Here is a 139,064-nt window from a genome sequence, read left to right as displayed (position 1 = left end):
CTCCAGCCTGGGTGACAGAATGAAACCCTTTCTCTAAAAAAAATTTTTTAAAATAAAAATGTCAAAACGAAATATAAATACTATTCTGTTTTTTTGTTGCCTGTACTAATCAACATGTTAGATAATGTAATTTCCTTTCTATTGAGAATGTTAGAGGATTAATTTCACTTAAAATTTAATAGAGCTAAATAACATGGGAGTTTCTTTATATTTTTATGCATAATACAATGAACAGTAGGTAATTTTCAGTGTTTTTATTTTTTATTTTTTTTTGAGACAGAGTTTCACTCTTGTTGCCTAGGCTGGAGTGCAATGGCACGATCTCGGCTCACCGCAACCTCCACCTCCTGGGTTTAAGCAATTCTCCTGCTTCAGCCTCCTGAGTAGATGGGGTTACAGGTGCCTGCCACCACGCTTGGCTAATTTTGTATTTTTAGTAGAGACAGGGTTTCACCATGTTGGTCAGGCTGGTTTAGGACTCCTGACCTAAGGTGATCCGCCTGCCTCAGCCTCCCAAAGTGCTGGGTTTACAGGCATGAGCCACCGCATTCGGCCCAGTGATTACCCTATAGAACTTGTATGTACATGGAGAAAACAATCAAATCATACTGACTTGCTGCTTGATTGTCTAGTGCAGAAGTTGGGATGCCCTTTAACTTTTCATTTTTGCCTCTGTGCTAGTTATTAGCAGCATCGAGATGAGGCTCCAGTTAGTTGTGGGTTTTTTTTTTGAGTTTTTTTAATGAGAAGGGCAAGGACCTTAATGACAAAAGTAAAATCTTATATTACATTTATGTTAATTGTATTGGTTGATTTAAAAATTCTCGGCCAGGTGTGGTGGCTCACGCCTGTAATCCCAGCACTTTGGGAGGCCAAGGCGGGCAGATCACGAGGTCAGGAGATCGAGACCATCCTGGCTAACACAGTGAAACCCCGTCTCTACTAAAAATACAAAAAATTAGCTGGGTGTGGTGGCGGGTGCCTGTAGTCCCAGCTACTCAGGAGGCTGAGGCAGGAGTATGGTGTGAACCTGGGAGGCGGAGCTTGCAGTGAGCCGAGATAGCACCACTGCACTCCAGCCTGGGTGACAGAGCGAGACTCTGTCTCAAAAAAAAAAAAAAATTCTCCAGTCAGCCGAATTTTATCCCTGAGAAGCAGGGAGAAGGAAGTAATGATGATATAAAACTTAAAGTTTTAATGGCTCTCTTTTTTTGAGTGATTACTATGTGCCATGCATGTATTAAGTGCTTTAATTTATTTAATCCTCCTACAGCTTTACTTTTATTCCTATTTCCAGATGAGGAAAGTGAGGCAAAGAGAGATTAAAAAATAGTTTTTCCAAGCTTACATAGCCAGGATTTCAATCTAAGACAGTCTGACTCTAGGTCCTATACTCTAGTGGACTATGCTGTATACTCAGTGTGACAGTATTCTTTACTTGACTGATCTATATTGGCTCTTGGTCTGGATAAGTGTCTTTATGAGTAGCTGAACAAGGTTACTGGCTATAGGTTTCTCTCATCTCTTTGTTGATCTACAGGTGAGCATGTTAGGGAAAGGATTTGGTGATGTCGGTGAAGCTAAAGGCGGCAGTACTACGGGCTCCCAGTTCTTGGAGCAATTCAAGACTGCCCAAGCCCTGGCTCAGTTGGCAGCTCAGCATTCTCAGTCTGGAAGCACCACCACCTCCTCTTGGGACATGGGCTCGACGACACAATCCCCATCACTGGTGCAGTATGGTGAGAAGATGGAAAGTGACTTGAATCTTCAAAGCATTGGAGCGTTACTGTCAAGAGGCTAGCAGGGGGAGGGGGTGGAGAATGTGTCCTGAAGTGAAGAAAAGGGGCAGCTAGTTGGTTACCTTCCCACATGTATTTCCCCTAATCAAATAAGCTGAATTCAGGAAGTTGGGGAATAATAAAATTTGAGGCTATATATTTCTCATCACATTTAGAGGCTGGGCATGGTAGCTTACACCTGTAATCTTAGCACTTTGGGAGGCTGAAGTGGGAGGACAGCCTGAGCCTAGGAGTTCAAGAACAGCCTGAGCAACATATCAAGACTCCATTTCTAAAAAAATTGTTTTCAATTAGCTGAGTGTGGTGGTGTGCACCTGTGGTCCCAGCTCCTAGGGAGGCTGAGGCAGTAGGATTGCCTGAGCCCAGGAGGTCAAGGTTGCAGTGAGCTGTGTTCACACCACTGTACAGTAGCCTGGGGTACAGAGCTAGTGTGTAGCTAGCTTTCCTCAAAAAAAAAAAAAAAAAAAAAAAATTTTTAACCATATACATAGTTGCAGTCTTCTGTTGATTGGGGTTTTAATTATTATTATTATTCTCCTTAGATTTATCTTCAGTGTTTGAAAATAACATATTGCCTTCAGGTTCTTAGGCTTAGCCATCTTAAGACCTTATACAGTAAGTCTTCACTTAATGTCATTGATAGGTTCTTGCGACTTTATGTGAAACATAAGACAAGGTCTCGTTCTGTCATCCAGACCGGAGTACAGTGGCACTATCTTGGCTCACTCATCTTCCTGGGCTCAAGCAATCCTCCAACCTGAGCCTCCTGAGTAGCTGGGACCATAGGCTTGTACCACCATGCCTGGCTAATTTTTAATTTTTTGTAGAGGTGGGTTTTCACCATGTTGCCCAGGTGTGTCTCTTGGGCTCAAGCAATCTGCTGGTCTTGGCCTCCCAAAGTGATGGGATTGCAGGTGTGAGCCACTGCACCTGGCCCCCCTTTTTTTCCTCATCAACATTATAATGAAATCATGTTGAAGGAAACAACGTTATGCAAAGATGTGTCACGCATTGTTTTTGCTTAAAGCCAGTTTCCAAGCACCTATGGATGATGTCTAATGAGAACTTGTGGTACTTTAAACTTGGACAATTTGTGCATTCCTGTCTTACACAGGCAGAGTAATGGTGTTGATTTAATTAGGCTTTATTTAAGGATGGATGAGGCCGGGTGCGGTGGCTCATGCCTGTAATCTCAGCACTTTTGAGAAGCCGAGGCGGACGGATCACTTGAGGTCAGGAGTTCAAGACCAGCCTGGCCAACATGACGAAACCCCATGTCTACTAAAAACACAAAAATTAGCCAGGCATGGTGGCGCGTGCCTGTAGTCCCAGCTACTCTGAGGCAAGAGAATCGCTTGAACCGAGGAGTTGGATGTTGAAGTGAGCTGAGATTGCGCCATTGCATTCCAGCCTGGGTGACAGAGCGAGACTCCCATCTCAAAAAAAAAAAAAAAAAGATGTAATCCAGTGATTATCACCTATAGAAATGAGATTAAGCCCCAAAAGAGGGCCTGCTTATATGAGTTTCTGATTTTTACAGTCCTCATTCATGGTGCTAGTGCAGGACAATAGCATTTCCTTGAGATTCATCAGCATCTCTGGCTTCATATACTGGGTTTCCTCTTGCAGATTTGAAGAACCCAAGTGATTCAACAGTGCACAGCCCCTTTACAAAGCGCCAGGCTTTTACCCCATCTTCAACCATGATGGAGGTGTTCCTTCAGGAGAAGTCACCTGCAGTGGCTACCTCCACAGCTGCACCTCCACCTCCGTCTTCTCCTCTGCCAAGCAAATCCACGTCGGCTCCACAGATGTCGCCTGGATCTTCAGACAACCAGTCCTCTAGCCCTCAACCGGCTCAGCAGAAACTGAAACAGCAGAAGAAAAAAGCCTCCTTGACTTCTAAGGTACTTAAACTTTTAAGTAGATACCATCTTATGGCAAGGGGTGTGGGGCTTGAGAATTGAGATTAAAAGGGTAAGTTTGGAAATTTAAAGGGAAGGGTTTTTTTTAGTCTTTAGTAAGGTTGTATTAAAGCCATTACTTTCTCTTCTCCTTCAACTTTATAGATTCCTGCTCTGGCTGTGGAGATGCCTGGCTCAGCAGATATCTCAGGGCTAAACCTGCAGTTTGGGGCATTGCAGTTTGGGTCAGAGCCTGTCCTTTCTGATTATGAGTCCACCCCCACCACGAGCGCCTCTTCAAGCCAGGCTCCGAGTAGCCTGTATACCAGCACGGCCAGGTAGAGGAAACATTAGCCATAAGACCTCTCTTATTAACCTTTTACTACTTTTTTAATCTGCGGGAAATTTCTAGAACACTGGAGAGGCCAAGCCCCTCTGCATGGCTGAGGGGGAAAGTCGTCAGTCATAGCATTTTTAGTGCTTTAAAATATTGTTATTAGGGTTATCTGTAACTAAACAGGTAGAAATATGCCCCTTAGGGGCTGGGTGTGATGGCTCACACTTATAATCCCAGCACTTTGGGTGGCCAAGGCAGGAGGATTGCTTGAGGCCAGGAGTTCAAGACCAGCCTGGGCAACATAATGAGTCCCTGTCTCTACAAAAAAAAATTTTTTTTAACACAGAGTTTCACTCTGTTGCCTAGGCTGGAATGCAGTGGTGCGATCTCGGCTTACTGCAACCTCCGCCACTCAGGTTCAAGCGATTCTCCTGCCTCAGCCTCCCGAGTAGCTGGGGTTACAGGTGCCCGCCACCATAACCAGCAAATTTTTGTATTTTTTAGTAGAGATGGTGTTTTACCATGTTGGCCAGGCTGGTCTAGAACTCATGACCTCAAGCGATCCACCCACCTCGGCCCCCCAAAGTGCTGGGATTACAGGGGTGAGCAACTGTGCCCAGCCCAATTTTTTTTTTTTTTTTTAAATTGAGATGGAGTTTCGCTCTGTTGCCAGGCTGGGGTGCAGTGGTGTGATCTCGGCTCACTGCAACCTCTGCCTCCCAGGGTCAAGCAATTCTCCTGCCTCAGCTTCCTGAGTAGCTGAGATTACTGGCATGTGCCACCACGTCCGGCTAATTTTTGTATTTTTAGTAGAGACAGGGTTTCACCATGTTGGCCAGGCTGGTCTTAAACTCCTGACTGTGGGTGATCTGCCCGCCTCGGCCTCCCAAATCGCTGGGATTACAGTCATGAGCCACCACGCCTGGCTCAGAGTTTTGCTCTTGTTGCCCAGGCTGAAGTGCAATGGCGCAATCTCCGCTCACTGCAACCTCTGCCTCCCAGGTTTAAGCAATTCTCGTGCCTCAGCCTCCCTAGTAGCTGGAATTACAGGCATGCACCACCATGCCCAGCTAATTTTGTATTTTTAGTAGAGATGGAGTTTCACCATGTTGTTCGGGCCAGTCTTGAACTCTTGAACGGAGGTGATCTGCCCACCTTGGCCTCCAAAAGTGCTGGGATTACAGGCGTGAGCCACCACACCCGGCCCAAATCTTATATGGTTCTTGAGGGAGCCTAGAATTCAGAATTCTCTAAAATGAGTGTGAACAAAAGATGGCTTTTCCTGTGCTTAGGGTCCATGTTATAATGTATAGAAGGGGCCAAGAGTAATGTATCCTGTATACTGACATTTAGCCACTTTTTCTTTTTTCTTTTGAGACAGAGTCTTGCTCTTGTCACCCAGGCTGGAGTGCAATGGCACGATCTCAGCTCACTGCAACCTCTGCCTCCCAGGTTCAAGAGATTCTCCTGCCTCAGCCTCCTTAGTATCTGGGATTATAGGCGCCCACCACCATGCCTGGCTGTTTTTTGTATTTTTAGTAGAGACGAGGTTTCACCATGTTGGCCAGGCTGGTCTCGATCTCCTGACCTTGTGATCCGCCCACCTTGGCTTCCCAAAGTGCTGGGATTACAGGCATGAGCCACGGCTTCCAGGTCCACTTTTTCTTATAACAGCAAAATGTAGAGGGGAACCAAGGGACTTTTCTCTTCCTTGAGACTTGAAGATGTTTTTAAGATTTTTTTTTTTTTTTTGAGACGGAGTCTCTCTCTGTCACCCAGGCTGGAGTGCAGTGGCTTGATCTCGGCTCACTGCAAGCTGCGCCTCCCGGGTTCATGCCAGTCTCCTGCCTCAGACTCCCAAGTAGCTGGGACTGTAGGCGCCCGCCACCATGCCCGGCTAATTTTTTTGTATTTTTAGTAGAGACGGGGTTTCACCATGTTAGCCAGGATGGTCTCCATCTCCTGACCTCATGATCTGCCCGCCTCGGCCTTCCAAAGTGCTGGGATTACAGGCGTGAGCCACCGCGCCCGGCCTAGATGTTTTTAAGATTAATTCTTAATTCAGATCTCTGATGCTATAGAAGGTAGGGATTCCTAGTGTTATCAGGAGGAAATTTTGATAGATTCTTCTATTTGTTGCTGAAAAATTTCTTCTTGATTCAAATCAAGTTATTCCACTAGTAGATTTCCACGATTTCCTTAATGTGAGTAGATATGCTCTATTTTGTTTCTCTGAGATTTTTCTCTTCATTACTCACAGTGAATCATCCTCTACAATTTCATCTAACCAGAGTCAGGAGTCTGGTTATCAGAGCGGCCCAATTCAGTCGACAACCTATACCTCCCAAAATAATGCTCAGGGCCCTCTTTATGAACAGAGATCCACACAGACTCGGCGGTACCCCAGCTCCATCTCTTCATCACCCCAAAAGGACCTGACTCAGGCAAAGGTAGTGGCTTCATGAACCCTTGGGAATTGGTTAGGAGAATAGTGGGCAAAAATTCCTTAAATATTAGTGTTTTACTTTTCAGCAAATGGTGCTAAGAAACTTTGGAAGTAGTGATTGAGAATTTGAAAAAGGCACACATCTGTGGCTAGTGAATTAAAAGTTATCAGCAAACCCGGAGACTGATGAACCAGGAAACCATTCTCTTTGTACTAAAAATTCATTGTCTCTAGTAGAATCAGTCTCAAGTGCCTGTCCTGTCTTCTGGGAAGATGTGATTGCCAGATTTCTGGGTGCATGTCCGTAGACCTCACCTTGCTAAGTCCTGGCATGGTGAGGGAGACAGCATGTGCCAGAGGTGATGTGGAGTGACTGTCAGATGCAGCCAGCAGAATAGGTGGTGTGGCTGAACTGTTGTACTTATCCTTCCCCAAAAATCACTGGATGTGGACTTTGGGCCTTTCCTCTATCTCTTTTAGGTTTGGGGTGTCTTCAACAATTTGTAGGGTTTCCTTTTGCTTTTGGTCACACAGTGTTGGTATATCTCAGTTTTGTTGTTTAATTTTTGTTTCTATTTTGGTTTTTTGGATAGTCTGCATTGTATTAATATTAATCCTTTTGGTTAATTTACAGAGTTTCTCCTAAAGATTTGTTGACCAAAATAAAGCTGAATCAGTGCTAACTTGCCTCATTCACATGAGTTTGTCTGTTTCTTGCTCTTCTTTTTTTTTTTTTTACCAGAATGGCTTCAGTTCTGTGCAGGCCACGCAGTTACAGACCACACAATCTGTTGAAGGTGAGTGTTCTTCAGGCTTTTCCCCTCCTAAGTTTCTGGTTTTCTGTCTTAAAATGGTGATAATCCATTAGTTCCCTTCACTGGACAAATGAGACCTATGCTGTGTAATTCTCAGCATTAAAGAAAAAAGATTCTACCTAATATAGTCCATGGTTAAATAACTCATCCTTTTGTCTTTGGAGCTGCCTTGGACTGTAGTCACCTCTCTATAGACATTCCCTTTTTTCTGATGATAGAAATTCCTTTCTTCTAAATTTCTAGGTGCTACAGGCTCTGCAGTGAAATCTGATTCACCTTCCACTTCTAGCATCCCCCCTCTCAATGAAACGGTATCTGCAGCTTCCTTACTGACGACAACCAATCAGCATTCATCCTCCTTGGGTGGCTTGAGCCACAGTGAGGAGATTCCAAATACTACCACCACACAACACAGCAGGTGATTTGGGGTGAGAATGGAGGTTGGGGTTGGTGAATAGCAATAACAGAGCTCTCTGGTTCTTCTTACTCCTTTGACCTGGCAGAGACCACATTAGCCCTGCTTTTGTGGTAAGTGGGTGACCTAAGAACTGTGGGAAGTGAAGAGAGAGGAGGCTTGTTTTAATTTTCCCCTTTCAACATCCACTTTTGCTTTAACTGCTCTCTACTCCTGGCTGGCCATTGTGCTTAACATACGATCTCAGACCTCCTTGGTGTTCCATATTATGTCTTATTTCCTTGTTATGTTCTTGACTGAAGCTCCAGGTCACGTAACTATAGCACTATGGCTGATGGCAGCCTCTTTTTTTCTGACAGCACGTTATCTACGCAGCAGAATACCCTTTCATCATCAACATCTTCTGGGCGCACTTCGACATCCACTCTTTTGGTAAGTGTGATGCTGAGAGGGATGTGTGGTTTTCTTACACTTAGAACTGTCCAACCCTAAGATTGTCTCAAGAGAGAATTATTGAAAATTTCTTCATGAGGTGGCAAAATAATTGATTTGAGGTTGCAGGAAAAGGAGTAAAGGGATGTTAGGAAGCCAAGAGAGGTAGAAGAATCCCTAAACATTGAGCTCTGGGTCATTCCTAAAAGCCCTGAAAGTGACTTTCTGACTTTTTTCCCCTACTGAGTATATAGTTGGGCTTTGTATGCTTTAATAAATTCTGGAAGAACGTACCTTTCCAACTGGTAGAGCTGTTCTCTTTCCTTAGTCTTGGGTATGCCCAAGTTCTGAAAAGAATCAGTGCAAGGCTGGACATTTTTGTGAAAGTAGATGCCAGGTGTGAGAGCTTTTGGTCCAAGAGTGAATTTTATTGTTTTGATTTGTAACAACTATTAATAGAATTAAGCTGAGCCTGTAAAGGGAAGGACCCATTTTGGACAAAAGTGTCAGATTTGCCAGAAGCCTGGGGAGATATGAGGGCTAAGGCTCCTTTAGGAGTCTCTATTCAAATACACAGTTTCAGGTTTAAAGTCAAAATTGTGGCCAGGTGCAGTGGCTCACCTCTGTAATCCCAACACTTTGGGAGGCCAAGGCAGGAGGATTGCTTGAGCCCGGGAGTTTGAGACCAACCTGAGCAATATAGTGAGACCTCATCTCCACAAAAATTTTTTGAAGATTGGCCAAGCATGGTGGTACATTCGTAGAGTCCTAGCTACTTGGGAGGCTGAAGTGGGAGGATTGTTTGAGCCCAGGAGGCCAAGGTTGCAGTGAGCCAAGATTGCACCACAGCACCCCAGCCTGGGCAACAGGATGGGAACCTGTCTCAAAAAAAATGTAAAATCAGAATTTTTGCTTTTTCCTAGTCCACAAACTGGTCTCAACTAGTAAAGAAAAGTTGGGGAGAGAAAGCTGTGATATATTTTTTACATCTCAACTCTCTCTGTTCCTTTATCAACCAGTGTTAGTCTCTGGGGAATCTGTCTCCATTTGCTTTACTGTCTTTCTGAACAGGATGATGATGTGCAGTGAGTCTGTTACCATTCTTGCCAGATGAGTCTTGAGAAATATGTAGCTGGAGATTATTTCTAACTACTTTAGCAGAGTGTACTTCGGTACCTTGACTACTTGGCGTCTTTAATTAGGAAGTTGACATAATAGTATATTCAGCAGGAGGGATTGTCTTATTTTTCCTGACCTATGATGCTGATCTCTTTTCTTCTTCTCTCTTCCACTGCTCCCCCTTTTGAAGCACACAAGTGTGGAGAGTGAGGCGAATCTCCATTCTTCCTCCAGCACTTTTTCCACCACATCCAGCACAGTCTCTGCACCTCCCCCAGTGGTCAGTGTCTCCTCCAGTCTCAATAGTGGCAGTAGCCTGGGCCTCAGCCTAGGCAGCAACTCCACTGTCACAGCCTCAACTCGAAGCTCAGTTGCTACGACTTCAGGTAGCCTTACATAAGCAGATGGCATTCCTCTGGGATGGAGGAGGTAAGTAATTGTGTGATGGAATAAAAATGTAATTTCTCTTTTAGGAAAAGCTCCTCCCAACCTCCCTCCTGGGGTCCCGCCGTTGTTGCCTAATCCGTATATTATGGCTCCAGGGCTGTTACATGCCTACCCGGTAAGTGGGACTAAAGGATCTTCTTCAAAAGGTGAGGATGCTGTGGCTACTCTTTTTATAGCTCTGGCTTCAGATGGACCCCTATGAATACCAAAACTTGCACATACTCAAGCCCTGCAGTTGGCTCTGTGGAATCCATGTTTTGCATTCTGTAAATGTGACCGTATTTTCGATCTGTGTGTCTGGTTGGAAAAAATTCACATATAAACAGCTTTCAGTTCAAACCTGTGTTAAGGGTCAACTGTAATTAAAATATAAAATAAATGAGGGATTGCCACATGTAATCAAACTGGTTTTTAATCTTTGCAGTTTTGGAAAAAATACTAAACTGAGGCCAACCCATTTATTGTGTATCTGCTTTGGTTTATGGTGCACACATGTATGCGTGTGTGTGTACAATGTGTATGTATATGTGTGATGAGAATATCTGCCCTGTTTGAAACACAACTTCTGGGCCTCAGAAGCCAAAGGCCAGAATGTTCATCTGGAATCCTTTTTAGTTTCTTAGATAATTATGACTATTATTTTATTTTTTGAGACAGATCTTGCTCTTTTACCCAGGCTGGAGTACAGTGGAACGATCATAGCTAGCTCACTGCAGCCTTGAACTCCTGGGCTCAAGCAATCCTCTCACCTCAGACTCCCCAAGTAGCTAGGACTACAGGTGTGCATCCCCATGCCTGGCTAAGTTTAAAAAATTTTTTTAGAGACAGGGTCTTCCTATGTTGCCTAGGCTGGTCTCAAAATCCCAGGCTCAGACAGTCCTCCTGCCTCAGCCTCTCAAATAACTGGGGTTATATGTAGGCCTGAGCCACTACTCCTGGACCCAAGAATTATTTTCTCTGATTTGATTAAATCCCCAACTCTGAGTGTGTTTGCTGGTCTGGCCTGGTTAGAGGAAAGTTTCCTGACTCAATCTGGGACTTTGAGAATAAGTGGCTGACATTAGTAGTAGCTTTTTGCCCTAGTGTATCTTCTGTGACCTTCAAGTATTTGGTACCTATTAAGATGAAGGGTGTATGAAAACGTTTTAGAAGATACCTGTTCCTGCCCTCATAGACAAAGTCTAGATAAATTTCATACCGATGACACATCCAAATAACACAGTTACACATTTTTAATTTGTAGTCACTACCTTAAAACCCTGAAATCGGAGAAAAGTAAAATATTCTTTCCGGAGGAGATTATTTTTAAGCCAGATTTTGAAGAGTATAAGAGACAGAGACTTGTAGAATAGAGAGTATACTTTACTGCTTTTTCCTTAAATAAAATTGAAGGAAATAATCCGTGTCCCGTTCTAACCCAGAATGAGGATGAATGTTCTGTTGAATTAGCTTGTCTCTTGGCTCCTTGTTTTGCTAACATCATGACTAGTTCCTGTTATTGCTATATGTCTGTATCTTTCAGCCACAAGTATATGGTTATGATGACTTGCAGATGCTTCAGACAAGATTTCCATTGGTAAGTATGTGGGATAGAGCTTTGGAAAAGAAAGTAGTCTTAAAATTAGTGTTGGGACAATTATCTCAGTCACAGACATAGCTCTTTCCCATCCCAGCCCTCCATACACTGATTTAAGGCATATTAGAATATAGGGATTTGGGAGAGGGTTTCCAACAGAGGATAACTTTTTTTTTGAGACAGAGTCTCACTCTGTCTCTCAAGCTGGAGTGCAGTGGCGTGATCTTGGCTCATTGCAACCTCTGCCACCTGGGTTAAAGCAGTTGTCTGCCTCAGGCCTCCCGAGTAGCTGGGATTAAAGGTGCCCACCACCACCCCCGGCTAATTTTTTTTTTTTTTTTTTTTTTTTTTTTTTGTATTTTTAGTAGAGACGGGGTTTCACCATCTTGTCCAGGCTGGTCTTGAACTCCTGACCTCATGATCCACCCGCCTCTGCCTCCCTAAGTGCTGAGCTTACAGGTGTGAGCCGCCGCACCCAGCCTTTTTTTTTTCTTTTTTTAAATAAGAGTTGTGGCATCTTAGTAAATACATTTTAACCTAATCTATAGCCCAGTAAAGTACTCTGGAGCACTCAGGGTGCTTTTTGTTTGTCCCAGACACTTTAAATTATCGAATGATCTGTTTTCTCAGTAGAATAAGCTTGGTATAAACTGATAGGGATGACACCTAGAGGGTTGAAAATATTGGTCCTCATGGACTTTGGTATATTCTCAAGTGGGCATACCCGTAGACCTTGCCTGACTGTGCTCATGGCCAGGCAGGGGGGACAGTGTATGCAAGAGTAATATGGAGTTTGTGCTAACTAGCCAGCTTAATTAGTGACTGCATAAATTGCACAACTCTTACATTCTTCTGTTTTTTCCTCCGTGGAAATAATACTCATGCTGGAAAATGAGTGACATTGAATCTCTGCTCTTTTTTTTCCTCTTTTCTAGGATTACTACAGCATCCCATTTCCCACACCCACTACTCCGCTGACTGGGAGGGATGGTAGCTTGGCCAGCAACCCTTATTCTGGTAGGACTGGGATGGGACTAAATAAATAAAAAGGGAGATAGTGTTGGGATTGATGGCAGAAACCTGATTGGTAGCAAGAAGGGATGTGATAAATCAGGATTGGTAGATTCAAAATCCTGCTAAAGTTGGGCATGTCATGGCTTTTCCTATTCATCCCACTTTCTGTTGTCTCCCTGTGATTTCTAGATGGTATCTTAGCCAGGCATGGTAGCACACACCTGTAGTCTCAGCTACTTGGGAGGCCAAGGTGGGAGAATTGCTTGAGCCCAGGAGTTCAAGACCAGCCTGGGCAACATAGCAAGACCCCATCTCCAAAAAAGTGATATCTTGACTTAGTTTCAAGCCATTTGCTAGCTTTTTCCAGGAAATACAGTAGTTGATATGGTATTCTCTGCTCATCTCTGCCCCTTTATGCTACTACTCACAATGGCAATCTCACTGCCTTGCTAGGCCTGGGGCCTCCTTCTTTTACCTGACCTATCATTGTCCTCATTGACTTACCATTTTTCCTGATCCACCATTGTCCTTCAAGTCCAGCATGGGGTATTCCCCATGGAGGAGAAGGGGGGAGGGAAGAAGGGGGAAGATGAAAGAGAACACAAGTGGGCAGAGAAATTGTGCAGGTGCCTTATTCCAAGAGCCTGTCCCTGCCATAGCGTTGCACAGTTATTCAACATTAGTCCTTGACTTGCAGCAACTGTGCTAAGTGTATGCTGAGCAACAATAATTGGAGCCACTAAGAAATGTAATTCAAGGAATTGAACTTTAATAGTCTTTGAACAGGATCTCCTGGAATCGTGAAACCAGAAGAGGTAATTCTGTATTTATATTGGGGTGAAAGAGGCAGGTACATTTAGCTTCTCCTGTCACAGGTGACCTCACAAAGTTCGGCCGTGGGGATGCCTCCTCCCCAGCCCCGGCCACAACCTTGGCCCAACCCCAACAGAACCAGACGCAGACTCACCATACCACGCAGCAGACATTCCTGAACCCGGCGCTGCCTCCTGGCTACAGTTACACCAGCCTGCCATACTATACAGGGGTCCCGGGCCTCCCCAGCACCTTCCAGTACGGGCCTGCTGTGTTCCCTGTGAGTACCTGGCTTTGGTCACTCTTTGTTGTGAAGGATCCTAGCCCTGGACACTATCCTAGCTGCTTTTAAGGGTCAATGACTTTAATAATGGATGAGGAGGAACAGTTTCCACCTCTGGCCTGTTTTTGGCCTGGTGCAGGGTGGTGGGGGAATGGGGCTGGAATTGGTGGAATTAGGATAGGGATTGCCTAGTCTTAGAATTTACCAAAGGGAGAATATGATACCATACAGCTTTGCTTCACTCAGATTCATTCATTCCCTGCTGCCATTGTCCCTTTTTCTTCCTCCAAACTACCATTTCTTGACTTCATTAGTAGATTCTAGAACAGTTAGTAAGGAGCTAATTTCACTAAGGAAACTGTAGTCAACTTGCATCAGGATAGGTAGCCATCTGAATGGCCAGTACCTGGAGCAGGACAAGTGGGACAGATGGTATTCTGCTGCCAAGTCACTGCAAATCTGGCCTTTTTGCTCTTTAGGTGGCTCCTACCTCTTCCAAGCAGCATGGTGTGAATGTCAGTGTGAATGCATCGGCCACCCCTTTCCAACAGCCGAGTGGATATGGGTCTCATGGATACAACACTGGTAAGCTGACCTTGTCCCTGGCTCGGTGGTATCTGTGGGGTGTTATTGGATAAATTTCAGGGAGGAAGACTTGGTGCTTGAGAAAATGGGATTGGTGAGGGTGTGCCGCTGCCCCAGGTATGATTGTTAATGCTTGGCTGACTTGGGTATCTGTGGGAGCAGCACTAACAGAGGAGCTTGATACTAGGATGTGTGTCCACTATTTGTGACGGGAATGCCCAAGAGTATGTGTTGGCTTTTAGAATATGTTGGTTGGCCAAAAGTGTGGGTGGAAGTAGGGCAAGGAGCCCCAAGATTTTGCTGAAATGTCAGTGGAGGCAACTGTTAATAGTATGTATGGCACTGATAGTACAAAAGGGGGTGTATTCACTGAGTAGAAGGATTAAGTGGGTTCATAGCTAGCAGACTACGATAGGTTTGGCTTAAATCACTTTGTAGCACTACTTTTCTTATGTGTCCTTTTTTATTCCCTAGCTAGAAGACCTAAACTGTGGAGAAAAAGGAGTAGGCGTGACCATACTCAATAGAGTGGGAATTGGACTGGGAGAGTGGGGCCTTTAGGTTCCTTCATTTGTATGGCTGGTCTCTTTGCAAGTCTGTTTGCATATGTGATGGCAGGGAGGGAATTATAGGAATCCTCTGGATGGGTACTTACCTAAAAGATACTCAGCCTCTCCCATACCTGACATCTGTGCTCTACTTTTGGAGGACAGGGAGCGAGAAGGAATCTTTGAATAATATAATTGTACTTTTTCAGCGACTTGTAGATGAATAGGGGAGGAGCAGGTTTCTGTGATTGCTTAGGGTTGGAGATGGGGGTTGTCCTTCAAAGCTGTCAGCTCAGTTACAGTTTCATGGTGATTTGGATAGAGCAGCATGTGTTCTTCACCCTTATGTGGGCTCTGGGTGGGTCAGTTGCCCACAGTTTTCAATAATTGGGTAGAGCACAGAAGGCAGTAAGGGCTAGGAACTGATAGCCAGGTGGAACTTTGAACTGTGCTGTATGAGTTAGAGTGGGTCATGAGTTAAATTAAACAAATCCTGTGAAGCCCCATTGAGATTTAATACATAGACTCCTTGTGGCCACCCCTGTCATCGAGCAAGGTTCACCCTAAATCTTGGTGGGGAGGATTATAAGCTTCTTGACTTGGAGTGGTGGCCCCATTCTCAGGACATTAGGTTGAAGTCTTAGTTGGACCAGGTTCACGAATTTTAAGAGGTAGGTGATGGATAATATAAGAGAATTGGCATACCTGATTCTAGAAATCCCAGCTTCTTGCCTCCCTTCAGAATTCAGAAAGGTATTATATCAGCCCTTGAGAACCCCCAGTTCCCAACCCCACAAAGGGCTTTTGTCATTCCATTCATTTATTTTTATGTATTTGATTCCTTTTAGGAAGAAAATATCCACCCCCTTACAAGCATTTCTGGACGGCTGAGAGCTAATTTGGCCCAAGGCTGGGGGCTATGTTTTGTGTGTGTGTATAAATTTGCACTGAAGTCTTGTTTCAGAAACCAGACCACTGAGGAGAGCCTGCTGAGCTGAGGCCATGGCCTGCGTGGCTTGGGGAAATGAGTTGGTGGATACCTTCTGGGCTTTTGAACTTGCCCCTCCCCCATTTCCCTCTCCCCCATGTGTCTGACCCTGTCTTACCCATTTCAAGTTCAAGCGGTGCAGCACCTTCGAAACATCAATGCACACACCTGCTGTTGCTTTTGATTTCTGGAAGGCATGTAGTTTCAACTTGTAACAAAAATATTTGTAGTCTTCAATAAACTGTGGTATTTCTTTAGCTAACTCTGGCGTTCTTTCCGTGCATGTCTTTCTGGACACTAGGAACCAATGCTGTGCTGTGGATGAAGGGTGGAGGGTGGCCTTTTTAATCAAACCCCAGCATAGCCAAAGAACTATTAATTTTTCAGTATGGTGGTTTTATGAAGGTGGGGGGAGGGGAAACAGCCTCAGTTTCCTGCCTGTTGATTAGTTGGTAAAGGAAACTATTTGTAGAAATACCTGATTCTCCATGCTTATGTTGCTTCATTTTTCCATTTAGATCTTTCCTTTGCCTCTTACATAAGCAGTGGGGGAAAGGACAAAAAAGTTTGGAGTGTCATGTCATGGTGAAAGGCAAAAGAGATAGTGTTCAGAGCTGTTAGAGAAGTATCTTTCAAGGCTTAATTCCCACATCTATCTGGTTCCTAAAGGCCAAGTGGCTAAGATCTGATAAAGTCATTAGTGATAAGCTAGTTGATGACTCAGGCTCTGTGGAGACTGTGCTATCCTGGAACATTGTTCTTAGTCCCTTGATGGCTTTTCAGAGATCGTGGATTATCAGTTTTGCATTTGTGGGCATAAGCTAAGGATGTGCGGGAGCGGTTTGGTCAGACGTCTCCTTGACTATGGAAATTCTAATTCCCTCCCAGTCCAACTAGCATACAATATTAGCCCTTTGTTTATAAAGTTAACGTGGACAGTGAGATCACCACCCTGGGTTAATTAGAAACCAAAGTATTCAGCTTTCCTTGTATTTGTTCCCAGCCCTTTGGAGTAATTTTGCTCTGTGGAGTGTGACCACCTTTCCCAGGGGCTGCCATGGTGGGAGAGATGTTCATGTGTCTCTACCCTGCTGCCCACGTGATACTGGTATTGACACTGTTTGGGGATAAGTAGGGGGTGTTGATGTTGGAAGGAAAGCAAGAGAACTCTAGTCTGAAGATCTTTCTAATAACTGGTGAGGGGTAGTGAAATCAGTACCCATTATTTTCTAGGTCTCTAATACTGTAATTGAGATTATTATGGCTACTACAGAGTATTATGGTTCCTGCATTCCCAGTCCCTTCAACCTCGTATCTAAGATAAGGCCTCTGGACTAGAAGCTGTTTTTAGCCTAAACTCTGGAAAGAATGAGATCAGGTAGGGGCACACTGGAGCTGAATTCCTCCCTACCACCCAGCTTGAGAATCCAGTTAGTCATTTCCTCCATCCAATATAGGCAGCCTAGCCTCACTGCAGAAGGTGACCAAGTATGCTATTTTTTATTTTTTTTGCCTTTGCAGTAAAGATAATTTGTCTCTTTTGGTTTGACTTAAAAATGTTCTACTTATATCCTGTTTATTCCACCTTTACTCTCAACCCTTCCACACGAACTCACTAGCTTATTAAGCCTTTTCCATAACTGAACTTCCTGTTCTTAAAAGTTATGCCTGTTACCCAGTGATTTGCCAGATGGGCACCTTGGGTTTGAAAAGGGAACGGAAAAAATACCCCATTAGCCCCTTAAGATACTCCTGTATTGTTCCCTTCTTTTACTTCAGTGTCTTTGGACAGTTGATGCTTTGGAGATGAGGAAGTATTTTCTCTTGCTTGGTTTTCTGTAGTTGCGTTATTTTTCCTAGTTAGTGTTTGCCCCTCCCAGGAACTATCTGGACTTAGGATGTTGGGAAGGTTTTCCAGATTAAGATACCACTTCAAAAGTGACTGTTCAAGGTGGGCTTAACTTTGGAAGGCTGCCTTTGTCTGAGGCATTGGGAGGATTTGGGTTCTAGAGTTTGAATTGTGGGTGAATGGAGGATTCCTTATTTGTGATTTGGCCACTCTAGTACAGTGCTTCTAAAACACTTTTCCATCAGTGTTCTGACAGCAGAGGAGAAGGAAATGTGTACCTCTGATGGGAAGGATCCAATCCAAGGGCATAGACAGAAAGGCAAAGTTTTTCTGAAGCTTCATTTTATTTTTATAAAAACTAATATATCTTTTTAAAATCATGCTTTATATTCCTAGTTAAATTGCTTACTTCAAGTCTTTGTTTAAAAATGGAAAGTATAAAAGATGTTAGGTTATTTATTTCGTGGCTTTTCCTATCTTCTTGACCCAATGCCTTATACCCCAGGTGATGAAATATAGTATGAGTATTTATTTGTTTGAGGAGTATAAATTAAAATGACATGTTTTACTACTCTGGTTTCTTTAAAGTTGTAGTGGTTAGTGGGGAGTTTTTTTCAACAGGAAATGTGAGAGTTGGGGTATGAGAGCTCTTATCTTACGGAGAAGCTGAAGTTGCATACTGAAAATGACATGTGGTTTTTGTGTTCCACCTAGGCTATAGGAGATGGCCTACTCCTGTCTACCTATCCCTCCCCACCCCACTACACTTAGGCTTAAATTGTGTGTACATGGAAATTGATCTTGATGCCAGGCCTTTACATCTTAAGTTTAAAGATTTAGCCTAGATGCTCCAAGACTAAAGAAGCTGGACTAATTGAGCTGAGGCTCTGAGAATGAGAGTGCCCTTGGGGATTAAAGTGGACTGCTCCTCTAGTACTTATGCAGTGGAGGCATGGATTTTGAGCCCAGCAATGTTACTTCAGGAAGAGAGAGGGCCAGACTGCCCCAGTCTCCAGGAATAAAACTGAGTGGCGTTTGGGTGGATTGATTTGAAATGGACGTTAAAATTAAAAGCTTATTATATTCCTGCTAGACTTTGGCACAGAAGTGTTTTGAAAACAGTATATGCTAGTGAAGTTTGGTCATATTCCCTTGCCGACCAAAAAACAACTTACCTCACTCTCTCTCACGTATACTCAACACACACCTGGGAAGGGCCAAATAACCCTTAGGGAGCTTTTGTTTCATGAACTCTTACCTCTCAGGACTAACTTGAAGCTGGAAAACCGACCAAAATTCCCTTGCATTGGTATAGCTAGAAAGGCTACAGATACCACCTCGTCTCAGGAATAAGGGCCAGGTAGCTAGCTGAGCTAATCCTCCTGTCTGTTTCCTCCTCCCCCAGGTGTTTCAGTCACCTCCAGTAACACGGGCGTGCCAGATATCTCGGGTTCTGTGTACTCCAAAACCCAGGTAGGTGCCTGGCTCTGGACAGAAGTGGAAAAGAGATAGACATAGAGGAGGTGGAGTTGCAATGGTAGAAATACAGTGGACAAGAAGAACCCTAGGAGAGGTGGCAGGAAACCCATCCTACTTTTTCTAAATGAAAGGTCTTCTCTAGACTTCACTTCCTCTAAGAAGTTAAAATTTAGCCCTCTGAGAAAAAAAACAAGAGAAATGTAATAGGAAGGTAACGTGTGACAAATTGTTTAATGTGTCATGTGATTTACTGTGCAACTCTCCTGGCCCCTTTTCCTACCTACTCCCAATCTTTTTCATAACTTTTCAAGAGAATAAGTATAAGAGTCACAGGAAACTAGTTCATTCCATTCTTTGAGTAAATCTACAACAGTGGGAGTGGGAAAGGAGACGACCTAGTAACTAATGAAGCATTTGAGTGATCCACAGGTTTGTTATGTTGCTTTTATCCCCCATCACCATAAATACTTAAAGTTTGCTATAAAGCACTGGGGGTCTGGGGGGGGCACTTCATGCACAAGACCTTCAACACTTCAAATATCTCAATATGTGTTTATTTCTTTTGAAATATCCAACGAGGTTTTTTTTTTGAGATGGAGTCTTGCCTTGTCGCCCAGGCTAGAGTGCAGTGGTGCGATCTCGGCTCACTGCAAACTCTGCCTCCTGGGTTCAAGCGATTCTCCTGCCTCAGCCTCCCGAGTAGCTGGGATTACAGGTGCCTGCCACCGCGCCTGCTAATTTTTGTATTTTTTAGTAGAGACGGGGTTTCACCATCTTGGCTAGGCTGGTCTCGAACTCCTGACATCATGATCCACCCACCTCGGCCTCCCAAAGTGCTGGGATTACAGGCGTGAGCCACTGCACCCGGCGGAGTTATTATTATTTTTGTAAGGAATATTGGAAGGGGTGGGGACACTATTGGTATTGCTTTTTTTTTTTTTTTTTTTTTTTTTTTTTGATACAGTCTCAAGAAGTCACCCAGGCTGGAGTGCAGTGGTGGAATCTCAGCCTTCTGAGTAGCTGGGACTATGGGACTATAGGTGTGCACCACCAGGCCTGGCTAATTTTTGTATTTTTGTTTTTTGTTTGTTTTCTATTTTGTATCTTTGTTTTTTGGTAGATACAGGGTTTTGCCATGTTGCCCAGGCTCGTCTCAAACTCCTGGGCTCAAGCAATCCACCCGCCTTAGCCTCCCAGAAGTGCTGGGATTACAGATGTGAGCCACCATGCCCAGCCTGGAGTTCTAAGTTCAAATTTCGTGATGTTCAAATATGACATTCAGTTTTACAAAGTGCTTCCACATTTCATCCTCTTATTTGGTCTTTTTTGTTTTTGTTTTTGTTTTGAGACAGAGTTTCGTTCTTGTTGCCCAGGCTGGAGTGCAGTGGTGCGATCTGGGCTCACCATAACCTCTGCCTCTAGGGTTCAAGCGATTCTCCTGCCTCAGCCTCCTGAGTAGCCGGGATTACAGGCATGTGCCACCATGCCCGGGTAATTTTGTGTTTTTAGTAGAGACGGGGTTTCTCCATGTTGGTCAGGCTGGTCTCAAACTCCTGACCTCAGGTGATCCCTGCCTTGGCCTCCCAAAATGCTGGGATTACAGGCGTGGGCTACTGCGCCCAGCCTTTTTTTTTTTTTTTTTTTTTTCTTGAGATGGAGTCTCCCTCTGTCTCACAGGCTGGAGTGCAGTGGCACAGTCTTGATTCACTGCAACCTCCACCTCCCAGGTTCAAGTGATTCTCCTGCCTTAGACTCCCAAGTAGCTGGGATTACAGGTGCCCGCCACCACGCCCGGCTAATTTTTGTATTTTTAGTAGAGACAGGGTTTCACCATATTGGCCAGGCTGGTCTTGAACTCCTGACCTTGTGTGATCTGCCCATCTTGGCCTCCCAAAGTGCTGGGATTACAGGTGTGAGCCACCGTGCCCAGCCTATTTGGTCTTTACAACAGGTTTGTAGCATCCTTGTTTTATATCTGAGGAAACTGAGGCTAAGAGATTGAGTAGTTTGCCCAGGTTCACACAGTTATTAAATAAGAGCAGAGCTGAGACTGAGACCTGAATATGTGACTTCAAGTGTACTGTGCCTTCTGTGACACCATGCTGCTTTCTGAGGGTCGGGGAGCTTGAGCTCAGGAAAAATCCCAAGATTAGTTTGCTGATCCCTTTTACTCTGTCTCCTCCTGGCCTCCTGGATAGCAGTCCTTTGAGAAACAAGGTTTTCATTCCGGTACTCCTGCTGCTTCCTTCAACTTGCCTTCAGCCCTAGGAAGTGGGGGCCCCATCAATCCGGCCACAGCTGCTGCCTACCCACCTGCCCCCTTTATGCACATTCTGACCCCCCATCAGCAGCCGCATTCTCAGATCCTTCACCATCACCTGCAGCAGGATGGCCAGGTAATAGCCCTTCCCCTTCTCTCCTTTCCCTTCCTCTTCCTTCCTATCCCTTAAAACTGCCTTCCCTTTCCTTTTCTTACCCTTCCTCACCACCACCTTCACCCAATCCCTCCCCAGCGCCAGTCATGGGCACACAGCACATACAGACACAAGCGCACATAACACAAGCGGCCGGCAAAGGAAATCTCAGAGAAGGGGCCAGATTGAAACCTTTTTTGCCCAATTCCTTTGGTGCCCTTCTCCTCCTGTGCCACAGTTGTCCTCATCCCATCAGACCTGGGTCACACCTTCCCTCTTTCCTCTCCCAGCCTTCCCTCTTCCCTGACATTTTAGCTTTCCCTTCTAATGGTGGAGTTCTATTGTCAAAGTTTGTCCCTTTATTTTCCATATATCCTGGTTCTGCCTCAGCTACCATATTTGCAGATGATTCTCTGTTGCCAGCGCCAGCAGGAGGAGCAGGTAATGAAATTGAATGATCATATGCTTGAACCCACTCCTTTTCAGTCCCCATTTCACCTTCACAGCCTCAGGGAACTTGAAAAGACTGCGCGGTCACAAATCGGGATACACAAACACAAACACCTTGCTGAGCTCTCTGGCCTCCCTTTCCTCTCTCCTCCTCCCCTCCCCAACACCCTCTTTATCTTTGTACCCTTCCCCAACTGTGGAAAACATTCGGTTACCAGAATGGAAAAGATTCTTGGGGCAGCATCTGGAGCCTGAGGCCTGAGACTGCCTCTCGTACCTGCCTGAAATGGGCTCACGGATGTGATGTGTGGTAGGGGTGGGGATCTGTGGGGCGATGCAAGTGGCCTCTTGAGAGCTCCATTATAGGTGGCTGGAGCTAGAATAAGGGCTTTCTTCCTCAAAGACAGCTTTCCAAACTGAGGCATTAATGGGGATCAATGGAAATGAAATGGCCTTGTGATCACCCATCTCCAAGAGCAGGGGAGAGAGGGGGTAGTACAAGAATGTAGAATTGAAAATGAGTAGAACTAACTCACTACCTTATCTCTAAAGGTATCTTGCCCTCTTCATCTTTTCCCTATTTAAAAGTCAAAAATGCCTTCCTGCTTGTAAGAAAGGGGCTTTAGCAGCTATGCAGACCAAATTTTCTATGGTTCTAATAGTAGTGAGGGGAATGGGAGAGCAAGACAGTTTGCACATCTCCACCTGAAGATGTTACAAATTTGTACCACTAACTAGACACCTTTTTCCTCCTCATGATCCTCCCATTCCCCTGCAGACGGGCAGCGGGCAACGTAGCCAGACCAGCTCCATCCCGCAGAAGCCCCAGACCAACAAGTCTGCCTACAACAGCTACAGCTGGGGGGCCAACTGAGGCCCTGACCCTCTTCTCCCGGTCCCATCTTCTGAGAGGGCTTCTCAGCCTGGAAACTATGGAAACAGCATCAAAGAGAAAGGAATGTGGGGGGTTTCCGCTGCCCCCCACCCCCAGCGGCCCACCCCATGCCTCAGCTTCATGTCTGTCCCATTCCTATACCATCCCCACACTGTTGTATGTATTATAGGATTTGTATTTTCTCCTTTTTTTTCCCCCTTCCATTCCTTCTCCCCTCTTGCATTCAAGATTATGAAACTTTGCTATGGGCCCTGCACTTCCTTTGCTTCTTCCTGTTCACCCTGGTGGTGTACGGGTGAGGTGGGGAGGTGGGACCCCCAAATATATATCAGCCCAACAGCCCTAAGTCTCCTTCTTTATTATTAGGAAAACAACAACAACAAACAAAAAAATGGCGTCATGAATATGAACAGCATTGTCAGATGAATTAGTTGAAGTGGTTTTTTTTTTTTTTTTTTTGTACTGTGTCCTCAAATTTAATGGATTAATGTGTCTTGTATATATAAAAAGAAAACCTCTACCTTCAGCCTCTGCCTATTCTTGCTCCGTCTAGGACATCCTCAATTTCGTCGATGACCAGCTTGGTGAATAAGTATTACTGTACCAACTGGGCCTCCTCTAGCAGGCCCCTGAAGGCAGTGGAATAAAATGAAATCTTCGCCCTTTAAGAACTCCTGACCTTAATGTGGTAGTATCTTGTCCTTGAGGGGATTTCCTTCCCCTCACCCCTGATCAACCTGGTGACTGGAAAGAACCACCACAAATCTTCATTTCCTCCAGAAACTGCTACATCTACAGCCGATTTCAGGCAGTAAAGGGAGAGGGATAGAGGAGATTGGGTGGAAAATGGAGAGGATCAAGAAGGAGCTGAGACCATTTCAAAGAAAAAAAAAATGGCTTTATAGAGTTTTAAGTATGACTTAGATGGGTCCAGGCAAATAAACTAAAAAGTGAAGGCAACATGTATCGTCTGGCAGAACTAAATCTCGGAGTGGGGTGAGGGATGAAAGACTACATATTGGGTACAGTGTACACTGCTTGGGTGATGATGGGTGCACTAAAGTCGCAGAAATCACTAAAGAACTCATCCATGTAACCAAACACCACCTGTACCCCTAAAACGAAATAAAAAAACAAAACCTTGGGGCCCATTCCCCCTAGGAATGGACTGCTGTAGTAGTTGCTTCTTGGATGCTTTTCTGTGACATAGCTATACCCAATTCTTTGAAAAAGAATCTAGAGCAAGGTCTGGCTTGGGGATGGGGTACAGGGAGAGACAGGTCTTGGAGAGGTTTTGAACAAAACACTTAAGGAATGAGGACAGGCGCTTTGGGAGGCCGAGGTGGGCGGATCACCTGAGGTCAGGAGTTCGAGACCAGCCTGGTCAACATGGTGAAACCCCGTCTCTACAAAAAATACAAAAGTAGCCGGGCGTGGAGGCGCATGACTGTAATCCCAGCTACTCAGGAGGCTGAGACAGGAGAGAACCTGGGAGGCGAAGGTTGCAGTGAGCCGACATGGTTCCACTGCACTCCAGCCTGGGAAACATGAGAGAAAACTTTGTCTCAAAAAAAAAAAAAAGATACCAAACGGATACTTCTTTATAGCCCCCAATTTGTTCCTTCTCAGGGCTCAACTAGCTTCCCTTCCCTTGCTTTCTTAAAAATCCTTTTGTCTTGCTGGTTGCGGAGCCTGCTTAGAAAAAAAGAATCCTATATGGTTATAACAAACTCCCTAGTAGCTAGAGGTGGAGGAAGTTAAGTCCATGCGTCTCTTATGTCTTGATCTTCTTCTCTGGGGAATTCAATACTAGAGGGAGCTTGGAAAAGCATTTTGTTCATCCCTCTAACAGCAGACATCGCCCAGGGTCAGTCAAAAAGAACGCCCGAGTAAGAGACGAAGTGGCTTCTGCTGTGAGGCTGGCCAGCCCCGCGGGTGGGGAGGTTGAGGGACGCCCTCAAGCCGGTGCATTTGTGCGGCTGGGCTGCCCTCTGGCGGCTTTATCCAGGTGCCATCCAGAGTCAAACCCTCGAAATCGCTTTTCGGACTGAGTTGGTCTGCAGATAGAATAGATTTAGGCGGAAGGCGGTCTAGGAAACAAACTGCGTCACGCCCACTCCCGTCACGGAAACTGGTCTCTGAAAGGGGGTAAAGATAAAGCCTTTCAAATTTGAGGAAGACCTTCGGTCCCGCCTCCATTTCACGTCCAGCTTACCGTCGTTTACGACAGTGTCAGGATCGCGGGCTTGCTTTCCGGTAGCGTGGGCTGAAGCCTCGCTCAATTTCCCACAGGGCTGCGCAGGTTTCCCCCTTCTGCGAATGGACCACTGGAGGGGTTCAAAGGTTCGCGTCCCAGTACGGGAATGAGCCTCTTTGATCTCTTCCGGGGCTTTTTCGGCTTTCCTGGACCTCGGAGGTGAGAGTAGGTCCGGCTCGGACAAGGGTGGGGGTCGTCTGAGGGGAGCTTGACCCCTACGTCTTATTTTTGGAAAAACATCCTCTCTCCCACTCCTTCAACTCCTGCAGAGAGGACAGAAGTCGCCACATTGAACACTCACCCCGCCATAGTAACCAAGGCGGTCATTAAGAGGAGAAACAGCAAACTAAGGCTTTCTCCAACCTGGGATGATGCAACAGGGACCCGGGCGGGGAAGACAATGGGGGTCTGGGGAATAGGACAGTGAGCAAGTGAGCAGGACCTTGGGAGAGAGGGGAGGGACTGGGGCACACTGAAGAAAAACTGGGGGAAGGTGTATGAAGGGAGCTGCGAGCTGAGGTCTGACTTTGATAAAAACAAAAACAAAAAAAACCGAACTGTCAGCCATTGTATTAATGTTTTGATGTGGCAGCCAGTCCTCCGACCCTCTCCCCAGCTTCCCAGACCCCTTGCTCTTGTCCCACTTTGCCACCCATGAGTTGATTTTATGGCTTAAATCGTGCTGAAATATTGGTGGCCAATCTGCCTCCACTCTCAGCCACAGAGATCCCTTTTTTGGAGGGATGACTCGAGATGAAGATGATGATGAGGAAGAAGAGGAAGAAGGGGGCTCATGGGGCCGTGGGAACCCAAGGTTCCATAGTCCTCAGCACCCCCCTGAGGAATTTGGCTTCGGCTTCAGCTTCAGCCCAGGAGGAGGGATACGTTTCCACGATAACTTCGGCTTTGATGACCTAGTACGAGATTTCAATAGCATCTTCAGCGATATGGGGGCCTGGACCTTGCCTTCCCATCCTCCTGGTGTGTGGCTTTCCCTGAGGGGCAACTTGTGGTTTCTAGTGGGTTGGTGGGTGAAATAAAGAGCCTGCAGGGAGTAGCTGGGGGATGGGAAGTGTGAGAAGACTGATGATTTCAGGGAGATTAACAGAGTCCAAGTCCTTTCCCATCCCAGCAAACACCTGCCACCTTTCTGCAGAACTTCCAGGTCCTGAGTCAGAGACACCTGGTGAGAGACTACGGGAGGGACAGACACTTCGGGACTCAATGCTTAAGTATCCAGATAGTCACCAGCCCAGGATCTTTGGGGGGGTCTTGGAGAGTGATGCAAGAAGTGAATCCCCCAAACCAGCACCAGACTGGGGCTCCCAGAGACCATTTCATAGGGTGAGTATCCCATCTGGTCCTGAAGTGAGAGCTTGCGAGAGACCACTAATAAAGTGCAAAGACTGGCCGGGCGCGGTGGCTCACACCTGTAATCCCAGCACTTTGGGAGGCCGAGGTGGTCAGATCATCTGAGATCAGGAGTTCGAGACCAGCCTGGTCAACATGGTGAAACCCGGTCTCTACTAAAAATACAAAAAATTAGCCGGGCATGGTGGCGGGTGCCTGTAATCCCAGCTACTCAGGAGGCTGAGGCAGGAGAATTGGTTGAACCCAGGAGGTGGAGACTCCATCTCAAAAATTGTTTGAGACCCAGCCTTGCTCTGTTGCCCAGGCTGTAGTGCAGTGGCACAATCTCAGCTCACTGCACCCTCCAATTCCCAGGTTCAGGTGATTCTCCTGCCTCAGCCTCCTGAGTAGCTGGGATTACAGTTACCTGCCAAACGCCCAGCTAATTTTTGTGTTTTTAGTAGAGACGGTGTTTCACCATGTTGGCCAGGCTGCTTTCGAGCTCCTCAGGTGATCCAGCCACCTTGGCCTCCCAAAGTGCTGGAATTACAAGTGTGAGCCATCATGCCTGGCCAAAGATGGCAATTCTTGTTTGAATCTGATAGCCTTGGGTTGGAATCCTAAGCCCTCCATTTAGTGTTTTCTGTTTTCTATATTAAGCTTGTGGGATTTTCTTTGGGGGGAGATGGGTGTTCTGTTTCTTTAAAAAAAAACAAACAAAACACCACTGGTCTAGATAATTCTTGGATAAGGCAGGATTGTGTACAGAGGATAGGAATATATCAGTTCAGGAAGTCTTTCTGGTAGAAGGATACATAAAACAGCTAGGAAGGAGTGTGTAAATAAAGCTATTCTGAATGGAATTATCCCTCCTGCGGAAGGGGGTTTTGGAGCTGGGGAGTAGTTGGAGGTCTATGACCTTTCAAGTTTCAGATTGGAAGGTGTCTTTTCACTTACTATGGTTTCTTTTGCAGTTTGATGATGTATGGCCTATGGACCCCCATCCTAGAACCAGAGAGGACAATGGTAAGTCTGGAGGAAGGGGAAGTTTACCAGCCTTTTGTTACTCTTCTGAAGTTCTGTCTGTTCTACCTCCCTGAAGTTTCTTCCTGTACACTTGTCTCCTTTTTTCCTTTGGACTCTTTCTCTCCTGCTTCTTCATCTCTCTGCTCTTCCAGATCTTGATTCCCAGGTTTCCCAGGAGGGTCTTGGCCCGGTTCTACAGCCCCAGTCCAAATCTTATTTCAAGAGCATCTCTGTGACCACGATCACTAAACCAGATGGGGTGAGTTGAAAGAAAGAGGTAAAGGAAATTATGGCCAGGGAACGAATGCCCTGAAACAGGGATCTGTGTAAAGAAACTGCTGAGCATAACCTTTAGTGACGTTAGGAATATGGTGGGAACTTCTCTTTGTAGATAGTGGAGGAGCGCCGGACTGTGGTGGACAGTGAGGGCCGGACAGAGACTACAGTAACCCGACACGAAGCAGATAGCAGTCCTAGGGGTGGTAAGTTAAAAGACAAAGGGGTTCATCTCAAGATTCCTTGGGGAAGGGAAATCTTACTCTTCTACCCTTGTCCTTTGCTTCTGCCTAGTCTCTTTCATTTAGCCTATTTATGTGTATGACTTTCTTCCTTAGATCCAGAATCACCAAGACCTCCAGCCCTGGATGATGCCTTCTCCATCCTGGACTTATTCCTAGGACGTTGGTTCCGGTCCCGGTAGCCTTGTTAACCCTCAGAGGCCTTCAAGTCCTTTCCACCTCTCACCCATTGCCCACCATTAATAAGCTTAGCTTCTCCTCTTGCCACCTCAGGGGCTTGGATATGTGGAATAGTGAATTGGGGGCATGTCAGTTTGTCACTCACCCAAACTGACCAATAAAACCTTTATTTATGTTAATTCTTTGTCTTGGTTTTGTCAAGCCTATTTCAGTTTCTAGAACCATCCAACACTTCCGAAATTATCTTGGTCCTCTATCTTCTCCTTATTCCTTAATTTTTTATTCTACATCTAAAACCTGATTTCATAAGTAAGGGTCAGCCACAAGTAGAAAATGATTTTTCTTTCTTAAGCAAGAAAAAAAAAAAAAAAAGAGGATGGGCTCGTTGGCTCACACCTGTAATCCCAGCACTTTGGGAGGCTGAGACAGGCAGATAACCTGAGGTCAGGAGTTCGAGACCAGCCTGGCCAACGTGGTGAAACAAAATAAAAAACTAAATATACAAAAATTAGCTGGGCATGGTGGCGGGTGCCTGTAATCCCAGGCTGGGGCAGGAGAATTGCTTGAACCTGGTAGGCAGAGGTTGCAGTGAGCCGACATCAAGCCACTGCACTCCAATGTGGGTGACAAGAGCGAAACTCCATCTCAAAAAAAAAAAAAAGAAAAAGAAAAATGATTTTTCTTACTGAGGAGATAACTAGAAATAATTTCAGGAAAATTTCTAGAGAAGGTATATCAGATTCCCAAAAAAAGGGTGTGGGTGTGGAAGTAGGGGTTAACTGCTTCCCTGAGTGTGGGATCACTGACTGGAGAGTTCATGAGGTAACCGAGGAAGTACATGGGTAAATTTTCCTTACTTTACTGGCCTTAAAAAGTTGTTATGTGGCTGGGCGTGGTGGCTCACACCTGTAATCCCAGCACTTTGGGAGGCCAAGGCGGATGGATCACGTGAAGTCAGGAGTTCGAGATTAGCCTGACCAATATGGTGAAACCCCATCTCTACTAAAAGTACAAAAATTAGGCAGTTGTGGTGGCACATGTTTGTAATCCCAGCTACTTGGGAGGCTAAAGTAGGAGAATTGCTGGAACTCAGGAGGTGGAGGTTGCAGTGAGCCGTGATCATGCCATTGCACTCCAGTTTGGCCAACAAGAACGAAATTCCATCTCAAAAAAAAAAATCGTTATGTGTGTTAGAGAAAATACACCTGGCACAAACGTTACTAGGTCTTTTTCTTTTTTCTTTTTGAGGCAGGGTCTCATTCTGTCACACGGGCTGGAGTGTGGGGGGGCGATGTTGGCTCACTGTAGCCTCGACCTGGGCTTGGTCCTCCCACCTCAGCCTCCTGAGTAGCTGGGACTACAGGCATACACCACCATGCCTAGCTAATTTTTTTTCTCGTTTTTTTCCTTTTATTATTATTATTATTATTATTATTTTTTTTTTTTTTTTGTAGAGACGGAGTTTTGCCATGTTGCCCAGGCTTCTTTTTCTCATTATAAAAGTTTTTACCCAGGTGTGTTAGACTGCACCTATCATCCTAGCTACTTGGGAGGCTGAGATAGGAGGATTACTTGAGCCTAGAAGGCTGAGGCAACATAGCAAGATCCTATTTCTAAAAATATATATATATATGTATATATATATATTTTTGAGATGGACTCGCTTTGTCGCCCAGGCTGGAGTGCAGTGGCGCGATCTCAGCTCTGCAACCTCTGCCTCCCGGGTTCAAGTGATTCTCCTGCCTCAGCCTCCCGAGTAGCTGGGACTACAGGCGCGTGCTACCACGCCCAGCTAATTTTTGTATTTTTAGTAGAGACAGGGTTTCACCATGTTGGCCAGGCTGGTCTCTATTTCTTGACCTCGTGATCCGCCTGCCTCAGCCTCCCAAAGTGCTAGGATTACAGGCGTGAGCCACTGTGCCCTGCAAAATATTTTTAAAAAATTAGCTGAGCAGGCTGGGCATCGTTGCTCACACCTATAATCCCAGCACTTTGGGAGGCTGAGGCGGGTGGATCACTTGAGGTCAAGAGTTCAAGCAGGCCGGGCACTGTGGTTCACACTTGTAATCCCAACACTTTGGGAGGCCAAGGTGGGCGGATCACTTGACGTCAGGAGTTCGAGACCAGCCTGGCCAACGTGGTGAAACCCCAACTCTACTAAAAATACAAAAATTAGCTGCGTGGGGTGGTGCACACTGGTAATCCTAGCTACTTAGGAGGCTGAGGCGGGAGGATCACTTGAACCCAGGAGGCGGAGGTTGCAGTGAGCTGAGATTGTGCTGCTGCACTCCAGCCTGGGTGACAGAGCGAGACTCCATCTCAAAAAACAAATAAATAAATTAGCTGAGCATGGTGGCCCACATCTGTAGTCTCAGCTATTCAGGAGGCTAAAACAGGAGGATCCCTGGAGGCTGGAGTTCGAGGCTGCAGTGGTCTATGATCACACCACTGCATTCCAGCCTGGGCGACAGAGTAAGACCCGATCACAACAACAAAAGCTTTTAGTGCTTTGGTTAAGAGGGGCAAATCTGGGGCCAGTCACAGTGGCTCGCACCTGTAATCTCAACACTTTGGGAAGCTGAGCGGAGAGGATCAATTGAGACCAGCCTGGGCAACATAGGGAAACCCTGTCTATACAAAAAAATTTTAAAATTAGCTGGGCATGGTGGTGCATGACTGTAGTCCCAGCTACTCAGGAGTCTGAGGTGGGACGATGTCGAGCCCAGGAGGTCAAGGATGCAGTGAGCCATGACCATGCCACTGCACTCCAGCCTGGGCAACGAAGTGAGACTGTCTCAAAAAAAAAAGGTCAAGAGTGGTGGCTCACGCCTGTAATCCCAGTACTTTGGGAGGCCAAGACGGGCGGATAACTTGCTGTCTCTGCTAAAAATACAAAAATTAGCCAGGCATGGTAGTAGGGGCCTGTAATCTCAGCTACTCGGGAGGCTGAGGCATGAGAATCGCTTGAACACCGATAGTGAGCCAAGATTGCACCATACACTCCAGCCTGGGTAACAGAGCAAGACTCAGTCTCAAAATATAAAATAAAAAATAAATATTAAAAAAAAAGAGTGGTGGCCAGGCGTGGTGGCTCAAGCCTGTAATCCCAGCACTTTGGGAGGCTGAGGCGGGTGGATCGCCTGAGGTGAGGAGTTCGAGGCCAGCCTGGCCAATATAGCAAAATCCCGTCTCTACTAAAAATACAAAAAATTAACTGGGTGTGGGGGCGGGCGCCTGTAATCCCAGCTACTCGGGAGGCTGAGGCAGGAGACCCTCTTGAACCCAGGAGGTGGAGGTTGCAGTGAGAAGAGATTGCGCCACTGCACTTCAGCCTGGGCAACAAGAGTGAAATTCCGTCTCCAAAAAAAAAAAAGAGTGGCAAATCTTACATATTTATTTACTTCTGTTTCCTCTGGAAATCCTACTAAATTATGACAAAGGGATTTCTCTAAAGAGGTATATCATAAGAACAAAGGACAGATGATAGTAATGAAGCTCTGTCTTTTAATTCTCTGTTATATCTTTTGGTGAACAGAAGTTGATTTATTGTAGCCTAATTTATCTTTATAGGTTTGTGTTTTACGTTTAGGTTTTTAGACCTACCTGGAATTTTTGTTTGTATATGGTATTAATTGGGTCCAATTTGGAAAAAATATGCACAAATATATAAATATTTGTTTTTAAAACACAAGGTTGGGCACTGTGTCTCGCGCTGGTAATTCCAACACTTTGGGAGGGATAGGTGGGAGGATTGCTTGAGCACAGGAGCTCAAGACCAGCCTCGGCAACAAAGTGAGACCCCCCCCCATCTATACAAAATAAAAATTAAAAAATTAGTGGGGCATGGTGGCATGTGCCTGTAATCCCAGCCACTGGGGAGGCTAGGGCAGGAGGATCACTTGAGCCCAGGAGTTTGAGGCTGCAGTGACCCATGATCATCCACTGCACTCCAGGGTGTCAGAGCAAGACCCTATCTCAAAAAATAAATAGACTGGGCGCAGTGGCTCATGCCTGTAATCCCAGCACTTTCGGAGGCCAAGGTGGGTGGATCACGAGGTCAGGAGTTCGAGACCAGCCTGACCAACATGGCGAAACCTCATCTCTACTAAAAATACAAAAATTAGCCGGGTGTGGTGGTGCACACCTGTAATCCCAGCTACTCAGGAGGCTGAGGCAGGAGAATCGCTTGAACCCAGGAGGCAGAGGTTGCAGTAAGCAGAGATCATGCCACTGCACTCCAGCCTGGGTGAGAGAGTAAGACTCTGCCTCAAAAAATAATAATAATAATAAACAAGTAAATAAATAAATAGGCCGGGCACGGTGGGTCACACCTGTAATCTCAGCACTTTGGGAGGCTGAGGCAGGTGGATTACCTGAGGTCAGGAGTTCAAAACCAGCCTGGCCAGCACAGTGAAACCCCGTCTCTACTAAAAATACAAAATTAGCCGGGCGTGGTGGTGGGCACCTGTAATCCCAGGTAAAAATAAATAAATAAATAAATAAATAAATAAATAAAACAAAAAAGTCCCAAAACAATAGCAACAACAACACACACACAACTGTGCTGGGTCTTTCTATTCTATTAATCTATTTGTCTATATTTGTGCCCATATCATACCTTAAAATACTATAGTTTTGGCCGGGCGCAGTGGCTCAAGCCTGTAATCCCAGCACTTTGGGAGGCCGAGGCGGGCGGATCACAACGTCAGGAGATCGAGACCATCCTGGCTAACATGTTGAAACCCCGTCTCTACTAAAAATACAAAAAATTAGCCGGGCGTGATGGCGGGCGCCTGTAGTCCCAGCTACGCGGGAGGCTGAGGCAGGAGAATGGCGTGAACCTGGGAGGTGGAGCTTGCAGTGAGCCGAGATCGTGCCACTGCACTCCAGCCTGGGCGACAGAGCAAGACTCCATCTCAAAAAAAAAAAAAAAAAAAAACTATACTTTTATTTAGTAAAACCAGTCTTCCTGCCTTTTTATTATTTTTTAACCCGTCTAGTGTATAAAAATACAATTGGTTTTTCTAATCAGCTTTTTAGAGTTCCATCACAAATATAAGTGGAGCTAAAAATCACCAGATATATGAAGAAAGCATTTAACATGAGTGGTAGAGACAAACGAAACAACTTGAAAGAAACAGAGACTATGCAGAGAGATTAAAAACTTTAAATGTACACAATTTTTTTTGTTTTTAGATGGAGTCTTGTTATGTTTCCCAGGCTGGAGTGCAGCAGTACAATCTCATCTCACTGCAACCTCCACCTCTAGGTGGAGGCTCAGGCGATTCTCCTGCCTGAGCCTCCCAAGTAGCTGGGACTACAGGCTCAAGCCACCACATCTGGCAATTTTTTTTTTTTTTTTTTTTTTTTTTTGAGACAGAGTCTCACTCTGTTGCCCAAGCTGGAGTGTAGTGGCATGATCTTGGCTCACTGCAACCTCCACCTCCCGAGTTCAAGTCATTCTCCTGCCTCAGCTTCCCAAGTAGCTGGGATTACAGGTGCATGCCACCACGCCCGGCTAATTTTTGTATTTTTAGTAGAGACGGGGTTTCACCATGTTGGCCAGGCTGATCTTGAACTCCTGACCTCAGGTGATCCACCCACCTTGGCCTCCCAAAGTGCTGGGATTACAGGCATGAGCCACTACGCCTGGCCTATTGCTTCATATTTCTAAGCACTATAAAGATTTATGTACTTGGCTGGGTGCAGTGGCTCATGCCTGTAATCCCAACAGTTTGGAAGGCTGAAGGGAGAGAATGACTTTAGCCCAGGAGTTGGAGACGGTCTGGGCAACATAGTAAGACCCGTCTCTGCAAAAAATTAAAGATTAGCCAGGCAGGGTGGTGCACACTGTAGTCCCTGCTACTGGGAAGGCTGAGGTAGGAGGATCGCTTGAGTCCAGGAGTTCAAAACCGCAATGAGCTATGACTGTGCCACTGCACTCCAGCCTGGGTGACAGAGCGAGACTCCATCTCAAAAAAAAAGAAAAGAAAGAAAAACATAAAACTAGAACGGCATAAATTATCAATGAAATAAGTCATGAAAATATTCCAGAATTGAAGAATATAACTTAATTTTTTTTTTGAGACAGAATCTCACTCTGTCACCCAGATTGGAGTGCAGTGGCACAATCATAGTTCATTGCAGCCTCGAATTCCTGGACTCAAGCAATCCTCCTGCCTCAGCCTGAATGGCTGGGACTATAGGTGTGCACCACCACACCCGACTAATTTTTGTTTTTTGTTTTTTTTTTGTTTTGTTTTGTTTTGTTTTGTTTTTGGTAGAGACGGTGGTCTTGCCATGTTGCCCTGGCTGGTCTCCAACTCCTGGGCTCAAGTGATCCTCCCACCTCGACCTCCCAAAGTGCTGGAATTACAGGAATGAGCCACTGCGCCCGACCTGAAGGATATTACTTTCTAACCTGAAAGGACTTGCCACATGCCAGACACCAAGGGTGAAAATAAACCCACTCTAAGGCATGCCATATGAAATTTTAGAACACTGGAGACAACAGAGTTTAAAAGATTCTAGAGGGAGAAAGAGAAAAAAAAATGGGGCACATGTTCTCAGGATCTCCTGAGGGCTGTGTCAGTGGATAACAAAAAAACCTAAAGGATCAAGAACCTATAATGTTCTCAAACTTCATCAGCAACATGAAGTATAAGACAATGGAGATCCAGCAATCCAGCTACTAGGTATATATTCAAGGCAACTGAAATCAGTATGTTGAAGAGATACCTGCACTGCCGTGTTCATTGCAGTACTGTTCACAATAGCCAAGAGTAGATATCAACCCAAGTCTCCTTCAGTGGATTAATGGATAAAGAAAATGTGGCATATATACACAATGCAGTACTATTCAGCCTTACAAAGGAAGGAAGCCTGGCTCCGTGGCATGCTCATGTTGTCTCAGCTACTCAGGAGGCTGAGGCAGGAAGATTGCTTGAGCCAGGGAGTTCAAGGTCAGCCTGGGCAACATAGCGAGACGTCATCTCTAAAATAAAGACATTCTTTACAGGAAAAATAGAAAACAAAGAATGAGATCCTGTCATTTACAACATCGATGAACCTAGAGCACATTATGTTAGGTGAAGTAAGCCAGGCACAGAAAGACAAATACCACGTGATCTCACTTATATATGGAATCTTAAAAAAAAAACCTCATGCAGGTAGAGAGTAGAATGGTGGCTACCGGAGACTACGGGGTGGTGAATGTTGGGGAGACACTGGTCAATGGATACCAAATTTCAGTTGGACAGGAGGAATAAGTTCAAGAGATCTATTGTACATCATGGTGACTACAGTTAATAACAATGTAGTCGGCTGGGCATGGTGGCTCATGCCTGTAATTCCAACACTTTGGGAGGCCAAGGCAGGAGGATCACCTGAGGTCAGGAGTTTGAAACCAGCCTGGCCAACAAGGTGAAACCCCATCTCCACAAAAAAATACAAAAATTAGCCAGGCGTGGTGGCACATGCCTGTAATCCCAGCTACTCGGGAGGTTGAGGCAGGAGAATCATTTGAACCCGGGAGTTGGAGGTTGCAGTGAGCTGAGATTGCAACACTGCACTCCAGCCTGGGCGACAGAGTGAGACTCTGTCTCAAAAAAAATAAAGAAATAAAATAAAATAAAAATAAAAAGTACGTGTCTACATTGGGAAGACGGAGGAACAAACGCGTATATTTGTTGTGGGCAGTGCAATATGTAACTAAATCCTTATCTTCCATACTGTAAACACAATAATTAGTTTCTTTTTTTTTTTTTTGAGACGGAGTCTCATGCTCTGTCCCCCAGGCTGGAGTGCAGTGGCATGATCTTGGCTCACTGCAAGCTCCACCTCCCAGGTTCACGCCATTCTCCTGCCTCAGCCTCCCGGGTAGCTGGGACTACAGACATCCGCCACCACGCCCGGCTAATTTTTTGTATTTTTAGTAGAGACAGGGTTTCACCATGTTAACCAGGATGGTCTCGATCTCATGACCTCGTGATCCGCCCACCTCAGCCTCCTAAAGTGCTGGGATTACAGGCATGAGCCACCGTGCCCGGCCAATAGTTAGTTTCTAAAACAAAAAATAAGTATCACTGTAAGCATATTTAGGTATATAATGGTAAATATTAAAGAAAACATTTTAAAAGTTGATAATGGTTGGCCGGGCCTGGTGGCTCACGCCTGTAATCCCAGCACTTTGGAAGGCCAAGGCAGATGGATCACCTGAGGCCAGGAGTTCAAGACCAGTCTGGCCAACATGAAGAAACCCCATCTCTACTAAAAATACAAAAATTAGCTGGGTGTGGTGGTGCACACCTGGAGTCCCAGTTATTCAGGAGGCTGAGGCATGAGAATCAATTGAACCCAGGAAATGGAGGTTGCAGTGAGCCGAGATCACACCACTGCACTTCAGCCCAGGCCACCGAAGGAGACTGTGTCTCAAAAAAAAAAAAAAAAAAAAAAAAGTTGTTAATGGTTGCCTCTGGGGATTGGAAAAGGATGGATCATATTGACACTGAAGTCAGGAAGCTGCTATTTTTCATGTGTTGTATAATTATTTGACTTTGCCCTGGTACAGTGGCTCATGCTTATAATCCCAGCCCTTTTAGAGCCCTGTCTAAACAAAAAATATTAGCTGGGTGTGGTGGCATATGCCTGTAGTTCCAGCTACCGGGGAGGCTGAAGCAAGAGGATCACTTGATCCCAGGAGACTGAGGCTGCAGTGAGCTATTATTATACCACTGTACTGCAGCCTGGATGACAGAGTAAGATCCTGTCCCCACCCCCAAAAAAAGAAAGAAACAAAGAAAGAAAGAAACAAAGAAAGAAAAAAACAGAAAAGAAAAATGTTTAATTATTTCACTCTTGAAATATCCATGTAGCCGGGCACAGTAGCTTACACCTGTAATCTCAGCACCTTGGGAGGTCAAGGCAGGTGGATCACCTGAGGTCAGGAGTTTGAGACCAGCTTGGCCAACATGGCGAAACCCTGTCTCTACTAAAAATACAAAAAATTAGCCAGGCACAGTGGCGCAAGCCTGTAGTCCCAGCTACTTCGGAGGCTGAGGCTGGGGAACTGTTGAACCCGGGAAGCGGAGGTTGCAGTGAGCAGAGATTGTGCATTGTACTACAGCCTGGGTGAGACAGCGAGACTCCATCTCAAAAAAAAAAAAATCCATGTATTAGCAATAAATTAAAATTTTAAATTTATAAATGTAATGCAAAAAAAGTGAGTTAATGTAAAGAAAATACATATATAGCAGTCTTGACATTTGACAAGGTTGATACAACAGACTAGTGGAGGACAAAATTTCGTCTGTCACCAGGTGAGTGGAGTGGGATTTGGTCATGCAACCTCTGCCTCCGATTCAAGCAATTTGCCTCAGCCTTCGTAGTGGTTGAGGTGACCACGGTGCCCGGAATATATATATATATATATATATATATAATATATATATATATATATATAATATTTATTTAATATATATATATACATATTTTTTAGTAGAGATGAATGAAGTTTCACCATGTTGGCCAGGCTAGTCTCAAACTCCTGCCCTTGTGATCCACCCATTTCGGCCTCCCAAAGTGCTGGGATTACAGGCATGAGCCACCATGCCCAGCCTGGATGGATTGTTTTAAGAGATGATTTTGGAAAAACTGGAAGAAAAGAAAATTACATGCATGCCAGTTCAGATGGATTGGAAATACAAAGGTTATAGGTGAAACTGTTAATGGTGGAGGGTGTCCAGGTTCTTGGCATCTTGAACGAAGAATTGGACCAAACGCACAAACCAAGGAAGGAATGAAGGGGTTTATTGAAAATGAAAGTACACTCCACAGTGTGGGAGCAGGCCTGAGCATAGGAGCTCAAAGGCCCTGTTACAGAATATTTGGGAGTTTAAATACCACTCTAGAGGATTCCACTGGTTATGTGGTGTATGCCCTATGTAAATAGAGAGGATGAAGTAAAGTTACAAAGTCATTAACTTGGCTTAGGCACTATGGAGAGGTTATTTCCTGTCATAGCTGAAGTGTGAATTGGCCTTATGTTCCCTGCCTCCAGACCCTATTTTCCTGCCTCAAATCTATAATGGTAATAGAAGAACCTGTGTTCTTTCTGACTTTGAGGCAAAGGAGGGCTTCCTAAATAAGACCCCAAAATACAAACCATACGTCAGACAATGGGTTAATTTTTTATATCAAAATTAAGGGGCCAGGTGCGGTGGCTCACACCTGTAATCCCAGCCCTTTGGGAGGCCTAGGCAGGTAGATGACCCAAGGTCAGGAGTTCGAGACCAGCCTGACCAACATGCAGAAACTCCGTCTCTACTAAAAATACAAAATTAACCAGGCATAGTGGCGCATGCCTGTAATCCCAGCTACTCGGGAGGCTGAGGCAAGAGTATCACTTGAACCTGGGAGGTGGAGGTTGTGGTGAGCCGAGATCGCACCATTGCACTCTAGCCTGGAAAACAAGAGCGGAACTCTGACTCAAAAAAAAAAAAAAAAAAATTTAAGGGCTGAGTATGGTGGCTCACGCCTATAATCCCAGCATTTTTGGAGGCTGAAGTGGGCAGATTGCTTAAGCTCAGGAGTTTGAGACCAGCCTGGGCAACATGGTGAAACCCCATCTCTACCAACAATACAAAAAATTAGCTGGGCATGGTGGCACGTGCCTGTGGTCCCAGCTACTTGGGAGGCTGAGGCAGGAGGATCGCTTGAGCCAGGGAGGTGGAGGTTGCAGTGAGCCAAGAACGTGCCATTGCACTCCAGCCTGGGTGACGAAACCCTGTATATATATATATAAAATTAAATAATCCTGCTCAATAATGGAAATTATACTCAAAGGTAATAGTGAATAGACTTGGGGGGGAATTTGCAAAATTTAAAGCAAGCAATTGGTTAATATGTAGACCACACAACCCACTCCTCAAATCAATAAGGCAGTAAACTAAAGCAAGAAAATAGGTAAAAAACATGATTAAGCTCTCACTGATGAGTTGCTTCTGACTTTCATTCTTCTGAGTTTGCTGAACCCAGATGCCATTCCTGGGAAGGAAAAAAAAAAAAAAGGAAAAAAACAAACACGGTAAGCAATCACAGAAGGGGAAATCTGAATACCAACAGTATAAATTAATCCTCTACCTTGAATGCAATCAGAAAAATGCACATTAAAATAATAATAAGATACCACTTTACACCCATCAGTTAGGCAAAAATTAGTCTGGTAATACCAAATATTAGCAAGATCCAAGATGTGAGGAAACAAATCCCTGCTGTACTCCTGGAGTGTGAGACATGCACCCGTTTCCATTTTTGTAGTAAAAAATGTGGCAGAACTTTGTGAAATTAAATATGCACATGCTCTATGGCCCAGCAATTCTACTCTGTCAACCAAAAGAGTGGAACTCTGTAAAATATTTGAAGAGATTTATTCTGACCCAAAGATGACTGACCATGGCCTGTGACACAGCCCTCAGGAAGTCCTGAGAACCTGTACGCAAAATGGCTGGAGTGCAGCTTGGTTTTATACACTTTAGAGAGGAATGACACATCAATCAAATACATTTAAGACATACATTGGTTTGGTCCAGAAAAGTGGAACAACTCAAAGTGGGGGCTTCGAGACTATAGGTGAATTTAAATGTTTTCTGGTTGACAGTTGGTTAAGTTTGTCTAAAAACCTGGGAATGTTCAGGTTAAGATAAAGATTGTGGAGACCAAAGTTCTTTTGAAGTCTCATAATGGCTGCCTTGGAGACAATAGGTGACAAATATTTCCTATTCAGATCTTAGTTAGTCTCTTCAGGACTGGGAGGGTCTGGAAAAAAAAGATGTATATATATATATGTGTATATATATTTTTTTTTTTTTTTTGAGATGGAGCCTCGCTCTGTCTCCCAAGCTGGAGTGCAATGGCGTGATCTCCACTCACTGCAGCCTCCAACTCTTGGGTTCAAGTGATTTTCCTGCCTCGGCCTCCCAAAGTGCTGGGACTACAAGCGTGAGCCACCGCGCCCAGCCCTGGCTATGTTAATAGAGATTCTTTATGGATGTAGATTTTCCCTACAAAGAACAGCTTTGCAGGGACATTTTAAAATATGACAAAGAAACATGTTTTGGGGTAAAATATTTTGATTTTCTTCTTCGTCTCGTAATGTTATACCAGAGTCAGGTTGGAAAGTAAATCATGATATATAGGGTTAAATAAAACCTATCTGATGAGAATTTATGATTTGTAGGGCATGACTCCCCAGATCCCTTAGATAGGAATTTGGGCAAGATAAAAAAAATCAGAGTTTAGTCCTCAACTCCTTCATATATGTTACAGAGAAACTTGTGTCTAGATTCATAAGGGATCACATGCAAGAATATTTATCACAGCATTATTTGTGGAAGCTCAATGTTAGAACTCAGTTTTGGGTGACTTTCATTAGCAAAGTAGAAAGGTTAAATATAGGTCCGGTGCGGTGGCTCACGCCTGTAATCCCAGCACTTTGGGAGGCTAAGGAGAGCAGATCACCTGAAGTCTGGAGTTCGAGACCAGCCTGGCCAACACGGTGAAACCCTTTCCCTACTAAAAATACAAAAATTAGCTGGGCGTGGTGGCAGGTGCCTGTAGTCCCCGCTACTTGGGAGGCTGAGGCAGGAGAATCACTAGAACCTGGGAGATGGAGGTTGCAGTGAGCTGAGATCGCGCCATTGCACTCCAGCCTGGGCAACAGAGCGAGACTCCGTCAAAAAAAAAAAAGAAATAAATAAAAAAGAAAGAAAAAGAAAGGTTAAATATGGGAGTTGCATAGTATAGAATGCTACTCAGCAGATATACAAAATATTCAAAAGACAACATGGAGAGATCTTAAAAATAGTAATGAGTGAAAAAACAAAACCATACTGTTGGCACAGTAACACTTATGTCAATTTAAAACTATAGCAAGGACCGTGCGCAGTGGCTCATGCCTGTAATCCCAGCACTTTGGGAGGCCAAGGCAGCAGATCACCTGAGGTCCAGAGTTTGAGACCAGCCTGGCAAATATGGTGAAACCCCATCTCTACTAAAAATACAAAATTACCTGGGCATGGTGGCAGGTGCCTGTAATCCTAGCTACTTGGGAGGCCGAGGCAGGAGAGTTGCTTGAACCTTGAAGGAAGAGGTTGCGGTGAGCCGAGATCACACGATTGCACTCCAGCCTGGGCAACACAGCAAGACTCTGTCTCAAAAAAATAAAAATAAAAATAAATAAGATACATTAAAATAAATAAGTAAGTAAATAAATAAATAAATAAATAAATAAATAAATACTACGCCAAGGAACTTCTGGCTATAGCAGTGTAAAGGGGTCTGTGAATCTTCACAAAAAAAAAAACTATGAAATTAAATAAAATTGCCCCAAACAATGATTTCAAGTCTCTGGAAACTGAGCAAGGCAGAAAACAAATTGAGGAGCTTTTATTCTTGAAAAACTGCTACAGCTTCAAGCAAAAGCAATGTGAGTTTGCAGCCTTCTTGCCTGAGGCTGCTCCCATCCAACTTCCTTGGTGGCTGGGAACTGTAGTTTTACCAGTGTGGAACTGGCTGTGAAAACCAGCAATGTTTGCTGTCACAGTGGGTAGACTGAAATCGTAGGAGTTAGGTGGAGGTGGACAAAAGCCTGCAATGTTCTCAGCTGAATGATATGAAGTTGGTAGGAAATAAACAGGCAAAAAACCCTCTAGCTGTGCTAGCTCAAAGTAGCACTCCTAGTTGTGTTCGGTGGTGGAAAAGCCAGAAATTTAGCTGGAAAATAGGGAACTACAAGAGGGCTGAGATAAGCTCTCCCACATCCCTGGCTCACTGGGAAGCTATCATATGCATGGAGGATACCTCAGAGAGCTCCCTGAAAAATAAAAGACAAGGAAGAGTTGAACACTGCTGCACATTTTAATGCACTTCTCATCCTTCAAACAGATATATTGGCAGAAGTGGATGCTGTATGGGCTTGAGGTATTGGAACACAATGCTTATTCTAATAATTGGCTGAACACTGTGCTATGTAATCATAGGGGTGATACCGCTGCAGGATAATTAAGGAATCGGAGAGACCGAGGGATTGAGGAGGAATTATTTAATTATTTAGGTTCACTGACCCAGTTGGATTAACATCCAAAGGACTGAGCCCGGAACAAAGAGTCAAACTACCTTTTAAGCATTTCGTGGGGTGGGGGGAGATCTGTGCTGGGGGAAGCGTATTATAGAAGCGAGAGACAAAGATGGTTATTCAATTAAGACATGCATTACATTATTTCTTACTTTTCAAGGAACAACATGTTTTACGCTTTGAGATTATCTGTCTAGTAACCTTGCAGCTGCACAGCTAGAGAAACAGAGTCTTCACAATGCCTGGTAAATGGAGAGATAAGGCCACCAGCCACAGAGAGAAAAACAGGCAGTTAATTTTAAAGGACTCCAGCCCTTTCTCTTTCTCAAGGAGAATTGGGTTTTCTTACATACAACTGAGTTTTTGCTTACACAGTCTTTATTTATTTATTTATTTTTTGAGACGGAGTCTCACTCTGTTGCCCAGGCTGGAGTGCAGTGGCGCCATCTCGGCTCACTGCAAGCTCCGCTTCCTGGGTTCATGCCATTCTCCTGCCTCAGCCTCCCGAGTAGCTGGGACTACAGGTGCCCACCACCATGCCCGGCTAATTTTTTTGTATTTTTAGTAGAGATGGAGTTTCACCATGTTAGCCAGGCTGGTTTCGAACTCCTGATCTTGTGATCCACCCACCTTGGCCTCCCAAAGTGCTGAAATTATAGGCATGAGCCACTGCGCCCGGCCTACAGTCTTTAATTTCTTTTAATTCCTATTCTAATACCTGAGGGAACTTTTTTTTTTTTTTTTTTGAGACAGAGTCTAACTCTGTCGCCCAGGCTGGAGTGCAATGGCTCCATCTTGGCTCACTGCAACCTCCACTTCCCAGGTTCAAGCGATTCTCCTACCTCAGCTTCCCGAGTAGCTGAGAGTATAGCTGGGTGCCACCACGCCCGGCTAAATTTTGTATTTTTAGTAGAGATGGGGTATCGCCATGTTAACCAGGATGGCCTCAAACTCCTGACCTCAGGTGAATCATCTACCTCAGCCTCCCCAAGTGCTGGGATTACAGGCATGAGCCACTGCACCTGGCTGGAAAAATTTATTATTATTATTATTATTTGAGATAGGGTCTCAGTCTGTCGCCCAGGCTGAAGTATAGTGGCATGATCTCGGTTCACTGCAACCTCTGCCTCCCGGTCACAAGCAATCTTCCTACTTCAGCTCATGAGTAGCTGGGACCACAGGTACGTGCCACCACTACCTGCTAAGTTTTTGTATTTTTAGTAGAGATGGGGTCTTGGTATGTTGCCCAGGCTGGTCTCAAACTCCTGAGCTCAAGCCACTTTGGCCTCCCAAAAGTGCTGGGATTAAAGATGAGCCACCATGCCTGACCCCTGTGGGAAAATTTTAAAAACAAGAATAAATGGCAGGGCATGGTGGCTCATGCCTGTAATCCCAGCACTTTCGGAGGCCAAGGTGGGAAGATCACCTGAGGCCGGGAGTTGAAGACCAGCCTGACCAACATGGAGAAACCCCGTCTCTATTAAAAACACAGAATTAGCCGGGCATGGTAGCACATGCCTGTAATCCCAGCTACTTACTACTCACGAGGCTGAGGCAGGAGAATCACTTGACCCTGGGAGGCAGAGCTTGCAGTAAGCCAAGATCATGCCATTGCACTCCAGCCTGGGCAACAAGAGCAAAACTCCATCTCAGACAAACAAACAAACAAACAAACAAACAAACAAACCAGAATAAAAAACTGAGCAGACACATTAGCAGCTGCACACCGTGGAATGATAGACTCTACAGTTTAACTCCAGACAAATGACACACACACACACACACACACATCAGCATCACCAGCATCACCACCATTCAGAAAAATACAATAGAATCCAGACTCTACAGTTTAACTCCAAATTACACACACAGACAGACAGACAGACAGACACACACACACACACATCCCATCAGCATCACCAGCATCACCACCATTCAGAAAAATACAACAGAATCCAGAGTTTTAACAGTCTATTATCTAAAATGGCCAGTTTTTTAGAGGAGGAAGAGGAGGATAAAATGATCAGTTTTCAAGAAAAAATTATGACACATGCAAAGAAACCTAAAAAACACTAACACATATCCTGATTTTAAAAGTCAATGAAAACTAGCCAGGTGCAGTGGCTCATACCTGTAATCCCAGCACTTTGAGAGGCCAAGACAGGTGGATCACCTGAGGTCAGGTGTTTGAGACCAGCCTGGCCAACATGATGAAACCCCATCACTACTAAAAATATAAAAATTAGCTGGGCATGGTGGTGGGCGCCTATAATCCTAGCTACTGGGGAGGCTGAGGCAGGAGAATTGCTTGAACCTGGGAGGAGGAGGTTGCAGTGAGCTGACATCATTCCACTGCACTCCAGCCTGGGCGACAGAGCAACACTCTGTCTCCAAAAAAAAAAATAAATAAATAATAGAAAACAAAATAAAAACTGAGTCCAGGCACAGTAGCTCACGCTGGTAATCCTAGCACTTTGGGAGGCTGAAGCCGGCAGATCACGAGCTCAGGAGATCAAGATCATCCTGGCTAACATGGTGAAACCCCATCTCTACTAAAACCACAAAAAAATTAGCCGGGCATTGTGGTGGGCACCTGTAGTCCCAGCTACTTGGGAGGCTGAGGCAGGAGAATGGTGTGAACCCGGGAAGCAGGGCTTGCAGTGAGCCGAGATGGCACCACTGCACTCCAGCCTGGGCGATAGAGCGAGACTCCATCTCAAATAAATAAATAAATAAATAAAAATAAAAACTGACTCTGAGTAGGCCCAGAAGTTGAATTTGGCAGACAAAGACTTTAAAGCACATATTATAAATATGTTCAAGGAATTAAATAAAAATATTTAACAATGACTCAATAAATATGGAATCTCAATAGAGAAATAGAAGCTATAAAAAAAGAATCAAACAGAAATTCTAAAATTATAAAGTATAATAACTGAAATGAAAATTTTACTAAATGAACCCGATAGCAGATTTAAGATAGAAGAGGAAAAATTTAATAAACTTGAAGATAGATCAATAATAATAATCTAGTCTGAATGATAGAGACAAAAATGATTGCAGGAAAGTGAACAGCTGGGTACAGTGGCTCACACCTATAATCCCAGCACTTTGGGAGGCTGAGGCAGATGGAATGCTTGAGCCCAGGAGTTCAAGACCAGCCTGGGCAACATGATGAAACCCTATCTCTACAAAACGTACAAAAGTAAGCTGGATATGGTGGTGCGCCCCTGTAGTCCCAACTACTTGGGAGGCTGAGGCAGAAGAATCGCTTGAGCCTGGGCAGTCAAGGCTGCAGTGACCATGTTCATGTCACTGCACTGCAGCCTGGGTGACAAAGCAAGACTGTCTCAAAAAAAGAAACAAAAAACCAAAAAACAAAAACAAAAAAACACCGAAAACAAAAAGCCTCAGAGGCCAGTGGTACATCAAGCATGCCTATATACATATAACACATGTCCAAAGGAGAGGAGACAAAGGGTCAGAAAAAAGTAGTTGAAAAAATAATAGCCAAAGGCCAGGTGCGTGGCTCACACCTGTAATCCCAGTACTTTGGGAGGCTAAGGCAGGCAGATCACGAGGTCAAGAGATTGAGACCATCCTGGCCAACATGGTGAAACCTCATCTCTACTAAAAATACAAAAATTAGCCAGGTGTAGTGGTGTGTGCCTGTAGTCCCAGCTACTCGGGAGGCTGAGGCAGGAGAATCACTTGAACCTGGGAGGCAGAGATTGCAGTGAACCGAGATCTTGCCACTGAACTCCAACCTGGTGACAGAGTGAGACTCCATCTCAAAAAACAAAAAATAATAATAATAGCCAAAAACTTTTCAAATCTGATGAAAAACATTACACATCTAAGAATCTCAATAAACCTCAAATACCTAGACACATTACAGTCAACTTGTTTAAAGACAATTGGCTACCACATATTCTAAAATTTGAAAAATTCAGAGAAGATTAGCCAGTCTCCTGTACAAGAATGGCATGCAAATTTATGAAGCATTCCATATTTTTACATGTAAATAAAAGAAAAAATAAAAGCAAATGTACTACATATATAAAGTAATACTACTGTGTTAAATACACAGATGGATATAAAAAAGTGTGAGCGTGGAAGAATGAATTTAAAAACAAGTGATTACAATAAAAAGACAAAAAAGATCTTTAAAGCAGCAAGAAAAAAAGACTCATCAAATATGGGGGAAGAAGTACACAATTAACAGCAGACTTCTCATCAGAAACAATGGACACCAAGAGGCAATGGAATGAGATATTTTAAGAGCTGAAAGAAAATTACGGCTATGTGTGTGGCTCATGCCTGTAATCTCAGCACTTTGGGTAGCCAAGGCAGGTGGATCACTTGAGCCCAGGAGTTTGAGACTAGCCTGGACAATATGGCAAGGCACCATCACTACATAAAAATTTTTAAAAATTAGCCAGTTCCAGCCTGGCCAACGTGGCAAAACCCTGACTGTAATAAAAATACAAAAAAAATTAGCTGGGTGTGGTGGCTAACACCAGTAATCTCAGCACTTTGGGAGGCCGAGGCGAATGGATCACTTGAAGTCAGGAGTTTGAGACCAGCCTGGCCAACATGGCAAAACCCCGTCTCTACTAAAACTACAAAAAAATTAGCTGGGTGTGGTGGCGGGCGCCTGTAATGCCAGCTACTCGGGAGGCTGAAGTGGGAGAATCACTTGAAGCTGGGAGGCGGAGGTTGCGGTGAGCCAAGATCACGCCACTGCACTCCAGCCCGGGCAACAGAGCAAGACTCCATGTCAAAATAACAAAGCTGGGCAGGGTGGCTCATGCCTGTAATCCCAGCACTTTGGGAGCCGAGGCAGGCAGATCACGAGGTCAGGAGATCGAGACCATCCTGGCTAACACGGTGAAACCCCGTCTCTACTAAAAATACAAAAAATTAGCCAGGTGTGGTGGCAGGTGCCTGTAGTCCCAGCTACTTGGGAGGCTGAGGCAGGAGAATGGCGTGAACCCAGGAGGCGGAGCTTGCAGTGAGCTGAGATCGTGCCACTGCACTCCAGCCTGGGCGACAGAACAAGACTCCATCTCTAAATAAATAAATAAATAAATAACAAAACACAAAAAATTAGCTGGGCATGATGGTGCATACTTGTAGTCCCAGCTACTCGGGAGCCTGAGGTATTAGAATCACTCAAACCCGGGAGGCAGAGGTTGCAGTGAGCCAAATTGGCACCACTGCACTCCAGCCTCCAGCCTGGGTGACAGACCGAGACTCTGTCTCAAAAAAAAAAAAAAAAAAGGATGTAAGGGATAAGCTAAAGCAATGCTTAGAAGAAGATTTGTAGCTTAAATGCCTTTAGTAGAAAGAAAGAAAGGTCTACAATCAATAATCTAGGCTGGGCATGGTGGCTCACACCTGCAATCCCAGCACTCTGGGAAGCCGAGGCAGGTGGATCACCTGAGGTCAGGGGTTTGAGACCAGCCAGGCCAACATGACGAAACCCCGTCTCTACTAAAAATACAAAAACTAGCTGGGTGTGGTGGCACATGCCTGTAATCCCAGCTACTTGGGAGGCTGAGACAGAGAATCGCTTGAACCTGGGAGGCAGAGGTTGCAGCTGGCCGACATTGTACCACTGCACTCCAGCCTGAGTGACAGAGCAAGACTCTATCGCAAAAAAATAAAAAACAAAATAAAATCAATAATCTAATCTTTCACTTCAAGAAGCTGGAAAAATAAGAGTAAATCAAACATAAAGTAAATAGAAGAAAGAACATAATAAACGCCAGGCTGAAAAATCAATGAAATAGAAAACAAAAACTTTAGAGGCAGGAGAATCGCTTGAACCTGGGAGGCAGAGATTGCAGTGAACTGAGATCTTGCCACTGAACTCCAGCCTGGCGACAGAGTGAGACTCCATCTCAAAAAACAAAAAATAATAATAATAGCCAAAAACTTTTCAAATCTGATGAAAAACATTACACATCTAAGAATCTCAATAAACCTCAAATACCTAGACACATTACGGTCAACTTGTTTAAAGACAATTGGCTACCACATATTCTAAAATCTGAACAATTCCGAGAAGATTAGCCAGTCTCCTGTAAAAGAATGGCATGCAAATTTGTGAAGCATTCCATATTTTTACATGCAAATAAAAGAAAAAATAAAAGCAAATGTACTATATATAGAGAGTAATACTACTGGTTCTTTGGAAAGATCAACAAAACAGACATATCTTTAGCTAGATTGCCCAAGAAAAAAGGAAATAACATACAAATTACCAAAATCAAGAATGAAAGAAGGGACGTCTTGTCCAAGTGTGGTAGGTAGCTCATGCCTGTAATCCCAGCACTTTGGGAGGCCGAGGCAGGCAGATCAACTGAGGTCAGGGGTTTGAGACCAGCCTGGTCAACATGGTGAAACCCTGTCACTGTTAAAAACACAAAAAAATTAGGCAGACGTAGTGGCGAATGCTTGTAGTCCCAGCTACTCAGGAGGCTGAGGCAGAAGAATCATCTGAACCCAGGAGGTGGAGGCTGCAGTGAGCTGAGATCATGCCACACTGCACTCCAGCCTTGGCCGCAGAGTGAGACTCCGTCAAAAAAAAAAAAAAAGAAAGAAAGAAAAGAGAGAGAGAGAGAAAGAAAAGAAAGAAAGAAAGAAAGAAAGAAAGAAAGAAAGAAAGAAAGAAAGAAAGAAAGAAAGAAAGGAAGGAAGGAAGGAACTGTAGGGAATTTAAATTATATGGAGAAAACCCTAGAAAGAGACAAATTAACAAAGCTAACTAAAGAAAGAAAAAAAGAAAATCCAAATAGACCTATACCAAGTAAAAGGAAAAGAATTTGGATTTAAAATCGTCCCACAAGAAAATGCCCAGGCCCAGATGCTTTATTGCTAAATTATATCAACACTTAAAGAACAGGCCGGGCACAGTGGCTCACGCCTGTAATCCCAGCACTTTGGGAGGTGGAGGCAGGTGGATCACCTGAGGTCAGGAGTTCAAGACCAGCCTGGCCAAAATGGTGAAACCCTGTCTCTACTAAAAATACAAAAATTAGCCAGGCGTGGCAGTGCACACCTGTAATCCCAGCTACTTGGGAGGCTGGGGCAGGAGAATCACTTGAACCCGGGAGGCAGAGGTTGCAGTGAGCCAAGATCGCACCACTGCACTCCAGCCTGGGCAACAGAGAAAGACTCTGTCTCAAAACAAACAAATAAACAGACAAACAAAAAGCAAAATAAGAGGATAAAGAGAGGCCGGGCGTGGTGGCTTATGCCTGTAATCCCAGAACTTTGGGAGGCTGAGGTGGGCGGATCACTTGAGCTCAGAAGTTCAAGACCAGCTTGGACAACATAAGGAGACGCACATCTCCACAAAAAAATTTTAAAATTAGGGACAGGCGAGGTGGCTCACACCTATAATCCCAGCACTTTGGGAGGCAGAAGCAAGCAGATCACCTGAGGTCAGGAGTTCAAGACCAGGCTGGCCAACATGGCGAAACCCTGTCTCTACTAAAAATACAAAAATTAGCCAGGCATGGTGGTGGGCACCTGTAATTCCAGCTACTCAGGAGGCTGAGGCAGGATAATCGCTTGAACCCGTGAGGCAGAGGTTGCAGTGAGCTGAGATCGCACCACTGCACTCCAACCTGGGTGACAGAGTGAGACTCCATCTCAAAAAAAAAGAAAAAAAATCTGCTAAAAAATACTTTGTATACAAAAGAGTCACATTCTGAGATCATATAATTATAAACAAGTTTTTCACCTATATGCACATATGGTAGGACATTCTAAAGTCGTGTAGGACATACATAGAACAAGTCTTTGTTGTGCGTCTTGCATAATGTTTAGAATATCTGGACTCTGTCTACTAAATGTAAGAATTACTGCCCCCTTCCCACCCATTGTGAAACAACACTGACAAAAATTCTGACTACAATTTTTTTTTTTTTTTGAGACAGGGTCTCTGTTGCCCAGGCTGGAGTGTAGCAGCATGATCTCGGCTCACTGCAGCCTCAACCTTCTGGGTTCAAGCAATTCTCCCACCTCAGCCTCCTGAGTAGCTGGGACCGCAGGCATGCACCACCATGCCTGGCTAATTTTTGTATTTTTTGTAGAAAAGGGCTTTTGCCATGTTGCCCAGGGTGGTCTCAAACTCCCGGGCTTGAGCAATTTGCCCACCTCAGCTTCCCAAAGTGCTGGATTTACAGGCGTGTACTCACACACCTGGCCTTACAAATTTTCAAACTTCTCCCTATGAGATAGTAGTATTCCTGGTTTTAAAAACTGGTCTAGGCCAGGCACAGTGGCTCATGCCTGTAATCTCAGCACTTTGGGAGGCCGAGGCGGGTGGATCACCTGAGGTCAGGAGTTCGAGACCAGCCTGGCCAACATGGTGAAACCCCGTCTCTAAGAAAAATACAAAAAAAATTAGCTGGGCATGGTGGTGGATGCCTGTAATCCCAGCTACTTGGGAGGCTGAGGCAGAAGAATTGCTTGAACCTGGGAAGCAGAGGTTGCAGTGAACTGAGATCATGCCATTGCACTCCAGTTTGGGTGACACAGAGCAAGACTCTGTCTCAAAAAAAAAAAAAAAAGAAGGAAGAAAAAGGTCTAATAGAAGTTCTTCTACCTGGAAACATGAGTATGCGGTATAAGGATAATGAGCACATATTACTTTAGAAACTATGAAAATAAAATCAATTTTTTCTTCTTCTTCAAAGTGACAGGGGAGAGAGATGGAGGATATGGTGACTTTTTTTTTTTTTGAGACAGGCTGTCACTTTGTCACTCAGGCTGGAGTGCAGTGGCTGAGATCTTGGCTCACTGCGTCCTCGACCTCCTGGGCTCAAGCGATCCTCCCACCTCAGCTCCCCAGGTAGCTGGAACTACAGGCATGCTCCACCATGCCTGGCTAATTTTTTGTATTTTTTGTAGAAACGTGGTTTCATCATGTTGCCCAGGCTGGTCTCAAACTTCTGAGTTCAAGCAATCCACCCACCTTGGCTTCCCAAAATGCTAGGATTATAGGCGTGAGCCACGGCACCCAGCCGTATATGGTGACTTTTGATATTCTTTTTTTTCTTTTGATTTTTTTTTCTCTTTTTTTTTGTAGTGATGGGGGCCTTAGTATGCTGTCCAGGCGGCTGGTCTTGAACTCCTGGCCTCAAGTGATCCTCCCACCTCAGCCTTCCAAAGTGTGGAGATTACAGGCTTGAGCCACTGCACTCAGCCCTAAATGTGTTTGTTGTTTTTTGTTAAAGAGCCGGGGCTGCTCTGCTTATGGAGTAGCCATTCTTTTATTCCTTTACCAGAAAAAAAAGAATAAAAGAGCCAGGCCTGAATGGGGGTGTGTCTCACTATGTTGACCAGGCTGGTCTCGAACTCCTGGGCTCAAGTGATTCTCATGCCTGGGATGGAAGGCATGAACCACCATGCCCAGCCACTTTACTTCTTTACAAGTGTATCTCTGAAGATCACTCCCAGATAAACCTTCTACGTGGAACTCTCCATATCAGAGCCTGTTTCCAGGGAGAGCCAATCTAAGACATTTAGTTTTTCCAACCCACACACTTCGTACCATTAGCCACCCTCCTTGAGTCTTTCAGGTTAAAGAATATCAAAAGTCAGACTGAGTATGGCAGCTCCTGCCGGCAATCCCAATACTTTGAGAGGCTGAGGTGGGAGGATCACTTGAGACCAGGAGTTCAAGACCAGCCTGGGCAACATAGTGAGATCCCCATATCTACCAAATAAATAAATAAATAAATAAATAAAAAATAAATAAATAAATAAATAAATAAATAAATAAATAAAAAATAAATAAATAAATAAATAAAAACATTCAGAACAGGGATCTCTGAGGGAAGAAAATATTTTTTTAAAAAATTTTGGTGGCGGGGGACAGTCATGCTCTGTCACCCAGGCTGGAGTGCAGTGGTGCGATCTCGGCTCAGTGCAACCTCTGCCTCCTGAGTTCAAGTTATTCTAATGCCTCAGCCTCCTGAGTAGTTGAGATTACAGGTGTATGCGCCACCACACCTGGCTAATTTTGCATTTTTATTAGAGACAGGGTTTCACCATGCTGGTCAGGCTGGTCTCGAACTCCTGACCTCAAATGATCCACCCACGTCACCCTCCCAAAGTGCTGGGATTACAGGCGTGAGACACCACACCTGGCAGAAAAAAAAAATTTTTTTTGTAAAGTTAAGAAGGAAGAATTGAGCAGAGGGAGTAGCTGACACACAATGTGGTTGCAACAGAACCTTAACTGATCCTCGGATTTTACAGGGAGCTCTGGAATGAAGATAATTTTTCAGAGCTGTCCCAAATGAAGGCAAAGGGACCATGACTTTGTGTCACTGCATTAGCCAATCATTGGCTGCAGGAAAGAAAAGTCAAGACAATTTCCTGTGGCTGATGGTAATGTCCAGTGAGGGAGGCAGTGGTGGGCCATCAGTGGCTGATATTCCTAGCAGCTGGGGAATAGGCTTATGATCCTAGAAAGGGAATCCGGGTGAAACACCGGTGTTTTCTACAGTTTACCACTTGCACTACTCAGATCCCTTTTTTTTTTTGAGACAGAGTCTTGCGCTGTCACCCAGGCTGGAGTGCAGTGGGGCGATCTTGGCTCACTGCAACCTCTGCCTCCTGGGTTCAAGAAATTCTCTACCTCAGCCTCCCAAGTAGCTGGGATTACAGGCGCCTGCCACCACAGCCAGCTAAATTTTTTAATATTTTTAATAGAGATGGGGTTTCACCATCTTGGCCAGGCTGATCTTGAACTCCTGACCTCGTGATCCACCTGCCTCAGCTTCCCAAAGTGCTGGGATTACAGGCATGAGCTACCGCGCGATTCATTCTTCTTTTTGTTGTTGTTTTTTGTTTTTTGAGACAGCATTTCACTCTGCCGTCCAGGCTGGAGTGCAGTGGTACAATCTCCGCTCACTGAAACCTTTGCCTTCCAGGTTCAAGCGATTCTCCTGCCTCAGCTTCCTGAGTAGTTGGGATTATAGGCGTGCACCACCATGCCCAGCTAAATTTTCTTTTTTTTTTTTTGAGACAGAGTTTCGCTCTTGTCGCCCAGTCTGGAGTGCAATGGTGCAATCTCGACTCACCGCAACCTCTGCCTCCCGGGTTCAAGTGATTCTCCTGCCTCAGCCTCCTGAGTAGCTGGGATTACAGGCATAAGCCACAATGCCCAGCTAATTTTTTTTGTATTTTTAGTAGAGATGTTGTTTCACCATGTTGGTCAGGCTGGTCTTGAACTCCTGACCTCAGGTGATCCGCCCGTCTTGGCCTCCCAAAGTGCTGGAATTACAGGCGTGAGCCACTGCACCCTGCCAAATTTTGTATTTTTAGTAGAGACGGGGGTTTCACCATGTTGGCCAGGTTGGTCTTGAACTCCTGACCTCAGATGATCCACCTACCTCGGCCTCCCAAAGTGCTGGGATTACAGGCGTGAGCCATCAGGCCTGACCCAATTCATTCTTCTTATAGTTAGTTTGCTCTGTTGGGGAAAAGCATCTGTAGCATTCTGATTGGTTTCATTTCCTGGGGGGACTTTGAGAGAAGGATTAAGTGGAAAAGTTTATAGCCTTTTTACTGCTGCAATTAGTTTTGAGGTTCTAAGAACTTCTCATTATCTCCTCCTGTACCACTAATTCCAGATTCTCCTCACCTTTGGCTAGCACTTCTGCTGGTATAGAGAGCTGGGTAGCAGGGTGACCCAGACCCTAAATCCTGAGAGTGATTTTTGTTACCATGTGGCTGCTATACTTTTCTATTTACTGTTAGAATTGATCACAGTAGCACCAAGAGGCATCCCAGTGGATGACCTGAATGCCAAAGTATTCTTCCTGGCCAGGCAAGGAGGCTCACGCCTGTAATCCCAGCACTTTAGGAGACTGAGACAGGAGGATTGCTTGAGCCCAAGAGGTTGAGCTTGCAGTGAGCTGTGATCACGCCACTGCAGTCTAGCCTGGGTGACAGAGCAAGACTCTGTCTTTAATTTAAAAAACAGGCCGGGCGCGGTGGCTCACGCTTGTAATCCCAGCACTTTGGGAGGCCGAGGCGGGCGGATCACAAGGTCAGGAGATCGAGACCACGGTGAAACCCCGTCTCTACTAAAAATACAAAAAATTAGCCGGGCGTGGTGGCGGGCGCCTGTAGTCCCAGCTACTCGGAGAGGCTGAGGCAGGAGAACGGCGTGAACCCGGGAGGCGGAGCTTGCAGTGAGCCGAGATTGCGCCACTGCACTCCAGCCTGGGCGACAGAGCGAGACTCCGTCTCAAAAAAAAAAAAAACAAAAACAAAAAACAAGGCTTCCTTTCCTTTCAGCGGAGTGCGGCGGCAAGATGGTCGTGCAGATTTCCAAGAAGAGGAAGTTTGTCGCTGATGGCATCTTCAAAGCTGAACTGAATGAGTTTCTTACTCGGGAGCTGGCTGAAGATGGCTACTCTGGAGTTGAGGTGCGAGTTACACCAACCAGGACAGAAATCATTATCTTAGCCACCAGAACACAGAATGTTCTTGGTGAGAAGGGCCGGCGGATTCGGGAACTGACTGCTGTAGTTCAGAAGAGGTTTGGCTTTCCAGAGGGCATTGTAGAGCTTTGTGCTGAAAAGGTGGCCACTAGAGGTCTGTGTGCCATTGCCCAGGCAGAGTCTCTGCGTTACAAACTCGTAGGAGGGCTCGCTGTGCGGAGGGCCTGCTATGGTGTGCTGCGGTTCATCATCGAGAGTGGGGCCAAAGGCTGCAAGGTTGTGGTGTCTGGGAAACTCCGAGGACAGAGGGCTAAATCCATGAAGTTTGTGGATGGCCTGATGATCCACAGCGGAGACCCTGTTAACTACTACGTTGATACTGCTGTGCGCCACGTGTTGCTCAGACAGGGTGTGCTGGGCATCAAGGTGAAGATCATGCTGCCCTGGGACCCAACTGGTAAGATTGGCCCTAAGAAGCCCCTGCCTGACCACGTGAGCATTGTGGAACCCAAAGATGAGATACTGCCCACCACCCCCATCTCAGAACAGAAGGGTGGGAAGCCAGAGCCACCTGCCATGCCCCAGCCAGTCCCCACAGCATAACAGGGCCTCCTTGGCAGCTGTGTTCTGGAGTCTGGATGTTGCTCTGTAAAGACCTTTAATAAAATCTTGTACAAAGAAAAAAAAAAAAAAAAAAAAAACAAGGCTGGGCGCAGTGGCTCATGCCTGTAATCCTTGCACTTTGGGAGGCCCAGGTGGGTGGACCGTTTGAGGTCAGGGGTTTGAGACCAGCCTGGCCAGCATGAAGAAACCCCATCTCTACCAAAAATACAAAAAATTAGCTGTGCATGGTGGCATGCGCCTGTAATCCCAGCTACTCAGGAGGCTGAGGCAGGAGAATCACTTGACCCCGGGAGGTGGAGATTGCAGTGAGCCAAGATCGTGCCACTGCACTCCAGCCTGGGCAATAAGAGCAAAACTCTATCTCAAAAAAAAAAAAAAAAAATGCCGGGCGCAGTGGCTCACACCTGTAATCCCAACATTTTGGGAGGCCAAGGCAGGTGGATCACTTGAGGTCAGGAGTTAGAGACCAGCCTGGCCAACATGGCAAAACACCGTCTCTATTAAAAATACAAAAATTAGCCAAGCTTGGTGGCATGCTCCTGTTATCTCACCTACTCGGAAGGGTGAGGCAGGAGAATCGCTTGAACCCAGGAGGCGGAGTTTGCAGTGAGCCAAGATCGCGCCATTGCACTCTAGCCTGGGTGACAGAGTGAGACTCCGTCTCAAAAAAAAAAAAAAAAAAAAAAAGAACTTGGCTGGGCACAGTGGCTCATGCCTATAATCCCAGCATTTTGGGGGCAGGCAGATCACCTGAGGTCAAGAGTTCAAGACTAGCCTCGCCACCATAGTGAAACCCTGTCTCTACTAAAAATACAAAAATTAGCTAGGCGTGGTGGTGGGTGCCTGTAATCCCAGCTACTTGAGAGGCTGAGGCAGGAGAATTGTTTGAACCTGGGAGGTGGAGGTAGCAGGTCAGCTGAGATTGTGCCACTGCACTCCAGCCTGGGCAACAAAGTGAGACTCCATCTCAAAAAAAAGAAAGATCAGTAGATCCTTTTGTCACATGCCCACTGCCATACCCCCACTGCTGTAATGTTGATCTTTTAAAGTAATGTAATTCAGATTTCATGGGTTTTTTGTTTTTGTTTTTGTTTTTTGTTATTGTTGTTGGAGTCTCACTGTGTGGCCCTGGCTGAAGTGCATTGGCATGATCTTGGCTAACTGCAACCTCTGCCTCCCAGGTTCAAGCAAGTCTCCTGCCTCAGCCTCCCAAGTAGCTGGGATTACAAGTGCACACCACCATGCCCTGCTAATTTTTGTATTTTTAGTAGGGACGGGGTTTCACCACATTGGCCAGGCTGATCTCAAACTCTTAGCCTCAAGTGATCCAACCGCCTCAGCCTCCTAAAGTGCTGGGATTACAGGTATGAGCCATAGTGCCCAGCCAGACTTCATGTTGATGGATCAAACACACTGTAAGTCCTTGGAGAGTGGTACTAGTTACGGGCAGACCCTATGGGCAGGAAAGGCAAACCTATACTCACAATACGTGTCAATTTCAGTCAAAGGTGGTGGGGTGTAATGTCATCAACTTGTCCCTGAACGGCTGCTTGTTCTCCTCATGGGATAGAGCCATATGGGGGCTTAGCCCTGGCATTTATTAATGACAGATTGAACACTGGCAGCAGCCATAGCTATTTCAGCCTTGGTGAGTAGGAGTTTATATTAGTCAGGGTTCTCCAGAGAGACAGAACCAATAGGATATACTGGAGGGAGAGAGAGAGAGAGAGAAGAGGGGATTTTAAAGCTCAGTCTACTGACTCATATGTCAATCTCCCCTGGAAACACCCTCATAGACACATCCAGAAACAATGCTTCACCAGCCATGGAGGTGTCCCTCAATCCAGTCAAGTTGACACCTAAAATTAGTCATCACAGAGCTCATGCTGGTGGGCCCATGCATCACCTCCATCTCTACGACCAGTTACTCCATTCATTGTACCCATTGTTCAGAGCTGGGGTGGCTGATGACAATGGCTGAGTCATTCTGTCTACTTGTCTGTTCAATGCCTCCTTTGTAGTGGATGCTCTCTGGTGGGCATAACATGTTGTACAAAGATTGTACACTTCAAGATCACTCCCATCGTTACAGAGTCTCACTCTGTTGCCCAGACTGGAGTGCAGGGCTGCAATCATAGCTCACTGCAGCATTGAATTCCTGGGCTCAAGCAGTCCTCTTACCTCAGCCTCCCAAGCTGGACAGGCGTGCGCCACCATGCCCTGGCTCTCAGACCTTTTTGTCCTTGATCTTTCACTCTTTCTTCTCAAGCCCCTGACGAACCAACCAGGGCATTTGCCACTGACTATGTGACTGTGTGAATATTCTGCGCATGAGAATATTCTCACATAGGGCTACTTCTCTTTCCACACAAAGGGGATGACCAGATATACTGTCCAAATCTTTGTCCCTGGAAGGATTTCCCCTCACCACTATCTTCCAGAGCTGCTTCTGAGTGAGGCTGCAATGCAGCAGGATTCTCTTTTTTGGCTTTTCCCCATTTACCATGCCAATCCACTGTGAGTGAAGCTTGGGCTTTTGCCTTTCCTGTCAGCAAGTCACAGGGATCCCTGACAGGGCCATAGGTGAGAGCTGAAGACAGATGTCAGTGCAACACTGCTAAGTGACCTGGGAGTCTGGGCCACTTGCTTTGAAGCTTGCTTTGCCCTCTGATCCTGCTTATGCCTGATATAAAAGACGCCACCTCTATCTTACAATGTTTTTGTTGTTGTTGCTGTTTTGTTTTTTGAGACAGGGTCTCACTCTGTTGCCACAATATGTTCTTGCTGGGCCCACTCTTCCTAATGATGTGGAGGATCTGACAGAGCCATTAGTTCTGGCCACTTGGTTACTTGATGTCCTATAGTCAGGTTCTGTGTCTCTACTGGAGCCCAGGAGCATTTCAAGAGCTGCTTTTCAAATGGTGGGTATTTTCCTGCTGCAGATGGCATGGATTTGCTCCAGAGCTTCAGGAGCCTACATTATGATTCTCCTCTGAGAGCTTGCCAAACCAAAACCAACATCTTCTCCAACCACAGACATTCCAGTCTCTTAGGTTCTGCTAGGTCACAAGGCTGCAGAGGCCTTTTCTGCTTTTGGCCCCACTCAAAGTTGACGTCTTTCAGTGTCAGCTAGTAAATTGGTCAGGGTTGTATTCGTAACTGTGAAATATTGCTCCAGAGTCCTAAGAAGATTGGTATTGCACTTCTTTTTTTTCTTAGTGGTGGGAGGCATGAGATGCAATATTTGACCTTGACTTTGGATAGATATCCCAGCATGTCTCAGACCACTGGACCTCCAAAAACTTAACCAATGTAGAAATTTCCTGAATCTTTGTGGGGTTTTATTTCCCACTCTCTGAATACATGTATCTTTCCAAGGCCTCCAAAATACTTCTTGCTCTTCCCATATGATTAGCATGATGTTTTATATATATATATAGTAGACTGGGCACTTGCTTTGAAGCTTGCTTTGGAGCTAATATGATGTTCTTCAGGATGTTCATATAGTCAAGATGCCTTCAGAGTATATTATGACAGAGGGCCAGAGAGTTAACATAATCCTGGAGTCAGGCATGGTGGCTCACACCTGTAATCCTAGCACTTTGGGAGGCCAAGGCAGGCAGATCATTTGAGGTCAGGAGTTCGAGACCAGCCTGACTAACATGGTGAAACCTTGTCTGTACTAAAAATACAAAATTAGCTGGGCATGGTGGTATACACCTGTAATCCCAGCTACTTGGGAGGCTGAGGCAGGAGAATTGCTTGAACCTGGGAGACAGAGGGTGCAGTGAGCCGAGATTGTGCCATTGCACTCCAGCCTGGGCAACAAGAGCAAAACTCTGTCTCAAAAACAAAAAACAAAAAACGTTAAGAAAGCAGAACTGGCCAGACATGGTGGCTCACGCCTGTAATCCCAACACTTTGGGAGGCCAAGGTGGGCAGATCACTTGAGGCTAGGACTTCGAGACCAGCCTGGCCAATATGGCTAAACCCCATCTCTACTAAAATTATAAAAATTAGCCGGGCATGGTGGCGTGCACCTGTTATCCCCCTACTCGAAAGGCTGAGGCAGGAGAATCACTTGAACCCAGGAAACGGAGGTTGCAGTGAGCTGAGATCGTGCCACTGCACTCCAGGCTGGGCGACAGAGTGAGACTATCTCAAAAACAAAACAAAACAAAAAAACATATAATCTTGGGACAGGCCCATAAATAAACATTGTTGTCCTTCCCATGTGGATGCAAATGATCCTGCTTCTGATTCTCCTTCTGATCTATTTGGGATGGAAAATAACATTCACCAACCAAATTAATGACTGTACACCAACACCCGGAGGATATATTAAACTGTTTTACAAAGTTACCATGTGGGACACAGCAACTGCAATTGGGGTTGTTGTTTGGTTAAGTTTGTGGTACATTGCTGCCATCTGCCATGATCTAACCAATTTTTACAGGAGGTGAGGCAGGAGAATCGCTTGAACCCAGGAGGTGGAGGTTGCATTGAGCTGAGATTGCCCCACTACACTCCAGCCTGGGTGACAGAGCAAGACTCCAAAAAAAAAAAAAAAAGGATTAGCAATTATGGTTCAGGAGTCATGCAGCTGGAGCCTACAAGATTCTGACCCTCTCTAAACTGCTCCTAAGATCAGTATTTGAGATATTTTGCAGACTCTGCACTTGATGGATCAGCTAGCACCACCCAAATCGATTAACTGGCTCATCTGATCTTGTGGCCCACAACCAGGAACTGACTCAGCACAAGAAGACAGCTTCGACTCCCTATGATTTCATCTCTGACCTGACCTATCAGCACTCCTGGCTCACTGACTTCCCCCACTCACTAAGGTGCCCTTAAAAACTCTGATCCCCTCATGTTTGGGGAGACGGATTTGAGTAATAATAAAACTCCGGTCTCCTGCACAGCCAGCTCTGTGTGAATTACTCTTTCTCTTTTGGAATTCCCCTGCCTTGATAAATCATCTTTGTCTAGGAAGTGGGCAAGGTGAACCCACTGGGTGGTTACACCAGGGTGTTAAATCCTATGTCACAGGCGAGTGCTCCCATATCAATAAATTCTTCCATATCTATACCTTTCATATCTAACTTTATGTTCCACCTCCCTTGATCCAACATTCTCAGTATCCAGTTCCATGTGTCTCTCCCAAATTCTGCAGATACATATTAGCCGGATCCTGAAGTTCCTTTACCATATATTTTCTTCCTTCTCTTAGTAGGCCAGAACATTCTCTTTGGGTCTTTGCTAGAATTCAATCCTTGTTATTTGTCTTGTTGCCAAGAGAGGAGGTGGCGATAGATCCTGGAGAGGATGAGTATCATCTTGTAAAGCACCTGCTTCCTTTGAAGCCTTTGTATGATCATTTTGCAAGTGAAGAGTGAGCCAACTGGGCGTGGTGGCACATGCCTGTAGTCCCAGCTACTCTGGAGGTTGAGGCATGAGAATTTCTTGAACCCAGGAGATAGAGGTTGCAGTGAGCTAAGATTGCACTACTGCACTCCGGCCTGGGCAACAGCGTGAGACCCTGATATGGTTTGGATGTGTCCCCACCCAAATCTCACCTTGAATTCCCTCGTGGTGTGGGAGTGACCTGGTGGGAGGTAATTAAATCATGGGGGTAGGTCTTTCCCATGCTGTTCTTGTGATAGTGAGTAAGTCTCACGAGGTCTGATAGTTTTGTTGTTGTTGTTGTTGGTGGTGGTGGTGGTGGTGTTTTGAGACAGAGTTTTGGTCTGGTTGCCCAGGCTGGAGTGCAATGGTGCCATCTAGGCTTGCTGCAGCCTCTGCCTCCAGGGTTCAAGAGATCCTCCTGCCTCAGCCTCCCAAGTAGCTGGGACTACAGGTGCCTGCGACAATGCTTGGCTAATTTTTTGTATTTTTAGTAGAGACAAGTTTTCGCCATGTTCGTCAGGCTGGTCTTGAACTCCTGGCCTCAGGTGATTTGCCCGCCTACGCCTCCCAAAATGCTGCGATTACACTACATGTTGTAGTGGTTGTAGTGAGCTGAGATGGTGCCACTGCACTCTTGCCTGGGCGACAGAGCAAGACTGTCTGAAAAAAAAGAAAAAACAGAAACAAAAAATTGTATGATCTTGGGGAGTTCTAAGGCCCACTAGCCTCATCTGTAGAATGGAAGCAATAGTACTACTTTGCAGAACTGACTTCAGGACCAAGAGATCTAATGTATATGAACCGGGGTACTTCCTTCTATTTGTCAGGATGGGGGAGGCTAGTCCTGTGATGACTGGGAATGAAGGGTAGAAGAGACAGAGGTTGGGTAAACTCCAGGCTCTGTGCTCATAGCCTGCTCCCAGACATTCTCCTGCTATCTCTCTGTTTCCTAGAGCTGAAATCATGGGCCACCTCCGGATACGCAGCCTCCTGGCCCGGCAGTGCCTGGCAGAGTTTCTGGGTGTGTTTGTGCTCATGGTAGGTAGGGTCACTGGGGGAAGGAAAGAAGGGGGGTGGGCAAAAGTTCCTGGCTCCTTCTGGTGTCCTTATCTCTTTCTCTTGGTGTCCCCTTCCTCTCAACTCCCTATCACTTTTCATCTTCATCCTCTCGTCTCTCCTAATCTCCTTTCCTCTCCTACTTCATCATTTTTAGTCTTGTCATTTTTATTCTTTCTTTAATAACAAGTGTATCATAGTTCTTGAAACATAATTTTTCTCTCTCCAGTTTCCCATTTTTATGAAAGACCATTTTTATGGTAAGATCAATGTGCTTTATTATACTTGGCCTGATGATTATATAAAGTGCAGCAAGAATAATTATTTTTCACATAGGCTTTTAAAATTGGCTTTGATGGAACTCTGTTCCATAGAAAGAATCTTAGATAAGATTTTTTTAAATCTGAGCCCTGCCATGGGTTTGTACCCTCCAATACCCATGAGTTGGGTAAATTCTTTTCTTTTTTCCCACATTCTTGCCCTTTCTTCTTCCTCCACTTTCCCCATTTCTTTTCCCTTCCCTCCTTCTGCTTTTCTCCTTCCCTTGCTTGTGTTCTGTGCCCATTCATCTCCTTGGCTGCTCCCGTGGCCTTACCAACCTTTCTCCCTGTTGGTCTCCTGGGCTCCCTGTTCTTCATCTCTTCTCTTCTCACCAGCTCCTCACCCAAGGAGCTGTGGCCCAGGCTGTCACCAGTGGAGAAACCAAAGGCAACTTCTTCACCATGTTTCTGGCTGGCTCTCTGGCCGTTACGATAGCCATCTACGTGGGTGGTAACGTCTCAGGTGAGGAGGGTGGGGTCTGGTCATCAGAGCAGATGGGATGTGCATGTGAGCGTGTCTGTCTGGCGATGATGGAAACGCAAATCCTTCTGTGACTCATGGACATTATCTCCTTGAGCTTGACCAGTGCCCTGGACTGAGATAAGCCTTTGGACACACCAGCCCGTCCCCTTTCTGTGTCTCTCCATCCCACTTCCTCACACTAATGCTTGGCTCACCTAGAGAGAAATCAATGGCAGGGCACGAAGGGCAGGTGCTATCCTCTTGTGTCCCCCACCTGAAGTCCTCTGGGGGCTCATCTCCACTCAGGACCTCTCCTGTTTGTCCCCCAGATACACACTGCATCGGTGTGCTTGGCTGGAGCCTTGAGACATAGTGTGTTGCTGTGGAAAAAGCAGACAGACCTAGGTTTCAACTTTGGATTCACAGTGTCTTCTTTTTTTTTTTTTTTTTTTTTGAGATGGAGTTTCACTTTGTTGCCCAGGCTGGAGAGCAGTGGTGTAATGTCTGTTCACTGCAACCTCTGCCCCCTGGGTTCACGTGATTCTCCTGCCTCAGCGTCCCAAATAGCTGATTTTACAGGCACCTGCCACCATGCCTGGCTAATATTTGTGTTTTTAGTGGAAATGGGGTTTCACCATGTTGGCCAGGCTGGTCTGGAATTCCTGACCTCAAGTGATCCACTGCCTCGGCCTCCCAAAGTGCTGGGATTACAGGCATGAGCCACTGTGCCTGGCCCACAGGGTGACTTTGCTAAGTCGCTTAACATCTGTAACATCTGGAGCCTCAATTTCCTAAGCTGTGTGACAGGAATTACACTATCTGCCTTAAGAGCTGTAGGAAGGAGCGGTAGTGTTGTCTGGTGACAATGCCTGGCAGTGACATTTAATAGATGCTGTTTTTCTTTCCTTGATCCTTGAAGGGGCCCACCTGAATCCAGCCTTCTCCCTGGCCATGTGCATCGTTGGACGCCTCCCCTGGGTCAAGCTCCCCATTTACATCTTGGTGCAGTTGCTGTCTGCTTTCTGTGCTTCGGGAGCCACCTATGTTCTCTACTATGGTGACAGAGGGAACAGGGGGAGCCGTGCCTTGAGAGCACCTGTGGGTGTGCCGGGGTGCCTCAGAATGGTTTTGGATGAATGAGCAAAGAGGGAAATCCTGGGTGTTCCCTTCCTCCACAGATGCCCTACAGAACTATACAGGTGGGAACCTGACAGTGACTGGCCCCAAAGAGACAGCCTCCATTTTTGCCACCTATCCTGCCCCCTATCTGTCCCTGAGCAATGGCTTCCTGGATCAGGTAGGTGGGACACAACTTTTGCCCTGTTCCTCGGCACCCCGGCCTATTGTTCAGTCTCTGGGTGGAGTGTGGGTTGGGTCTATCTTGGCACCCCCCACCATCCCTAACTGCCTGTGTTGCACAAAGCCAGATGACATGGAATATTTGGATGAGAGAGGGCAGATGGAGCACCTGGCAGCTGACAGGGAACCCTCTGCCTCTGTTGACTCCAAGGTTCTGGGCACCGGGATGCTGATTGTGGGGCTCTTGGCCATCCTGGACAGACGGAACAAGGGAGTCCCTGCAGGTCTGGAGCCTGTGGTGGTGGGGATGCTGATCCTGGCCATCGGGTTATCCATGGGTGCCAACTGCGGGATTCCACTCAACCCCGCCCGGGACCTGGGCCCACGTCTCTTCACCTACGTGGCTGGCTGGGGTCCTGAAGTCTTCAGGTGGGAGACAGACTCCCCTGGTGCTGGCCTCCACTCACCTTCCTCTGCTAAGGGCTCTGTCCCTGGGTCCACAGCACTCTGCCTTTAAAATAGCTCTCTTGGCCTCTTAGGACAGTGTTCTTTCTCCGAATCACATTCTCCCCCTTTCTCCCTTGCTTCCCTCCCAACTTTTCACCAAAACAGTAAGATTCAGAGGTTGTGTTCTTAGGCATGCCACATTACCTCCATGCACACTAGTGACTTCATCAGCAAAATTAATATATTCAGATAATTCCCTAAGGCAAGAGGCTGGACCAAGCTCTCCTGGTGTTCCCTCTTCTAAATACTATGCTTTGGTGACAAGGCAATCCTCTTCCTGGTGTCTACCACCCTGGGAACAACTTTAGGGCACTCCCTTGTTACTGCCCCCCGTCCTTGGAGAGGGAAAGGCTAAGGGAGTCACTCCTGATACCTTCCCATTGTCCTTCTTTTGCAGTGCTGGTAATGGCTGGTGGTGGGTGCCTGTGGTGGCCCCTCTGGTGGGGGCCATCGTTGGCACAGCCACTTATCAGCTGTTGGTGGCTCTGCACCACCCTGAGGACCCAGAGTCAGCTCAGGACCTGATGTCTGCCCAACACAAAGCCTCAGAGTTGGAAACTCCTGCCTCAGCTCAGATGCTGGAGTGTAAGCTATGATTAGGACAACCCTCACTTCATTCATGGACCCTGGAGCCAGCCACTGACCCCGCCTGGGAACAACAGTCATTCTTCCACTTTGTTAATGTGCCAGAACCTGGGAACCTTCTCTGTTTACCCGTTTGGCATCCCTTCCTCCGAAACTAAGAAGGATCCTGGACAGGGAGAAGTGGAGGAGAATAAGGTACCAGGACTCAGGCTTCTCATCACCTCGTCCCGCAAAGCGGTTTTCTGACTCTCAGGGCCTCTCGGAATGTAGTCGCTCGAGGTAACCGCTAGAGGGTGCGCACCTGGACGCTGGATGGGGACGGCTGCGGGCATCTGCAGGGTGGAGGGGGCCACCATCTAGTGTAGGGCACAACCCTGGGGACTGCCCTCCATAGCCTGTCCCGACTGCCGACTCCTAGCTCTCATTGCCTTGGCGCCTCCCACCTTCACCCTCTCGGGGATGCCTCCCCAAGAGGGCAGTTAGGGGTGGGAAAGCCGCCTCCACCCAGGGGGCGTGGTGGGGGTGGAGGGAGGGAGGAAGGCGGGACACAGAGACAGGGCGCAAGGCTGAGAAACTGAGGCACCGTTCCTAGACATCTCGGTGCTGTGTCGTTCATTCAAGGAGAGTTGAGATACAGTGAAATGAGCCAGGGCGAGGAGGGAGGGTGAAGGAACGGAGGGCGGACGGCTCCGAGGAGCGAGAGTCGGGCTGAGGGCAACCTGGCGCCAGGGAAAATTCTGGTTATTCACCACTTCTACAGCTCTCCTGCCGCTCCCTGCAGAGGATGCTCGTTTTGCAGAGAAGGCAGTGTTCCTCTATTCCTTTCTTCCGAATTAAAAATGCCCCTCAGAGCGATCTAGCCTCTCGAATTGTTTTTTCTTTTAAGATGCGGATGGACGTACGTGTGGGCGGATCCCAGCCCGGCCACGCCGAGCCTCGGAAGGGCTAAGACCCTCCCAGTGCCCCGCACAAAGATGGCTGCTCCCTCCTCCCCGCTCCTTCTCCCCTCCCCAAAACCCCCTCCCGTCCCCCGGCCCCCGCCGCCGGCTCCGTCACTTCCGCCCCGTGGTGGCCGAAACTGACACAAAGTAGCGGGCCGAGGCCCGGGGGGAGCGGGGCCGCAGCTGGGGGGGCGGGAGCCCGCGGGGAGCCAAGCCGAGCGCCCCCCGCCCCAGCCCCCGGCATGGGCAGTACGGGGCCGCCGGGGCGAGCGCAGAGCGCTGAGCGCTGAGGTGAGGCGAGGCGAGGCGGGGGCGCCTGGGAGCGCGGGGCCGGGAGGGCAGAGGGAGATGCGGCCGCAGCCGCGGGGCTGGAGGGGCCGGGGAGCGGGTGTAGACTGGGGAGCACCGGAGGCCGAGAGTCGGGAGCTGCGGCCAGACGGGGCGGGGGTGGCGGCCGACTGGAGAGGAGGGGCTGTCGGGTGCCCGGGGACGGGGCAGAGCGGGGGGGGCTGTGTGCAGGATGGGAGGATGGGGTGGAGAGCAGGAGAGCAGCGCGAGTGCCAAGGAGAAGCTTGTGCAGCCTCGGCCAGGGGAGACCCGCCCAGAGAGTTGTTGGGCGAGAGGAGTAACCAGGACCCGAGGGTTTGGTGCCTGGAGAAGGGAGTTTGGGCTGGTAGGCTTTGTCTCAGTAAGGTGGAGGTCTATGCCTGAGGAAAACTGAGGGTGTCAGGAGGGGCAGTAGCTCTGGGAGATGATAGCTCTGCCGGGAGCCCTGAGTTCTGTCCTTGGTGAGGGAAGGTGGCCCGAGCTCGTGTTGGTGGCCAGTGAGCTGGAGGCCTCGAGTTCCACTTCCTCCTGTTTCCCTGACCTGCCAGCCTGCTCTGAAAGAAGTGGCCAGCCTTTGGGGCTCTTGCTTGTACGGGAGCAGGGACCGGACCTACAGGAGGAGCTGTTTTCCTCCATGGAGCATTGCCTGCTTGCCGGGGCTGGCTATTTTTATCCCAAATGTGGCCGAGAGGGGGCTGGGGCTGGGTGACGGGGCAGGGCAACGTGGCTGATGGGCCTGACCTGCTCAGAAAACCCAGGCTGTGTGAGACTAAGAAGGAAAAGTGAGAGGGGATCCCTGTTCCCAGGTCTCTCCTCCCTTTCCCTTGGAATGATGGCCCCCCCAGAGGGGATGAGGTCTGGGGCCAAGCCTGCTTCCAGGCTCCCCAGGGTCTCAGAGGTAAAACAACTTTCCTGGTCCATATCCAGACTCCTGACTGCTGATGGCGTGTGCAGCTCCTACATTAACTCTTTCATGGGACTCAAACTCAGATCTTTAGTCTGATAGTGTTTCTTGATCCCTTCCTCCCCAAGGGCGGGGCTGCCTGTAGAACTTGTGATGCCCACTTTTGCATCCTTTAACCTCTCCCTGTGCTCCCCACCCTCCCGTGACTCATACTCAGACTGGGTGGAGACCCTGGCTGGGGGCCCTGGAGGAGGGCTTGGCATCTCTAAAATATGGATGAGGTTTTTCTTCCTGAGCCAGGCACCCTGAACTGCCATAGTTGGAGAAGGTCAGGGATGAAAAGGACTTCTGGCTTTCAGGATTGCCTGACCTGGCGTAAGGGCGGGATCTGAGCTAGCGAAAGGAGAACTGGTGTGGGTGACTGAGTCGTGGCCAGAGTCTATAATTATAGAGGTTGGCCAGACAGGCAATTAGTATCTCTTGGGACTGACAGGTTGGTGGGATGTGCCTGGTAGGCTAAAGGCAGAGGGAACCAAAGAGGATGAGGAGGTGAAAGGCCTTCCACCCAGACAAGGAAAGAGGAGGTGACTGGCTGGCAGTTTCCTTTGGGCCAGGCTGGGGAGTAAGGATGAGGCTTTGCCTTGTAAGGCCAGGCCTTGAACCTTTTAGGAGAAAGAAAAGACATGGGAAGGCGGAAGCAGGCACAGGCCTGTCTCACTGGTGCTCCTTGAGCCTGCAACCCATGCCATACTGACTGGACTAGGTTTGGGGTGGGAGGCAGGGAGGGGCAAACTCCCCACCAGGGTTGGGAAGACCCCTCTGCCAGCCCAGAAGGGTGGCTGACCCAGGCTGAGGGGAAGCTGTCTGGGGACTGTCTGTGCAGAAAGTGAGGGCCATGCCTCTAATGTGAGCTCCCCTGGAGGAGGTGATAATGGAAGCCCTAGTAATGGGGGGTGGGGATGGCAGGGAACTTATAAGCCTTTCAAGAAGGGTGGAGCCTGCCCACCCTGTTTCCTGATGCCCTGCCAGGTGTTTCCTGGCTTATGTTCCCTCCACCCCACCCTTTGGGGAAACTGCTATCTAGTAAGCACAAGCACTACTCATTGCCGCCAGAACACATGAGAGCCTCCATTGTCCCTGGGATGGATACCTTGAGAGCTGTTCCCCTTTTTTCAATATCTGGCCTCTTCTCCTTTCCCTACAGGCATGGGCTTCTGTAAAGTCTCAGCCCCCCATGTCACTCAAGGCAGGGGCATGATGGGAGGTGGTGGAGAAGTCCCCTCTTTCCCAGGGACCCATCATGGCAGTAAGAGGAGAGACTGGGAGGGCAGGGTCAGAGCTGGAGAAGGTCTTCAAAAGAGGTCTCATGAGGGGAGGGAAGGGTTATCCTCTGCTTCCTGACCTCATTCGTCTGTCACTTCTTGCAGGGTCTCCCATGGGATTGCTGGGACCTTGCTGGGTGAGATGGCACTGTGTGCAAAAAAGCGCCCCCCAGGTAAGACAGGCGAGGGGAGATCCCGGGAACCATCAAGAGTGGGTGTTGTTATGGCTCAGGGAGCAAAAGGAAAAGGGACAACTGGTATGGGTCTGAGGGAGGGTAGCTTACAGCAGCCCCTACCCAGCTTGGGGGGAGCCTAGGAAACAGAATTCTTCCGCTTGATCCCAAAGCTGGGTTATCTGCCAGGACAGCGCTGAGCCCCAGCCCCACGCCGCGAAACACCTGCGGTCTTATCTTGGGGCACCTGCAGCTCCTGCTCTCTGGCTTAGGGAGCTGTGTTCTCATCTCTGCTTGGTCCTTTCACCCGCTCCCTGCTCCCCTCGTTTTTCCATCTACCGGTCCTCCTGGTTTTTCCGCGGGCGGGGGTGTGTGTGCGTGAAAGCCGTTGCCCCCGACAACGCCGGCAGTCCGCTCACCCGCATTGGCCGGGCCCGGGGGTGGGAGGGGAGGCGGGGCTCGCGCGCCAGCTTTCGCCTACGCGGCGCGCTGGCAGGCTGCGGCTCCTGCAGTCGGGGAGCGGGCGGGGGCGGAGCCCTGGGCGTGCTCGGCGTGTCCGGGGCCACTCAGCGCACGCTGGCATCCGCCGGGGGGAATGGGGGGCGGCGGCGGCGGCGCAGCTGAGCTCGCGGTGTCCCCGAGCGCCGGCGGCCGGGAGGATGGCCTGGGCTGCGGGTGGGGCGCGCGCCCGACGGCCGGGGCTCCCCTCTGAGCGGCCGCGGCTCCTGCACCTCCCCGGGGGGCCGTCCCATCGATGCCGCTAAGGCCAAGGACATATAGACGGTCTGCCCTCCCCCACTCAAACCGGGATCATGACGGTCCCCAAGGAGATGCCCGAGAAGTGGGCCCGGACCCAGGCGCCTCCCTCTTGGAGCCGAAAGAAGCCCTCTTGGGGGACAGGTAACGGGAGGCAGAGCCTGGCAGCTCTCCCGCACCCATTATTTCCCCCCTCCAATCCCTACATTCACTTGTCCCCAGCCTCCCCCTACCTCCCCTGATCCTCTTTCCAGACCCAGACATCCTGGCTCCGAAGGATCCAGTCCCTACCTTCTTCCTTTGCATGGTCTTTGGTGATTGCGCAGGGGACTCGGCACAAGGGAGCCCCTCTAGGGAAGTTTATGGGAGTGAAATGGCTTGGTAGGCAGGGGGCACTGTGGCCTGGGGTTTTGTTACTGCAGTGTGCGCTGCAGGGGTCCTGGGGTGTGTAGAAAGGGGCCTGGAATGCTGTCTTTGGCTCCTGGACTGGCTTAAGGCATTAGGTTTGCTGCCTAACCAAGTTACCCCTTTTTGCAGCATGAGGTCATGGTGACCCCCAGGGAGATGGGCTGGGGAATCTATTATAGGACAGCTCCTTATTCTGGGACATGAATTTGGTGCCTGCAGTCCCAGACCTGCAGAGGTTTCGGATAGGTTTAGCTAGATAGGTGTCACTAACTGAGTGACAAATGAGCCCTTTAAAGCTAAATGTGTGCAGATGGTACAAGGAAGGTCCAGTTAGAGAGCAATTGTTTCAATTACATTTCATTCCTCCCTCCTCTATCTCTATCTCAGTCTGCATGACCTATATCCCTGAAACGCCCCCCCACACACCTTTTTCTACTTGAAGATGAGCTTTGAAATAAGGTGATGTCATTGTGGGCCAGTCAGAAGCAGCTGCTGGTGACATGTGACAAGCAGAGGCTCCTGTAGGGGGGACTGCACGTGGGGCTGGGATGCTGCCGCAGAGCAGCTCCAGGGCACAGTGAACCTCCTTCTTGCCACCTACCCCACCCTCCAAATAAGGGAGAGAGTGGTACCGCGACTAGATCTGCAGTGGTCCCCAGGGGGAAGGAAGCTTTGCGTTTTCAGCGCTACTCCTTGATTATGACGATGTATGCATTAATAATAGCAGCAAAAGGGGCTAGGGAATCCCAGGACTGTCAGTGGCTCAGATTCCTCTGGAGTGGGGGTGGGGGAGACAAACTGGGTGCTTCCAGTGGAAGACCTTGAAGGTTGGTGGTGAGGAAAAGAGAACATGTCCTGTCCTGTGAATGTAACCTGGAGAGCCGTGTGGTCAGGCTGCTGGTGAGAGGTGGACTGGAGGGAAGAATTTGATGACCCCCTCAGTTGTGGAGCTAACTCCTTAAAATGATATTCTGTGGAAAAAAACAGGGAACCCCCCAACAAAGTGTTGGTCGAGACCTCAGTTTGCTCCTCCTGACTGCAGCATCATTTTGTTGCAGAAGAAGAAAGGAGGGCGCGGGCTAATGACCGAGAATACAATGAGAAATTCCAGTATGCGGTAAGTGACTCTAGACCACCTGTTCCCTCTCTCTGTTTGGAGAGGGGAAAGGGGCAAGGACAACCTACTGTTGGGACTGAGGGCTGCCTGGAAAGAGTGCTTGGGGGAGGGGAAGCAACCTCCTCAGCCACTCTCCATCTGCTATCGTGCTGAATTTTTCATGCCTTCACCTGTCAGTGAAGCAGAATACATTGAACCCCTTGAGACTCCCTTCTCTCCTCCTCTTTCCCCCTCCCACAACTGTGTTTGCTGGCTTTTGGAGTAGAGGTCTGGGGAAGTATAAAGATGGGGGAGGCAGCCTCAGTCTGGTTCTGGGTTGGGACTGGAGGCTGCTCATTATCTTCTCTCCTACTGCCATAGAGTAACTGCATCAAGACCTCCAAGTACAATATTCTCACCTTCCTGCCTGTCAACCTCTTTGAGCAGTTCCAGGAAGTTGCCAACACTTACTTCCTGTTCCTCCTCATTCTGCAGGTAGGTGACCCATAGTAGATTTTTTGCAGCTCCCCAAATTGAATAAAGCCAAGGAAGAGGAAAGGGAATGAAGGCATCAGATGGGGCCTCAGAGGCATACTTCTCTTTCTTTTTTTCAGTTGATCCCACAGATCTCTTCCCTGTCCTGGTTCACCACCATTGTGCCTTTGGTTCTTGTCCTCACCATCACAGCTGTTAAAGATGCCACTGATGACTATGTGAGTTGTTTTCATTCCTCTATTTTGTCCCAGTCACCCACCCCTACTCCCAGCCCCACCCCCAACTCACAGCCACCTTCATCCAGCACAATTTCTTGGTGACCTTGACATCCCTTACCCGGTCCAGCTAGATCCATGATGTCTTTTTGCTGAGCGTGGGGAGAGGGAATCAGGGAGTGAATTGGTTTGTGATGGGGTGTGTATGAGGCGTTAACCAGCATGCTCTGAGTTCTACTGATCAATGAATTCCTTCCAGGCGGGGGAAGGTGTCTTACCTTTCAGTTTTCTTCTTTTCAGTTCCGCCACAAGAGTGATAACCAGGTGAATAACCGCCAGTCTCAGGTGCTGATCAATGGAATGTGAGTGCCTGTTGGAGACAAGAGCTCTGGGGAGGAAGGGGCGTCCCTTAGGAACCTCTTTAGCTCCTGACAGCCTCTCCACTGTCTTCTCGTTGCCTCAGCCTCCAGCAGGAGCAGTGGATGAATGTCTGTGTTGGTGATATTATCAAGCTAGAAAATAACCAGTTTGTGGCGGTAAGGGACAGGGTGCCCCTCTAGGCCTGTAGGGTTCTTCCTCTTCTTTGTGAGAAAAGGATGAATCTTTCCTGATTTACTGTTGCCTCTTAAACACCCATGACAGGAAACTTTCTCACACCAGGGGCTTCTGTGGCATGCTGATTTGCCTGGGACTAGCCATTTATGCACCTGGAACTAAGCAAACCAAGAATGCTTAGTGGAAGGAGCCACCATTACAGCCCACTGGGGGTGGAGGTTTGCATATTCGGACTTCTCATTAGTTTTTCTCTCTAGGCGGATCTCCTCCTCCTTTCCAGCAGTGAGCCCCATGGGCTGTGCTACATAGAGACAGCAGAACTTGATGGGTAAGTGGCATGCTCAGTGTCAGCCCTCTCCTTCTGTCTCTTTGGAGGTAAAAAGATTGTCTTTGAATGAGGTTCTCAGGCCTGGGCTCTGTCTGAATTTGGAAAAATTAGGGGTAAGAAAGGCTTTGGATGGGATGTGTGAAGTGTTATTCAACCAGTATTTGCTGGGCTGAGCAGTTATGCACCATGCTTAGGTGTCACCAGGTAGAATTTAGAGGATGGGGAAAGGTGGGCATGGTGACTCACTCCTGTAAATCCCAGCGCTTTGGGAGGCCAATGTGGGAGGATTGCTTGAGGCCAGGAGTTTGAGACCAGCTTGGGCAAGATGGTGAGACCTCATCTCTACAAAACAAACAAACAAAAAATTTAAAAAGTTTAAAAATTAGCTGGGTATGGTGGTTTTAATGCCTGTAATCCCAGCCACTTGGGAGGCTGAGGCGGGAGGATTGTTTGAGCCCAGGAGTTCGAGGCTTTAGTGAGCTATGTTTGTGCGACTGCACTCCAGCCTGGGCAGCAGAGCGAGACCCCATCTGTGAAAAAAAACATTTAGAGGATGAGGAGGGAGCTGGGACTCAGGGATACTGTCCTTCCAGCGAGACCAACATGAAAGTACGTCAGGCGATTCCAGTCACCTCAGAATTGGGAGACATCAATAAGCTTGCCAAGTTTGATGGTGAGTAATTTTGGAGGAGCAGCCTGAAGGTAGAGGAGGGGGGTTGGGTTTTGTTTGGGGGCGTTAAATTATACCTTTTCCTTTGGGCTTTTTGTTGTTATTATGCAACTCCCTGGACTGTTTGGGGGAGGTGAGTGTTCGTAATGTCATGTGGCTGCCTCTTGGTTTTTGAGTTGATAATTATTTCAAGGGAACTTTGTGGCTGATAGCTCCCCACTTGCTATGCATGTTGAGAGAAATTCAGATTATTCTTTTAGCTTATTAGCTCAGAATAATAATATATGTTCCTTATAAGACAAACCATACAGAGTGTATAAGAAAAAGTGAATAGAGGTCGGTACCATGGCTCACGCCTGTAATCCCAGCACTTTGGGAGGCCGAGGTGGGCGGATTGCTTGAGGCCAGGAGTTCGAGACCAGTCTGGTCAACATGGTGAAACCCTGTCTCTATTAAAAATACAAAAATTATTAGCTGGGCATGGTGCTGCGTGCCTGTAATCCCAGCTATTCAGGAAGCTGAGGCAGGTGAATCGCTTGAACCTGGGAGGCGGAGGTTGCAGGGAGGAGGAGGTTGCAGTGAGCTAAGATCGTGCCACTGCACTCCAGCCTGGGTTACAAGAGCGAAACTCCATCTCAAAAAGAAAAAAAATACAAAAATTAGCCGGGCGTCATGGCATGCATCTGTAGTCCCAGCTACTTGAGAGGCTGAGGCATGAGAGTTGCTTGAACCTGGGAGGTGGAGGTTGCAGTGAGCCGAGATCGCGCCACTGCATTCCAGCCTGGGCAATACAGTGAGACTCTGTCTTTTAAAAAAAAAAAAAAAAAAAAAAAAAAAGAAAGAAAATAGCTCTTCCTTCCTCTTCTACCCTGCTGAGGTAGCCACATTAATTGACAGTCAGTGTGTGCTCATCACACTTTTCATATGTTTGTACAAACAAATATTAGGTCATGCTGCTGCTTTTTTTTTTTTTTTTTTTTAAGTACTCTTGCCCAGGTTGGAGTGCAGTGGTGCGATCTCGGCTCACTGCAACCTCTATCTCCCAGGTTCAAGCGATCCTCATGCCTCAGCCTCCCGAGTAGCTAGAATTACAGGTGCCCACCACCATGCCCGGCTAATTTTTGTATTTTTAGTAGAGACAGGGTTTTGCCATATTGGCCAAGCTGGTCTCAAACTCCTGACCTCAGGTGATCCACCCGCCTCAGCCTCCCAAAGTGCTGGGATTACAGGCATGAGCCACCGCGCCTGGCCTGCTTCATTATTTTCCTGAAGAGTTGCATCAGCTCACACTCCTCCCAGCAGCATATGGATGGGCCCTTGCCCTTGCATCCTCTTCCCTCAGCTCATTTTCTCTTTGTTGTATTGTCTTGTGGTCAGGCTGTAGACTGGACCTTGAGCAGTGGAATTCTTGTCTCCTGTTCAGGTGAAGTGATCTGTGAACCTCCCAACAACAAACTAGACAAATTCAGCGGAACCCTCTACTGGAAGGAAAACAAGTTCCCCCTGAGCAACCAGAACATGCTGCTGCGGGGCTGTGTGCTGCGAAACACCGAGTGGTGCTTCGGGCTGGTCATCTTTGCAGGTGAGCCTCCTAGCATCCAGAGAAAGAAGGGTAAGAGTGACTCAGCCAGCCCTCCCTCAGGAGTATGGGGTGAGGTGGGAGAATACCTAAGGTAAGAAACCTCCAGCTGTGTATATAGGCCTCTTATCCAGCCAGTATCTCTATTCCACCCTGGTGTCCTGCAGTCTGGGGATCAGGGCAGAAGCCCAGAGGCAGATGTGTTATTTGGCTTTCCCAGCCCTTCCCATTCTTTTCCAGGTCCCGACACTAAGCTGATGCAAAACAGCGGCAGAACAAAGTTCAAAAGAACGAGTATTGATCGCCTAATGAATACCCTGGTGCTCTGGGTGAGGCGCCCCACATCTGGTTCCCTGCCTCTGCCCTCTGCTTCTCCCTGGGTGCTCCTTTTCCTTTCCTCTCTCTTCTTTGGTCAGTAGGCTTCAGGTTTGGCTTTAAAGCCACTAGCAGGTCAGCTACACAAAGGCAGTGTTTATTTTAGGCTCCTTTTAGTTGGAAGATGTTATTTAAAAAAACTTTAGGAACGTGCATGAATCAACAACTTAAAGCTGAAACAAATCATCCCTTCTGATTCCAGTTATGATGATGACTTTGTGAAGCATGTGACCTTCTGTTTGCTTTTGCCAGGGACAAGGAGGCCTTCATGGGGATGGAGAGGGAATTAAAAGAAAAATTTCCATTTGGAAGAGGTTGGCAGGGTCTTTTCCCCCCAACTTTTAAGAACGAAGGATCCCAAAGGAAAAGTTTCTGTTTTAGTTTTTGGCAGTTCTTGAATCCTTCTCTTGTTTAGCTAGAAATCTGAGCTCCTTGTTGGGCTCTCCTCCCCTTCCTGTGCCCCGACTGTCTGCCGCCTGCCCCCCACATGCCAGCTTGTGAAGGCTGGGGCTAGCCTCTGGTGAGCTTGTTTCCGCCCTGGCTTTAAAGGGTGTGCGGAAACCCAGCCTGGTGGGCGAGGTTGTCTATCACATAAGGGCTCCTGTCGCCCCCTGGTGGTCATTGGGCACCAATCTCCTATTTTGTTTCAAAGCCTAAACAGTGGAGGCAGCTTTGGAAATAGATGTAGGAAATTGGACAGTGGTCTGGTTTTTTACCAGTCTCTCCAGAGACTCCAAAATTTATAAGACTTTTGACTAATCAAGAAATCTAGACCAGGAGTGGTGGCTCACACCTGTAATCCCAGCACTTTGGGAGGCTGAGGTGGGAGGATCATTTGAGCCTAGGAGTTTGAAAACAGCCTGGACACCATAGTGAGACCCTGTCTTTAGAAAAAATTGAAAAATTAGCCAGGTTTGGTGGCATGCACCTGTGGTCCCAGTTACTCTGGAGGCTGAGGCGGGGGGATTGCTTGGCCTGGGAGATTGAGGCTGCATTGAGCTAGGATCATGCCACTGCACTCCAGCCTGGGCAACAAAGCAAGACCCTGTTTCAAAAAAGAAATCTATGTTTATGAAGATACAGTTTGTTTCCCAAGTTTAAAAAAAAAGGCAATCTCGGCCAGGCGCAGTGGCTCATGCCTGTAATCCCAGCACTTTGGGAGGCCGAGCTGGGTGGATCACGAGGTCAATAGATCAAGACCATCCTGGCCAACATGGTGAAACTCCGTCTCTACTAAAAATACAAAAAAATAGCCGGGCGTGGTGGCAGGCACCTGTAGTCCCAGCTACTCGGGAGGCTGAGGCAGGAGAATGGCGTGAACCTGGGAGGTGGAGCTTGCAGTGAGTTGAGATCGCGCCACTGCACTCCAGCCTCAGCGACAGAGCAAGACTCTGTCTCAAAAAAAAAAAAAAAGGCCATCTATGTGAGATAGTGAACATTACCGTGGCTTGGCATTTTTGTTGGCTTGTGGAGGACTAGCCCAGGTGAATAGATGATTTACAGTAAGTTTTCTGGTATGTTAAAAGTAGCTCATCCCCACTCTTACCAACTTTGAGGACTCTGGAAGGTTTCAAGGTGCCAGATTGAGAGCTAATCAACTATTTCAGGTTCTTCATCATATAGATGAAATAATGGTCAGACAGAAGGCCACATGATAATTGGTGACAGACTAGAACCTGTCACCAGTTCTGAGCTTTTTCCACTAGAGCAGTGGTGTCCAATATTTTGGCATCCCTGGGCCACACTGGAAGAAGAATTGTCTTGGGCCACACATAAAATACACTAATATTAACAATAGCTGATGAGCTTAGAAAAAAAAATTGCAAAAAAAATCTCATAAATCTTTTTTTTTTTTTGAGACGGAGTCTCACTCTGTCACTAGGCTGGAGTATAGTGCAATGGCATGATCTCGGCTCACTGCAACCTCCGCCTCTCGGGTTCACATGATTCTCCTGCCTCAGCCTCCCTAGTAGCTGGGATTACAGGTGCCCGCCACCACACCTGGCTAATTTTTTTGTATTTTTAGTAGAGATTAGAGACGGGGTTTCACCATGTTGGCCAGACTGGTCTCGAACTCCTGACCTCATGATCTGCCCGCCTTGGCCTCCCAAAGTGCTGGGATTATAGTCGTGAGTCACTGCACCTGGCCATTTTTTTTTTTTTTTTTTTTGAGACAAGTTCTCGCTCTGTTGCCCAGGCTGGGATGCAATGGCACCATCTTGGCTCACTGCAACGTCCGCCTCCCGGGTTCAAGCAATTCTCATGCCTTGGACTCCTGAGTAGCTGAGACTACAGGCAAGTGCCACCAGGCCTGGCTAATTTTTTTTATGTTTTTAGTAGAGACGGGGTTTCACCATGTTGGCCAGGCTGGTCTCAAACTCCTGACCCGAGGTGATCCATCCACCTCAACCTCCCAAAATGCTGGGATTACAGGCTTGAGCCACTGAGCCTAGCCCATAATAGTTTTTTTTTAAATTATTTTTCATTTAACATTCAGCTGTTACCAAAATCTCCTAGTGTTTTAAGAAAGTTTATGAATCTGTGTTGGGCCACATGTAGCCCAGAGACCACGGGTTGGACAAGCTTGCACTAGAGCATCTGAGCTTTTGACGGCTCAAGGAATGAATACATGACAGATGCACTTGGTTTTGAGGGCTTCCTACATGTCAGCCTCACCTGTGCTTCTCATTCCTCCCCAGATTTTTGGATTCCTGATTTGCATGGGGGTGATCCTGGCCATTGGCAATGCCATCTGGGAGCACGAGGTGGGGACGCGCTTCCAGGTCTACCTGCCGTGGGATGAGGCAGTGGACAGTGCCTTCTTCTCTGGCTTCCTCTCCTTCTGGTCCTACATCATCATCCTCAACACCGTTGTGCCCATTTCACTCTATGTCAGGTATGTGCCTTCTCTGACCTGGGGTCTCTCCAGGGAGTCAGGTGGTCCCATAGAACTTTTCTTTTCTATGAAGTCCTTGAGAAGTAACTTGAAGTCCTCTTCTTCCTGTACTGTAAACATTTGATGTTATCTGTTTATCTTTGTGGGCAGAGCAAACTTTTTACCACAGTTTCCTGGTACTTGGGACTGTATTAGAGAAAAAAAAAATTGATTTATTCAGCACCTATTTATTACATGCCTACTGTGTACAAAGAAGTGTGCTAGGTGCCATCACAAATAAAAGATGAATTAGGAATGGATCTCCTTCCTTGTAGGAGCTTACGTCTAGTAAAGGAAGGAAAATCTAAACACATTATAAAACAAAATAGGAACCAGTGCTGTAGAATTCGACCTAGAGTCTTCTGTGTGAAGCATGGGGATACAGAGATGTATAAGGTGGCCTCTGCCTTCAGCAGCAGCAGATGGATGGGTCGAGGAGGGGAGATCTGGACAGTGTCAGACTGAGATACCATGTGGGAGGCACAGGGTGCCCGGGGGCTGGGAGAGTGTCGCTCCCTAAGCAGGTAGGCAGGGAAGGAGAGATGGCATTTGCTCTGGGCTTTGAGTGGTGACTGGGCTGGGTGAAGGTGGAGCCACAATGGAGAGGAGGATGAGAGGGCTGGAAGCAAAGGTGTGGAGATGGGAGCCTGGGAATGGCCTATGGAAATAGTTGGCCAGGGTCTTGGGCCAAGAGCAAGAGCTGGAAACATAGCTTGCTCCTGATTGTGGAGGCTTTTGAATATTTGCCTGAGGACTTTGTACTTACTAACCATTAAAAGTTATTGAAGAGATTGGGCACGGTGGCTCACACCTGTAATCCCAGCACTTTGGGAGGCCAAGGTGGGCAGATCACAAGGTCAGGAATTAGAGGCCAGCCTGGCCAACATGTTGAAACCCCGTCTCTACTAAAAATACAAAAATTAGCCAGGTGTGGTGGCGGGTGCCTGTAATCCCAGCTACTCGGGAGGCTGAGGTAGGAGAATCGCTTGAAACCAGAAGGTGGAGGTAGTAGTGAGCCAAGATCACGCCACTGCACTCTAGCCTGGGCAACAAAAGTGAAACTCTGTCTCAAAAAACAAAACAAAACAAACAAACAAACAAACAAATAAAAAAGTTTTTGAAGAAAGTCAAAAGAATGTACTCTGTATTCTAAAAATGCATTCTAAGTGTTACAGCTCTTTTAGAATTTGTCTAGCAGCTTTTCCGGTTTTCACCGGAACCCCTCCCCCACAAAAAGAAAAAAATGCATTCTAAAAAAAATCTAAAGAATGCTTTAGGAAGTATTGACTGGCAGTAGTGTACAGCATGAATAGGATCAAGGCGACATCTAGGATGTTTGAGGTAAAGAGAATGTTAGCAGGGACAGGCCAGTGAGAATGAAGGGGAGGAGGAGGAAGAGGAGGCAGGAAGAATGGCCAGGGCAAAGGAACTTTCTTGCTTAGTGCCTTGCACTTGAGATAAGGGAACCTGTGACATTTTTAAGGAAATGTTTTATGGAGGTGCTGAAAACTTGTCCTGTCTCCCATCTTTTGTTCGTACAGATTCCCCACTAGCCCTCAACTCTCTCCCAGCCCCCAGTCTTACTGCTGGTGATAATAAATAGAAGATACAGCATTCTGTGCTGAGGGAATACAGTTTAGGCTTTTCCAGAGTGTGAAGAGGAGAGTCGGAAGGTTCTGGGTTTAGTTCTGCCTCCTCACTGGCCATGTGACCTCAGGAAAATCCACGGTCACTCAGGGCCTCACTTGGTCTTAGTTTTCCCACGTGAAACAGAAACAGGAGTACTTGTCTCACCTTTTAATAGGATGTCGTGATGTAAGATATTGGCTTAGAAGATACATTTTAAACTTAAATGACTGTACAGTTACTGGGTGGTAGCCTGCTCATCGTGACTGTTGCCACTCCCTTCTGCATTACTATTTAAATGCCTTTGTGCTTACAACCTAATTTTGTTTTCCCACCCTATGGGCTTTGCTATCTGTGTTTTGTATCTCAGTTCACTTGAAGCCCTTGGGAGCAGCTAAAGCAGTTTTCTTTCTGAGTCTCATCAGGTCACAGTGTGTATGTTTCGGGGAGGCTGAGAGGGGGTTGAAGAGCTGTGTGAGGAAAAGGCCCTTTGGAATGTGAAGACATTCCCATTTGCCTGGTAATGGGATCCTGATAGGAGCCTTAGTCAGGTAGGAAGCAGGGCTCCGGATATGACCCCATTGCTCGGCTGCACTGGACCTAAACATGGCCCTTTCTGGAAATGCTAACAGTGCATATGATTAGCAAAGAAGAGGATACGAACAGACCTGGAGATGTTAAAGGCACTAAAGTGGCCGGGCACAGTGGCTGTCGCCTGTAATCCCAGCACTTTGGGCGGTGGAGGCGGGAGGATCTCTTGAGTTCAGGAATTCAAGACCAGTGTGGGCAACACAGCGAGATCCCATCTCTACAAAAAATGAAAATTAGCCAGGTGTGGTGGCATGCACCTGTAGTCCCAGCTACTAGGGAGGCTGAGGTGGGAGGATTGCTTGAGCCCAGGTGTTTGAGGCTACAGTGAGCTATGATTACACTACTGCACTCCAGCTTGGGTGACAGAGACCCTAGCTCAAAAAACAAACGAGCAAACAACAACTACCACAAAGCGCTGTGCCATTGTGAAGTGGTGGTGTTCTGCAGATGCCCAGGGCCCTCTCCCTCTGGAGTCAGCACTTCAGCCCTGCCCCGTGTTCAGAATCAGGGATGTAGCACCCCAAGCCCAGGGTGGAAGGAGCACACCCACCCTGTGCTGGGACAGTGACGAGTGGGCTTCAAGCCTTCTCCATTTCCCTTCCCCGGTGCCGCCCCTCTTTGAGGTGGCATCTGTGTTGCTGTGGCATGCACAGCACCCTCATTATTTCTCTCTCTCTTTTCTCTCCCCTCCCTCTGGCACTTTCTCTTGTTTTTCTCTGCATGGTTTCTGTATTATTAGTCCTGAGGTAAGAACTGGCCGGGTGCCTTGTCTACAGCCCCTTCTACTCCTTTGCTGTCTGTCCTGCCCACCCAGGCCCTTTGCACCTTCTTGTCTGGAGAGCGTCAGGAGGGTCGGGTCGGGGCATTCCTCTGCTGGCTGTGTGCGGCCGGCTCCACCTTCAGGCTCTCCTTGCCCTTTCCCACCCAGGTTTCTGTGCCCAGGTGTCTTCTCTGTTCTCGTCTCTCCCCAGGCGGAGGGCCTGCAGCGAAGGCCCATGTGGGTGGGGCACCTCCTCCCCTTCCCGACCCAAGCCTCACCTCTTGTCCCCTGTGCAGTGTGGAGGTCATCCGTCTGGGCCACAGCTACTTCATCAACTGGGATAAGAAGATGTTCTGCATGAAGAAGCGGACGCCTGCAGAAGCCCGCACCACCACCCTAAACGAGGAGCTGGGCCAGGTGGAGTACATCTTCTCCGACAAGACGGGCACCCTCACCCAGAACATCATGTTTTTCAACAAGTGCTCCATCAATGGCCGTAGCTATGGTATGGTGGCACCACTGGGGACTGGGGGCTTGCACCTCGCCTGGAAGGACCGTGGAACTGGGGCCCCAGTTTCCTTAACATTGTTTTTTTCTTCCTTCCTAGTTGGGTCTGAGGGGCCTGGAAAGGGTCCATCCTGGCCAGGCAAGGTGGCTCATGCCTATAGTCATAGCACTTTGGGAGGCTGAGGTGGGAGGATTGCTTGAGCTCAGGAGTGCGACACCAGCCTGGGCAACATAGTAAGACCACATCCCTACAAAAAATTTAAAAATTAGCCAGGTGTGATGGCATTCACCTGTGGTCTCAGCTGAGCTGGGAGGATCACTTGAGCCTGGGAGGTCAAGGCTTCAGTGAGCCATGATCTTCCACTGCACCCCAGCCTGGGCGACAGAATGAGGCCCTGTCTCTCGAGAAAAACTCACACACAAAAAAGAGGTCCATTCTGTGTCCCATGTCAAGAAGCAGATCCCGGCTGGGCGCAGTGGCTCACGCCTGTAATCCCAGCACTTTGGGAGGCTGAGGCGGGTGGATCACCTGAGGTCAAGTGTTCGAGACCAGCCTGGCCAACATGGTGAAACCCCGTCTCTACTAAAAATACAAAAATTAGCTGGGCATGTTGGCAGGTGCCTGTAATCCCAGCTACTCGGGGGGCTGAGGCAGGAGAGTTGCTTGAACCCAGGAGGTGGAGGTTGCAGTGAGCCGAGTTTGCGCCATTGTACTCCAGCCTGGGTGACAAGAGTGAAATTCTATCAAAAAAAAAAAAAATTAGATTCTGAGAGTCCTCCCCTTGTCCTCTCCTGATGCCCTGACCCTGGTCTCAGCTCCAGGAATTAGGGGAGCTCCCTGGCTGTTCGAAGTGAGACACTGGCCTCTGGGCATCCTGGCCAGGCGGAAGCCTGCTAGACTCTCCCCTCTTGCTGCTCAGGGTCCTTGTGAGTCTGTGGAATGTGGCTGTGGTTGGACTTCCCAGTGTGGCCCATGGCTGTGCTGCTGGGATGGCCTGGGGCAGCATGTGGGGCTGACTTTTATGCAGAGTGTGGACCCCTCTTGTAACTGCTTTCTGTACTGACTGATGCCTTTCAGTCACTGTCTGAGCCTTGTCTGCTGCTCAGGTCTAATGGGTGCAAGGAGGCCTGGGAGGTGTGGAATTCGAGCTGCCCTGAGGGGAGTGCCACCTAGGGTGGAGACAGGGATGGTGAGCAGTGGGTGCCGGGGCTCTTTCATGGCCAGGCCTTGGGGTTCTGGGATCTAGGGTGCCTGCTGCCTCCTATTCCGCGAGTCAGCAATGTGACTGAGTGACTCACACTGTGACAGCTGCTCAGCGATTAGGGTTGAGGGGCTCAGTGCCTGCAGGGATTCTGCATTGGAGGTGTTTTTCCATGCTCTGGAGCTCTCTGGCTCTGACATTGCTTCTTTTTCTGCCCTGGCTGTATGTAGGTGATGTGTTTGATGTCCTGGGACACAAAGCTGAATTGGGAGAGGTAAGATTCAGTCTCCCTAATTCTATGTGCCAGTGAAACAGGGTACCTGGACAGTAACAGTTAGTGTAGTCAGGAGTGATGTGTTGTCTGGATAGGAAATGGAAGCTGCTTGGAGCAATGGGTGTTTTAAGGCAGAACTGGTGGTGACGGAAGTGGAAATTTTGAGGTCCACCATGGACAGGTGCCTACTGAGAGTTGGGAGGGCAGGGATGAACCCTTCCCTGGGATGCAGCCTGGCACTCTAGCCTTTCCTAAGAGCCTTCTTATGTGTTTCAGAGGCCTGAATCTGTTGACTTCTCCTTCAATCCTCTGGCCGACAAGAAGTTCTTATTTTGGGACCCCAGCCTGCTGGAGGCTGTCAAGATTGGGGACCCCCACACGCATGAGTTCTTCCGCCTCCTTTCCCTGTGTCATACTGTCATGTCAGAAGAAAAGAACGAAGGTGGGCCGAGGAGCCGGCTCGCACTCTCCTGACCTGACTCTGCCCTTGGGCTCTGTTCTGCTCTGCTCTGCAATGCGGCTGGGCTGGGGCATCCGGGGCGGGGCACGTGCCTGAGAGAGGCCACTTATATCACGTGTATTCTTCCTCCCCACCCAGGAGAGCTGTACTACAAAGCTCAGTCCCCAGATGAGGGGGCCCTGGTCACCGCAGCCAGGAACTTTGGTTTTGTTTTCCGCTCTCGCACCCCCAAAACGATCACCGTCCATGAGATGGGCACAGCCATCACCTACCAGCTGCTGGCCATCCTGGACTTCAACAACATCCGCAAGCGGATGTCGGTCATAGGTGAGGCCAGGCCTGGGGTGCTGGGGCATTTGGGGGCAGCATTCAGGCCTGGAATGGGTGAAGTGTGCCAGGTGACTCTTGATGTGTTTAGGTTGGGGGTCTTTGCCTGTCTGAATTTTTCTGGCACTTTCTTCACCTGCCCCATTCGTAGTGCGGAATCCAGAGGGGAAGATCCGACTCTACTGCAAAGGGGCTGACACTATCCTACTCGACAGACTGCACCACTCCACTCAAGAGCTGCTCAACACCACCATGGACCACCTTAATGTGGGTGTGAGGAGAGGAGGGGCCAGCCTGGGGGGTTCTACTCTTCGTGTGGGGGAGGCGACTTGTTTGTTTTATTCTGCAAATTTAAGGTCTACAACGTGATGTTTTGACGTGTATATATAGTGAAGTGATTACTACAGTCAGACAAGTTAACACATCAGCCAGCTCCCATAGTTACCTCTTTTTGTGTGTGTGGTGACAGTCCCTAACTGTGGAGCGTGGCACACGCCCAGTCTACAGTGCAGGATTATTCATTGTCGCCCTCACACTGTCCATTAGCTCTCCAGACTTACCCAGGTGTGCCTTTCCACTCTGCCTCCAGGAGTACGCAGGGGAAGGGCTGAGGACCCTGGTGCTGGCCTACAAGGATCTGGATGAAGAGTACTACGAGGAGTGGGCTGAGCGACGCCTCCAGGCCAGCCTGGCCCAGGACAGCCGGGAGGACAGGCTGGCTAGCATCTACGAGGAGGTTGAGAACAACATGATGGTACGGGCTGTGGGACGGGCCAAGGGTGGGCACGGAGGGCTCATGCCTGCGATTCTTGTGCCAGGAATCCTTGTGGTATTTTCAGCTGCTGGGTGCAACGGCCATTGAGGACAAGCTTCAGCAAGGGGTTCCAGAGACCATTGCCCTCCTGACACTGGCCAACATCAAGATTTGGGTGCTAACCGGAGACAAGCAAGGTGAGAGCCCAGCAGGGCAGAGGCAGTTGCAACTGACAGTAGCCCTGTTGGACCCTTGCATGGAGCCGAGGACATCAAGCAGGCGAGTGTGCTGACCTTGTTGGGTGCCTGTCCGTAGCTCCTGCGTTCTCTCTTGGTAGAGACGGCTGTGAACATCGGCTATTCCTGCAAGATGCTGACAGACGACATGACCGAGGTTTTCATAGTCACTGGCCGTACTGTCCTGGAGGTGCGGGAGGAGCTCAGGTAAACAAGAAGCCCAAGGGAGGCGGTGCTGTGCGTTGTGCCCAGGGCTCAGGCGGGGGTTTATGGACCCTGTTTAGGCTTGAATCCCTGCTCCCCACTGCCGTTCTGGAAGACCACAACCGTATCATTTCCACCTCAACAGGAAAGCCCGGGAGAAGATGATGGACTCATCCCGCTCAGTAGGCAACGGCTTCACCTACCAGGAGAAGCTTTCTTCTTCCAAGCTAACTTCTGTCCTGGAGGCCGTTGCTGGGGAGTATGCCCTGGTCATCAATGGTCACAGCCTGGTAGGCATCGCTATCCTTAGCTTGGGCAGTATCTTTCCAGTGAGCACTTCTGTCCAGGGCTTTTATATCTTGTTCTAATTTCCCCTGATTTCAGAGAAGACTCTGGTCTCAAAGGGGACTGGGAGGAGCTGAGACTCCCAGGTGTCTCCTGGAAAGACTGGCTCTCTCAGGTTTCTGTGTGCTCCAGGCCCACGCACTGGAGGCAGACATGGAGCTGGAGTTTCTGGAGACAGCGTGTGCCTGCAAAGCTGTCATCTGCTGCCGGGTGACCCCCTTGCAGAAGGCACAGGTGGTAGAACTGGTCAAGAAGTACAAGAAGGCTGTGACGCTTGCCATTGGAGACGGAGCCAATGATGTCAGCATGATCAAAAGTGAGTGTGGGCTGTGCAGATGCGTAGGCTGGGCTTGAGGCTGGGGAGGGGCCCACTGAGGTCTCTGGACTGCAGAAGAATGACGGGAAGGGGGTTGTAACTTGGTAGGCTCTAAAGTGTGTGGCCGGTGGCCATCTTCATCCTCTTGTCATCTCTTGTCTCTGCAGCGGCTCACATTGGTGTGGGGATCAGTGGGCAAGAAGGGATCCAGGCTGTCTTGGCCTCCGATTACTCCTTCTCCCAGTTCAAGTTCCTGCAGCGCCTCCTGCTGGTGCATGGGCGCTGGTCCTACCTGCGAATGTGCAAGTTTCTTTGCTATTTCTTCTACAAAAACTTTGCTTTCACCATGGTCCACTTCTGGTTTGGCTTCTTCTGCGGCTTCTCAGCCCAGGTAATAAATGTTCCCAGTCCACTGTAGTGCGAATCTGTAAACCTGAGGGCAGAGGTTCTATCTGTCTTGTTTATCACTCAGTCCCCAGGGCCTAGCTATTTTCTGGTACATACTCTTAAAAAATGCTTATTAAACGAGGAGAGAAGGAGCCTGAGAAAATTTCTTAGGGTTCTCTGTATGTGACATCAACGGTCCTCCTGTGCCTGATGTGCAGCAAAGAAAGGTTGCATGCTCCCTTGCTCCCTGTTCTCTTCCAGACCGTCTATGACCAGTATTTCATCACCCTGTATAACATCGTGTACACCTCCCTGCCAGTCCTGGCTATGGGGGTCTTTGATCAGGTATGGGGGAGTTGGATGATCAGATGGGATGCGGGGAAGGTCACTGCTTGAAGGAGTCACATAGATGTGGTGTGTGACACTTGTGCCCATTGCCTGTGGCCACTGGGAAGGCAGTTCTTTCAGCTGGGGAAGGTGTGGCTGGTTCTCCCTCCTGGCTGCAGCTGATCTAGAACTCTCTTGGGTTGCTGAACTAAGTTAGTCTGAGGGTAGCTGGCTTGAGGTTGGTTCTAGCTGCCAAAGACTTTGGAAAGGAGGAGGCAGGGACAGAGTCTGCCCTTGGTCATCCGGGGTCAAAACGGCAACCTCTGAGGCCCCCTATGCTACATGGTCCTCCCACACAGGATGTCCCCGAGCAGCGGAGCATGGAGTACCCTAAGCTATATGAGCCGGGCCAGCTGAACCTTCTCTTCAACAAGCGGGAGTTCTTCATCTGCATCGCCCAGGGCATCTACACCTCCGTACTCATGTTCTTCATTCCCTACGGGGTGTTTGCCGATGCCACCCGGGATGATGGCACTCAGCTGGCTGACTACCAGTCCTTTGCAGTCACTGTGGCCACATCCTTGGTCATTGTGGTTAGCGTGCAGGTATGAGGCCATCCAGGAACTCCCCTCTCCTCTGGAAGGAGTGAGCCTTCTGTCCCTGGGGCTGCCCTGGGCACCACAGTTCTGTTTCTAGGGGAAGGGGCTTTTAGGGGGTGCGCCTGCCTGACTATGCCTACTTTCTGCAGATTGGGCTGGACACAGGCTACTGGACGGCCATCAACCACTTCTTCATCTGGGGCAGCCTTGCTGTTTACTTTGCCATCCTCTTTGCCATGCACAGCAATGGGCTCTTCGACATGTTTCCCAACCAGTTCCGGTTTGTGGGTAAGTCCCCATGGCCTCGTTGAATCAGTGAGGAATCACAGCTGTTCGGGACTAACAGGAGCCAATCTGCACATGCAACATTTCTTATGTGCCAAGTATTCTGTTTATTTTATTTATTTACTTATTTATTTATTTATTTTCGAGAAGGAGTCTCGCCCAGGCTGGAGTGCAGTGGTGCAATCTCGGCTCACTGCAGCCTTTGACTCACTGCAGCCTCTGCCTCCTGGGTTCAAGCGATTCTCATGCCTCAACTTCCTGAGTAGCTGGGATTATAGGCACACACCACCCAGCCTGGCTAATTTTTGTATTTTTAGTAGAGATAGGGTTTCACCATGTTGGCCAGGCTGGTCTTGAACTCCTGACCTCAGGTGATCCACCCACCTCGGCCTCCCAAAGTGCTGGGATTACAGGTGTGAGCCACCGCGCCCAGCCGGCACAGAGAAATCTGAATAAAGGGAAAAAGAGCCTGCCATGTGGCTCTCTGGGAACTGTCAATCCAGGAAGAGGAAACAGCAATATAAAGGCCTTCAGCCCGGGCCTAGAGGTCTTCTGCACATGGAGCTGGGGAGGAGTGGAGGAAATGAGTTGGAGGGTGGGGGTGTGGAATCAGTCAGGATTATTTAAGCCCTTATGGGTTAGAGGAAGAACTCTGAGTTCTTGAATTTTAATCTAAATGTGAGAGGAAGCTATTAGAGGGCTTTGAGCAGAGAAATACCATAAGCTTACTTATGTTTTTAAAGGGCCACTCTTACAGTTTTGTGGATAATAAAGTGTAGGGAGCAAGGGTGGAAATGGGATACTAGTTAGGAGGTGAGAGCAGTCACCAGATGAGCCTAATGAGGGCTTGGAATAGAGTAAAAGGCTGTGGGATTCCAGAGATGTTTTGAAAATGGAACCAACAGATTGAATGTGGGGTCCAAAGAAGAGAGAGAAATGAATCAAGATAAAAAAACAACAAAAAAACCCAGAAATTAAAAAAAAACTTTTTAAAGAAATGAATCAAGATCCATTGCAGGGTTTTTAGTTGGAGCAACTGAATGGGTTGTGGCATTTCCTGAGTTAAGAAAGACCAGGATCAGATCTGGGAAAAGGAAACAATAATTGAGTTTGGGCCACGGGAAATTCAAGATGCCTGGTAGATGTTCAACAGAGATGTCAAGTCTGGGAATTGAAGCAGCAGGTCTGGAGCTTTGGGGGCGTTTGGAGCTAAATTTGGAGATCTACATTTGGAGGGTGAGCCTGGAGAAGCGGGAAGCCAGAGGTGACTTAGGCCTTGAGAGTGGGGAAGTGGAGCTGCCAGAAATGGGAACGGGGAATGTCTGCCTCGTGACTCCCAAGGCCACTGACTCCTCTCCATTCCCAGGGAATGCCCAGAACACCTTGGCCCAGCCCACGGTGTGGCTGACCATTGTGCTCACCACGGTCGTCTGCATCATGCCGGTGGTTGCCTTTCGATTCCTCAGGCTCAACCTGAAGCCGGATCTCTCCGACACGGTGAGAAGCCGGGCTACCTGCTGTGGGAAGCAGAGATGGGGTGGCTGGAAAGGCCTCGTGTGAACACTGGGGGGCTCTGTGGGGCCGTGTGGCTGTTCAGTGTGTTGGTGCTTATCTGTTCTTCCTGGGGACAGACACCCTGTGCAGCTGGCCACGGAGGCCTCTGCGTCAGCCTGGTCCCGGGTGCTGTGGGTCCCTTCTCCTCGGCGATGTCTGACACCTCCGCACTAACAGAGGGCTCTTCCCTGTGCCCCTCTGCAGGTCCGCTACACGCAGCTGGTGAGGAAGAAGCAGAAGGCCCAGCACCGCTGCATGCGGCGGGTTGGCCGCACAGGCTCCCGGCGCTCCGGCTATGCCTTCTCCCACCAGGAGGGCTTCGGGGAGCTCATCATGTCTGGCAAGAACATGCGGCTGAGCTCTCTCGCGCTCTCCAGCTTCACCACCCGCTCCAGCTCCAGCTGGATTGAGAGCCTGCGCAGGAAGAAGAGTGACAGTGCCAGTAGCCCCAATGGCGGTGCCGACAAGCCCCTCAAGGGCTGAAGGCGGAGGATGGATGCCCTGTGCCAGTGACCACAGCACCCAGGGCTAGCCAGTCACTGAGGGAACAGCGTCTCGGAACTGCTGGTCCTCATTCCTTGCCTCCCGTCCCCCCGGTAGACTCTGTCCTGCTGGTCCCACCACACATGGCTGGGACATCCGTTCCCAGCTGTAGGCCCTTCCACCAGCTGGGGAGCTAGAGGGAGCAGGCCCAAGGGCAGAGCAGAGGCTGAGGCACGGGGAGCCAGCCCCACTCGGGGACCAGAAGTGGAACCAAAAACAAGAAAAAACTGTGAGAGATTGCGTCTGCCCCTGCCCTGCCTGGGACCCACAGGGAGACTATAATCTCCTTATTTTTTTACTCCTACTCCCCAGAGGGGCCCTAGTGCCTCTGTTCCTGAATTACATAAGAATGTACCATGCCGGGAAGCCAGAGACCTGCAGGGGCCTCGGCCCCTCACATCGTGTATGTCTCTCCTTGATTTGTGTTGTGTCCAGTTTGGTTTTGTCTTTTTTTATTTGGCAAGTGGAGGAGGCTTTTATGTGACTTTTGTGTTGTGGTTGGTGTCTTAACTCTCCTGGGAAAAGGAGGCTGGCACACCCTGGGATGCCGCAGCCTGGCCGGCTGTGGGGTGGTTTGGGAGGATCCATGTGGCTCTCCCTGCAGTGACCAGTGCTCTGTGGGACAGAGGAGCTGACCAGGGAGGGAGGTACCCATGAGCAGAGGGTAGTGGGAGAGTGTAAAGGAGGGTTTGGTCCTGTCTGCTTCCTCACCTTGAGAGTAAAGTGCTGCCCTCTGCCCCCAACAGACACACATATCAATTCCTGGATTCCTTAGTCCTGCTGGCCTTGGGCTGGAGCCTAGGAAAGTGGCCCCCAAATCCTTAGTGAGCTAAAGCTGGGTCTGAAATTTGGTCAGTAGGGAGGAGTAGTTTTCTTTTCTTTTTTTCTTTTTCTTTCTTTTTTTTTTTTGAGATGGAGTCTCACTCTTGTCACCTAGGCAAGAGAGCAATGGCACGATCTCAGCTCACTGCAACCTCCGCCTCCTGGGTTCCAGCGATTCTCCTGCCTCAGCCTCCTGAGTAGCTGGGATTACAGGCATGCACCACCACACTTGGTTAATTTTTGTATTTTTATTAGAGATGTGGTTTCACCATGTTGGCCAGGCTAGTCTCGAACTCCCGACCTCGTGATCTGCCCACCTCAGCCTCCGAAAGTGCTGAGGTTACAGGCGTGAGCCACCACACCCAGCCCGGGGAGGGGTAGTTTTCTTTCATTTTAAATTTAAACCCAAGTTTATTGGCAGACTCCCTTTTGGCCTCCCTTTGCCTCCCCGTCTGGTGCTTTCTTGCACCTACACCCCAGGACCCTGTGGTGGGGCTGCAGGGGGAAGCTGTGCACCTGAGATGAGGCTGGAACGGGAATTGGCCTCTCTGCTCCCTTACTCAGTAAGCAAGGAGCCCTGCCCCTCAGGCCCAGCCTCTGGCAAGAGGTGGTGGAGTCCTTGTGCCGGGTAGTAGAGGAGGAGAAGGGCAAAACCAGGCCCAGGCCAGTGCCTGGCTTGGTCTGGATGGGACACTGTCAGAGTTTGGCCACAGCCCGTCCTTTACTTCATCCACATCTATGAAGCTATTCCCTAAATAAGGCATTTCCCAAGTTAGTCGCTACCTAATCAGCCTTGAGAAGAATCCTTTCCTCTTCTTTGGTAGTGGGTCGGGAGATACTTCAGGAATGGTGTGGAGCTGGGAGTGGGTAGGGGGATTTTAAATGTTCCGTGTGGGAGCCCCAAAGGAACTGGATGGGCTGCAGTGAGGTGAGGGCGGGTGGGCAGGGAATGGGAGAGGGGAAGTCTTGGCAGGGAAATCCCTTTTGGCCACACAGTTTACAAACCCAGTATCATGTCTGTCTGTGTGTCTCTCAAGGTGAGAGTCTGATTTTTATACCAAAGAGGAAATGATTTTTTTCCTATTTTGTTTGTCTATATTATATAAATATATATATACAGTTATATATATATATTATTTTTTGGTTCTCTCTCGTTTTTTAGGGAGGGAAGAAAGCACCAAGTTGCATTGAGCTGTAATTAAGGAACATTATAATTTATGACACATTTCTATACTTGCAAAAATTATATCATTTTATGGATATGAGAAAAATGCCTTTTTATAAAATTTCAGTTTCTGAGAAGTGTGTAATTTGTCTCTTTTCTGATGTTTAACCAAGACTGGTGGTGAAAGTAAAGACAGAAACTATCTCTTAAATGTAATTGAGTGGGTAGATCTGGGATATCTTGGACAAATTGGAATCTGACTGGTGGGGGCTAGCACCTCATCCATTTGCAGACTTCCCGGGGTCGGAGTTTCAACTGAAGATGAAGATGGGGCAGTGGGTGGTACTGAGCAGCATATCGTACGGACTTTGGCTGGGTGCCTAAGACCTTGAACTGTTTACCTTTCTCCAAACGCAGGCCAACCTCTCATCCCTGACACACGCCAGATGGATGTGTGTGTAGAGAAAGTACCTGGTAAATATTGTAAGGTTTTGCTTTTTAACTCTGCGCTTTTCCCCATGCCTCACATCTTCCTGGCTTCTCAAGTGAGTATCAAGGAAGCTAAAGTCTTATATTAAAGGGAGCTTTCCTCCAGCGACGGGAGGGCGGATGAAGATGGGGTCTTAGGAGTCAGGGCCAGGGTTAGTGCTGGCCTGAGGAGAAAGAAGTATAGCTTCCTCCGCCGATGGCCAATATCAGCATGATCCAGCCCCACCCGCAGGCTGATTTCCCCCTGATCCAGCCAGTCTTCTGTTATGGAACAATCCTTACTTCTCAAAAACGTAGACTGGATGCAGTGGCTCAAAGCCTGTAATCCCAGCCCTTTGGGAGGCTGAGGCAGGAGGATCACTTGAGCCCAGCCCAGGAGTTAAAGACCAGCCTGAGCAACATGGGGGGACCCCGCCTGTATTAAAAAAAAAAAGGATGGGGGAGCGGAGGGTGTATGGGGGGAAGATGTGAAGATAAGATCTGTTTCCCTCTTCAGGAGAAACGGCCCCCGGCGGGAATCCCGCCACAGACTGCCAGGAGCACCACCTGACACCCACCTCCACCCAGGGAGAGGCTGTCCAGTCCACACCAGCCTTTCTTTGGGGTCTGTCTGGAACCCTGAGCTTTGGGCAGCAAGTGGCATCTGGCTTCAGTGCCCCCACCCCCGAAACACAGAAAGAAGCTTTAATCCCTTGAGGCTGGTGAGGCCCCAAGTCCACCCCTCCCACAAGACAGGTCTTCAGCCCTGCGCTGGCTTCCCGCTGGGGGTCTGTTCAGCCACTGGGAATGTCTTCCCTGGCTCCTCTCGCTGACCCTGGCTCTCCTGCACCCAAGATCCTATTAGGTGTGTCTGAAGGGCAGGGCCAATGTCATTTTAACTTTCATTGCCTCTTGGGGACGCGTATTCTCCGTCGCGATACAGACACACGCCTCCACGGAGGCTCCCGGCACTCGGGCTCCCCGTTTTCTCCCGTCTGCCGAAGGCATCCCTGGTCTTCCTTCCCTGCGCTGACTGAGCACCTGGACTCCTGTGGGAGTGGCTTCCAGCCCCTAGGTCCCCATCGTCCTAGTGCCTTTTCTGAGTGCGTGGAGGTGAAGTCTGTCCGATACCGCAGCTTTGTTCCACTGAGCCTCTTTATCTCCAAGGGCGTTCCTCTCCACTCCGATAAAGCAGCACACACCCATGGGCGCCCACTGCCGTCGGGAGGAGCTCCACCTCTGAGCTCTCCCAATTCATTCAGCGTTTGGCCATCCATATTCTTCAGTTCTTCCCCCTTCCATCTGTGCTCCCAGCGCAAACTACGGCCCCTCCCTTTCCTCCTGGTCGTTTGCTTCCTTATGTGAACCCTTACTTCCTTCCCAATCCCGCCCGGAGCCCGTGGTCTGGTACTCGTCGCTTTGCCCCGGAACATTCCAGCCTTGGGTCAGCCCAGCGTCTACCAGGGTGAGCTGTGGAATGCTGAAGGGCAGCACACAACCACGGAGCAAGAGGAGCGGCAGCTGCCTGGGCTCCCTCCGCAGGCGCCTCTGCACGGCAAGGAGACGCTGGGAACCTCACTCTCTCGCCCCTCCCTCAACTCCTGCCACCACCTCCCACCCTGCCCTCAGCAGATGGTGCTGCCTCCTACTTCACGGAGCAAAATAACTTCTGTGGCTTTCCTCTCACCTACAAATCTCACTGCGCACAGGCACGCCGGCCTTCCCCTTTCCTTTCCCCTTTCCTTTCCCCTGCCTAGGGAGGCTGGGCCCTCCTGTCCTGCTCCCTGTGGCCCCGCCCCTCCCCTCCTCCCACCACTGCACCTTCCATTGTCCTTCACCGGGACCTTCTCTTGACCCTGCCTTCATTTTCCTATCCGTTGATTCTTTCCTTCCCCAAATTAGCCTGCTCAGTTTTCTTTCCCCTGACCCGACCCCTAACCCCTATCAACTCTGTTGTAGTCTGTGTCCCTCCCATTAGCCTCTCTCTTATCTCTTCCACTGCCTGTAATCTGGCATCTCCTTCACCAGTCCCTGAAATGCTTTCTCTAAAATCACCTTTGACCTTCATGTTGTCCAAGTCCAGAAGGCATTTCCAGGTCTGATTTGACTTGCAATCTCTTAGTCATTTGACTGTGTTGGCTGCCTTCTCCTTGAAATTCTGCCCTCTGCTGGCTTTGTTCCACTTTCTCTTGGTTTAACTGCTGCCTCTCTGGTTGATCCTTCTGTCTCCTTCCTTGGAGCTCCTTCCTCTGTTCTTCTTCCCACCATGCCCCAGGACTCCATACTTGGCTCCAAGCTTTTCTCATCTGTGCAGGGTCCTTGAAGGTCCCCATGCAAACCCATGGTTTAAATAAGATTTGTTTAAACAAATAAGATTTAACAATTAAATGGAGAGTCACCACTGTTCACCTCTAGATTGGACTTCTTCCTCCCACTCCATGCTCCAGACCCTTGTATTCAATTATCCATTGGACCTCTCCACTAGGACGACCCACCACCACCTCTTATTCAACATACCCCACATTGAACATTGTTTTTCCCAACACCTGTTGCTCCTCCTGCATCCTCTATTTCAGTGAGCAGCACGCAATCTCACCAGTCACCAAAGCCAGACACACATGTCCTGGAGAAAACCCTACAACCTCTGCTCTGGGGCCACCACACTGTAAATCATATATTTCATCTTCTTTGATGTGGAGCATGAAATGATTAAGCTGCAATGTCCTGAACCACTGTTTCCCAGTGATTGTGACCCAGGCAGGGTCACCACAGCCATATTTCTGTCCCCAAAGCGGGGCCATTTAGGTTGGGACTCAAAACACAAAGAAATTCTGCCACGAAGGTTCAGTATCACTTTCCTTGGCCCCAAAAGAGAAACTGGAGAGACCAGAGTGTTCAGATTAGGTAGACAGCTGCAGCGTCCCACTGTAGCCACCCTGCAGAGCATGAGGGAGGGACTCACTGATAAAGCACCAGGACTACCCACTGCAGTCTCTACTTCAGAGGGAGCAAGCCATTGACGGAGATGCACTAAACACTGGGCTCTGTGGCTGAAGGAAGGAGCTGAGTTCTCCCACTTATCTCTGCTCCAGTGTCCTATCTTGAAGGACTGTGTCCTGACCCCAGTGAGAAACATGACCTGTCTGACCCTCCCAACCCTTCCTGGAAACTTTCCAGTTCTCAGTGAGTTGCTGGGAGCTGCCCTGCCGGACACCCGCCTGGGGAGGGTGTAGACTTATCTTGCCGGGCTGAGAGAGGGAAGTCTTTCCCAATACTAGTCTATTAAAACACACACTGGGCTGGGCACAGTGGCTCATGCCTGTAATCCCAGCACTTTGGGAGGCCAAGGTGGGTGGATCATTTGAGGTCAGGAGTTCGAGACCAGCCTGACTAAAATGGCTTAACCCTGTCTATAAGAAAAATAAAACAAATTAGCTGGGCATGGTGGCAGACGCCTGTAATCCCAGCTTCTCAGGAGGCTGAGGCAGGAGAATTACTTGAACCTGGGAGGCGGAGGTTGCACTGAGCTGAGATCATACCGTTGCACTCTAGCCTGGGCAACAAGAGCAAAACTCCATCTAAAAAAAACACAAAAAACAAAACAAAAACACACACAGACACAGTGGCCTGGCACGGTGGCTCATGCCTGTAACCCCAGCACTTTGGGAGGCCATGGCAGGCAGATTGCTTTAGGCCAGGAGTTCGAGACCAGTCTGGCCAACATGGTGAAACCCTGTATCTACTAAAAATACAAAAATTAGCCGGGTGTCCTGGCGCGCCCCTGTAATCCTAGCTACTCAGGAGGCTGAGGCAGGAGAATGGCTTGAACCCAGGAGGCAGAGATTGCGCCACTATACTCCAGCCTGGGCGACAGAGTGAGACTCCTTCTAAAAAAATAAAATAACAAAACAAAACAAAACACACACACTCTCTCTCTGTCTCTCTCTCTCTCTCTCCCCAAAACGTGATGGAGTGTCTCCTCTTAAGAAAGGAGTGTTTTTGAGCCGGGCGCGATGGCTCACGCCTGTAATCCCAGCACTTTGGGAGGCCGAGGCGGGCGGATCACGAGGTCAGGAGATCGAGACCATCCTGGCTAACACGGTGAAACCCCGTCTCTACTAAAAATACAAAAAATTAGCCGGGCGAGGTGGCGGGCGCCTGTAGTCCCAGCTACTCCAGAGGCTGAGGCAGGAGAATGGCGTGAACCCCGGGGGGCGGAGCCTGCAGCCAGCCGAGATCGCGCCATTGCACTCCAGCCTGGGCGACAGCGAGACTCTGTCTCAAAAAAAAAAAAAAAAAGAAAGAAAAAAAGAAAGGAGTGTTTTTGGACACAGAAAGAGGGAGTTCCTCCAGCCTAGCATAGCCTGAGTTTGGCCTGGGCTGGAAATTCTTCAGAAATCTTCCATCCTGCCACTGGGAATAGGGCAGGGAGGCCTAAGCTGTGTTTTCTGTCTCCCGGGGCCCAGCAGGGACTTGTGTGGGCTCCGGGACTGGGGCAGGGAGGAGAGAATGCCCAGGTTTACTCAAGGGCAGGCAGGAGGTGAGGAGGGGGTGACAGGTGGAAGGAAAGGACCATGTCCCACTCTCCACTCCTTCCTCACAGGCCACTCTTCATTTCACTTGCAGCCCCGCAGTGCACAGCTACAAGCTGGGGGTACACCTCTTCCTGGTCCCCCACTACCTTGGGTGCAGCACTTCTGCCAGAACCTTCTGGGCGCCTGCTGCTGTGCCTGGGCTCCCCACGCAGGGAGGGACACCCCCGGGGCAGAAGGCAGGCGGCTGCACAGCTGAGTGGCTGCTTCTACAACACCTGGAGAACCGCTGGGGCTGGAAGCGAACATGCAGGAGTTTGGGCCTGGGGGTTGATTCTCCTCTGCAGGGGAAGGGAAGATTTCTAGAAATGTAGAAAGTCTATTCTGTGGAGGTACAAAGGATACCAGAAGACTATAGGAGACCTCCTTAGTACCCCCAGAGGCTGGCTGTTCTCTAGGTCTACCCTCACACAAAGAAGTGAGTGAGACAACCTTGGACCCTGGCTTTGGATCCAGCATAGTAGAACCGGCCAACTTGCCCTGTCAGGTTTTCTGCAATGTCTCAGATTGTGGTTCTTCATACTTTTGGCTCAGGTTCACCTCTGAAAATCCAGTGAAGCCATGTGATGAAATGCTCATGTGCTTTTACAAAGTGCATGCAGTTTCATAGGCTCCTCAGCTGTTCACCTGGGGATGCTGCAGGCAACCCTGCCCTGAATGTTCATGGGACTCAGGGCAAGCAGCAAATGGAGGCCCATGTACCACATGTCTGACTACAGAGGAGTTATGAGATCAAAGTATGCTGTGTCCTCCTACCTTGACAGATATATCTTCCTAACAACTTGGAATGTCAGGTTTAAATTTAGAACCTGCCCCTTTGGCCTCCCAGCCCCCAGCCTGCCCCTCCTCTTCCCACTTCCCTCCCTGTCCCATTCTGCACTGTGAGGGTCCTTGCTTCTGCAGGGCACCCCAGCATACAAGTCCAAGCTCCATCTGCACCCCTGCAAACAGCTGTTCCTGGTCATTTACTGGAGCCAGGTGTGCACACTGGCAGACGGGTCTGCTTGCCAGAGAATACCTGAGGCAGAAGGCTGCAGAGACCTTGGAAATGAACTCAACACCATTTGGGTAGAAAAATGCCAGAGTCTAGCTAGAACAGTGCTTCAGGTGAATAACCAGCTTTTAAAGTTTCCAATCTGTTAAATTTCTTTCCTTTTTTTTTTTTTTTTTTTGAGATGGAGTCTCACTCTGTCACCCAGGCTGGAGTGTAATGGTGCTCTCTTGGCTCACTGCAACCTCCGCCTCCTGGGTTCAAGCAATTCTCCTGCCTCAGCCTCCTAGGTAGCTGGGATTACAGGTGTGCACCACTACACCGGGCTAATTTTTGTATTTTTGGTAGAGATGGGGTTTCGCCATGTTTGCCAGGCTGGTTTCGAACTCCTGACCTCAAGTGATCCTCCCACCTCAGCCTCCCAAAGTGCTGGGATTACAGGCGTGAGCCACCGCGCCTAGCCTCTGCTGCTTTTCATTTCTATACTTGGCTCATTGTGGTCCAGTAACAAGCCATCTGTTGAATGGCAGTAGTTCAAGGGCCACAATTTGAGTGTGCTGGTCTAGAAGGAGGCTCCAGCTGGGCAAGTCCAGTCAGCCCCTTTGACTCATTATTTTATGGGAGGGGCATGGCCAGAGGAGGGCTCATGGTGGTGGTGGTGAGGGGAGCTCCCTAGATCAGCCTGCATCAGTAGCCTTTCTTTTTTTTTTTTTTTTTTTTTGAGATGGAGTCTCGCTGTGTCTCCCAGGTTGGAGTGCAGTGGCGCGATCTCAGCTCACTGCAAGCTCCGCCTCCCGGGTCCATGCCATTCTCCTGCCTCAGCCTCCCGAGTAGCTGGGACTACAGGCGCCCGCCAACACGCCTGGCTAATTTTTTGTATTTTTAGTAGAAACGGGGTTTCACCGTGTTAGCCAAGATGGTCTCCATCTCCTGACCTCGTGATCCGCCCGTCTCGGCCTCCCAAAGTGCTGGGATTACAGGTGTGAGCCACTGCGCCCGGCCTAGTAGCCTTTCTTGTCTGAGTTTGGGTGGTATTGTCAGAGGCATTTGAACCAGAGCAACTCCATCTTGAATAGGGTCTGGGTAAAATAAGGCTGAGACCTACTGGGCTGCATTTCCAGGAGGGCAGACATTCTTAGTTATAGGATGAGCTAGGAGGTCAGCACAAGATACAGGTCACAAAGACCTTGCTGATAAAATAAGATGCAATAAAGAAGCCAGCCAAAACCCACCAAAACCAAGATGGTGACACAAGTGATCTCCGGTTGTCCTCACTGCTCATTATATGCTAATTATCAGCATGCTAAAAGACATTCCCACCTGCGCCATGACAGTTTACAAATGCCATGGCAATGTCTGGAAGTTACCCTATACGGTAAAAAAAAGGGGAGGAACACTCCCCTCAGTTCCAGGAATTGCCCACCTCTTTCCTGGAAAACTCATGAATAATCCACCCCCTGTTTAGCACTTAACCAAGAAGTAACTATAAGTATAATCAATTGTTACTTGATTAGTCTGTTCTCATGCTGCTAATAAAGACATACCCAAGACTGGGTAATTTATAAAGGAAAAAGGTTTAATTGACCCACAGTTCAGCATGGCTGGGGAGGCCTCAGAAAACTTACAATCGTTGCAGACAGGGAAGCAAACATGTCCTTCTTCACATGGTGGCAGCCAGGACAAGAATGAGAGCCCAGCACAGGGGGAAGCCCCTTATAAAACCATCAGATCTTGCGAGTACTCACTATCATGAGAATAGAATAGGGGAAACTGCCTCCATGATCAATTACCTCCCACCAGGTCCTTCCCATAACAAGTGGGGATTATGGGAACTACCAGATGAGATTTGGGTGGGGACACAGCCAAACCATATTATCAGTTGAGCAGCCCATGCCACTGCTCTGCCTATGGAATGTAATAGCCATTCTTTTATTCTTTTACTTTTTTTTTTTTTTTTTTTTTGAAACAGTGTCTCACTCTGTCACCGAGGCTGGAGTGCAGTGGTGCCATCTCACTGCAACCCCTCACTGCAACCTCTGCCTTCTGGGTTCAAGCGATTCTCGTGCCTCAGCCTCCCAAGTAAATGGGATTACAGGCATGAACCATTATACCTGGGTAATTTTTGTATTTTTACTAGAGTCAGGGTTTCGCCATGTTGCCCAGGCTGGTCTCAAGCTCCTAAGCTCAAATGATCCACCCGCCTCGGCCTCCCAAAGTGCTGGGATTACAGGCATGAGCCATGGTGCCTGGCCTATTCTTTTACTTTCTTAATAAACTTGCTTTCACTTTACTCTATTGATTTGCCTCAAAATCTTTCTTTCTTGAGATCTAAGAACCCTCTCTTGGGGTCCGGATTGGGACCCCTTTCTGGTAATAGCATAAGGGAGGGATGTAGTGGGATGTAGACCCTTGAACTGCGTGGGAATTCTAGCATGATTTATCAAGAAGTCTGAAGTATCGGCCGGGCGCGGTGGCTCACGCTTGTAATCCCAGCACTTTGGGAGGCCGAGGCGGGCGGATCACGAGGTCAGGAGATCGAGACCATCCTGGCTAACACAGTGAAACCCCGTCTCTATTAAAAATACAAAAAAATTAGCTGGGCATGGTAGCGGGCACCTGTAGTCCCAGCTACTTGGGAGGCTGAGGCAGGAGAATGGCATGAACCCGGGAGGCGGAGCTTGCAGTGAGCCGGGCCCCACCCCAGCGGGGGCGGCGGCACAAGACACCGCCTGACTCCGTCTCAAAAAAAAAAAAAAAAAAGAAGTCTGAAGTATCATCTCATATCATGGTGCTAAGTCTCCACTGGGCCAGTGGCCAATGACAGGCAAGGGAATCAAAGGCAGGGTATGTATTCGTGAATGAGGAAACCTGTTATATGACAGAAGAGCTTAATTCTTATTCTTCTAATTTAAAATTTGTTTTTTTCAGGATGGGGTCTTGCTATGTTGTCCAGTCTGTTCTCCAACTCCTGGCCTCAAGCAATCCTCCCACTTCATCCTCCTAAGTAGCTGGGATTACAGGTTTGTACTACCATGCCGGGCTGAAAACTTTTTGATATCAAAATTTTGATTTGGTTTTTAATATTTGACGTATAGATATGGAAGAATGCTACAAGCATCAAAGTTCAAGTAAGCTAGGTGTGTCAAAATAAATCTTTAGATAAATAATGCTGTGCTATGAAATAAATTGTATCCCCCCCTCAATTCATATGTTGAAGTCATAACCCCTATGTGACTGTATTTGTTTTTGTTTGTTTATTTTGTTTTGATTTTGAGACAGTATCACTCTATCACCCAGGCTGGAGTATAGTGGCACAGTCTCGGCTGACTGCAATCTCTGCCTCCGAGGTTCAAACCATCCTCCTGCATCTGCCTCCTGAGCAGCTGGAACTACAGGCATGCACCACCATGCCCAGATAATTTTTGTAGAGACAGGGTCTTGCCATGTTGCCCAGTCTTGTCTCAAATTCCTGAACTCAAGTGATCTGCCTGCCTTGGCCTCCCAAAGTGTTGGGATTACAGGTATGAGCCACTGTGCCTGGCCAGTATTTTGTTACAGCAGCTGGAGTTGACTAATACAGACTGATTGGATAGCTTTAGTTCATCCTAGAGGACAGCTCTTGAGCTGGGCATGGTGGTGCACATCTGTGGTCCCAGCTACTTGAGAGGTTGAGGCAGGAGAATTGCTTGAACCTGGGAGGCAGAGGTCGCAGTGAGCTGAGGTCGCGCCAGTGCACTCCAGCCTGGGCAACATGAGCAAAACAACTCCGTCTCGAAAAAAGAAAGAAAAAAAGAAAAAAAGAGAGAAGAAGAAGAAAAAAGACAGCTTTGCTTTTTACCTTCTTCTAATTTTATTACCGTGTGGAAAGTATTGTTTGCATAATATTAGTTTATCCAAGACTTTATTTTTGCAAAGTTTAATTAATCTGAGCTTTCTAAATTTCCTTTGCTGGCTTTACTGGTCAGATAAGCTACTTCCACTAAATATTTCAGAGAAGGAGAGTATAAACAACTGTACTCACCTAAATGGAATGATAACTACTAATAAATGTTTTTATAAAAAGACATTCTGGCCAGTCATGGTGGCCCACGCCTGTAATCCCAGCATTTTGGGAGCCTGAGGCGGGAGGATCACTTGAGCCCAGGAGTTCAAGACCAGCCTGGACAACATGGTGAGACCCCGTCTCTAGAAAAAATACAAAGATTAGCTGGGTATGGTGGCACTCGCCGGTAGTCCCAGCTACTGGAGGGCGCAGGGCCGGGGGTGGGGGCTGAGTTGGGAGGATCGCTTGAACCCAGGAGGTCAAGGTTGCAGTGATTGCGCCGCTGCACTTCAGCCTGGTGACAGAGCAAGACCCTGTCTTAAAAAATAAAAAATAAAAAGATCTTCTGATGTTTTCAGACACTGTGACCCATCAATCTGAAAGGAAGATAAATCTCAAGACCCCAAAATCACTAAGCCAAGGGAAAAGTCAAGCTGGGAATTGCATCAGGCAGACCTGCCTCCCATTTTATTGCTAAATAAGATAGCTACAAAGATAAAAGAGCTACATACAAAGAATTCCCTTTGGCCTTTTTTTTTTTTGACTCGGACCTTGTGCCAAGGCTGGAATGGGCATCTCTCCATGCAACCCCCTCCGGTTCAGCTATTCTTGTAGCTGGGACTACAGGCGCCCGCCACCACGCCCGGCTAATTTTTTTTTTGTATTTTTAGTAGAGACAGGGTTTCACCATGGTCTCGATCTCCTGACCTCGTGATCCGCCCGCCTCGGCTTCCCAAAGTGCTGGGATTACAAGCGTGAGCCACCGCGCCCGGCCCCGGCTAATTTTTTGTATTTTTAGTAGAGACGAAGTTTCACCGTGGTCTCCATCTCCTGACCTCGTGATCCGCCCGCCTTGGCCTCCCAAAGTGCTGGGATTACAAGCGTGAGCCACCGCGCCCGGCCCCTGTGGGCCTCAAAATCTTTATCCTAAAATAGTTCTGTTGAATTTCACCCTGGCAATGTAAACCGTTAGCTTATTTTCACAGGTACGGGACAGAAAGTCATCCCTCTGCTGACTTGAGACAAATGCTTATCTTATTGCTTCCTCTGCCCTATTGTTAATGTAAAAATGCAGATTCGCTGAGCCAGAATAAATTGTCTATTCAGTGAAAGGCTGATCAAGGACTGAAAAGAATACAACATTTTTCGTCTTATCTACCTATGACCTGAAAGCGCTTCCCCACTTCGATTTGTCCCTCCTTACCAGACAGAACCAATGTACATCTTGCACATATTGATTGATGTCTCATGGCTCCCTAAAATGTATAAAAGCCGGCTATACCCCGACCACCTTGGGCACGTGTCCTCAGGACCTCTGGAGGCTGTGTCATGGGTGTGTCCTTAACCTTGGCAAAATAAACTTTTTTTTTTTTTTTTTTTTTCCGAGACAGAGTCTCGCTCTGTCGCCCAGGCTAGAGTGCAGTGATGCTATCTCGGCCCACTGCAACCTCCACCTCCTGGGTTCACGCCATTCTCCTGCCTCAGCCTCCTGAGTAGCTGGGACTACAGGCGCCTGCCACCACACCCGGCTAATCTTTTGTATTTTTAGTAGAGACGGGGTTTCACCATGTTAGCCAGGATGGTCTCGATCTCCTGACCTCGTGATCCGCCCGCCTCAGCCTCCCAAAGTGGTGGGATTACAGGCATGAGCCACCGCACCTGGCCAGCAAAATAAACGTTCTAAATTGGTTGAGGCCTGTCTCAGATATTTTGGGTTTACAAATCTAAATCATTCCGATGTCATCAGCTGATAGTTTTCACTGTCCTCTCACACAAGCCTCGGGGCCCTTGCTGTATGCTACAGACCCCAGTAGGGTCTTCTGGAAGAAACATCCAAGAAAGATAACCTTAGGAACGTAGAGGAAAGAATGAAACAAAGGACCCGAGACTCAAAATTCCTAGGATCATTTCAGTTCTGCAGTAGGTGACCTCATGACGTCAGGCTACTGACGCAAAACCACTAGAATGAAAATTAATTCCACGAGACTCAGACTGTTGAGCACATTTACTTGAACTGTATTCACCATTATTACTTGGCTACCAGTATGTAAAAGACTTTTGATGAGAATGGTAGTATTAACAAATGTGATTTTTTTGACATTGTATGATGAATTATGTCAACAATCTTTATAACTTAGTGACCCAGTATTTTCCAAGTAACCAATGCATGATGTTACAAAATTTTGTATAGTTAAAAAAAAAAAAAACACTTAACATGCAAGATAGAACAATGGATTTTAATGAACAAAAAAATATGAAAACTTAGCTGGGTGCGGTGGCTCACACCTGTAATCCCAGCACTTTGGGAGGCCAAAGTGGGTGGATCACGAGGTCAGGAGTTCGAGACCAGCCTGGCCAATATGGTGAAACCCTGTCTCTACTAAAAAAAATTTTTAAATTAGCCAGGCGTGGTGGAATGCACCTGTAATCCCAGCTACTTGGGAGGCTGAGGCAGGAGAATCGATTGAACCCCCAGAGGTGGAGGTTGCAGTAAGCCAAGATCACGCCACTGGACTCCAGCCTAGGTGACAGAGGAGACTCTGTCTCAGAAAAAAAAAAAAGAAAAGAAAACTTTATGAATTTGAAATTTGGTTTCAGATTCCATATTGCAACTAGCCCTTAAAGAAATACCACTTGTTGGCCAGGTGCAGGGGCTCATGTCTGTAATCCTAGCACTGGCCAAGAGTTCGAGACCAGACTGGGCAACAGAGGGAGAGCACTGTCACTACAAAAAATAAAACAATTAGGCCAGGGGAGGTGGCTTATGCCTGTAATCCTAGTACTATGAAAGGCCAAGGTAGGCAGATCTCTTGAGCCTAGGAGTTTGAGGCCAGCCTGGGCAACATGACAAAAGCTGGTCTCATACAAAAATTAGCTGGGTGTAGTGGTACACACCTGTAGTCCCAGTTATTAATACTTGGGGGGTGCTGAGGCAGGAGGATTGCTTGAGCCTGGGACGCAGAGTTTGCAGTGAGCCAAGATCAGCCATTGCACTCCAGCCTGGGCAAAAGAGACCCTGTCTCCAAAAAAAAAAATTAGTTGCGTGGGGTGGTGCATACCTGGAACCTTTGCTACTTGGAGGCTAAGGCAGGCAGAACATGTGAGTCCAGGAGATGGAGGCTACAGCAAACCATGATCATACAACTGCACTCCAGCCTGGAAGATAGAGTGAGACCTTTGTTAAAAATAGATAAAATAAAATAAAATAAACTACTACTTGTTGAGTTTTACATCAAAAAAGAAAATCCACAATTATCTGAAAAGGCTATTAAAATTCTCCATTTTCCAACTACATATCTATGTAGGACCAAACTTTCTTTGTATACTTTAACTAAAACATCATATAGGAACAGATTGAATATAGAAGCCAAAATTAGATTCATATTGTCTTTTATAAGCCAGACATTAAAGTAAAAGCAAAAATTATAAAACAATGTCTCCCTTATTTCTCTTTAAACAAACAAAAATTTGGCGGGGCGCAGTGGCTCATGCCTGTAATCCCAGCATTTTGGGAGGCCGAGGTTGGCAGATCATCTGAGGTTGGGAGTTCAAAAGCAGCCTGGCTAACATGGCAAAACCCTGTCTCTACTAAAAAACTAGCCAGGCATGGTGGCATGCACCTGTAATTCCAGCTACTTGGGAGGCTGAGGCAGCTGAGGCAGGAGAATCGTTTGAACCCAGGAGTCAGAGGTTGCAGTGAGCCGAGATCACACCATGGCACTCCAGCCTGGGTGACAGAGTGAGACTCTGTCTCAAAAAAAAAAAAAAAACACCAAAAACCCCCAAATTTAAAAATATACATCTGTAGTGGTTTAATTGTTACTATTTCGGAGTTCATAAGAATATTAATGAATTAATATTTTAAATTCTCAATTTTAATATCTTTTTGTTTTGTTTTGATTTTTGAGACAGAATCTCACTCTGTCGCCCAGGTTGGAGTGCAGTGGTGCAATCTCGGCTCATTGCAACCTCCGTTTCCCAGATTCAAGTGATTCTCGTGACTCAGCCCCCCAAGTAGTTGGGACTACAGATGTGTACCACCGCGCCCAGCCAATTTTTGTATTTTTAGTAGAGATAGGGTTTCACCATGTTGGTCAGGCTAGTCTTGAACTCCCGGACTCAAGTGATATGCCCTCCTTGGCCACCCAAAGTGCTGGGATTATAGACGTGTGCCACTGCGCCCCACAATTTTTTTTTTTTTTTTTTTTTTTTGAGACAGAGTCTTCTCTCTCTGTCACCCAGACTGGAGTGCAGTGGTGAGATCTTGACTCACTGCAACCTCCACCTCCCAGGCTCAAGTGATTCTCCCACTTTAGCCTTCTGAGTAGCTGGTTCTACAGGCGCATGCTACCACGCCGGGCTAATTTTTGCATTTTCGTAGAGACAGGGTTTCACCATGTTGGCCAGGCTGGTCTCAAACTCCTGATCACCTTGACCTCCCGAAGTGCTGGGATTACAGATGTGAGCCACCACTCCTGGCCTGTGCCTGGACACTTTTAATTTCTAATATGGTAAATATTCTTAGACATAACTCATATAAACAAAGGCTCTTTGGAGTCCTCAATATTTTTTAAATTGTGGTAAAATAGATAACATAAAATTTATCATTGTAACCATTTCAAAGTGTACAACACAGTGGCTTTATGTACATTCATAATGTTGTTCAACCGTTACCTTTTTTTTTTTTTTTTTTTTGATATGGAGTCTTGCTCTGTTACCCAGGCTGGAGTGCAGTGGCTTGATCTCGGCTCACTGCAACCTCTGCCCCCTGGGTTCAAGCAATTATTCTGCCTCAATCTCCTGAGTAGCTGGTACCACAGGCGCCCACCACCATGCCCGGCTAGTTTTTGTATTTTGAGTAGAGACGGGGTTTCACCATGTTGGCCAGGCTGGTCTCAAACTCCTGAACTTGTGATTCAGCCTCCCAAAGTGCTGGGATTACAGGCATGAGCCACTGCATCTGGCCTCAACCGTTACCATTATCTAAGTCCCAGGTCTCTCATTACCCCAAGTAGGAACTTCGTACCTAGAAAAAGCCACTCCCACGTCCCTCTGCTGCCCCAGATCTCGGCAACCACTCATCTTCTTTCTGTTTCTATGGGTTATTTCTTTTTTTTTTTTTTTTTTTTTTGAGACAGAGTCTTGCTCTGTTGCCCAGGCTGGAGTGCAGTGGCGCGATCTCGGCTCACTGCAAGCTCCGCCTCTCTATGGGTTATTTCTATTATGGAAATTTCATACAAATGAAAATATAATATGTGACCTTTTGTGTCTCTGGCTTCTTTCACTTAGCATAATGTTTTCAAAGTTCATCCATGTACTATTACTTAATCCTTTCTATGGCCAAATAATATTCCATTGTATGAATATGCCACATTTTGATTATCCATTCCTTTGATGGACATCTTACATTGTTTCTACCTTAAAAAAATATTTTTTTTTAGGCTGAGGATGGTGGCTCAAGTTTGTATTCCTAGAATTTGGGAGGCTAAGACAGGAGGACCGCTTGAGCCCCAGAGTTTGAGACCACCCTGGACAACATGGCAACACCTTGTCTCTACAAAAATTTTTAAAAGACAGGGCATGGTAGCTCATGCCTCTAATCCCAGCATTTTGGGAGGCCGAGGGAGGTGGATCACCTGAGGTCAGGAGACCAGCCTGGCCAACACGGCGAAACCCTGTCTCTACTAAAAATACAAAAATTAGCTGGGTGTGGTGGCGGGCACCTGTAATCCCAGCTACTCAGGAGGCTGAGGCAGGAGAATTATGTTTCCATTTGTATGAAATTTCCATAACAGGCATAACCCAGAGAAACAGAAAGCAGATTAGCAGTTGCCCAGATCTGGGGCGGGAGAGGGACATGGGAGTGGCTACCTACTAGGTATGAAGTTTCTACTTGGGGTAATAATGAGCCCTGGGACTTAGATAATGGTAATGGTTGAGGCCGGGCGTGGTGGCTCATGCCTGTAATCCCAGCACTTTGGGAGGCTGGGGCGGGCGAATCGTGAGGTCAGGAGTTTGAGACCAGCCTGGCCAATATGGTGAAACCCTGTCTCCATCTCTACCAAAAATACAATTCTCCTGCCTCAGACTCCTGTGTAGGCGGAGGCAGGGTTGTAGTGAGCCGAGATCGCGCCATTGCACTCCAGCCTGGGAAACAACAGTAAAACTCCATCTCAAAAAAAGAAAGAAATTGAAAAATTAGCCGTGCATGGTGATGCACGCTTGTAGTCGCAGCTACTCAGGACGCTATTAAGCAGGAGGATCACTTGAACCCAGGAGTTCCAGGCTGCTGTGAGCGTGTTCACACCACTGCACTCCAGCCTCGGTGACAGAGACAGATCCTATGCCAAAACCTCCCCCCCGCCTTTTTTTTTCTTTTGAGACAAAGTATCGCTCTATCGCCCAGGTTGGGGTACAGTGGCGCAATCTTAGCTCACTGCAACCTCCGCTTCCTGGGTTCAAGTGATTCTCCTGACTCAGCCTCCTGAGTAGCTGGGATTACAGGCTCGTACCACCATGCCCTGCTAATTTTTTGTAATTTTAGTAAAGACGGGGTTTCACCATGCTGGCCAGGCTGGTCTCAAACTCCTGACCTCGTGATCCACCCACCTCGGCCTCCCATAGTGCTGGGATTACAGGTGTAAGGCACCGTGCCTGGCCAAAAAACCATTTTGTTTAGAGACAGAGTCTTGCTACGTTGCACAGGCTGAGTGCAGTGGCTATTCACAGGCATGATCATACCATACCATACAGCCTGAAACTACTGGGCTCAAGCGATCCTCCCTCCTCAAACTCCTGAGTAGCTGGGACTACAGGCGCATCTTTGCTCTTGGTTTTGTTTCCAACTTTGGCTAGTGTGAAGAGGGCTGCTATAAACATTTTTGTGCAGCCGGGTGCAGTGGCTCAAGCCTATAATCCCAGCACTTTGGGAGGCCGAGGCGGGTGGATCACCTGAGGTCTGGAGTTCGAGACCAGCCTGGCCAACATCGTGAAACCCCATCTCTACTAAAAGTACAAAAATTAGCTGGGCGTGGTGGTGGGTGCCTGTAATCCCAGCTACTTGGGAGGCTGAGGCAGGAGAATCTCTTGAACCAGGGGGCAGAGATTGCAGTGAGCTGAGATCATGCCATTGTACTCTAGCCTGGGCAACAAGTGCAAAATTCCGTCTCAAAAAAAAATTTTTGTGTGTGCAAGTTTCGATTTGAACACCTGTTTTCAATTATTTTGGTTATATACTAGGAGTAAAATTGCTGATCATATGGCAATGCTAGTTTAACTTATTGAGAAACTGCCAAATTGTTTTCCACAGCAGCTGTACCATTTCATATTCATTTTCCATTCCCCGGCCTATTTTCCTTTTTAAAATAATTATTGCCGGGCGTGGTGGCTCACACCCATAATCCTAGCACTTTTGGAGGCCGAGGTGGGTGGATCACCTGAGGTCAGGAATTCGAGACCAGCCTGACCAATGTGGCGAAACCCCATCTCTACTAAAAATACAAAAATGTTGCCAGGTGCAGTGGCTCACACCTGTAATCCCAACACTTTGGGAGACTGAGGCAGGCGGATCACCTGAGGTCGGGAGTTTGGGACCAGTCTGACCAACATGGAGAAACCCCATCTCTACTAAAAAATACACAAAAATTAGGCAGGTGTGGTGGTGCATGTATGTAATCCAGGCTACTCGGGAGGCTGAGGCAGGAGAATCGCTTGAACCCAGGAGACAGAGGTTGCAGAGAGCCGAGATCGCCAACCACACTCCAGCCTGGGCAACAAGAGCTAAACTCAAAACAAAAACAAAAACAAAAATTAGCAGGGCGTGATGGCGGGTGCCTGTAATCCCAGCTACTAGGGAGGCTGAGGAATGAGAATCACTTGAACTCGTGAGGCAGAGGTTGCAGTGAGCTAAGATCATGCCACTGCACTCCAGCCTGGGCAACAGAGTGAGACTCCGTCTCAAAATAAATAAAATAAAATAAAATAATTATTATGGGCTGGGTATGGTAGCTCACACTTGTAATCCCAGCACTTTGGGAGGCCAAGGCTGGTGGATTACTTGAGGTCAGGGTTTGAGACCAGCCTGGCTAACATGGTGAAATCCTGTCTCTACCAAAAATACAAAAATTAGCCAGGCGTGGTGGCAAACACCTGTAGTCCCAGCTACTTGGGAGGTTGAGGTAGGAGAATCATTTGAACGCAGGAGGCAGAAGTTGCAGTGAGCGGAGTTCATGCCACTGCACTCTAGCCTGGGCGACAGAGTGAGATTCTGTCTCTAAATAAATAAATAAATAATTAGCCAGGCGTTGTGGTGCCTGCTTGTTGTGATCCCAGTTACTCAGGAGGCTGAGGTGGGAGGATGGCTTGAACCTGGGAGGTCAAGAGTACAGTGAACTATGACTTTGCCCCTGAACTCCAGCTTGAGTGACAGAAAGATACTGTCTCAATATATATATATATATATATTTTTTTTTTTTTTTTTTTTTTAATTCTAGCTCACTATGGTCTCAAACTCCTAGGCTCAAGTAATCATCTTGCCTCAGCCTCCCAAGTAGCTGGGATTACAGGCGTGGATTACTCCACGCCCTGCTAATTTTTGTATTTTTTGTAGAAATACAAAAATTCACTGTTTTGGCCAGGCTGGTCTTGAACTCCTGACCTCAAGTGATCGCCTGCCTTGGCCTCCCAAAGTGCTGGGATTACAGGCATGAGCCACCGTGCCCAGCCCCAACTTCATTCTTTCACATGTAGATATCCAATTGTGTTCTCAACAATCTTTGTTTTTAGTATAATTATGTTGTCTTTTTAAATTTTTTTTTTTTTTTTTTTTTGAGATGGAGTCTCGCTCTGTCGCCCAGGCTGGAGTGCAGTGGTGTGATCTCGGCTCATTGCAAGCTCCGCCTCCTGGGTTCACGCCATTCTCCTGCCTCAGCCTCCTGAGTAGCTGGGACTACAGGCGCCAGCCAACATGCCCGGCTAATATTTTGTATTTTTAGTAGAGACGGGGTTTCATCATGTTAGCCAGGATGGTCTTGATCTCCTGACCTCATGATCTGCCTGCCTCAGCCTCCCAAAGTGCTGAGATTACAGGTGTGAGCCACCGCGCCAAGCCTTAATTTTTTTTTTTTTTTTGGAGACAGGGTCTTTCTCTGTCTCATGAAGCAGTGGCATCATCATGGCTCACTACAGCCTAGAACTCCTGGGCTCAAACAATCCTCCCACCTCAGCCTCCCGAAGTGCTGGGATTACAGGCATGAGCCACCGCCTATGACTCAAAATTTCAGTTAGACTGTAGTTAACAATGTATATTTGCCAGCGCGTTTCCTCATGCCTGTATTCCTAGCACTTTGGGAGACCACGGAGGGCAGATTCCTTGAACCTAGGAGTGCAAGACCAACCTGGACAACAGCAAAATCCAGTCTGTATAAAAAAATAATTTAATGTATATTATGTATATGAAAATCAATAAGTAGATTTTAAATGTTCCCATCACAAAAAATGAAAAGTATGTGAGGTAATGCAGTTGTTAGATTGACTTAGCCATTCCACGGGGCATGTGTATTTCAAAACATCATGTTGTACAACATAAATATTTATTTTCTTTATTATTTATTTATTTATTTTCTTGAGACGGAGTCTTTCTCTGTCACCAGGCTGGAGTGCAGTGGCACAATCTGGGCTCACTGCAACCTCCGCCACCCGGGTTCAAGTGATTCTCCCGCCTCAGCCTCCCAACTAGCTGGGACTACAGACACCCGCCACCACACCCGGCTAATTTTTGCATCTTTAGTAGAGACGGGATTTCACCATGTTGGCCAGGATGGTCAATCTCTTGACCTCGTGATCCATCCACCTCAGCCTCCCAAACTGCTGGGATTACAGGCATAGGCCACCGCGCCCAGCCAGAATCAGAAAAGTTTTTAACTATTTCATTCCCGGCCTATACCCTAAATATATACAATTTTTATTTGTCAATTTAAAAAATAATTAAGGCACAGGGCGCAGTGGCTCATGTCTGTAATCTCAGCACTTTGGGAGGCCGAGGTGGGTGGATCGCCTGAGATCAGGAGTTTGAGACCAGCCTGACCAACATGGAGAAACCCCGTCTCTACTAAAAATATAAAAATTAGCCAGGTGTGGTGGTGCATGCCTGTAATCCCAGCTACTTGGGAAGCTGAGGCAGGAAAATGTCTTGAACCCAGGAGATGGAGGTTGCAGTAAGCTGAGATGGAGCCATTGCACTCCAGCTTGGGAGACAAGAGTGAAACTACATCTCAAATAAAACAAAACAAAAATAATAATTAAGGCTGGCTGGCGTAGTGGCTCATGCCTGTACCCCAGCATGTTGGGAGGCTGAGGCAGACGGATCACCTGAGGTCAGGAGTTTAAGACCAGTCTGGGTATCATGGGAAAACTGCATCTCTCCAAAAAAACACAAAAATTAGTTGGGTGTAGTGGTGTGCACCTGTAGTCCCAGCTACTTGGGAGGCTAGGGTGGGAGGATCGCTTGAACCAGGGAGGTCGAGGCTGTGGTGAGCCAAGATTGCACCACTGCACTGCAGCCTGGGTGACAGAGCAAGACCTTGTCTCAAAAAATAGTAATAATAATAATAAAATTGCTGCTCTAGGATAATCAATAAAAATAGTAAAAGAATGTATAATTGGGCTGGGTGCAGTGGCTCATGCCTGTAATCCCAGCACTTTGGGAGGTCAAGGTGGGCAGATCATGAGGAGGAGTTTGAGACCAGCCTGGCCAATATGGTGAAATCCTATCTCTAATTAAAAAAAAAAAAATACAAAAAATTGTCAGGCGTGTTGGCACGTGCCTGTAATCCCAGTTACTTGGGAGGCTGAGGCAGGAGAATCGATTGAACCTGGGAGATGGAGGTTGTAGAGAGCCAAGATCGTGCCACTGTACTCCAGCCTGGCGACAGAGCAAGACTCCGTCTCAAAAAAAAAAAAAAAAAGACTTTAGTCTGCATGGGAAGTGAATGCATTGCCAACATGGTATCTACTGACTGTAGTTTCAGTAGCTCTCTCTTATTTCCCTAGCTGGGTGTTTGCATTACACCATGGTACCCAAAGGCAAAGTGGGCCCAGGAAAGAAGCAGCAGATATTTGAAGAGAACAGAGAGACCCTGAAGTTCTACCTGTAGATTTTACTGGGGGCCAAGGCCATTTTTCTCCTTTATTTCTAGGGGCGGAGATCACCCCTTATATTGTCTTATGCCCAATTTCTGCCTCCACAGAAAGAAGAAGTAAAACTAAAAGGCAGAAATGGAATCCACAGGCAGATAGCCAAGCACTGCGCCCTGGGCCTGGTAGTTAAAAATCAACCCCTGACCTAACTGCTTGTGTTATCTATAGATTTCAGACATTGTATGGAAAAGCATTGTGAAAATCCCTGTCCTGTTCGTTCAGTTCTGATTACCGGTGCATGCAGCCTTCAGTCATGTACCCACTGCTTGCTCAATAAATCATGACCCTCTCACGTGGACCCCCTTAGGGTTGTAAGCCCTTAAAAGGGACAGGAATTGCTCACTTGGGGAGCTCGGTTTTTGGAGACGTGAGTCTGTCGATGCTCCCAGCTGAATAAAGCCCTTTCCTTCTACAACTTGGTCTCTGAGGGGTTTTTGTCTGTGGCTCGTCCTGGTACATTTCTACTAATACTGCTTGTCTTAATACTCTCTTGTGACCTTGATACTCTTTTGTGACCTTGATACTCTTTTGTGACCTTGTGACCTTGATGCTCTCTTATGACCTTGGTCTTCTCCTCAACTGCTTCATTTTGGGCCTGATTGGCCCTGGGCTTTAGTCTTTAGTGGGCAGATCACGAGGTCAGGAGTTCGAGACCAGCTTGGCCAACATAGTGAAACCCTGTCTCTACTAAAAATACAAAAAAATTAGCCAGGCATGGTGGCGGGTGCCTGTAAATCCAGCTACTTGGGAGGCTGAGGCAGGTGAATTGCTTGAATCCGGGAGGTGGAGGTTGCAGCGAACCAAGATCTCTCCTCTGCACTCCAGCCTGGTGACAGTGCGAGACTCCAACTCAAAAAAATATATATACATAAAATAAAATAAAATAACGCATATGGGTCAGGTGTGGTGGCTCATGCCACCTCAGTCTCCCAGCGTACTGGGATACAGGCATGAGCCACCATGCCTGGCCAGCCTTAATTATTATTTTTGTTTTGTTTTGTTTGAGACGGAGTTTCACTCTTGTATTCCCAGCACTTTGGGAGGCTGAGGCGGTGGGTGGATTACTTGAGGCCAGGAGTTCAAGACCAGCCTGGCCAATATAGCAACATCCCTTCTCTACTAAAAATATAAAAATTAGCCAGGCTTGGTGGCATATGCCTGAAATCCAAGCTACTAGGGAGGCTGAGGCAGGAGAATGGCTTGAACCCAAGAGGTGGAGGTTGCGGTGAGCCAAGATCATGGCACTGCACTCCAGCCTGGGCCACAGAGCGAGACCCCGTCTCAAAAACTAGATAAATAAATAAAATGAAATAAAAAACACATAGGCCCGGGTGCGGTGGCTGACTCCTGTAATCCCAGCACTTTGGGAGATGGATCCCCTGAGGTCAGAAGTTCGAGACCAGCCTGGCTAACATGGCAAAACATGTTAAAACCATGCCTGGCTAACATGGCAAAACCCCGTCTCTACTAAAAATAGAAAAACAAAAATTAGCTGGGGGTGGTGGTGCATGCCTGTAGTCTCAGCTACCCAGGAGGCTGAGGCCGGAGAATCGCTTGAACCCAGGAGGCAGAGGTTTCAGTGAGCCGAGATGGTGCCACTGCACTCCAGTCTGGGAGACAGAGACTGTTTAAAAAAAAAAAAAAGGAAAAAGGAAATAACAAATCTAAGAACAGAAACTAGTGAAACAAAAACCGAACATAGTCTAGTATAAATTAACAAAGCAAAAAGTTGGTTTGTTTGAAAGAGCTAAGATTAATAAACTTTTTTTTTTTTTTTTTTTTTTTGAGACGGAGTCTCACTCTGTCACCCAGGCTGGAGTGCAGCGGCACAATCTCAGCTCACTGCAAGCTCCGCCTCCCGGGTTCACGCCATTCTCCTGCCTCAGCCTCCAAGTAGCTGGGAGTACAGGCACCTGCCACCACGCCCGGCTAATTTTTTGTATTTTTAGTAGAGACAGGGTTTCACAGTATCAGCCAGAAAGGTCTCGATCTCCTGACCTTGTGGTCCGCCCACCTTGGCCTCCCAAAGTGCTGGGATTACAGGTGTGAGCCACTGCACCCAGCCTCATAAACATTTTTCAAAGGCACAAAGTGCCAATATCAGGAATGAAAAGGGGCTGGGCATGGTGGCTCATACCTCTAATCTAACAGTTTGCGGAGTTGAGGCAGGAGGATCGTTTCAGGACAGGAGACTGAGACCAGCCTGGGCAACATAGCAAGACCCTCATCTATAAAAACAACAAAAAAATTAGGCCAGTGTGGTCATGTGTACCTATAGTCCTAACTACTTGAGCCCAGGAGTTCAAGGCTATAGTGAGCTATGATTGTGCCACTGCACTCTAGCCTGGGGGACAGAGTGAGACTCTGTCTCAACCACCACCACCACCACCACCACCACCACCACCACCACCACCACCACACCACCACCACCACCACCACCACCACCACCACCACCACCACCACCACCGGAAACAAGAAGTAGGAAATATGGGCAGGGCGCGGTGGCTCACGCCTGTAATCCCAGCACTGTGGGAGGCTGAGGTGGGTGGATCATCTGAGGTCAGGAGTTTGAGACCAGCCAGGCCAACAAAGTGAAACCCGTCTCTACTAAAAATACAAAAATTAGCCAGGGTTACTGGCAGGCTCCTATAATCCCAGCTACTCGGGAGGCTGATGCAAGAGAATCACTTGAACCCAGAAGGCAGAGATTGCAGTGAGCCGAGATCATGCCACCGCACTCCAGCCTGGGTGACAAGAGTGAGACTCCATCCCCAGTCCCCCCAAAAAGAAGTAGAAAATATGAATCTGAAGAGTCCTATATCTGTTAAAGAAATTGGATCTAAAATTTAAAACCTTTCAGTAAAGAAAACTCCAAGCACTAATGACTTCACCAGAGAATCTCCAAACATCTAAGAAAGGAGTCACATTAATCTTACTCAACTTCTTCCAATTCATTTTGGGAGATCAGCAGAACCTTCATAACAGCAACAGAAAAAAATTACAGGCTAATCTCTCTTATGAACATAAATATAAAAATTCTGAACAAAGTAGTAGTAACTACACATTAGATTCTAACCATATACTATATTATAATATTAATCTAATTCTAATAATATTAGATTCCAACTGCATATAAAGCGCTTACTCATTACAATAAACTTGAATTTATTCTAGGAAAGCAAGATTTGTGTAAGAGTTAAAAATTTACGATTTTTAGCTGGGTGCGGTGGCTCACACCTGTAATCCCAGTACTTTGGGAGGCCAAGGTGGGTGGATCACGAGGTCAGGAGTTCAATTGAGAGCAGCCTGGCCAACATGGTGAAACCCCATCTCTACTAAAAATACAAAAATTAGCCGGGCGTGGTGGTGAGCGCCTGTAATCCCAGCTACTTGGGAGGTTGAGGCAGGAGAATTGCTTGAATCCAGGAGGTGGAGGTTGCAGTGAGCTGAGATTGTGCCATTGCACTCCAGCTCTGGGCGACAGAGCAAGACTCCATCTCAGGAAAAAAAAAAAAATTGTGAGTTTTGATTCTGACATTGATGATTCATCATGATAACAGAATAAATGAGAAAAACACATGGCTCTCTCACTGTCTCAATAGATACAGGAAAAGTGTTTGATAAAATTCTATGCCACCTTTGAAAAAAAAAAAAAAAGCTCCCACCCGGTGCTGTGGCTCATGCCTGTAATCCTAGCACTTTGGGAGGCCAAGTGGGGGTGGACCACTTGAGGTCAGGAGTTCGAAACCAGCCTGGCCAGCATGGTGAAACCCCGTCTCTACTAAAAATACAAAAATTAGCCAGTTGTGGTGGTGGGAACCTGTAATCCCAGCTACTTGAAAGTCTGGGGCAGGAGAATGGCTTGAACCCTGGAGATGGAGTTTGCAGTGAGCCAAGATTGCTCCACTGCCCTCCAGCCTGGGCAACAGAGCGAGGCTCCATCTCAAAAACAAAACAAAACAAAACAAAACAAAACAAAAACTACAGAGTCTATAGATAAACTATTAGCATTAATAAATGCATTTGTAAGATTATGGATACAAGGGTGAATAAAAATTCATTATATTTATTTATTTATTTGAGATGGAGTCTCGCTCTGTCACCCAGGCTGGAGTTCAATGGCACGATCTTGGCTCACTGCAACCTCCCCCTCCCGGGTTCAAGCCATTCTGCTGCCCTAGCCTCCTGAGTAGCTGGGACTACAGGCGAGTGCCAGCACACCTGGCTAATTTTTTGTATTTTTAGTAGAGACAGGGTTTCACTGTGTTAGCCAGGATGGTCTGGATCTCCTGACCTTGTGATCCACCCGCCTCGGCCTCCCAAAGTGCTGGGATTACAGGCGTGAGCCACCACACCCGGCCCACTGCTCTTTTCCCTTTTCCTTCACTTGGTTTCTGCCTTCCATGGAGTTTCTTTTATTTATTTATTTTCTTTTTTCTTTACAGAGGCAATCAAGTTACACAGAGCTTCTTTAATTTTCCATTTAGAAAAAAAGTGCAGCTCACTGCCAGCGCTCATTTAATTTCACATAAACAGGCTCTTTGAGGCTGAAGCAAATCTGACTGATTTTCAATATGAAAATAAAATATCGAAACTGTTCTTGGAGTTATTTCTGAACAGAGCTAACATCAGAATTGCCTGAATCATCAGAATCTTCTATTTCAGAAAAATCCGATTCATCAAATGAATCTTCAGCCAGCAACTGTTCCAGAATGATGTTAACATCACGTGTAGGAATGCTACATTTTCTAGGATTTGACATTTTCAGTGATTGAAAATTACTATATTTTGCAAATGGAAATACCACTACTAAAAACAGAATGCTATAAATAGAATGATGCCTTTTGTTTCCAAAGATGTGATATACTAGAGCGATGGGAAATAATAATAAAAACAAGATATCTCCTGGCAAAGTTATCTCGAGGTAAACACTGCAACCACAGGCACTGCTGGCAAATACTCCTGGGGGCAGACAGGAAAAGTGTTAAACACATTTGTTTATCCTTAATTTTTTTTTTTTTTTTGAGAGATGTGGTCTCTTTGTTGGCCAGGTTGGTCTCTCTCTCTCTTTTTTTTTTGAGACAGAGTTTTGCTCTTGTTGCCCAGGCTGGAGTGCTGTGGCGCTATCTTGACTCACTGCCACCTCCGCCTCCTGGGTTCAAGCAATTCTCCTGCCTTAGACTCCCAGATAGCTGGGATTACAGATTCCTGCCACCACGCTCAGCTAATTTTTATATTTTGAGTAGAGACGGGGTTTCACCATGTTGGCCAGGCTGGTCTTGAACTCCTGACTTCAGGTGATCCACCCACCTCGGCCTTCAAAAGTGCTGGGATTACAGGCATGAGCCACCGTGCCTGGCTCATCCTTAAAATCTTGATGCTCATCTCTGTAGAGGCCAAGGCATAAGAATGTCCCCATGAGTACAAAACAAGTATTGTAATCTGGATACCAGTCATAAGTCGTCTTCTTGGCCAAAGGCTGTTCACTAAACAGTTTCACCACTTTCTTTCTTTTTTTTTTTTTTTTTAGAAACTGATGTTTATTTATTTTCCATCAACCATTTTTCCATGTTGCTTAAGAGCCCATGCAAGAACAGCTTAAGACCATTCGGTGGTTGCTTCTACCCATTCAGTGGCCTGAGCAGTGGGAGCTGCAGACCAGTCTTCCGTGGCAGGCTGAGCGCTCCAGTCTTCAGTAGGGAACTGCTGAATAGGCACAGAGGCCACCTGCACACCTTCAGACCAGTCTGCAACCTCAGACTGAGTAGCAGTAAACCCAGGAGCTGGAGCAGTCCATTCACCCTGAAATTCCTCCTTGGTCACTGCCTTTTCAGCAGCCACCTGCTCTTCTTTTTCAACCTCTTCAGGATCTCTGTAGAAGTAGAGATCAAGCATGACCTCCCATGGATGTGCATGGGAAATGGTGCCGCGCATGCGCAGAACTTCCCAAGCCAGCATCCACCACATCAAACCCACTGAGTGAGCTCCCTTGTTGTTGCATGGGATGGCAATGTCCACATAGCGCAGAGGAGAATCTGTGTTACACAGCGCGATGGTAGGTAGGTTAACATAAGATGCCTCCGTGAGAGGCTGGTGGTCAGCCCTGGGGTCAGTAACCACAAGAAGCCGTGGCTCCCGGAAGGCTGCCTGGATCTGGTTAGTGAAGGTTCCAGGAGTGAAGCGGCCAGCAATTGGAGTGGCTCCAGTGGCAGCAGCAAACTTCAGCATGGCCCTCTGGCCAGTATTCCTGGAGGATATAACACTGACATCAGCAGGGTTTTCAATGGCAACAATGGCACGAGCTGCCAGCAGAAGCTTCTCCCAGGTCCTCTTCAGATTTGTGATGTAGATGTCGTCACTTTTCCTTTTATAGATGTACTGTTCCATCTGGAAGTCAAGATTGGTGCCACCTAAGTGGGTTCCTGCTTTAAGGAACTTAAGGACATCCTCCTCCTTCATTTGCAGGACATCAAGGGCTCTGGACATTGTGAAAGTTTCCCTTTAAGTTACGATGGGGGCCGGGCGCGGTGGCTCACGCCTGCAATCCCAGCACTTTGGGAGGCGGAGGTGGGCGGATCACGAGGTCAGGAGATCGAAACCATCCTGGCTAACAGGGTGAAACCTTGTCTCAAGTGAAAATACAAAAAATTAGCCGGGTGCGGTAGCAGGTGCCTGTAGTCCCAGCTACTCGGGAGGCTGAGGCAGGAGAATGGCGTGAACCCGGGAGGCGGAGCTTGCAGTGAGCCGAGATCGTGCCACAACACTCCAGCCTGACGGACAGAGCCAGATTCCGTCTCAAAAAAAAAAAAAAAAAGTTACGACGGGAATCCAGAACAATGCCCTGTGGACACCTCTGTAGGTAGTGTGGAAAAAGCAGTTTCACCACTTTCATAGACTAGGAATCAGTAGGCCAGGCAACTTCACCAAATAGCCGGGCATTCAGAAGAGCATGTGTGCAAGGCACATTCTGAAAGGGAAGACATTTCTTTTTTTTAAAATTTCTTTTTTTAATTAAAAAGTAAACTTTAATGTTGAAAATGCAAACTTGGGAAAGACAGAAAAGATCACACACAACTTGGAAGGTTGCACAGAGGCGGGGCAGAGGCCCTCCTCACTTCCCAGATGGTTGGCGGCTGGGCAGAGGCCCTCCTTACTTCCCAGAAGGTTGGCGGCCGGGCAGAGGCCCTCCTCACTTCCCAGACGGTTGGCAGCCGGGCAGAGGCCCTCCTCACTAAGGGAAGACATTTCTTAAGCAGCAAGGTGCCAGAGTCCCTGGACCTGACCTTGTTCACCCATGCCAATTAATTGTATTCCTTTTTTTTTTCTTTTGACACAAAGTTTTGCTCTATCACCCAGGCTAAAGTGCACTGGCACAATCTTGGCTCACTGCAACCTCAGCCTCCTGAGCTCAAGCTATCCTCCCCACCTCAGCCTCCTGAGCAACTGGGACTATAGGCAGGTGCCACCCCTCCCAGCTAATTTTTGTATTTTTTGTAGAGGTGGGGTTTCCTCGTGTTGCCCAGGCTGATCTCAAACTCCTGGACTCAAGTAATCTACCCACCTTGGCCTCCCAAAGAGCTAGGATTACAGATGTGAACCACTGAGACTAGCCAATTAATTCTATTTCTGTATACTATAAACAACTAGATGTTCTTTTGAATACATAGTGCTGGAGTAGTTGGATCTATATGGAAAAAATAAATATTGACCCCTACCTCATATCATGTACCAAGAAAAATTAATTCAAAATGAATCATAGGCCAAAATGGTCAAGGTAAAACAATATATCTTCTAGAAGAAAACAAAACTATTTTATGACCTCGAAGTAGAGAATGATTTCTTGGCCGGGCACGGTGGCTCACGCTTGTAATCCCAGCACTTTGGGAGGCCGAGGCGGGCGGATCATGAGGTCAGGAGATCGAGACCACGGTGAAACCCCGTCTCTACTAAAAATACAAAAAAAATTAGCCGGGCGTGGTGGCGGGCGCCTGTAGTCCCAGCTACTCGGAGAGGCTGAGGCAGGAGAATGGCGTGAACCCGGGAGGCGGAGCTTGCAGTGAGCTGAGATTGCGCCACTGCACTCCAGGCTGGGCAACAGAGCGAGACTCCGTCTCAAAAAAAAAAAAAAAAGAGAGAACGATTTCTTAAAGAAGACACAAAAGTATTAACCATAAAATTAAAATATTAACAGAAAGAAATTTTATTAAAATGAAGAACTTCTGTTTCCTTTTTTAAAAATGTATTTTTATATATCTATTTTTTACTGCTCCTTGTAGAGTAGGACTAACTCATAGGCAGTGCACTCAATCAGCCAAGAACTGATGTTTCTTTCTTTCTTTTTTTTTTTGAGATGCAATCTCACTCTGTCACTCAGGCTGGAGTGCAGTGGCGCAATCTCGGCTCACTGCAACTTCTGCCTCCCTGGTTCAAGCGATTCTCCTGCCTCAGCCTCCCAAGTCGCTGGGACTACTGCTGCGTGCCACCACGCCTGGCTAAATTTTTGTATTTTTAGTAGAGACGGGGTTTCACCACGTTAGCCAGGCTGGTCTTGATCCCCTGACCTCATGATCCGCCCGCCTCAGCCTCCCAAAGTGCTGGGATTACAGGCGTGAGCCACCGTTCCAGGCCCAGAACTGCTGTTTCTTGTTTTTCTTTTTTTTTTTTTTTTGAGACGAGTCTCGCTCTGTCGCCCAGGCTGGAGTGCAGTGGCACGATCTCAGCTCACTGCAAGCTCTGCCTCCCAGGTTCACGCCATTCTCCTGCCTCAGCCTCCCGAGTAGCTGGGAATACAGGCACCCACCACCAGGCCTGGCTAGATTTTTTTGTATTTTTACTAGAGACGGGGTTTCACCATGTTAGCCAGGATGGTCTTGATATCCTGAACTCGTGATCTGCCCGCCTTGGCCTCCCAAAGTGCTGGGATTATAGGCGTGAGCCACCGTGCCCGGCCACTGCTGTTTCTTAAAAGTCGTTAATGGCCAAGCACGGTGGCTCACGCCTGTAATCCCAGCACTTTCGGAGGCCAAGGTGGGTGGATCACCTGAGGTCAGGAGTTCGAGATCAGTCTGACCGACATGGAGAAACCTCGTTGCTACTAAAAATACAAAATTAGCAGGCCGTGGTGGTGCATTCCTGTAATCCCAACTATTCAGGAGGCTGAGGCAGAAGAATCGCCTGAACCTGGGAGGCGGAGGTTGCAGTGAGCCAAGATCGCGCCACTACACTCCAGCCTGGGCGATAATAGCTAAACTCTGTTTCAAAAAGAAAAAAAAAAAAAGTCATCACTGAGTGAAGATGCAGCTTCACTGGCAGAAGATATTTGAATTACACATACCCAAACAATTTACATTGGAATATATAAATAACTACAAATAAATAAATAAAAGACAAGTAATCCATCTAAAAAATGGGCATAATATTTTAATGGGCATTTCAAAAAAAGATGATATCCACAGGGCCAATAAATATGAAATGTATTTAACCACAGGGAAATGTACATTAAAACCACAAGTAGACACTACTACATACTTACTAGAAGAACTAAAATAGAATGCCAATACCAAGTGTTGACAAGAATGTGAAGCAACTATGACTTTTATATTTTGCTGGTGGGATTGTAAATTGGTTCATGCACTTTTTAAAAACTTGTTTTAAATATTTTTTTAAAGCCGGTCAAATTTAGCAGTGTTTTTGTTTTTTTAAGAGACATGGTCTCATTATGTTGTCCAGGCTGGTCTTGAACTCCTGGGCTTGATCAAGCCATCCTCCCCCCTTGTACTCCCAAAGTGCTAGGATTACAGGCGTGATCACTGACCATGCCTGGTGGGTTCATACACTTTGGAAAACAGTTTGGCAGCATATACCACTGTATTAGCTAATTACTAAATCTAAAAGGATGCCCACCCTATGACCAGAAAATTCACTTCTTAGGTGAGAGAAGGATGTGCATATATCCATCAAAAGACATGTTCAAGATTGTTTACAGCAACATTACTCACAGCAGCCAAAATGTCAACATAGCTCAAGAGTATCAACTGGAGAATAAACACATTTTATATTCATATAATGAGGTAATATATGGCAATAGAAAGAATGAGCAATAGATAACCCAACAGCATGAATTAACCTCACATTCATTCTGCTGAACAAAATAAGCCAGACACAAAAGGTAACTTTGTGTATGACTTCATTTATGCTAGAATCAAGAGAGGCAAAACAAATCCATGGTTAACCTTTCAGGGGGCGGAGGGGTGGGGATAGGGAGGAATAATCTGTGATGTCTTTATTAGATACAGAAATGTTCTGTATCTTGCCAGGCTCAGTGGCTCACACCTGTAATCCCAGCACTTTGGGAAGCCAAGGCGGGCGGATCACCTGAGGTCAGGAGTTAAAGACCAGCCTGACCAACATGGAGAAACCCTGTCTCTACTAAAAATACAAAAATTAGCTGTGCGTGGTGGCACACGCCTGTAATCCCAGCTACTCCGGAGGCTGAGGCGAGAGAATCGCTTGAACCCAGGAGGTAGAAGTTGCAGTGAGCCGAGATTGTGCCATTGCACTCCAGCCTGGGCAACAAGAGTGAAACTCCGTCTGAAAAAAAAAAAAAAAGAAATGTTCTATATCTTAATCTGGGTGGTGCTTTCCTGGATGTATTCCTACGCAAAGCTTTATTGAACTATGCACTTCAGATTAATGCACTTCACAGCTACGTATAATATATTTTAATAAAAAGGTATATAAAAATACTATTTGGCCGGGCGCCGTGGCTCATGCCTGTAATCCCAGCTTTTTGGGAGGGCAAGGCAGGTGGATCACCTGAGGTCAGGAGTTCAAGACCAGCCTGATAAACATGGTGAAACATCATCTCTACTAAAATACAAAAATTAGCCAGGTGTGGTGGTGCATGCCTGTAATCCCAGCTACTCGGAAGTCTGAGGCAGTAGAATCGCTTGAATTTGGGAGATGGAGATTGCAGTGAGTCAAGATGGCACCACTGCACTCCAGCCTGGGTTACAGAGCAAGACTCCATCTCAAAAACAAACAAACAAACATCCCTTTGTGTCCTGTCTCAGACACTATTCCCCATCTCCCCAAAGGTAGCCTGTATCCTGATCCCCAACACTGTAGATCATTTTTGCACCTTATATAAATGGAATCATGTACTATGTACTATTTTGTAATGCGTGTCTGTGCATCTTTTATGTTCATGAGATTTACCATCACATGCTGTATAAAAATAGGTAGTGGGCCAGATGTGACCTGAGGGCAATGGTTTTCTTTTCCTTTTTCCTTTTTTTTTTTTTTTTTTTTGGAGACAGAGTCTTGCTCGGTCATCCAGGCTGGAGTACAATGGCGTGATCTTGGCTCACTGCATTCTCTGCCTCCTAGGTTCAAGCGATTCTCATGACTCAGCCTCCCGAGTTGCTAGGAATACAGGCATGAGCTACTACACCTGGCTAATTTTTGTATTTTTAGTAGAGATGGGGTTTCACAATGTTGGCCAGGTTGGTCTCGAACTCCCGACCTCAGATGATCTGCCTGCTTCGGTCTCCCAAAGTGCTGGGATTACAGAAGTGAGCCACCACACCTGGCCCCCTTTTTTTTTTTTTTGAGACGGAGTCTTGCTCTGTCGCCCAGGCTGGAGTGCAGTGGCGCAATCTCGGCTCACTGCAAGCTCCGCCTCCCAGGTTCACGCCATTCTCCTGCCTCAGCCTCTCCGTAGAGACGGGGTTTCACTGTGGTCTCGATCTCCTGACCTCGTGATCCGCCCGCCTCGGCCTCCCAAAGTGCTGGGATTACAAGCGTGAGCCACTGCGCCCGGCTACCTGGCCCTTTTTTAAGACAAAGTCTCCCTCTATCGCCCAAACTGGAGTGCAGTGGCGCTGTGGCTCATGCCTGTAATTCCAGCACTTTTGGAGGCCGAGGTGGGCAGATCACTTGAGTTCAGGAGTTCAAGACCAGCATGGGCAACATGGTGAAACTCCATCTCTACTAAAAATACAAAAATTAGCTGGGCATGGTGGTGCACGCCTGTAATCCCAGCTACTGGGGAGACTGAGGCAGGAGAATCGCTTGAAACCGAGAGGCAGAGGTTGCAGCGAGCCGAGATCATGGCACTGCACTCCAGCCCGGGCGACAGAGACCCTGTCTCAAAACAAACCAACCAACCAACCAACCAACCAACCAACCAACCTCCAAATGGCAGGTGCTTGAGCTTTAGCTCAGCTATCTCCAGTTGTCTTTGGGTAATGGGGGTGTCAAGTGGCAATGTTCCAAGTCTGGCTTATCTTGGGGGAACTAAATGGCTGTTATCATTCCCAGGCCTCACGTCTACACTCTGCCCGATTCAGAGCAAGGGAGCGGGGTGTCTCCTGTGCCATCCACTGCTCTGTCCTCAATGGAACCAAGCCCTTTGACCAGGGAAGTGCTGTGCCCTGTTTGTGCATGCTTGTGGGTACAGGGAAGAGACAGGTGGAGGGAGATCCCCTGACTAGCTTACATCAACCTGGCTCATCCCTGGAACTTGGGATGGAGTCAAACCCAACAAACCCTGGGCCTGCTCCAATGAAGACAGGGAGTGTTTATCAATGAGCAGTGACAATTACTACCACTCCGGAGAGCAGATGAGTAGGTTTCAGGCATGGGGTTTCTCTAGGTCAGCAAAAAGCACTCGATCCCAAATGACACAGGAGCAGTGTGTGTTAAATATGTGTGTGCACATGTGTGATTAATTCAGGGCCCTCTAACATGAGGCCCGGGACAAGAGCCACATTTGCCCACATCAAGTCAATGCTCTTGTCTGCAAGAACATTGTTTATTGTGGCTGGAGCCCAGATAACAAGGAGAAAGTGGCAAGAGATGAGGCAGGAGAGAAAAGCAGGGTGACTTCTGGAGAACCCTTTTCTTGGTGAAGGCATTTCAGCCTTATTCTCGGAATAAGCCAGAGCCCTGAGGGGTTTTAAGTGGAGGAGAGCCAGCCCCACCCCAACTCAATGGCTTTAGGGGTCATTCTTCCCATGCTACCATTTCCCATGGTTCAAAGATTAACAATAGGGCTAACTTCCAATTTATTCAATTCTCAGGTTATTTATTCAATAATCTAGTGTTCTTCCTCTCTACTTCCCTCACCTCCTCTTCAGTACCTTGTTGTGGGTGGAGCTCCAGGAAGAGGATGGGGTGTGGTGCCTGGAGGCGGAAGTGTGTATCTTGATTGTTTAACCTGGGAACCCTGAGGGCAGAGGGCATAGAGGTTGGGAGAGGAAAGGAAGGTGCTAGGAAGACACTGGAAAGACCCCATAAGCCTAGCAGCTCCTAAACCATAGCTAAGCATGTCTAGAGGAGAAGCCTGAATCAGAAAGCAATGAGGAAATGATTAGTGGTTTCATAGTAGGTTGTCTGTAGCTGCAGACACACAGGCGTTTTTGTACACACGTAAATACAGGCCTGTTCTGTTATTGACCACATGTTTGTATTGAAGCTCCAAACTCATGTGTCCTCCTGTTCTCCTGTTTTTTCTTAATTTATTATTATTATTATTTTTTTTTGAGATGGAGTTTTGCTCTTGTTGCCCAGGCTAGAGTGCAATGGCGCGATCTCAGCTCATGGCAACCTCCACCTCCTGGGTTCAAGCGATTCTCCTGCCTCAGCCTCCCGAGTAGCTGGGATTACAGGCACGTGCCACCATGCCCGGCTAATTTTTGTATTTTTAGCAGAGACGAGGCTTCACTATGTTGACCAGTCTGGTCTCGAACTCCTGACCTTAGGTGATCCACCTGCCTCAGCCTCCCAAAGTGCTGGAATTACAGGTGTGAGCAACTGTGCCCGGCCTCTCTGAAGTATTATTTGATATTTTTCTTTTGAAGTTTTCTTCCTGCGTAGAATCTATTTCTGCAAATTGCTTTTCAGTCTGCTTTTTGCTCATTTGTTTTTATCTTCCATGTCTGAGGTTTTTTTCAGCTGTCTGGTGATCTTTGACTGATTATTTATAAGACAGGCAAATATCAGTTAAGTCCTTACAGTAAACATATGGTTCACTCAAGTTAGGATTATTTTAGGAGAATTTCTTTACAAAAGGGCCATTTACAAAGACAGAGTATAGGAGAGCTATAACCTTTGGTTGAGAGACACAGGCAGCCTAAGAGAGGAACCCTCTAAGAGAAGAACCAGAGGAACAGATACCTTGATCTCACACTCCTCCTGCCTCTGGTCTTCTTCCGGGTTCTGCGTTGTCTAGACCACCTGCAAGTCAGAGGGTGTGGGGTATTGCTCATGTGGTCTCTTCCTGGAATACCCCCAGTGCAGCGGGCCAGGCAGCGTGGGTGGGGAGTAGCAAAGAGAAAGCTCTGACATGGGAACGAAGGCGCTGATTGGAAGCTCACGTGGTGGGCATCTGGACGGGACTGTTTGCTGGGGGAATCCCCACATGTCTGGCTCTTTAGGTCTTTCCTCTGGGGCCAGTCAGGTTACCCAGAGAAGAATCTCCTTCTAGGAGGGAACAGGCCAGGCTGCCAGTGTTCTGGCCCCCGAAAGGAGGCAGAGGGCTGTGGGTCTCAGCCTGGGGCATTCGGCATACACAGTCCCTTAGTTCCCTAGTTTATGAGCCATAGCCATGCTGTCAAATGTGCCTGGTATCACCCAGTTCAGAGACTCTCTGTTTTTTATTTTTATTTTTTGAGATGGAGTCTCGCTCTGTCGCCCAGGCTGGAGTGCAGTGGCGCAATCCCGGCTCACTGCAAGCTCCGCCTCCCAGGTTCACGCCATTCTCCTGCCTCAGCCTCCCGAGTAGCTGGGACTACAGGCGCCCGCCACCACGCCCGGCTAATTTTTTGTATTTTTAGTAGAGACCGGGTTTCACCGTGGTCTCGATCTCCTGACCTCGTGATCCACCCACCTCGGCATCCCAAAGTGCTGGGATTACAAGCGTGAGCCACTGCGCCCGGCCCCAGAGACCCTCTGTTTTATCCTGTACAGAGAACAAGCTTGCAGATTTCTGTGGGAGGGAGGGAGGGGTAGTTACTCAGTATTGAAGGGTGCTTCTCAAAGAGCTTTCAACCAGTCCTCCTTGTTTACACACTCACACACTCAGAGACACACAAACTCAGGTCCAGAGGTACTTAGAGCTGCCAGTTCGTGAGCGTTTTGAGGATTTTATCAATAGATGGGTTGCTTCTCAGTTTTCTCCGCTGGCTGTTTAGGATTTGGCCTTTTTTGTTTTTGTTTTTTTGTTTTGTTTTGTTTTGTTTTGTTTTGAGACAATAGTCTCGCTCTGTTGCCCAGGCTGGAGTGCAGTGGCATGATCTTGGCTCACTGCAAACTCCACCTCCCGGGTTCAAGAGATTTTCCTGCCTCAGCCTCCCGAGTAGCTGGGGCTACAGGTGTGCACCACCACACCCAGCTAATTTTTGTATTTTTAGTAGAGATGGAGTTTCACCATGTTGGCCAGGCTGGTCTTGAACTCCTGACTTCAAATGACTTGCCGCCTCAGCCTCCTAGAGTGCTGAGATTACAGGCGTGAGCCACCGTGCCTGGCCAGGATTTGGATATTTCAAGTTGGCTACATCAGTTGCCCCCTAAACCCAGAGGGTTTTCTGGTTCCTGGGCTACATCTGGAATTTTCAAATCTTCTTTGGCTGAAACACAGTATATTTGAGAGAGGGCTCACAAGAAAGAGGAAGAAAAGGCATCCTGGGGCCAGACTGGTAAGTGTTTGAGTAGATTGTACTTTTTTCTTTTTTTGAGACGGAGTTTTGCTCTTGTTGCCCAGGATGGAGCGCAATGGCGAAAACTTGGCTCACCGTAACCTCCGCCTCCCAGGTTCAAGCGATACTCCTGCCTCAGCCTCCTGAGTAGCTGGGATTACAGGTATGTGCCACCACGCCAGGCTAATTTTGTATTTTTAGTAGAGATGGGGTTTCATCATGTTGGTCAGGCTGGTCTCGAACTCCTGACCTCAGGTGATCTGCCAGCCTCGGCCTCCCAAAGTGCTAGGATTACAGGTGTGAGCCACCTCACCCAGCCGAGTAGATTGTACTTAACTCTAGAGACCATGGGTTTAGTAGGGGTGGGAGATAGCAACTGAGGTCTAGGTACATGGGTCCTTTGAGAAGTTTATTATCTATTAGGTCCCAATTTTCTTTTTTCTTTTTTTTTTTTTTTTGAGACGGAGCCTCGCTCTGTCACCCAGGCTGGAGTGCAGTAGCACAATCTTGGCCACACCTGTCCAAGTCCCAATTTTTTATTGCTTCCTATATGATGCCTCAATAGGGTGTGTGGAAACAGTAAATTATAAAGTGCTGTACTGATGTGATACTTTATTTTTTGAATGCAGCCAGAATTTTCCTGTCTTTGTCTTTGCTCATACTGTTGCTTCTGCTTGGAGTTTTCTCTATCTTCTCCCTCACCTCTCCAATCCATCCATCTCTATTATAGAAATGATATGTTTGGCCGGGTGCGGTGGCTCATGCCTGTAATCCCAGCACTTTGGGAGGCTGAAGCGGGTGGATCACAAGGTCAGGAATTCAAGACCAGCCTGGCCAAGATGGTGAAACCCCGTCTCTACTAAAAATACAAAAACTTAGCTGGGCGTGGTGGTGCCTGTAATCCCAGCTACTCGGGAGGCTGAGGCAGAGAACTGCTTGAACCCGGGAGGTGGAGGTTGCAGTGAGCCGAGATCATGCCATCGGACTCCAGCTTGGGCGACAGAGTGAGACTCCATCTAAAAAAAAAAAGAAAAGAAATGATACCTTTAAGGCCCAGCTGAAGGTCAACTCTACTATGAGTCTGCTGCCCTCAAACTAAATGAGAACTTTCAAACTTTAATGATGGCCATTGTTTTCTCACCTCCATTCCTGCCCACCTGTATTAGTAAAGGTTCTCCAGAGAAATACAATATATATTTATCTTCTATATATACATATGTATATACAGAATATATATCTTCTGTATATATAGAATATACATCTTATAGGCCAGGCGTGGTGGCTCACGCTTGTAATCCCAGCACTTTGGGAGGCCAAGGAGGGCAGATCACCTGAGGCCAGGAGTTCGAGACCAGCCTGGCCAACATGGTGAAACCCCGCCTCTACAAAAATTACAAAAATTAGCCGGGCATGGTGGCAGGTGCCTGTGGTCCCAGCTGCTTGGGAGGCTGAGGCAGGAGAATTGCATGAACCCAGGAGGTGGAGTCTGCAGTGAGCCGAGATCGTGCCACTGCACTCCAGCCTGGGCGACAGAGCAAGACTCTGTCTCAAAAAAAAAAAAAAATTAAAAATTAAAAAAATAAAAATACAAAAAAATTAGCTGGGCGTGGTGGCATGCGCCTGTAATCTCAGCTATTCGGGAAGCGGAGGCAGGAGAATTGCTTGAACCTAGGAGGCAGAGGTTGCAGTGAGCTGAGATCGCACCACTGCACTCCAGCCTGGGCAACAGAGTAAGACCCCATCTCAAAAAAAAAAAGAAAGAAAGAAAGAGAAAATTAGACTTGTCTGGGTTCTTTAATTTTTAATTTTTTAATTTTTGTTATTTATTTATTTATGTTGAGACGGAGTTTCACTTTTGTTGCCCAGGCTGGAGTGCAATGGCACGATCTCAGCTCACCACAACCTCTGCCTCCTGGGTTCAAGCAATTCTCCTACCTCAGCCTCCCCAGTAGCTGGGATTACAGGCACGCGCCACCATGCCCAGCTAATTTTTGTATTTTTAGTAGAGACAAGGTTTCTCCACGTTGGTCAAGCTGGTCTTGAACTCCCGACCTCAGCCTTGGCCTCCCAAGGTGCTGGGATTACAGGTGCAAGCCACCACACTGGGCTTTTTTCATTTTTTAGAGACAGGATCTTGTTATGTTGCCCAGGCTGGACTGGAACTCCTTGGCTCAAGCAAGGCTCACTGTAGCCTCCTGAGTAGCTAGGACTATAGGTGCACACTATTGTGCTGGGCCATATGGTAATTCTACTTTTAATTTTTAAGGATCCACCAAACATTTCCCCAGATGCTGCACCACTTTACACTCCCACCAGCAATGCACAAGGGTTCCAGTTTCTCCACGTCTTCACCAAGAGTTGTTATTTTCCTGTTTCTTTGAATAGCAGCCATCATCCTAATGGCTATGGTCTTATTATAGTTTTGATTTGCATTTTCTTGATGGCTAATGATGTTGACTGAACATATTTTTATGTGCTTGTTGGTCATTTGTGTATCTTCTTTGGGGAAATGTCTATTTTAGTCTTTTGCGCACCCCCCCGCTTTCTTTTTTTAAGGCAGGGTCTTGCTCTATCACCCAGGCTGGAGTGCAGTAGTGCCATCTTGGCTCACTGCAATCTTCGCCTCTAGCGTTCAAGTGATCCTCTCACCTCAGCCTCCCAAGTAGCTGGGACTATAGGTGTGCATCACCATACCTAGCTAATTTTTGTATTTTTAGTAGAGATGGGGTTTTGCCATGTTGGCCAGACTGGTTTTGCCCAATTTTTAATTGGGTTGTTTCTTTCTTTTTTTTTTTTTTGAAGCGGAGTCTCCCTCTGTTGCCCAGGCTGAAGTGCAGTGGCACATTCTTGGCTCACTGCAACTTCCGCCTCCGGGGTTCAAGCAATTTCTGGCTAATTTTTGTATTTTTAGTAGAGACAGGGTTTCACCATGTTGGCCAGGCTGCTCTCTAACTCCTGACCTCAGGTGATCCACCTGCCTTGGCCTCCCAAAGTGCTAGGATTACAGGCATGAGCCACTGCACCTGGCCAAATTGGGTTGTTTCTTTTTGTTGTTGAGTTGTGGGAGTTCTCTATATATTCTGGATATTAATCCCCTTACCAGATATATGATTTGCAAATATTTTCTCCCAATCTGTAGGTTGTCTTTTGTTTTGTTTTGTTTTTTTGAGACAGAGTCTTGCTCTGTCACCCAGGCTGGAGTGCAGTGGTGTGATCTCGGTTCACTGCAACCTCCACTTCCTGGGTTCAAGCAATTCTCCTGCCTCAGCCTCCTAAGTAACTGGGATTACAGGTGCCCACCACCATGCCTGGCTAATTTTTGTATTTTGAGTAAAGACAAGGTTTCACCATGTTGGCCAGGCTGGTCTCGAACTCCCAGCCTCAAGTGCTCTGCCCGCCTTGGCCTCCCAAAGTGGTGGGATTACAAGCATGAGCCACCTTGCCCAGCCTCCCAAATTGTTTTGAGTACTGTAGCTTTATAGTGAGTTTTAAAATTAGAAAATGTTAAGCTCTCCAACTTTGCTCCTTTTTCCCAGGATTGTTTTGTCTATTTAGGATTTTTTGAGATTTTAGGATTTTTTCTATTTCTGCAAAAATTGCTGTTGAGATTTTTTTTTCTTTTACATAGTCTCTCTCTGTTGCCCCAACTGGAATGCAGTGGCACAATCAGAGTCCACTGTAGCTTTGAACTCCTGGGCTCAAGTGATCCAACTTAGTCTCCTGAGGTGGTGGACTTCAGGTGTGCATCACCATGCCTGGCTAATTGCTGTTGAGATTTTGATAGGAATTACATTGAGTTTGTAGGTTATTTGGGGTAGTATTGTTGTCTTAACCATATTAAGTCTTCCAATCCATGAACATGAGATGTCTTTCTATTTATTTGGGTCTTCTTATTTATTTCAGCAATGTTTTGCAGTATTCTATGTACAAGTCTTTTACCTCCTTGGTAACATATATTCTCAAGTATTTTACTTTTTTTGATGCTATTGTAAATGAAAAAAATTTTTAAATTTCTTTTTCTGATTGTTCATTGCTAGTGTATGGACATGCAACTAACTTTTATGAGTTAATCTTGTTTTCTTTTAATTTTTAAAATTTAATTTTTTTAAAAAAATTTACCATCAGGAAGTCATATGTGTTGATTTTGTGTCCTGCAACTTTACCGAATTCATTTATTAGCTGTTTATTTGTATTTGTGTGTGTGTGTGTGTGTGTGTGTGTAATCTTTAGCAATTTCTTTTTCTTTTTGGATGGAGTCTCGCTCTTTTGCCAGGCTGGAGTGCAGTGGTGCAATCTCGGCTCCCTGCAACCTCCGCCTCCTGGGTTCAAGTGATTCTTGTGCCTCAGCCTCCTGAATAGCTGGGACTGCAGGCACCTGCCATCACGGCCGGTTAATTTTTGTATTTTTAGTAGAGATGGGGTTTCACCATGTTGGCCAAGATGGTCTCGATCTCCTGACCTCGTGATCTGCCCGCCTTGGCCCCCCCAAAGTGCTGGGATTACAGGAGTGAGCCACCATGCCCAGCCTAGAGTTTTCTACATATCAGATCATGTCATCTGTGAGCAGAGATAATTTTACTTCTTTCTGGCCCGGCGCAGTGGCTCACGCCTGTAATCCCAGCACTTTGGGAGGCTGAGGCAGGCGGATCACGAGGTCAGGAGATCGAGACCATGGTGAAACCCCATCTCTACTAACAATACAGAAAATTAGCCGGGTGCGGTGGCAGGCACCTGTAGTCCCAGCTACTCAGGAGGCTGAGGCAGGAGAATGGCATGAACCCGGGAGGCGGAGCTTGCAGTGAGCTGAGATTGCAACACTGCACTCCAGCCTGGGTGACAGAGCGAGACTATGTCTCAAAAAAAAAAAAAAAATTTTTTTTTTACTTCTTTCTTTCCAATTTGGATGCCTTTAATTTCTTTTTCTTGCCTTATTGCTCTGGCTACAAATTGTTATATTATGTTAAACAGAAGTGGCAAAAGTGGGCATACTTGTCTTGTTTCAGATCTTAGAGAGAAAAGCTTTTATTCCTTCACCATGAAATATGATGTTAGCTGTGGGTTTTTAAAAATATGGCCTTCATTCTTACTTCCACATTTATTAAATAGAGATCTTGAATAAAGTCATGAATATTACTTTTTATTCATAAAACAATTATTTATTGAGTGCCTACTCTGTGCCTAGTATTGTTTTATGCACTGAAGATAAAGCAATGGCTAGACAGACACAGTGCCCATGGGAATGTGTAGAAGGATTTTAAGCAGAAAAATAACATGATCTAATTTACATATTTTTAAAGCATCCTGGCTAAAATGTGGAGAATAGATTGAAGCGGAAATACTTAATGGGAGAAATCAGTGGTTAATAATTTAGAAGTCTGAGAGAGATGGTAGTAACTTGGACATGTATGGTAGCAGTGAATGTGGAGAGAGGCAGATAGATTTGAAATCTTTTCTCGAGGTTGAAGCAACATTGTAAGAACTGGATGACAGAGGAGAGGAAGAAGGAGTTAAGGATGATTCTTAGGTTTCTGACATGAGCAAATGGTGGGGCAAGTCCCTTAGATAGAGAACATAAGGGGAGAGCAAGTAGTGACAGGAAGATGAGGCTCAGGTTCAGATATGTTGAGTTTGAGATGTGTATGAGATCTCCAATTGCAGATGTCAGGCAGGTAGTGGTAGCACAGGGAAAGTTGCTTCTTAAGATGGGAGAGACTAGAGCATGTTAAATGCTGATCGGTAGGATTCACTGGAGAGGGAGAGGTTTAACACAGGAGAAGAGAGGGATAACTCACGGCTTAAGGTTCTAGAGAAGGGGGGTAGGAGTAATCCTTGGAGATATTAGCATTAGATGAGAAGGGCAAAATCTGTGCCTTATTTATCTTTGAATTTGTTGTAGTGGGGAGAGGGGCAAAAAAAGTCTGGCACATGGCTGTCATCTAATGAATAATTATCAGGCTGGATGCAGTGGCTCACGTCTGTAATCCCAGCACTTTGGGAGGCTGAGGAGGGTGGATCACCTGAGGTCAGGAGTTTGAGGCCAGCCTGGCCAACATGGTGAAACCCCATCTCTACTAAACATACAAAAATTAAATTAGCTTGCCCACCAACACTTGTTATTATATGACTTTTTGATTGTAGCAAGTTCAAATACTTTATTTATTTATTTGAGATGGAGTCTTGCTCTGTCACCCAGGCTGGAGTGCAGTGGCATGATCTTGGCTCACTGCAACCTCGGCCTCCTGGGTTCAAGTGATTCTCATGCCTCAGCCTCCAGAGTAGCTGGGATTACAGACATGCACCACCACGTCCAGCTAATTTTTGTTATTTGTATTTTTTTTTTTTGAGATGGAGTGTCACTCTGTGGCCCAGATTGGAGTGTAGTGGCGGTTGGGGATCTCAGCTCACTGCAACCCCCGCCTCCCAAGTTCAAGTGATTCTCCTGCCTCAGCTTCCCAAGTAGCTGGGATTACAGGTGTGCGCCACCACATCCGGCCAATTTTTGTATTTTGTATTCACCATGTTGGCCAGGCTGGTCTTGAACTCCTGACCTCAAGTGACCTGCCCGCCTCAGTCTCCCAAAGTGCTAGGATTACAGGCATGAGACACTGCGCCCAACCTAATTTTTGTAATTTTAGTAGCAATGAGGTTTTTCCGTGTTGGCCAGGCTGCTCTCAAACTCCTGCCCTCAGGTGATCCACTTGCCTTGGCCTCTCAAACTTTTGGGATTACAGGCGTGAGCCACTGCACCCAGCCTTATTTTTATTTTATTTTTTACAAACTTTCCTATGGTGCTGAAAAAGCTTTTAATCTTTATGCTGTATTGCTTCAAATTTATTAAAATTATGGTCAGCCTAATCCATTTTTTGGGCCATAAAATTGTACAGCATGTTTAGAAAAAAAGATTTATGTAATGGTTTATATAAATAAGGTTTTTTCTTTGGAGGGAAATTTCACTTAACAGAAAAAAATCAATTCTAACTAATATCCACCTTCTTCCTCTTCTCCCTGGAATGGATGAGGTTACCATATGTACAGATTATTGTCATTATCAGGCTAACTGAGCATTTACTGGGTGCCAGGACTGTATTAAGTACTGTAGGTAGTTTTCTCAGTTAATCCTCACAATAACCCTGTGCGGTAGACACTCTTAATATTCCTATTTTATAGAAAAGGACAGTGAAGTTTAGATAAAATGACAGCATCCAAGGTCCCAGCTGGTCAATGGCAGAGCTAGATTTGAACTCAGGCAGTTTGGCTCAGGAATCTGCTTACATGTCTGTGTCTACATAAATAGCTCGGCATAGACAAATGATTGCTAAAGAGCATGCTAATAATGAATGCAAATGGAACACGTGATTGGCAAGTGAAGGGTAATTATTACTCAACCTTCATTCTGCACAAATCCACAGCGTAATGCAGCCTCTGCTGGGAAGTGTAAGAACAAATAGCTCACGCATACTTATGAAGTCCAAGTTTAGACTATCTTCCAGGAAAGGTAAAATGGCAGGCAGAGGTAGTAACTGCAGGGCCCTAGCTCTGACAAGAGATTACTGTTAGCAGCAGAAGCAAACCTGACTGAAACTGTTAAGTCAGCTAGTACAGTAAGTCCTCACTTAACCTTGTTAATAGGTTCTCGAAAACTGCGACTTTAAGCAAAACAACGTATAACGAAACCAATTTTACCATAGGCCAATTGATACAAACTAGAGTTAAGTTTCTACGGCATTTCTGGTCACAAAGACGTAACCAAACTTCTAAATAAAGACCCCAAACACTTCTAATATCAAACATGGAAATAAATGTGAGCTATATATACATTTAAGAAAGATTAATAAAAGCAATGAAGAAAATTATGTACCCAGTTATTTCAGTTTAGTGTCTCTGTTGTGGGTGGCAGAGCCTGGAGCCTGTCACAGCAACTCGGTGCAAGGCAAGAAACAGCCCCAGACAGGACGCTATCCCATTACAGGGTACACACACACACGCACACACACAAACTCTCTCTCTCTCTCTCAGACTGGGACAGTTTAGACATGCTAATTAACATAACGGGTACATCCCAGAGTACCAGAAGAAAACCCACACAGACATGGGGGGAGCAGGCAAACTCCACACAGACAGAGGCCCAGGCTGGGAATCTATTTTTTTCCTTATTAAAATTATCACTTAACCTGGAGTGTGGTGGTGTGCACCTGTAGTCGCAGCTACTCAGGAGGCTAAGGCAGGAGAATCGCTTGAATCCAGAAGGCGGAGGTTGCAGTGAGCCAAGATGGCGCCACTGCACCAGCCTGGGCGGCAGCAGAGCAAGACATCATCTCAAAAAAATATTATTTCAGCCGGGCACAGTGGCTCATGCCTGTAATCCCAGCACTTTGGGAGGCCCAGGCGGCTGGATTACCTGAGGCCAGGAGTTGGAGACCAGCCTGACCAACGTGGTGAAACCCCGTCTCTACTAAAAATACAAAAATTAGCCAGGCATGGTGGCACATTCCTGTAATCCCAGCTACTTGGGAGGCTGAGGCAGGAGAATCGCTTGAACTCAGGAGGCGGCGGTTGCAGTGAGCCGAGATCGTGCCATTGCACTCCAGCCTGGGCAACAAGAGTGAAACTCTGTCTCAGAAATCTATCTATCTATCTATCTATATATATATATTATTTCAAAACATTGACCTAAACGATGTTGTCGGAGGACCTGCTACCAATGGCCTTCCATGTTAAATCCGTGCAGCTTCTGAGAAGGGGCCTCACAGAGCAGCTAATGACCAAATTCTACTTCAACATCTTCATTTTATGGGTGATATAATGAATTATATTTTAAAAAACATTTGGACGAACTTCTGTGTCTATAAAGAATATGTTTTGGGAAAGTTTACTTATTTACATTTATTTAACAAACCCTCATATAGAGTTTATCATGTATTGCCATTGTTATAAATGTTTTACATATGTTAACTAATTTAATTCCCATTAGAATTCTTTGAGGGTACTTCCCCCCTATTTTTTAGATGACGACATTGAGACACAGAGAAGTTAAGTGACTTGTTGGAGACAAACAGCTGATAAGTGGTAGAGCTAAGATTTGAACCCAGGCACTTTGGCTCCACAGTTTGTGTTCATAGAATTATATTGTATAGTGCACCAGAAAAAGTCCACTATCTTAAAGGAATCTCATTATATATCCTTTAAAAATATGAGTTATCTTCCCCACCCCACCAACTCAATAATGCAATCTGTTTTCTGGATTTCCAAGCATCTAGCTTGTTTAATTTTATAATTGTGATGCTTTATTAAAAATGTGGTAAAATATACAAAACATGAAATTTCCCATTTTAACTTTTTATTTATTTATTTAAGATAAGGAAGGTCTTTTTCTGTTGTCCCCCAGGCTGGAGTACAGTGGCGCCGTCATGGCTTGCTGCATCCTTGAACTCCTTGCCTCAAGCTATCTTTCCAAGTAGCTGGGACTACAGATGTGGGTCACCATGTCCGGCAAATTTTTAAATTTTTTGTAGAGATAAGGTCTTGCTGTGTTGACCAGGCTAGCCTTGAACTCCTGTCCTCAAGCAATCCCCCTCACTTGGGCATTTTAACCATTTTTTAAATGGTTCAGTGGCATTAAGCACATTCACATTATTGTGAAACTATAACCACTATCCATCTCCAGAACTCTTTTCATCTTGCAAAAATGGAAGCTCTGTACCCATTAAACAATAACTTCCCACTCTCCTCCTACTAACCCCTGGCAGCTACCACTCTGCTTCCTATCTCTATTAATTTGACTACTCTAGGTACCTCATATAAATAAAATCATATAATATTTGTCCTTTTGTGTCTGGTTTATTTCACTTAGCATAATGTCTTCAAGGTTTATTATGTTGTAGTATATGTCAGAATTTCCTTCCTTTTTAAGACTGAGTAATATTCCATTATATGTACATACCACATTTTGTTTATCCATTCATCTCTTGATGGACTTTTGAATTGTTTCTACTTTTTAGCTATTGTAAATAATGCTGCTAAAAATATGGGTGTACAAATATCTGTTTGAGTCCCTGCTTTCAGTTTTTTTGTGAATATATCCAGAAGTGGAACTGCTAGATTATATGTCAATTCTACATTTGATTTTAATTGTGATGCTATTTATTTATTTATTTTTTGAGACAGAGTCTCGCTCTGTTGCCCAGGCTGGAGTGCAGTGGCATGATCTCGGCTCACTGTAACCTCCGCCTCCTGGGTTCAAGAGATTCTTGTGCCTCAGCCTCCCAAGTAGCTGGGATTACAGGAATGCGCCACCATGCCCGGCTAAGTTTTGTATTTTTAGTAAAGATGGGGTTTCACCATGTTGGCCAGGCTGATCTCAAACTCCTGACCTCAGATGATCTGCGCGCCTTGGCCTCCCAAAGTGTTGGGATTACAGGTGTGAGCCATTGTGCCTGGCCTTATTTTTGTTTTTTTTTAAAGACAGGGTCTTGCTCGGTGGCCCAGGCTGGAGTGCCAAAGGTGTAATTATAGGTCACTGCAGCCTTGACCTCCTGGGCTCATGCAGTTCTCCTGCCTCAATCTCCCAAGCAGCTGGGACTACAGGCATGTGCCACCATGCCCAGCTATAACTGTGATGCTTTTTAGCAGTTAAAAATCATAACATTCTCTAAATATTACAAGAAGGGAATAAACTTTTATGAACCCTTTCTGAGAATGGTGCTAAACAAATCCCTTTTCTGGGTGTAAACTCACCTGGTGATGCAATGGGAAGCCAGACTGTCATGACCAGACTGTCATGCTGCCAGAGCCGGGGATGCTGCATTCCTCCACTGTGAAAGTGAGGATCTCCACAGGCAGGCTGAGGCCCTCAGTGGGCCCTGGCTGGGGCCTGACTCTGAGGGATGCCACTGGCCAGACACTGAGTTC

The 139,064-nt window shown here is 47.2% G+C and overlaps 7 protein-coding genes and 5 non-coding genes across 42 annotated transcripts in view; 11 read left to right on the top strand and 1 right to left on the bottom strand.

Moving 5' to 3' along the window:
* UBAP2L (ubiquitin associated protein 2 like) overlaps window positions 1-23,270 on the top strand; it is a 51,020-nt gene extending 27,750 nt beyond the window's left edge. For 5 of the 30 annotated variants that reach the window (XM_058439248.1, XM_058439247.1, XM_032154471.2 and 2 more), the window contains exons 12-25: window positions 1,541-1,739; window positions 3,429-3,706; window positions 3,869-4,041; window positions 6,301-6,490; window positions 7,229-7,283; window positions 7,545-7,719; window positions 8,076-8,148; window positions 9,458-9,653; window positions 9,741-9,829; window positions 11,237-11,290; window positions 12,226-12,307; window positions 13,180-13,397; window positions 13,880-13,985; window positions 15,382-15,778. In XM_058439248.1, coding sequence (XP_058295231.1) covers window positions 1,541-1,739; window positions 3,429-3,706; window positions 3,869-4,041; window positions 6,301-6,490; window positions 7,229-7,283; window positions 7,545-7,719; window positions 8,076-8,148; window positions 9,458-9,653; window positions 9,741-9,829; window positions 11,237-11,290; window positions 12,226-12,307; window positions 13,180-13,397; window positions 13,880-13,985; window positions 15,382-15,431 — 1,938 coding nt within the window. In that variant the 3' untranslated portion in view covers window positions 15,432-15,778. Of the gene's footprint in view, window positions 1-1,540; window positions 1,740-3,428; window positions 3,707-3,868; window positions 4,042-6,300; window positions 6,491-7,228; window positions 7,284-7,544; window positions 7,720-8,075; window positions 8,149-9,457; window positions 9,654-9,740; window positions 9,830-11,236; window positions 11,291-12,225; window positions 12,308-13,179; window positions 13,398-13,879; window positions 13,986-15,381; window positions 15,779-18,775; window positions 18,844-21,047; window positions 21,246-21,653; window positions 21,705-22,491; window positions 23,135-23,161 lie in introns of those variants that run through there. The other 25 variants (XM_032154462.2, XM_032154466.2, XM_032154467.2 and 22 more) reach the window with 10 other exon arrangements.
* On the top strand, window positions 12,007-12,140 carry LOC116470067 (small nucleolar RNA SNORA58). Its single transcript, XR_004248497.1, has one exon. It is a non-coding gene; the product is annotated as a small nucleolar RNA SNORA58 (small nucleolar RNA).
* A 1,595-nt stretch (window positions 23,271-24,865) lies between the features above and the next one.
* HAX1 (HCLS1 associated protein X-1) lies at window positions 24,866-28,118 on the top strand. Of its 2 annotated transcripts, none has more exons than XM_032154476.2 (7): window positions 24,866-25,024; window positions 25,728-25,846; window positions 26,022-26,209; window positions 27,190-27,241; window positions 27,394-27,500; window positions 27,633-27,723; window positions 27,856-28,118. In XM_032154476.2, the coding sequence occupies exons 1-7, from the start codon at window positions 24,972-24,974 to the stop codon at window positions 27,939-27,941; spliced, it is 696 nt and encodes a 231-aa protein (XP_032010367.1). In that variant the 5' UTR covers window positions 24,866-24,971; the 3' UTR covers window positions 27,942-28,118. The 2 variants fall into 2 exon arrangements, with proteins under 2 accessions (XP_032010367.1, XP_032010366.1); XM_032154475.2 differs by having other exon boundaries at window positions 25,584-25,846.
* Window positions 28,119-38,920: 10,802 nt separating this feature from the next.
* On the top strand, window positions 38,921-38,991 carry LOC116470054 (small nucleolar RNA SNORD59). The gene has a single exon (XR_004248484.1). It is a non-coding gene; the product is annotated as a small nucleolar RNA SNORD59 (small nucleolar RNA).
* Window positions 38,992-45,975: 6,984 nt separating this feature from the next.
* On the top strand, window positions 45,976-46,086 carry LOC116469999 (U6 spliceosomal RNA). Its single transcript, XR_004248444.1, has one exon. It is a non-coding gene; the product is annotated as a U6 spliceosomal RNA (small nuclear RNA).
* Window positions 46,087-48,090: 2,004 nt separating this feature from the next.
* LOC116470008 (U6 spliceosomal RNA) lies at window positions 48,091-48,201 on the top strand. The gene has a single exon (XR_004248450.1). It is a non-coding gene; the product is annotated as a U6 spliceosomal RNA (small nuclear RNA).
* Window positions 48,202-54,384: 6,183 nt separating this feature from the next.
* LOC116469367 (small ribosomal subunit protein uS3-like) lies at window positions 54,385-55,229 on the top strand. The gene has a single exon (XM_032755568.2). It carries the CDS (start codon window positions 54,415-54,417, stop codon window positions 55,144-55,146), a length of 732 nt encoding a protein of 243 aa, XP_032611459.1. The 5' UTR covers window positions 54,385-54,414; the 3' UTR covers window positions 55,147-55,229.
* A 6,175-nt stretch (window positions 55,230-61,404) lies between these two features.
* Window positions 61,405-64,817, top strand: AQP10 (aquaporin 10). The gene is made up of 7 exons (XM_032154438.2): window positions 61,405-61,442; window positions 61,530-61,614; window positions 62,289-62,415; window positions 63,335-63,472; window positions 63,594-63,712; window positions 63,926-64,143; window positions 64,619-64,817. Exons 1-7 carry the CDS (start codon window positions 61,405-61,407, stop codon window positions 64,815-64,817), a joined length of 924 nt encoding a protein of 307 aa, XP_032010329.2.
* A 976-nt stretch (window positions 64,818-65,793) lies between these two features.
* Window positions 65,794-81,150, top strand: LOC116469361 (phospholipid-transporting ATPase ID-like). The gene is made up of 12 exons (XM_032154436.2): window positions 65,794-66,038; window positions 68,406-68,473; window positions 70,696-70,754; window positions 71,115-71,228; window positions 71,348-71,446; window positions 71,744-71,805; window positions 71,907-71,979; window positions 72,256-72,326; window positions 72,920-72,999; window positions 74,420-74,578; window positions 74,816-74,904; window positions 77,650-81,150. The coding sequence occupies exons 2-12, from the start codon at window positions 68,443-68,445 to the stop codon at window positions 77,968-77,970; spliced, it is 1,158 nt and encodes a 385-aa protein (XP_032010327.1). The 5' UTR covers window positions 65,794-66,038; window positions 68,406-68,442; the 3' UTR covers window positions 77,971-81,150.
* On the top strand, window positions 79,050-79,108 carry LOC116470023 (U7 small nuclear RNA). The gene has a single exon (XR_004248460.1). It is a non-coding gene; the product is annotated as a U7 small nuclear RNA (small nuclear RNA).
* A 3,344-nt stretch (window positions 81,151-84,494) lies between the features above and the next one.
* LOC116469360 (phospholipid-transporting ATPase ID) lies at window positions 84,495-91,296 on the top strand. Its single transcript, XM_058439242.1, has 10 exons — window positions 84,495-84,583; window positions 84,702-84,829; window positions 84,972-85,116; window positions 85,304-85,487; window positions 85,655-85,878; window positions 86,136-86,219; window positions 86,561-86,806; window positions 86,950-87,088; window positions 88,452-88,582; window positions 88,844-91,296. Exons 2-10 carry the CDS (start codon window positions 84,756-84,758, stop codon window positions 89,120-89,122), a joined length of 1,506 nt encoding a protein of 501 aa, XP_058295225.1. The 5' UTR covers window positions 84,495-84,583; window positions 84,702-84,755; the 3' UTR covers window positions 89,123-91,296.
* Window positions 91,297-118,056: 26,760 nt separating this feature from the next.
* On the bottom strand, window positions 118,057-118,944 carry LOC116468305 (small ribosomal subunit protein uS2-like). Its single transcript, XM_032151922.2, has one exon. The coding sequence runs from the start codon at window positions 118,942-118,944 to the stop codon at window positions 118,057-118,059; it is 888 nt and encodes a 295-aa protein (XP_032007813.1).
* Window positions 118,945-139,064: the final 20,120 nt, after the last annotated feature.

This window comes from Hylobates moloch, unplaced genomic scaffold (assembly GCF_009828535.3).
Source record: "Hylobates moloch isolate HMO894 unplaced genomic scaffold, HMol_V3 SCAFFOLD_5, whole genome shotgun sequence".
Lineage (NCBI taxonomy): Eukaryota > Metazoa > Chordata > Mammalia > Primates > Hylobatidae > Hylobates > Hylobates moloch.
The sequence above is the reverse complement of the archived record's forward strand: the minus strand, read 5'-3'. Positions and strand labels throughout refer to the sequence as shown.

What these genes read in the sequence shown, in the direction of transcription:
- LOC116469367 (XM_032755568.2), top strand. Translation starts at nt 54,415, where the DNA reads ATGGTCGTGCAGATTTCCAAGAAGAGGAAGTTTGTCGCTGATGGCATC.
- LOC116469360 (XM_058439242.1), top strand. Translation starts at nt 84,756, where the DNA reads ATGCTGACAGACGACATGACCGAGGTTTTCATAGTCACTGGCCGTACT. An exon ending in CAACCAGTTCCGGTTTGTGG is followed by an intron (nt 87,089 to 88,451) that starts GTAAGTCCCCAT and finishes CTCCATTCCCAG; the next exon opens with GGAATGCCCAGAACACCTTG. An exon ending in AGCCGGATCTCTCCGACACG is followed by an intron (nt 88,583 to 88,843) that starts GTGAGAAGCCGG and finishes GCCCCTCTGCAG; the next exon opens with GTCCGCTACACGCAGCTGGT.
- LOC116469361 (XM_032154436.2), top strand. Translation starts at nt 68,443, where the DNA reads ATGGCACTGTGTGCAAAAAAGCGCCCCCCAG. An exon ending in CAGGTGCTGATCAATGGAAT is followed by an intron (nt 71,806 to 71,906) that starts GTGAGTGCCTGT and finishes TCGTTGCCTCAG; the next exon opens with CCTCCAGCAGGAGCAGTGGA. An exon ending in AAAATAACCAGTTTGTGGCG is followed by an intron (nt 71,980 to 72,255) that starts GTAAGGGACAGG and finishes TTTTCTCTCTAG; the next exon opens with GCGGATCTCCTCCTCCTTTC.
- AQP10 (XM_032154438.2), top strand. Translation starts at nt 61,405, where the DNA reads ATGGGGGAGGCTAGTCCTGTGATGACTGGGAATGAAGG. An exon ending in TGGGTGTGTTTGTGCTCATG is followed by an intron (nt 61,615 to 62,288) that starts GTAGGTAGGGTC and finishes TCTTCTCACCAG; the next exon opens with CTCCTCACCCAAGGAGCTGT. An exon ending in GCAATGGCTTCCTGGATCAG is followed by an intron (nt 63,713 to 63,925) that starts GTAGGTGGGACA and finishes GTTGACTCCAAG; the next exon opens with GTTCTGGGCACCGGGATGCT.
- LOC116468305 (XM_032151922.2), bottom strand. Translation starts at nt 118,944, where the DNA reads ATGTCCAGAGCCCTTGATGTCCTGCAAATGAAGGAGGAGGATGTCCTT.
- HAX1 (XM_032154475.2), top strand. Translation starts at nt 24,972, where the DNA reads ATGAGCCTCTTTGATCTCTTCCGGGGCTTTTTCGGCTTTCCTGGACCT. An exon ending in CTTGCCTTCCCATCCTCCTG is followed by an intron (nt 25,847 to 26,021) that starts GTGTGTGGCTTT and finishes ACCTTTCTGCAG; the next exon opens with AACTTCCAGGTCCTGAGTCA. An exon ending in AGATAGCAGTCCTAGGGGTG is followed by an intron (nt 27,724 to 27,855) that starts GTAAGTTAAAAG and finishes TTTCTTCCTTAG; the next exon opens with ATCCAGAATCACCAAGACCT.